This window comes from Cygnus atratus, chromosome 3 (genome assembly GCF_013377495.2).
Source record: "Cygnus atratus isolate AKBS03 ecotype Queensland, Australia chromosome 3, CAtr_DNAZoo_HiC_assembly, whole genome shotgun sequence".
NCBI classification, from domain to species: Eukaryota; Metazoa; Chordata; class Aves; order Anseriformes; family Anatidae; genus Cygnus; species Cygnus atratus.
This window is the reverse complement of record NC_066364.1, coordinates 38,985,454-39,107,349: the sequence shown is the minus strand read 5'-3', so window position 1 is coordinate 39,107,349 and position 121,896 is coordinate 38,985,454. Positions and strand designations below refer to the sequence as shown.

The 121,896-nt window shown below is 42.8% G+C and overlaps 4 protein-coding genes across 8 annotated transcripts in view; 3 read left to right on the top strand and 1 right to left on the bottom strand.

Moving 5' to 3' along the window:
• The first annotated feature begins 1,541 nt into the window (after positions 1–1,541).
• On the top strand, positions 1,542–27,556 carry UBE2J1 (ubiquitin conjugating enzyme E2 J1). 2 transcript variants are annotated; one of them, XM_050709594.1, is made up of 9 exons: positions 1,565–1,742; positions 10,733–10,806; positions 11,916–12,047; positions 12,696–12,780; positions 13,591–13,696; positions 15,995–16,124; positions 20,129–20,260; positions 22,963–23,064; positions 25,144–25,282. In XM_050709594.1, exons 1-8 carry the CDS (start codon positions 1,712–1,714, stop codon positions 23,044–23,046), a joined length of 774 nt encoding a protein of 257 aa, XP_050565551.1. In that variant the 5' UTR covers positions 1,565–1,711; the 3' UTR covers positions 23,047–23,064; positions 25,144–25,282. The 2 variants fall into 2 exon arrangements, with proteins under 2 accessions (XP_035415350.1, XP_050565551.1); XM_035559457.2 differs by lacking the exon at positions 22,963–23,064 and having other exon boundaries at positions 1,542–1,742; positions 25,144–27,556.
• Positions 27,557–28,227: 671 nt separating this feature from the next.
• GABRR2 (gamma-aminobutyric acid type A receptor subunit rho2) lies at positions 28,228–62,871 on the top strand. Its single transcript, XM_035559459.2, has 9 exons — positions 28,228–28,340; positions 34,322–34,428; positions 44,368–44,435; positions 47,700–47,923; positions 50,045–50,127; positions 51,628–51,768; positions 52,049–52,201; positions 56,969–57,165; positions 59,142–62,871. The coding sequence occupies exons 1-9, from the start codon at positions 28,228–28,230 to the stop codon at positions 59,448–59,450; spliced, it is 1,395 nt and encodes a 464-aa protein (XP_035415352.1). The 3' UTR covers positions 59,451–62,871.
• A 19,681-nt stretch (positions 62,872–82,552) lies between these two features.
• GABRR1 (gamma-aminobutyric acid type A receptor subunit rho1) lies at positions 82,553–109,262 on the top strand. 3 transcript variants are annotated; one of them, XM_035559482.1, is made up of 10 exons: positions 82,553–82,674; positions 95,399–95,452; positions 99,272–99,378; positions 100,702–100,769; positions 102,255–102,478; positions 105,063–105,145; positions 105,847–105,987; positions 106,462–106,614; positions 107,942–108,138; positions 108,975–109,262. In XM_035559482.1, exons 1-10 carry the CDS (start codon positions 82,553–82,555, stop codon positions 109,260–109,262), a joined length of 1,437 nt encoding a protein of 478 aa, XP_035415375.1. The 3 variants fall into 3 exon arrangements, with proteins under 3 accessions (XP_035415375.1, XP_050565656.1, XP_035415376.1); XM_050709699.1 differs by having other exon boundaries at positions 99,269–99,378; XM_035559483.1 differs by lacking the exon at positions 95,399–95,452.
• A 5,647-nt stretch (positions 109,263–114,909) lies between these two features.
• Positions 114,910–121,896, bottom strand: part of PM20D2 (peptidase M20 domain containing 2) — a 17,667-nt gene continuing 10,680 nt past the window's right edge. Inside the window, exons 6-8 of one of the 2 annotated variants that reach the window (XR_004780659.2) lie at positions 120,155–120,290; positions 117,617–117,724; positions 116,771–116,800 (exon numbers count right to left, since the gene is read on the bottom strand). Coding sequence is in view for 1 of the 2 variants with exons in the window: in XM_035559539.2 (XP_035415432.1) it covers positions 116,598–116,800; positions 117,617–117,724 (311 nt within the window). In the remaining variant the exon portion in view is untranslated. Of the gene's footprint in view, positions 116,801–117,616; positions 117,725–120,154; positions 120,291–121,896 lie in introns of both variants that reach the window. The other variant, XM_035559539.2, reaches the window with a different exon arrangement.

Here is a 121,896-nt window from a genome sequence, read left to right as displayed (position 1 = left end):
CTCCCACTGCACAGCAAGGTGGTTCGGACAAGTAAGGAAAGATGGGACATAACAGCTAGAAATGACCAAAATGGTTCATAAACGTGACATCCAGGGCATTCAGCTCACTGTCTCAAGCAGTTGTATCAGCCATTGTTAATGAGAAAAGCTGAGATGTCACTGTGACTTGTTGGCCATTAAATATCCCATGGGGTGCTTTTGGAGTACAAGGGAATCCCAAAGCCATTCCTTCCTTTCTGCTACATGTAATTACTCGTTATTTGTAGAGTTCTGCCCTGTAAAAAGGAAGATCACATTTCCCTTTTGAAAATGCACTTACTCAGTAAGATGGAGTCAGTTGCTTTATTTATTTGTTGCTCTTACCACAAGGCCACTACACAATAGAACAGGAAAGGGAAGTGTAACACCTTATTTTGTAATGCTGAGAACATGAGGAGGTATGCAACTGTATATTATTCTCTGCATTATCTGTATGCAACTTTTTTTGGTTTACAATTGTTTTTTGTTGGTGTTCAATCGAAAAAGGAAATGGGAAAAGAGAACTAAGACATCAAAACACACCAAAACTTAAGTTTTATGTGGATGATTAGGAAGAAAGGGATATAAAAGTAACCTAGACAAAATTAAGGAGAATTTCTGAACTAGAAACAAGGGTGTCAAACTCATGTTGTTGAAGACAAGCGCGTAAAAGCTCAGACATGTTTCTTCCAGTTTGCAGTGAATTAAAGTGAAACTGAGACTGCTGAGAACATGAACTCTTTAATTTGGTATGCATTTCCTTAGCTATAAGTTGTTACAAGTGCTATCCCAAGTGGATTGTGGCTGTTACCAGGCAGCAGAGAAACCAAAATTGTAGATGCAAACAAAAATTCCTCTGGCATTGTGACATGGAAAAGGGGATCTGCCCATCAAGCCAAGCTTTTGCTAGTAATTCTCGTCTAAACTAATTAGCGTGTGACACTATTTTAGACTTGCGTGATCCTGAAAGCAAACAAATATGGTGGTACTAAGTCTTACCGGGTCATTAAACTTTTTGGATGAGGCATTAGTGGGGCCTCTGAGGGCTGGAAGAAGTTTTCAAACCGCTCTGCTCTTGTTATGAGGTCCTTGGGCTCCTTAGAATCATAGAATGATTAGGGTTGGAAAAGACCTCCAAGATCCTCTGGTCCGACCATCCCCCTACCACCAATGTCACCCGCTGAACCATGTCCCTAAGCACCACGTCCAGCCTTTCCTTGAACACCCCCAGGGATGGTGACTCCACCACCTCCCTGGGCAACCCCTCCAAGTGCCTGACTGCTCTTTCCGAGAAGAAATGTCTCCTCATTTCCAACCTGAACCTCCCCTGGCGCAACTTGTGGCCATTACCCCCCCAGCCCTGTCACTAGCTACCTCGCCCTGTGACTTCAGCTGCTCGAAGCCATGCAACAAGATGGGCGACCCCTGTGCCACCTCAGGGATGCGCTCTCCCTTCCTTCCAGAGGAAAAAACAAAACAAAAAGCGGTATGGCCGCAGCCCGGGGGCGGGCAGCGAGGCCCCGGGGGCGGCGCCGCCGAGGCAGGTGCCTCCCTCCGCGGCCACGGCAGGGCCGCCGCCGCCGCTGCCACGTCAGGGGAGTTTCCCGGGGCGAGGCGGGCCGGGCCCGGCCTTCTTCCTCCTCCTCCTCCTCGTCGCTCGTCCCCCGCTGCCGGAGCCGCGGCGCCCGCCGCCATGGAGGGCCGCTACAACCTCAAGAACCCCGGTAAGGCCGCGGGCAGGGCCGGGGCGGCGCAGCGGGGATCGCCCGGCGGCCGAAGGGCTTGGGGGGAAGCGGGGCTCGGTGCGGGTCGCTCCCCGCCGGCAGCCGCCGCTGTTACCGGGGCCGAGCCCGGGGCCGTGCCGCTGCCGCCTCCTCGCCTCTCCCCAGCCCGGCTCGGCTCGGCCCCGCAGCCCGGTGCCTTGGGGCCGGGCTCTGCCCTTGCTCCCCCTGCCCGCTGTTGGGCAGCAGGTGCTGCCAGCCCCGGGGATGGCGGCTTTGTCCCGGAGCCCCGCCGCCGTGGTGGGAGGCGGGGAGGGACTCAGCGGCGCGATCGCTTGGGCTTGACCGATGCAAATGGCAGGCTTGTTGACACAACATTGCTCCTGGGTGATGGACCTGTTGCTAAATTGTGGCTTCTGCCCCCTCCCTCCTCCTCCTCCTCACGCCCAGGTTGCATAACTGAGCGATGGGGAGCACGGAGCGAGTGGTGCGCGCCTTGCATTTGTACAATAACACACCAGGAAGGCACAGTTTTCTCTTCCCTCCCATATGCTGGACGTGTTGGATGTGTGAACTGACAGGGCCACACAAACACGCTCACCAGTTGTGGTTTGCCACGTCACTGGGAACGGTGGCGATAACCTATGTGATGTGCCCGTGGGAGCTGGGTGAAGAGGGCAAATATTTGTGGTTTCGTTTGGAAGTGTTTTTCCCCTCTGCTGTTACGAGCTCCTCTTGTTTTCAAGCGAAAATTCCCTTTGCTGAAATCGATTTTCGCCACCTGTGCAGTTCTATTGCAAACAAACCTCACTTGGGACAGGCAAATGATTCATACAGTGGGTCGATACCGCTTCCCCAAGTCAAACGTGCTCCGTGGCATATGGACAGTGAAGGTCTATACAAAGTCTATACAAAGTTTGTTTGATAACTCACTTCAATATTCACTTAATATCTTGAAGTTTTTCATTAAAAATATAGGAAAAAGGTATTCAATACCAAAAAAAAATAAAATAAATCTTGCTTCTTCAACTGTTGTTAGCCTTTAAAATGAGTTGACTTGGTTATATATAGCCATTCCCCTTAGTCTACCACTTCTTTTTGCTAACCAGGTAGATATGCGTATGCAGTTATTTAATACTTCTGTCTGTTTTACAGATTTGTTATGGTTAAATGTGCATTTTAATATCTATTTTTACAATTGCCATTCATCCGAAGGCTGAAGATAGAAATGTAGAATGCTCTAATCTTAAGGTGGCTTTAATTAATGTAAACATAGTGAAATACTTAATAATAAATCCACCCTGTTTACCATTTCAAATAGTGGAAGAAAATAACTGCTCTGTACCTGCACGAGGGGCTTTGCCTGTTGAAATCTGCTTTTGGACTTGAGCAAACTCTGATTCCAGATGGTGACTTCTGGCTGCTCAGTAGTTTTAAAGAGAGCAAATACTACCTACAATGTTTAGTATTTAGTATGGTACTTTAACAATTATGGTAGTTTTTTAAAAAATAGAGTACAATTAGAGAAAAACATTTTAAATAGGAAAACTTTGTTAGCAGAAACCTGTCCTTTTGTTGATCTTCTTAAGTCAGATTCTGCTGTAAAGCTGTGACACGAGGTGAAGTTCTTCAGTGGTGACATGTGGCTGCGTGGGCACCACTTCTGTGAGTAGGTGTGCTAGACTGGGTTCGTGAACAAATGTGCTTCCAGATAGACTACATAAAGAGCACCATTGCTACACAGCTTTGTCCTGCTGCTGGCTGCTGCTCGCCCGTATGTTCATCTCCTTCCTTGTCAGGGTTCCTCCAGTAGATGCTAGTTCATCCCAGCGCATCTACAAGACGCTGTCTCTCCACGAGGCAAATCAAGTTGTTCCATGCCCGCTGCCTCTCTGCAGAGTGCTGCAGATGCTTTGGCACTTCTGCCTTATTCAGAGTCGTGTGGCGTGACCGCTGTGGGTCTGGGTTTGGGGTGCTGGTGTGCAAAGCCACTGTTGGCTTCTCTCGGTCACCCTGTTAGGGCAGGGCAGTATGGAGGCATTCAGCATTCACCTGAAGCTCTCTCCTCCCACCATTAATTTTTGGAAGAGTAAAAATTTCACACGCTGTACTTCAGGGGTCTTGGTATTGCTTCAGCAAGGCAAAGCTTTTTAAGGTTTTGCTTCATATTTTTATTTCTATTCTTGGCACTTCTAAAAGGGCAAGCTATTTTCTCTCTTTAGGATTCCGGAATGGATTAGTCAATGTATATCAGCCTGCTACTGTATGGCCGATAAACCTCTCCCATCAGTATTAAAGCTCTGCTGACTAAAGGACAGACTTCATCCTCTTCATGCTTCAGGAACAGCCCTGTTTCTGAAATTTGTAAGACAGCTACTTGGAATAAGCACTTTACTTTTTCCAAACACTGTGACCCTTAGGCTGCTGCAAGGCAGACACCAAATCTTGTAGTCGTGCTTTTGTAGCGACAGGATTCCTCGGCCTCCTCTTTCACGTGGGGCGTTACCAGGCGTCTTGGCAGGTATTAGCACTGATATGTATGAGGAATTAGAAACAGCTACTCACACAGAGCCTGCAAAGAACAGAGAGTTTTTTGTTTTGTTTTCAGTGCGTTTTTATTTGTTTTTAGCAGGCTTCCTTGTCTCAAAGCTGCCTGGTGGGGCTGCTGAGGGACTGGGGAGAGCAAATGGGGCGTACGTACGTCCTGCATTTGCCCAGGGACAGTGCCTGTGCATCCTGGGCGTGCAGGGAACATAGCGTGCCTAGATTGTGATCCTCTTATCCATCGTCTTTATTATGCTTGCTGCAGGGTAAATAAACGCTTTTCCTATGAACTGTACTTTTCTCTCCAGTCTATACTTTTGACAAGTAAGGAGTATTCCCCGCTGCCAAGCGTGCATCAGTTCTTTGTTCATAACAACCAGTCAATAGGAAATAGCCAGTGGGTGCTGTCCTGCTAAGTATCTTCTGTGAATGAAATAAAGATTGATTTTTAGAAAAATAGAAGGTTTAATGGACATTAAAATTTGATTAAAGCTGAAGACATTGTTTGATCTTAGCGTGTTCAACCAGCATCTTAAATTTGATAGACTTTATCCTGCTTTGTGTTACGTTGACTGAACGGTTTTGAAATGTAGCTGCAGAAAAAGTGCTGTACCAGGCAGACAAAGAATAAAGGTCCGTCCTTCCTAAGGGTGAGAGCAAGGAGAGAGTAGTTTAGTTAAAAGTACTCCTTTCTGTTTTTTCCTTCTAAATACTTTGTATAGAGTGCGGGAGCCTTGTGAAGGATGTGTCTGAGGGCCTGAAGATGTAAAGCAGCCGGCTGGCTTCTTGGCAAATGGTCTTTCTTGGCAAGTGGTGCTTCCGTTTGTTATTGTAGCAAAAGTTAAAGCAGCTGTCAAACTGGGTTTTAAAATAAAAGCGATTTTGGAACCTGTGGCTGCTCCAGACAATTGTTACAGCTCTGCAGTTGCACATTTCAGTCTTCTAATACTTTTTTCTATTATCTCAAAAGATCAGCATAAAATGGGAACTTCTCTAACAGAGAATATAGCAGAAGCAGCACCTGATGCAAGCAGACCCGATTGTCTCTGTTTGCTTTTATTTAGACAGAGGAGTGTGATTTCTGTAATACAGTATTAGAGAAATTGCTTTCTGTAGATTAAGATGTTTAGAGGAGTGTTGAAACTGTGGTAGATTTCAGTTAGAGACGACTGTAAAATGGTGATGCTGTGTGCTTGAGACCAGCTTTTTAATTCCTTCTTTGTTTTGCCCATTCCTCCATCGCTGGAGGATGAAGGTTTGATAAGGTGGTCACTGGTGCTATGGGAAGAGTTGTTAGCTTTATGGGTTGCTTCTGCTGTTGGCTTTCTTGTTCAAGAAGACTGAAAATCTGGAAGTCCTTGTATGTAAATGAGCTTTGGTCTGATGCAAGTATGTGGTTGTTTTTTTTTTTCCTCCTGTTGCTGAGTTTTCAGGCTGAAGATTTGTGGTCCACTGTCTCATGATAGACCGAGGCAGCGGGAAGTGCTTTGGAGAAGAGCATTAAAGAAACAGAACATGTAGTATATTCATTCTCCTCATCAGTGGTTTAAGGACTTGGCCACCTGTTTTCCAGGAATTTGGTTTTTGGATGATGTAAGAAAAGCTCACGTGTCCCCGTCACAAAGGAGTTCCACGTATCTTAGTGTTTAGGAAACTTTAAATGCGGTCTTGATTCAAGACTAAGTGACTATATAAACTGCTATGCAAAGTTTACGTATTAAGTGATGTTTTTGTGAAATGACATACAAAAATATTTACAGGAGCTCAAAAACCTAGTTGAAGACAGATGTGAACTCAGAAGGGATAAGAAGAATGGGGGAAAAACGAATAGGGACAAAGAACGTAGAGGTGGAGGACAAAAGCGTTAATAATGTGCAGTGCACTTTGAAGTCTGGTAACTTAGTTTTATTTCTAGAGTAGATGCTATTTGGCACTATTCTGCGAAAGGATTATGATTTTTATTTCAGGGTACTTTGTCTCCTGTACTTTTTTCCCCTTTTATTGCATTGTAATTCACTATGATCACGTATCATTCACATATTTTAAGCTGTCCAGGAAAATGACATCTGTAAGGGAGGAGGTAGCACGCAGTTATCTGGTGACACTGTGCAGGTAGCAGGTGTGAACCTGTTGCTGTCTCCTCGTGTGTAGTTGTAATAAACCAGCTTCCAGAGAGTACAAACACTAAAAGCTATGATTAAAACTGTGATTCTCCATAATAAACAGCTGTCATAGAAGTATTTCATAACTCTCCGGCCTGGAAAGCCGGATATAAGAGTCAAATATGACTCTTTGCTTTAAATGCTTTCTTGGTGCTTGTTTAGTGACCACACCACTTAGTGATCTTTTATTTTTTTAACTTAAAATGTGGAAGCTCATTGAGTGTTGTTGTCTTACAAGAAATCCTGTGTACTTAACAAACACAAATTTGGATCGTGCAATAAAAAATGAGCCAGGATTAGTGTTTGTGCAGTGGAACCGCCAACTGACCTCACTGATATTTTTCCATTTAGCTGAAATTCAACTTGCCTTTAGCAACTTGGCTACTCTTTTCCCTACAAATACAGAATGATTGAACACAGGGGCTCAAATGTGTCCTGGGGGCTATGGGAGCCCACTCAGTAGGTGGCACTGTGGGCGTTGGGCTCTGAAGTCCCTTGGTGATGGCCCTGGGACAGGGTGCTGTGGGGGGGAAAAGCAGCTGGATTTAAAAGGACTTTCCCCAAATGTCATCCATCTAAAATTCATCGAGCAGTTTTGATGAAATATGCTCTTGGATTCTGCTAATGCTATTTTCTCTTATTATTTTCTAATACTATTTTTCTCGTTGTAGGTAGTGGTGGTGTTAATAGACACAAAGGCAATGAAAATGGCCTGCGTTCTGCTAACAGGTTAAGTGGGCTCGAGGTAGTTTTAAAACCCTTCATCCTAGAGAAATTTTATAGGACTTTTACTAATAAAATTAATTGGAAAACTTGGATTTGATAAGTAAATTACACCTTACCTATGCTGTCTTAGTCAGCAGAGCCGTTGAAAACCAAAGATTGCTTTTTCTGTATTTCTCCTGCGTAGACCTCTAAATCTCTTTGAAAATGGAAAAAATATTTATAGCAGCCAAAAGACAAAAACAAAACAGAAAAAGTAGGCAGCATTTCCTGAAGCAGTAAAAGCTATTAGATTGTTTTATTTCTCCTTTTCCAGATCAGGTAAGTCAACTTGAAAGATTGAGATCCCTAGCTTTACGCCAGCTGTTTTTGGTTCCTTGCTTTATTTGTCTATGTACATTTTTTTTTTCTTCCCCAAACAGAAGAACGGAAAATGGGTAGAATTAACTGGTTGCTATCCATTTGAGGAAGATAATGTCACATGCGAGCCTGATCACAAACACAGACTTGTTTCACTGACGATCTGAATGTTAGAGGCAGTTGGAACTGAATTACTTGGATCACATTTTCTGGACTTTCAGTGAGGAAAAATGTGCTGACTTCATTATGTGAAAATAAATCTTTTTGCACTGTTATGTATTATTTGCATTAATATAACACGGTGATCTTGGTCAGCTCAGTTGATTGCCCTGCATACTCTTCATTGATAATGTAAGAATGAGGTAAAATTCCACCTTGTTAAATACAGAGCTTTGTTTTGTTAATAGTCTGCTGTAAGGCTAAATATAATTGCTTTATTTTAAGGCTATCTTTATTTTCACAATAGCAGGAAAATATTACACCTTATTTTTACAAATCTAAGATGAACACCACCGATGTTCAAATCCCATCCTTTCTTTGAGCAGTAATATTTACATTTAGGAAGGCTGATCATTTGGTTATTTTTATTTTTTTGTACAGAGTATTTTCCTGGGCTACTGGGTGCAGACTATTCTAAATGGACAAAATATCAGGAGTACATGAATGTGACTTCAAGGCAGGTCCAGGAGAAGCCACTGTGTGGGAGAGAAGTTGCGGGATGGCTTAAACATACCAGGAAGTAGAATATGACCAGGACACACGTTTTTGACAGAAATAAATCTGCAAGTCATTAAGTCATACATGTGTACATCACACAAATTTTGCTTGTTAACTGTTATCCCTCCCTCCCCCCCCCAAAAAAAAAAAAACAAACCTAGTGATGGTTTTTGACTTGATGACAGTTTGCAATTTTTATTTTGAATGGATCCAAAATGTTCTCATTTTTCAGAATTGCCACTGCCAAACTTTTACTTGGATGACTCAGTGTGATTTCATGTGGGCTGAAATACCGCGTTTTGCATCACAATTCTTTTTAACGAGGCTTGGATGAGTGTCATGTACTTGTTGCAGGCAGACTTTGGAAATGATTTTCATTTTTTCCATTGCGGTTTCCATTAGTCAAAGGAGGGGCTGTGTTCATGAATACAGCAACTTGTATTTAACAAATTTAGTGGGTTTGAAAAACATTACGTTCCATGTTTTCAGGATGAATCTTTGTTGATCAAGCCAGATCTGTGCAACTTGCGTTGACATTTCTCAACCATGTGGAAATACACGTGCTGCTTTTTCGTAAGACGCGTTAAGTTGTTTAATATTGAAAACTTCATATGAGCAAATTACCTCTATAGTATACAAAAGCTAAATGATATGTTTTGGTGTATTTCATGTTCAAAGGGTAGAGCAGTATTTCAGGTTCTTTCCTACATATTTTACGCAGGCTTGTTAAAATAGAATATCTGTAGCCTGGCTTATGTTTTCAAAACAAACAAACAAAACTATGCTTTAAACTGCTTATGGTTTTGAATTCTGCCTACCAGGAGCCCGGCTGCTTGCAGTCCACACCTGGCAGCTGTCTTGGTCTTCTCATGGTTTTCTTTTGGTCTTCTTCTTTTGGTCTTCTCATGGCTTTTCTTGACGGGATTTGCTCCCACATCAGCTCAGCTGATGTCTTCCACTTTCTTTTTTTCAGTTTGTGAAGGGAAGTATCCAGACAGACCTTCTCTGGTCTAGGCTGATTTTTTTTCTTATTCCTCACTAAAGAACTGGTAAACCTCATTACAGATGAAAGAGCCAAGTTGTTCTTGGTGGATCCCACTGTTGCCTGCGGCATGACCTCATGGGTTCTGCAGGGCTTTATCGACGCCTCCTGATGGCAGTGGCAGAAGGAGGATAGCTGGCAGCAGCAAATTCCCGCGTAGTCTGTTTGCTTTTTGGGCTGTAAGAAGTGAAATTCTCAAACTTTGTGCTGTTATTTATAGCTGTCGGGCAGTGCAAATAAATAAAAGGACTTTTCACAGTAAATTGAAATTAAAATTACTCTGGGGGAAGGTTAGAGTAGCTTCACTCATAGCATCAGGAAAGTGAGTAAATCCATGGAGTTGGCTTTTTAAATCAGAGTTATGGTTCACTTGTAGTGTTACCAAAGGCTGCTGTTAAAAGGGAATTTGGGCAGTCTTTCTCCTTTGTATTTAGGTAATTATACAAGTGAGAGGGACATCTGTGGTTTGAATTGAACATGGGCGATGGAGTAAGGGTTCCTGTTCCCATTATAGCTTCTTAATGAGTTAATAGGTATTTGGGTGTTGTTTTTTTTTCCAGTAAGTAGGGGATAGTAAGGACGTTCTACCTAACCTCATTCATGAGGTGACATATCCTTAAGTTTCTTGTCTGTGGTTGTTGTGTTTAGTCTGCTTTTCAATTTGGCTGAGTTTATTAGGAGTTAATGCATGATGCTCATGAGAGCACCTGGCTGGACAAGTGATGAGACAAAACCTTACTGAAGGGAAAGGAAAAAGGTGATGCAGAAAATACATATGACGCTGGTGGTTCCGATTTAGAAGGTCGGAGAGGGTAACTAAAGAGTATCCCTAATTTAGGATAGAAAAATACTTTTGCATCCAACTGCAGTAGTAGGTTCAAATTACAAAGACTTGGGTCAGTTTTTTCTAGCTGGGCATATGCGTTTTCAAATGCAGTATAAAACCACATCTCCTCGTGCTACTGGTCTGATGGTTTTTCTCAAATCTTACTGTCACCTTTTTTGGATTAATTAAGGGACTAGTCATGTAACAGTCATGAGAGGTGTCAGGAAAAAGCTTGTTAGGATAAAATAATAGGTTTGGTGGTCATGTACATCTTGTATTTAAATACTGAAACTCTGTCATTGACATTTGTTTTTCCTTCAGTCTTCGGTGCAATTAATAATATAATGCTGCTTTAGTCACGGTGTTAAGGGTTTCTTTTGAGAAACTTTGAGACCATGCAGCATATTTTTCATAACTGTGCTACATGACTCATTTAAAAGATTTATTCAGTGTGAGTAATCGATATTGTGTCTTGGATTATTAACTCCAGTGAAGAGCATGCGGTGAGTTGAAAAAACTTAGCTGAAAGGAGCTCTTCAGGAAATGTTTACACATTTTTGTGTGCAGTATGCATTAATTTTCTTCTGTATTTTCATGTTCTATGCTTTCTCTTTTTCAGCTGTCAAACGTTTGATGAAGGAGGCTGCAGAACTGAAGGATCCTACAGATCATTATCATGCACAGCCTTTGGAGGTTTGTTTCTTCATGTGTTTACAGGCACTTGTAATGAGGCTATGTAATGTATACTATATGTTCTCTGTATGCATATGTATTTAAAACTTGGATGTTTAGATACATGCTTGAAGCTGGTAGCATGTTTCTAGGTGCTATAAAATATATGTTGTTATTGACTAGCTTTTGTTATTATTGACTAATTTTGGTCTGTAACTTGTTTTCCGCTTTCTGAAGTGAAACTTAAGTCTAGTTCATGCTATTGTAATTTAAATTAAAGTCTTGTTTTGGGGGTTAGAACATTGACTTACTGGGAAGAGAACAGTGACAGATGATGGGAAATGCCGGAAATGTCAACGGTTCCCTTCCATCCTTGAAAAAGTTACAGCTAGATGGGCAGTCACAGCCATGTGATATCAATGTTCAGCATAAGTTATGAGATCTCACTCGCCAGCAGCAAGCTTCATTGGACTCATGTGGTAACAGTAAGAATTGTTCTGTTTGCAAATATTCAAGTTGTGAGCATCCTTTGTGCATCTGATGCACAAAACCAAACACAGAACCCCCAAGAAATAATACTTAAGGATAAGTTGTTTACGTGTCCAATGAAAGTGTTCCAAACTCTACCTGTTGCAGTAAGGTAAGGTAGCTGTTTCAGAAGTCTTTGTGGAGAAACAAACAAGGATGGAAGTTCTCTGGGACCTGAGTTGCCTTGGGCACAGGAGGGACCTTGACAGGGGAGGCTGTTAATGTTCTTACTTGGAGTAGGCTTCTTAGTTCTGTAGAAACTATTATTCAGTGGGGCAAAGACAAAGTTTTCCTTTATTTGTCTCGGAATATTCCATCTGTCAGGGAATAAAACTCTTGTCATAACTGGTGCAAGTAGTATGAAGACCTTGAATGATGAATTTGAATTTCCCAACAAAGCCCTTTTGTAAGAAAACTACCAGGAAGCTACACCATTTATCCTTGTAGGCAAAATCTTTGTATACTGTTGGTTGTCTTACCTTCCATTTGATTCTATTTTCTTAAAACTTGCTGTTTTTTGCTTCTTTAGCCTGTCCTTGTTGCAAGAAAATGCTGATTAGATGTCTACTTCTTTGACGTGTTTCTTTTTGTGGGCATTTTAGGATAATCTTTTTGAATGGCACTTTACTGTTAGAGGCCCTCCAGATTCAGATTTTGACGGAGGAATTTATCACGGGCGAATAGTATTACCACCTGAATATCCCATGAAACCACCAAGCATTATTTTGCTGACGGTAAGAACGTTTACTAGTCTTTTTTTTTAACATAATTAATTGGTTTTACCTTAGGTATCAGAGAGAGGTTCCTATACTTAAGGAAACATTATTTTTGTAAGAAAGTTACAGTTAATGCTGCCAATTTAATACCAGAAGTCTTTCAAGGTGTTCAAGAATGTAATAGCAGAAGTCTTTCAAGACTTTGGTGTTCTGTTATTACATGAAACTTGGCACCTAGTCTTCCCCAAGACTAACACTAATCGCTGATGTGGATGTTGAAACTTTCTGTTGCCTCCTTGGGCCCTCTTGGTCTCTCTTGGCATGTGTAAGGCAGACCTATGGTATGGGTAAAGGCCCGCAGTTCTGTCTAGTTTCACGGACCTATAGCTTTGCAGGCTCTCCACATGTGTGTGGATTAAAGGAGTAACAGGCAAGCCATTGCGTTGTATTGGGACGTATGAGGTATCAGTTCAGGGTCCCTTCATGCATGAATAGAGGCAAACGGCAAACTTCTTTGTTCAAAAAGCCAAATGCCGTTTTTGTGAGGTTGGCAGTGATACAATTGTCAGGTATTGTTGGTATATAGACTTACTTGATTATTATTTTTATAACTTATGCAAAAAAAAATCAAGCACATTTTATTATATCCTTATTCTTCCTTTAAAGGCCAATGGCAGGTTTGAAGTGGGGAAGAAAATTTGTTTAAGCATCTCAGGGCATCATCCTGAAACATGGCAGCCTTCATGGAGTAGTAAGTAACAAATTGCTTGGAAAATGTTACCTGCGCTGAGCAACTAGATCTTTAAACTGAAAAATAATGCTACAGTACGACTTCACCGACAGTTCATGCATCAAGCAAACTAATTCTTAGTGATGTAAAGCAGAACTCCTCTTGTGTGCTTCCCTGAATTCTAAGAAACCCTGGAATTACTGTTCTTCTGGTCTTCACTGAGGAGTGAGCAGAAATAACACCTTGTGCTTTTGCATGCGTTAATTGATTTATTTGCATTGATTTATTTGACAAAGCCCAACTGAATTAGAAGCTAATGATTCTATTGTCAGGATTTTTTTTATTATTACGGCATTAGAAGAATAAATGGAAGTTACATTGACACTGCAGATATTAAGGAGAACTGAAAGATTATCACCCTCACTTTGAGTAAGAGTATAGGATGCAAGTTCTATTGCTGGTGCTCCACCACCTGCACACTTACATTAATATCTGCCTTACCATTTTTCTTTGGAGTCCATTTTTGAAGTTTTGAACGCTAATCTTTATGCAGCATTTTTGTAACAACTTAGCTTTCCTTTTCCGTGTTGGCTGATGGGAATATAAGACCTTAATTTTCATTTATAATTTGAAGCTCAAAAAAAGGAATTCTTGTTCCGTATAAAACAAACAAAAAAGCCAACAGTGCTGCTTGTATGAAGTTCAGACAGCTCTTTTGGACAAAGTGAAGTTTTGTGGGCAGAACTGCAACTTTTTCTTAGTGAGTGTAGAGTAAGATGAAGTAACCATTGTTTCTGCAACCTTATTTGTATCTCTGTTTCCCAATTTTAGTAAGAACAGCTTTACTAGCCATTATTGGATTTATGCCAACCAAAGGTGAAGGTGCAATAGGATCTCTAGATTATACACCAGAAGAAAGAAGAGCTCTTGCGAAGAAGTAAGCACTAATTTTGTTACTGTGGGTACATACGTATGTATGTATGTATTCTCTTTTACAGTAAGGCATTGAGTAAATAGGAAAAGTCACTTCAAGACTGTTCTCTCACATTCATTTTAAATTAAAAGACAAAAAAAAAAAGCTTTGTGCCGCGAATCTGTGTTCTTTTCCTGAATATTGTGCAAGCTCAGAACTTACAGTCAGTTAAATACTTTGAGAGGGCTGTGTTCCTGCCAACATTGTGTGGTCAAATTAGAGGTTCATCTCTAATTCATTCTTTAGAGATGTAATTAATACTATGATACAATGATAATTGTGCTGCGGAAGGAAAATAAATGTGATTGAGGTGATAGTGTGAGAGATGGAGAAAACAAACATAATAATGAGGCCTTGTTTCCCTCAAGTACATAATGAAACAGCAACAACAACAAATCTGAAGTAACAGCTTCTGAATAATTTTAGGAAATTAATCACAAATCTAATTTTAAGTTACAATGAAACGATTAGCTTGGTGGACAAGGGAAGAGCAGCTGATGTTGTCTCTCTTGACTATAGCAAGGCTTTTGGTGCTATCTTCCTTAATATCCTCATAGAGGAATATCACGAAGCACAGCCTGGGTAAGTGTGCAGTGAGGTGGGTTGAGAACTGACTGATCCGCGTGGCTCAAAGGACTGTGATCAGGTGTATAAAGTCCAGCTGGAGGCCAGTCGCTGCTGGTGTACCCAGGGGTTGATACTGGGACCAGTGCTATTCAGCATCGTTAATGACCTGTATGATGGGTCAGAGTACACCCTCGGCAAGTCTGCAGACAGTACGAAACTGGGAGGAGTGTCTGATATCGCGGAGGGTTGTGCTGCCATCCAGAGGGACCTGGACAGGCTAGAGGAGTGAGCTGAGGGGAATCTCATGAAGTTCAACAAACAAATGTGAAGTCCTGCTCCTGGGGAGGAATAACCCCATGTGCTAGTATGTGCTGGGGGCCAACTGACTGGAGAGCAGCCTGGCAGGAAAAGCATTGCAGGTCACGGTGGACACCAAGTTGACCATGAGATAGCAAAGTGCCCTTGCAGCAAAGAAGGCCTAGCAGCCTTCTGGGTTGAATTAGGATGAGCATTGCCAGCAGGTTGAGGGAGGTGATCCTTTCTCTCTGCTCAGCACTGGTGAGACTCATTTAGAACACTGGGTCCAGGCTGGGGCTGTGTCCAGGTCAGGATACAAGATAGGTACGGAATTACTGGATTGGGTTCAGTGGCAGGCTGTGAAGATGACTGAGGGGCTGGAATATGTTTCGTACGAAGAGAGACTGAGGGAGCTGAGGCTGTTCAGCCTGGAGGAGAAAAGGCTCAGAGGGATGTTAGCAATGTGCACAAATATCTGAAGAGAGGGTGTAAAGAAGGCATAGCCAGGCTCTTTTCAGGGGTGCCTGGTGACAGTGTAAGAGGCAGTGGGCAGAAATGGAGAACCGTGAAATTCAATCCGAGTGCAAGAAAACACTTTTCTGTTTTAAGGGTGGTCAGACACTTGCACAGGTCGTCCAGGGAGGTTGTGGAATCCTTATCAAACTTCGAGGTATTCAAAACATGACTGGAAATGGACTTGGGCAAATGGTTTTACTTGACCTTATTTCTAGCAAGGAAGCTGAACTAAATGATCACCAGGGCTCTAGTGCCTTATTTTGCAGTCAGATGCAAGCTTATTCTGCCTGTACTCTGAGCTAATCAGAAGCTGCAGCACGGCACTGTGTCAAAGCTAATAAACCCTGCGTAGGGTTTATAAACCTGTAGGGTTTATTGGGTCGGTCCAGGTAGTATAATAACAAGTGTATTTCTGGTCAGCATGAAGAGCTGCCTTCAGTATGTCCTACAGACAAATTTGTGTGCAAGAGTAAAGGTAATGCTCTAGCAGAAGCTGAAACTCCTGGACTTGAGGTGCAAACTCCTGAGTATCATTTAATATTTGTGATAATAGTTAACTTTTTATAATATACACTTTTAATTTGCTTTATATCTAAAATAAGTTTTAACATAGTTAAAATTTACTAATATAGTACTAGGTAGTCATAATATGTAGGTAAGCTAATATTTTCCTAAATGTTGGAGGGAATATGTATTTATGATATAGACTATTCTTAATACAGTTTTTCAAGGTAATGCATTTTTTGGGGGTAAAGGTACTTTTAAGCTACTGGTCTTGAAACTACTTATCTTTCTGTGGATTGTTTTGCAAATAGTTTGCTTAAGCAAGCACACGAGAAGATTGAGAACTTCTCATTCTGAGCTATGTCATTTTGTGGCCAGGTCACAAGACTTCTGTTGTGAAATGTGTGGCACATCTATGAAGACAGCCCTCTTACCACTAACATCAGGAAGTGGGTCAAGCCAGGCGGACAAGGAGGCTAAAGAACTTGCCAGACAAATTAGCTTCAAGGTGTAGTAACTGTTTAAAATTTCTTTCTCTGCTGTACAGAATGTTTAAAAAAAAATTGTGGAGGAAAAATTTGTAAATTGAGGGAAATGCATTATTTTATAAACCTTCACAAATCACTATGTGGAAACCTGTTTTTTTTTAGGACAGACTGGAAGAGAAAAATGAGAGTAGATCTCTGTGAATGTGACAATGAATAAACTGTGCATCTCAAGCAGAGATTGACTATTTATAATTTCAGAGGTGACCACTATGATAAGAACTGCATATATTGGTTTTAGTTCCATGTTTTTAGTCACTAATAACATGATTAAATTCTCCGAACTTAGTTTTATCATAAATATGTTAGGAAAGTTTGGGCAAAGCTAACCTAAATTTTTTTTCCTTTGTGATTTTTTTTTTCTTTTGGCTTATGAAAGGAATAAAACATATTCCTACTGAAAAATGGTTGCAAATTCTTTTGAACTACTCTGCAGATGAAGATACTGAAAGTTGAACTCTGGTATGAAAGTGACTCTTACCCAAAAATGTATTCTCTAGCTTGTGTTTCAGTAAAATTAAGGTTTGTTTAGCCAAATATGTGCCTTAGAAAATTGCATGTCTTGCATGCACAGTGTTGTTTTTTCATTGGGGTTTCCACGAAAGTTGTCATTCTTCCACTAAGGAAGGGTGCTGTGCATGAAGGCAGGGATCTACAGTGAAACATAATATGACAATGGGGCATTGGTGCAGAATGCATCCTTGCTCAGGGCGGGAGTGCTAGTATGTCCCTTTTATTGCCAGTGTTTTTCTAATGCTGTTCCAAAGACTGTGTTTTTTGTGTTCCCTGAGAATGAGGATTGCCTGCTACTAAGCATCACTGCCAGTTTTGCAGGATCTGTGTGTTCCCTTGTGATCTCACATCTACACATGTTGACGTGGTTAAGTCTGTGTGTAATACTGCTTATGATAAAAACACTTCAAAATATTTTTACAAGGATGAGGAACTACAGACACAGAGTTTTCAAGCTGAGCTACCCAGAGAAACAATTGGGACTTAACTGCTCTTGGCTTCTTTACAATATATAAGGGTTAAAAAGTGTAGCATTGTTTTTTGCTTAAGCACTGCTAATCTTTATCCCAGAAATATTAGATATATCTAAGTATAATTTCTTTTTTTAAGAAAACTCATACTTCATACTTTTTTCATTTTTAAAATTAAAAACTTAAGGGCATCAGTGTCTAAAGAATATTGATGCATTCCATGTATCCACATGTTTAACTCTATTTCCTAAGAGAAAGCATTCGATGAGGGAACAATGAACAAAAATTCAGGTTTCTACAATCTTTGCAATCTTTCATTCTGTTTTGTTTTAATACAAGGCAAATTAGTCCTCTTCACTGGGTGCTCTTTCCCTCCTTTTTTCAAGTCAGTTTTTTTAAGCTTCCTACCTTCTCTGCTTTGCTTGGCTTTGTGATGTTTTGTGATGTTTAACGTTTATATGTTGTTAGACCGAGATATACAACTTATGAATTTGTAGCAAAATAATAGTATGAATAAGTAGCAAGGAATACAAAAGTTTTCAGTAATTTGGACATATTCCTTACCAATTTATGGGGTAAGATTTTCACATCAAATTGCCAATTGGATGTATAATTGGGTGAGCTTCTCTACTAGCAACATATTGGCAGTGTCTGCATTATCTTCATCCTTACAGAAGAGGTTCCCTAACTTTCTTAGATGATCCTGGGATTACAAGAAATTCTTTCATACCAGCCTTAAGCAAAATTACAACTTTTTTTAAATGCTTGTGATTGGTATTGGGAAAGAAATGTGAAATTCAGGAGGGGGGGGAAAGGCATTTCCTAATTAGTTTTTCTGCTGCTTTGAGCTTCCACATTTGTTTCTCTGTTTCAATAGAGAATTACAATTTTTACCAGAATTACGTTGCCTTGCAAAATGTTTTGTGCATGTCTTGTACATTTTAGATGTTATATAACAAACTCCAGTCCAATGAAAGAAAGAAAAAAGATATGACTAATAGCATTTATATTTCTGTAAAACATTATGGTGTATCTACATGGTGCCATCACAAGGCATACTCTGTAGTAGAATTTATTCTCCATCCACCCTAATTATGTTTAAATATGTTGATCTTTCCTTGAGGTCTGTGTTCTCTTTAGCTTTTTCAGAAGCAGAGGTAAGAGGTTCCAGCAGAGGCTGGAGAGAAGAGAGAGACTAGTTTGGAAAAAAATTTAAATTTGGGAAACTTTGGAGTACCTTTTTTTAAATTTTAGTATTATTTTTATTTATAAAAATAAAATATTTTTATTTATATTTTTGAATTTAAGTATTACATTTAGCATACTAGACTTAATCCTTTCATAAACTAATAAATCAAATGCACACTGCAGTGCACATGCTTTACAGAGATTAACAGAAAAGATTAAATGAACTTTTTATTGGAAAAAGCAGAGGTACTAAGAAGAGTGGTCACATGTTTGAGGAAAGGAAGCAGCAAATGGACATAGGAAAAGAAGATTCACCATGTGGGTTGTCAAATGCTGGAGCACACGGCCTAGAGTTGCTGTGATATCTCCAGCTTTGGAGATGCTCCAAACTTGAGTGGGCTTGACCCTACTTTGAGGAAGGAATTGGACCAGGTGATGTCCAGAGGTCCCTTCCAGCCTAAATTATTCCATGATTCTGTGTTGATTTGGTTTGGCTCACATTTGAGTCATAATTTGCACTATCCTAATATTAGCGTTTATAGTAGATCAGTGCAAAAGGAACTATTTTTAAATCTTTAAATCTTCAGATCATTTCAGTGACATAGTATTTCAGGAAAATTAGAAATTATGTATCAAGAAACAGAGAATTTAATCCCCTCCACCTCCTTCCCCCAAATAGTAAAGTGGAAGAATATTATCCTGTGATCTTACTAGCTTGTTATCTATGTAATTGGTTTGTTTCTAATATACTGTTTGTATTTCTTAGTAGCATTACTTATATCTGTATTTGAAGACAGGTACTAGTTCTTAGATCTGGAATTCTAATTTTTGCAAAAAAAAGCCATATAACAAGGTCTGGGAGGTATAACACTACTCCTGAGGGAGAGAGACTAGCTTGCTAATAAAAACTAACCTAGTCCTGTACCCCTCCTCCCCTTTTTTTAATTAAATTTGGATATGTATATGTTGTAAAGTATTTTGGTTCAGGGCTATGATGTGATGTCCTTCTTCATTCCAAAGGGATTATTGCAAGCAAGTATATTGTTTTAGCAAGAGTGTTGTTAATGATCCTCTATGTGTCACTATAGATCTATCAATGTCTCGAATTTCCAAAAGCATGAGGCCTAAACTCTGGGAACTGGTGCTTATTAGACATTTTCTAAATCATATAATACAATATTGTTAAGACTTGCATTTTTACTTTAACTTTTGTGCTGAAACTTAAATATTGAAAGCTGAGTTATGGCTGCCTGACCCAGAATCAGGCCACACACATGCACCCATTTTGGCTCTGAGGCAATTTTGGTATTACAACCACTATAGATACATTGACATAGCATGCACCTGAGGCTAATTATCCCTGCTGAGAAACAGGCTATATTTGTCCACATGTGACAGCATTAGTCAGCCCTTACTTAAGGATCATGAGAAACAGAAGTTTTAATAAGGTTGTTATTTCTGGCATAATTTTGTCCTGATCCGAATAATTTTTTAGCTCCATTCATTTGTGTTTTTTTAATGTTACACCCATTATTATGTACAAACAAATAGAACAACAAATGCAAAATAGAACTGGGATATTGTCTAAACTGCTGTTTGTTCATCCATAGTCTTTTTTCTTAAGAGTTAGATTTTCTTAAACCTGATGATGAGTTGAAATGCAGTTGACGTACTTGATCACTTCAGTAAATCTTACATTCAGCATGCCCTAGAATGGACATTCCAAGAAAAGCCAAGTCTGTTTGGAGTAATTTTGATCTCGCCTCTGAAGTGCGTTTATGTACTATTCCTTGTAGGCAGAAGTCAATTCATCAAGGAAGTCAGATGCTGAACCTTCAAACTCATCAGGATTGAGCCGCTCTGCCACTTCACCTGAGCCCCAGCAGGATGGTGCAGCTCAAGCATTCCAGGATCCAGCCAGTGCAATGGTACGGTCCGTGTTTGAGCTTTATCAATGCAAGTATGTGCATAGTCTGAACACGAAATCTGTACTATTAAGCTGATAGGAGGCTTCATCGAGAGCATGTAGTCCATACGTTTCTTGTAAAATCTCTGCATCTCTATAAAGACTTTAGCAAATAGTATGCTGCTTTTGACAATAGAGATCTTTTGTTTTCACTTTTCTTCTTTTAAAAAACAAACGTCAAATAACTTTCTTTTATCCATTCATATTCCCAGTAGATCCTTTAATGTATGGGGTAACACTTCATTAAAGTATTATGCTGTCTTAGGTACTACTTACCCTCTGCATAATAGAGCACAGATGTTTTTCAATAGAATTCTTAGCTAGAGGCAAAAACTGCTGCAGTGATAATTTGTAGCCTTTAAATATTAAGAATATCTTCCTGCTTTTATGGTCTAAGTAAATTTGACTAAAATATTCTTACTGTTTGAAGTAAATGATATGAGATTCAAGTCTTAATACCGCTAGGTGTAGGGTTTACATAATAGATTTGGAAGTGACTGAGGCCTGGTAGTGGGCCAAGGCAGCTGCTCTTACGACTGTGGCAAATGGAATCTAAATTCACTGATAAATTGCAGACAAATCCCAGCTAAGCTGTGTTTTTTAGAGAGGATGGGGCTGCAGATTGGTTAAAAAAACTAAAACACGTCAAATAACGTCAGACCATCTGTTGCATGCTTGCAACATATTCTCAAGCTATGTAGAAATATAAACATGCTAATAGCATACTTTTTTTTCCACAAGAAGGATTTTTCCAGATTGTTCAGGATTTAATAAACCATTTTGTTTCATTCTTCTCAATACAAATCCTAGCTAATATAGTAGAACGAGCCAAAATACCAAAGCATCAGTAGCATTTTCATGAGGGAGGGGAAAAAAAAAGAGAGACTTCAGAAAAGGTTGATTTTGATTACTCCCATTTCTGAGAACAGTTTCATTCAATTATGCTGGTCTAATAAGTGATGATGAACTTAATTTACAGCAGAACAGTCCTATGTGAAATGAAAGCTTTAAACATCATAGTAATGTATTTAAAATGTTTATGTCATAGACTTTAAACAATGAGGAAGTGGATTAATGTTTTAAGGGATCAGAACGTCACTGTTTCATAAGCGTTACTTGAGTTTGAAGAAATACCTGTTTTTCTGAGTTGGGTACTCTATACGCTAAAGCATATAGAAATCTTCCCATAGTACATATGGGCCAGAGGCCTTGATCTGCTTATCGGCATGAAAGTGTCCATGCAAATCTCAGGTTCTTTCTGCGCAGCTGGGCTTCTTGCATGTATAAATTTCATTTAAGTTGGTGGTTCTTCTGGAGAGGCCTAATTCTGCCTTGTTAAGTTGAAAGTCACAGATGGGGGCAACATCAAAACTGTTTTTTTTTCTCTTTTTGGATGAAATGTTTACCACTTGCTGCACAAATGCATATTTAATTAAAAGCTATTGGAGAAAAATTGCTGTTGTGAACTTGAAATCTATGCACTTAAATAATAAAAAGAGCAGAGGCAGACCCAATGCTAAATCCTTGAATTATCTTGGGTAATTCTTTTTGAAATAGTAGATGAATAATATGCGTAACTCTGAAGTCATGGGACCTTACGTCCTGTTACACACTATGAAGGGGGAAAAAAGTTGCAGTAATCAAGCAGGAAGAATGGAGTATTGCCTGTGTCGTGTTATCTTTCTTCTGCTCTTGGGACACTTACAACAGATAGATGCTAAGGAAAGGGTCTAACTGTAGGTGAAGAGGTGAAAATCAGCAGGCTAGGTTTTACACTAGGAAAACAATCTCCTACAGACTGCTTCATGGGTGAGTTTGTTCTTTTCTGCAGCAATTGTCTGTTCTGTGATTTTTACCTTTAAGCTACTTGAACGGACAGAGGGTTTTGCAATGAAGTAATAGCAAGGATTTTGTGAGCACAGTGATGCTTTTTCTGGAGTAGGTTTAGCTGAATTCTTGTGTGCAAGAGTATTCAGAAGTGGTGTGGCTCTCTGGCATGGGCACTGCTTTGCCTGCTCCCACTCTTCTGCGCAGGGCTCTTACTGCTGAAGAAAGAATTTCTCATTCCATCAGAAGAAAAGATATTTTGAATTGACTTTCCCTTCCTTCAGGAATCGCTGTCAGGAATATAGCTTACTAACGAACCACCGAGACTTAAAATATTTCACAGTTAAGCATGGGTTTTAGGTTTTGAAAATTAATTTGACGTAGTACTTTTGTTTTAGTAATGGCAATTATTTATATTAACGGCAACGCTAGCATATCTCTCCTGTGTATGTGTTATTTTGCCATACCAATAGCCAGTATTTTGATGCCACACTTAAAATTACTACCTTGTCCTCTTTGGCCTGCTCTCAAGCTGTAAATGAAGTACATTCCCAGTGTAGCGTCAAGTGTGTGTTTCTTGAGTTCCTGTCATCTAAAAAGCAGATGGAGGGATGGAGGTTGTCTCTCCAGTGCCATGTGTGGAGAGGAAGATAGCTTTTCACCTAGTACTGTGTACTTGTGAGGAGTGTGAAGCCAATACAGAATGGTCTGACAAAATGCCTCTGACTAGGCTACTCCAGAAAATGTGCGTACTTTAAAAAAAAATAAAAAAATCAGTAGTTTTTGATGTCTGCTCAGGGCAAAGTAATGGTAGATTACTCCCATTTGAGTTTTCAGACTGCAAGCAAGGTACTGCTGGAAGTTGACGTGATGAAAGTACTTGCCCTTTTCATTAAGAAAACGGGATTCTACCACATCTGACAAAAGAATGATTTTGAGGTAAGGTATAGTAGATAGTCAGCTCGGACTCAGCTACAGGTGGCCCAGTGACCACCTAAATGTCAGTGTGCATGCTCTCATTACGGTCTGTGGGACTGCTCAGTGGAGGCTGGAGAGTGGTGCAGCTCTCTGAGCGGCGGAGGCTGACACGTAACCCGAGAGAGGGATATCCCATACCCTGTGAGGTCATGCTAAGAAATAAAACCTGGGGAAGTGGATGGATGAAAAAGTTACGTCGCTATAAAAGGGTTGAGGTCCTGCTTCCCAAGATGTGGTTGAACATTGCTTGCTGATGGGAAGCAGAGAGCGACTGTCTTCTCCTTTTGCTTCTGTGTGGCCTTTGCTTTTTCTCTTTTCCTTTAATTAAACTGCTCCATATCTCAACCCACAAGCTTTTCTCCTTCTTTCTTGTGTTGTGTTGTCTCCCCCTTCTGAGGAATGAGAGGGGGAGAGCTGTGTGGTGGAGCTGAACTGCCCGTCGGTTATTAAACCACCCCAGCTGCTTGTGGTGTTCTTGGCTGTCTCTGCTGATAAAACCCCAGGTGGAAGTGAATCCATTTAAAAATATTTTTCTTTGAAGCAACCGAGGCTGCTTGTTTGCTTGGGCGGGAAACCTGTGCAAACAGGCAAGCTGTCAAATGTGGCAAGTAATTACATCAGTACTTTACTGCTGATAATAAACAGTGGGAAATACTGGTGATGAGTAGGAAGGAAAGGAAGGTCTTTTCCTTGGGCTAGTTAAATCACTCACCAGGTGACAGTTTGAAGATTTTTTTCCCCCCATGTACAGAGTATGTGGCCAAAGAGTCAGGGGACTTCATGTGGCTTACTGTCTCATGCATCACCAAATGTGATACTCAGCTGAGGACATTCCCTCTCTGGCAGGTGTGGGAAGGATATCTTTTGTGGTCATAGCAGGTCATGTGCCAAAACAGTGCTTAAGGTTATGGATACTGTGTCATTAAAAGGCTTTTGCTTGGAAGCAAACAAAATGTCCTGAATTCCCTTTTTGCCTGCTGTAATGATAACCCTTTTTTATTAGGGGGGGGAAAGCTACTTTTGCAAATAGTTACAGATTGGATTACAAGGAAGTACCTGCAATCTGCTTTGAGAAGTGAAAAGACATTATATATAATAGATATGTATTTATATATATAAAGTTATGTCAGCTGCCTTCCTGTTTCAAGAATTAAACGTTTTGACAGAGTTCAGTTTTAATTTCCAACAGCTGTGCTGTGTCACTGTTTTAATACTTTGATGTTGCAAGTTTGAGACTTTCAGCATCAGAAGGAGGATCAGACCAGTGGAATACCAGAACCCATGGCTTCAACCTTACAAACTGAAAGATGATTCTGCTTTAGGATGAGTCTCTCCTGAGCTGAGTAACAGCTGCTGTCGCTTATTTTGTCGCTGCCTGTGGTGGCAGCCCAACCTGTGACCAGTAGAGGGCAATAGGTGTGTGCATGCATAGGTACAGAGGTCTGTGACGGGTGCAGGAATCTGTTGGGCGTTTTGTGTTCAGGGGTTTTGATCTGTGTTTTGCTTTCCCAGTGGTGGTGATGGTGATGTGAGCAGAACCCAGCTGTTCACAGGAAGCAGTGCTTAATTACAGTCCTCTGGACTTATAACTCTGGACTCCTTCTTATATCGTCCTCCCCAACTTGTTTCCTCTGCAGTGTAGGTGACATTACAAATCTTCAGAGACTTTACGGTCTGGAGGATTACTAAAGATCTGTTGAACTGCAAGGAGTTAAGCAAATTTTAGACAAAGATATTTGACGTATCTTGATTTGAAACTATTCTAGAATTCAAATATTGTTTGACAGGCTTTCTTCAGACTTCTCATGTCCTTAGGACTGCTAATTAGGAGCTTGAAATAGAGTTCTTCTCAAGGTTGTTACATACTTCAATTTTGTCCTTACACTAACAGTAATAGTAGTTATCTTATAACTACTAGTGACGTTTTTTATCAGACTTTCAAGTATTAAGAATTATCTGGAGAGTATATTTTAGTTCTGATGATTTTATTCATCAGTTTATGTACTGTTTTGCCTCAACTCTTTGTGTTTCTTTTTTCAGTCTGAAACTCAGAGCAGCAGCACAGCGTCCAGTCAAGAGCGTGCTCCATCGGTGTCCACTAATACATCTCTGAGCCCTCGACAGCGCCGTGCCCAGCAGCAGAGTCAGAGACGGGCTCCGTCTTCGACCGACTTCAATCGGGTACAGCAGCCAAGAGTCAACGCCAACCATACCGGATCAACTGTTCTGATTGTCCTTCTGACTTTCGCGCTGGCAGCTCTTATATTTCGAAGAATATGTTTGGCTAATGAGTATATATTTGAGTTATAGGGTTGTTTCTCCCATAAGACCCGTGACTTGAAGGCTTCATTGAACATTCTGTATTGGGTTTGACATAAGAACTGTTTACAAAAATTACTTTTTGTATTTACGTGAAAGTCCTTATGAATGTTAATGTACCTACAGATACATTACTTGTAAGAAAAGAAAAGTCTGTTTAACTACAGCAAGTGTTAATTTAGTGCCCACTATATTCTTGGAGAAACAGTGTGGTGGAATAGTAAGGTTAAGGCATGTGTGAGGGGCGTCAGTTTCAGTAATTTATTAACTAGAAAAAGACAGTTTAAAAAAGTGGTTGATTCACTTTTTTTTAAATAGAACATAAATGCAGTTAATGACCCAATCTAAGTTAGTATAATATCTAACCTTGGAGACAGAATTAAGAAATGAAACACTACGATGTGTTTGGGCCCCAGTGAGCTCTTAATTTGGAGGGGATACAGTTTTGTAACCACGTTTGTTTACTGTGACACATTTCTAGTTGGTTGGGACACATAAATTGGTTGAGATTCTGGTTTGCGTGTGTGAAAGGGGGAAAGGAGTAGGGGAGGTAAGAAGGGGCCAGAAAACTATTTGCATTATTTTGATTTTTATTTTTTTGGAAATAAGATTGGATAATCTTATTTGCAAGATTTGAATGTCCTATTCTAATACTCTCAAATGTATATCTTGCTTTTTTTTTAAATTTGAAGATTATATAAACATGTCTATTCTTGCAATAGTTATAAATATGTAATATAATTATTTACCCAGAGCTATTGTCTTTTAATTATACCAGAAATATACATAAGGCATTAAACTGAATGTTTCATATGTGGTTTTATTTCTTAGAGAAAATTTAAACATTATTATACTTAAACTCTCATATATGTGAACTTGCTTAAGAGAAATATTTATTAAAACCTTGGTAGTAATAAACTGTTTCAAGCCAATCTTTGGTTATGTTTCAACTATCACAGGGGTTTTATTTGTTTTGTTTCAGTAGTTTGTAACCTGGAATCAGTATTGGGCCCAGAGGCTTTCTGTATTATCGGTTTATTAAAAGTAAATAACGGTTAAGATATTCATGAATGCTGTGAAATCATATATTTGGGCAGTAGACTGAAAATTGTTAAGGTTTTAAGAGGGTTTGTTTGTGGAATCTTAAGTATTGCGGTGAAGTAGAAGAACAATCAGTGGAATAATTTTCCACCTGTGTTCTGATTTTAATGCACTCTAGAATGTTTATTTAAAAGACAGTGGAATTTAGCTGATTTTTTTTTGTTGTTGTAAATAACACTGAGTTAAGCTAGATTTTCATGGTGATTCTAAGCAAGTATTTATTAAGCTACCTACAGCTGTCCTAAATTTTGTTAAATGTAGTGTGTATTAGTGTTTTGAAACATTAAAGTAGCTGTAACAACTTCTAAAATAAGTAAAGCCCATTCTGTGTTTAAGAGGGGTTATTGAAATCTAAAATTAAAAAACAACAACTTTTCTTGGCACTTGTGGATTGCTGATAGTCCTGTTTGTGGAACAAAGATTAAAAAAAAAGGTTTTATTAAACAGTTCACATTCCACTGCAGAACAGCTTGGTGTCCTATATGTAAGTGAAGTGTTTGTATATTTATTTTGTTAGAAATGTGCTTTTTTTTTTTTAAACAAAATTACAGGTCCCATAGCCTCTTAAAATAAAAGTACTGTACTTCCTAGCTGGTTTGTTGTTTGAGTACCTGCTCCATTCAAGAACGGCAAACATGGGCTCACAGGAGAGCGTTGTGAAAGAGGTCGGGCACACAAAACAGCAGTGCTGGGTTTTGGCCTTCCTGCTCCTCGGGAAGCTTTGCTCTGAATGCACATTTCTTTTCCTAGAGCCACGCTGCTGTTCCAGTCAGATTTCTGCTCTTGTACCTGTTCGTTACACATCTCTTGTGACCAGGGCAGATGAGTCCTCTGCAGAGAGGCCGTCTGTGAAGGTGCTGTTAGGAAAAAAGAAATTACAATGGTTTCTGAAAACTGCTTCTCCATTGTGGTTAATATAAGAGCTGTTTTGGAGCTTTTCAGGTTTATTCCAAATATTTATTTAAAACAAAATACCTCATTGTACCAGTATTTGTTTGAAAAAAAATAAATAGTAATGGTAGCTATGAATTTATGTGAAGAGTCCATTGCATGTATAGGTACTTGGGGGCTTCTGTTTTTTAATTTTTCCCTAAAAGTTAACAATGAATAAAATATTTTTCAGTGGAAATAGCTCATCTTTTATCTTCGACAGCATAAACAGCCAGACTGACTAAACTGGAAAATAAAATCTCCGCTGGTGTAAAACCATGACAATACGTATAGCATTGTGAAACATACTTAGCTGAAATGTGATGGCACAGTCGCTTCCCAGTTGAAAAAGTCACCATGTGAACGAACAGAAAATCTGGAAAGCCTAATGAAAAGGGACAGCATGGTTTTACACAGTCTGGCAGAAGGATAGCACTGTCCTGAGATTAGGGGATTGAGCAAAAAGCTGGCGTGCCGAATTGCAGTTTTTATGTAATGGCTTTAGCAAATATCCTCTAGGACCCAGTGGAAATGTTTGGTGAGGCAAACTTTGGGAGTGATGGCCAATCGTTAAGCAAGTGGCGAGGGGAAAGCTCCGAGGGAGAAGCCCTTGAAAGCCTGTCTGAAATATGAAATCAGGAGCGCAGCGTTACTGCTGCTGATTGCTGGCAGCCAGGCGATGCTGGAATTAGTGGCGATTCGATGTTCAGAGCCGGGGGGACTCGTGCTACGGCAGGTTACGGCGGCACGGCGTGTCTAACCGTTTCCAGCAGCATGCCTTATTTCGCAAAACTCCTTTTGTTAGTCTTTTGCTTGGTTCTGCTTGTGGAAAGCAAGAAGCACAGGAGGAGGAGGTGGACAAGCCAGCCAGAGGTGCAGAAAGCCAGGTACGGGTTATTATAATACCTACGTTTCTCTTCCTGCAGTGTAAAAGTACATTATTGAACAGTCCTAAAACCTGCTCTGTCAGCATCTGCGTACATAGTGAGAACAGCTTCACAAATAACATTTTTGAATAGTTTTTGATACCATGTTGACTTTTAACTCTGTAAGGATGCGGTTAATGAGGCGGGTTTTGCAGATGCCTTGACAACTTCTGCATGCTTTGTGGCGAAGGTGATCGTAGACGTGTGTGAATAGCCCAGCTGCAGAAAGAATTCAGGGATGTTGAACATGAACAATGAACAGAGATGTTCAAATCTACGTGTTCTTCAGTATCAGACCAATGCAAGTGTTTCTAGAGGAGGCTGTTTGCTGTCTGTTGGACTGCCTGTGCTGCTTTTGTTCACTTGTGCTGTCACCTAACAACTTGAGGTGTTGCTTAGCTTGCACGGCATTCATAACACACAGAAGATTACCCAGGAATTGTGAAATTCTAAATGTAGTTTGAAAAAATTATGTGGAAATTAAAAAATATATATATATTTTAAAGTCAAGCAAATGCACAAGAAGGAGTTAAAGGTCTTGGTAAACTTTATTAGATTTAACGTTGCTGAGATTTGACGAGAGGTTTACATTAGAAAAGATAATCTTCCAAACCTGCCAGACAGCCCAAAGGATGTTATCCTTTTTTGTGGTTATGTCATCCAGGGGCAATTATATCTTACAAGATTGTTCATTGTTCTAAGGGCTCAAAAATAAAATTGGGTTAATCCTTATTAAATGGCTTCTCTATGGCCGTAAACCTTCATCTTTTTATTTATTTCGGTGTGTTTTTTTTTTTTTCTGCATTACACTGAACTTTTTTATTTTAGAGGGAGTGTTGTTACTTGCACACGTTGCAAAGAAATGTTGTGATACAAGTGAAAGCAGAGAGTCCCTAATGTGTTCTTAGATTTATACAGCTTTTTGAAAAATACAGTAGTATATATGCTTTTAGTGACATAAATGTTATTAAGCTGAAACAACTAGGGCCTGATCCTGAAACCTGAAAGCCGTCTGAAGTTTTGCCAATGATTTTAACAGAATCTCAATTATCGGATGAAATCTTTTATTTAACTGATTTTTTTTTTCTATTTCTGTGAAATATGGGGAATTCAAGATGAGCGTTTTCTTTCAAACCATTCACATATGGTAGAGATCATCTACTTTGAAGAAACAAAATAGTGTGTATCCTTTTAAATGTGACTTTATGCAGAAGCATCAGTATTCTCTGGCATAATAATTTATTTGAGTATTTTTTACTTTATTTAAATACAGCAAAGTAATGTACAATTTCTACAGTCCCATTGTTTTTGGGAAGTTGTAGTAGAGTGAAGTTCAAAGTGCTGCTAAATTTATTTATATAGATGAATTTACTGTAAGGAATGACTGATACTATTTCGTTTCCTGTGAGATAATTTTAATGATCAGTTTTCCAGCCAGGTAAAACCTAAGGAGAACTATATGCCTGATAGATATATATTTACATTTCCTGTGCAAACAATGTACTTATTTAGAAGCATATAAAATCAAATATTTGGAAGTGGCAAATGTGAATGACATTTTAAATACAGAGAATTTTGTAATACTACCAAAACAAGTGTATGGAGCAGTGACATAGATACCTTAAATTTCCAGTTACATATAATAAATAAAGTGTCTAAGTCAGCAATGAACAGTGGCCTGTTCTAGTAAAAGCAAATAACAACCTCTTCCCATGCTGGTTTTCTAATCGTGTAAGAGAAATGAGAACAGCATCCTTATTTAATAACTGCATCACATCTTCTGCTTTGTATTTCTCTCGATGACTTACCGTAAGGAATATAGTAGATTTATTTTACAGTAGTGACTTAACCAACAAGATTTATTCCCGTGTTTGAGAGTCTGTGTTTGAGAAGTTTGATATTTTGTGCCTTTTAAGGTGATACATCAACCTGCTTTGAAGCTTTTTGTATTGTTTTGAGAATCTTGCTTGAGCTGCATGAGTGCAGGCCTACCCTTCACTGCTTGAACACTTTGTAGAGGTTCTTGCCAGGGATCTTTGAGTGCTTGGCTTTGCTGCTCCTTCAGGCTCTGGGATGGGTGTCTCTTTAGTGTGCACGGAGAAGTTGTTGAGCCTGCGCCTCCACAGGAGAGGAACACGCTGTGGCAGAGTTATGGCTGTGAAGTTTGGAACCCAAATTAAGAAATGCCAACTTAACAGTTGCCTGTGCATCTTAGTCTCTTCCTTTGCTTTATGTTAAATTTTGTGATGTGTTATTTTTTTTTCCTGTGGGAAGGGAACCTCATTCAGCGTGCTGAATAGATAATGCTTCCTCAAGGAGAAGCTGCTCTCCTTTCCCTTACTCCTGCACCCCTGCCTCACGTTTCAGCCAGCAGAAACGCTGTGTTTGAGCCAGAAGTTGCTTTCAACTTCTGTTAGCTAAAGACCTCCTACCAAGATTTTTGGAAGCAGTTAGCGATTTGGAGTATTTCATTAAATTTTCTGGGCATGCTACACCACCAGCCTTAGGCTGGGGCCCAGAAGCAGAAGACGACCACCAGGGCACGGCAGCACAAAGCTTGCTCCAAGCAGCAGCCCCCTGAGACAAGCGGTCTGCTGATCTGTGCCAAGAGGCTGCTGGTGGATCCCCGTAGCTGCATCCTTTCGCCCTGTGCAGTGCTCGCCACCCAAGCAGCCTTTCTGCACTGGAAAAATGAGCATTATTGCAGTGCTGCAGCTTTGCAATTAAACATGCTGGTTTGCTTCAGCTTCTGCTGATGCAGGGGCAACTTGCACTGATGTCACAAGGAGGAAGGCATGTGATATTTTTTTGTTTCCATGAGCCAAAGATGACACCTTAACTGGCAAGGGGCACGGGGAGAGGCAGGCAGATTGGATAGCCCTGCCCCGAAATAGCCAAAATAAAAGGCTGAGCGTTTTCAGCCTTGCAAGGGAGTAAGTCTGCGTGAAATGTCCTTGTGAATTTCACCCTCTGCTGAATGGATTTGGGCTTGGGTTTGGGCTGAATGGATTAGGAGGAGGCAAGGAGTGAAGGATTGCGGGTACACTTTTCTTTTTTTTTTAATTTCTTTTTTAAATCACAGAATTGTAAGGGTTGGAAGGGACCTCAAGAAATCATCGGGTCCAACCCCCCTGCCAAAACAGGTTCCCTAGAGCAGGCTGCCCAGGTAGGCGTCCAGACGGGCCTTGAATATCTCCAGAGAAGGAGACTCCAAAAAAACCTTGATTTATTGTTGTGGAGAACAAACAAGAATGGATAGTATTGTGTAATCACCTTTAATAAACTAAAAACATGAACAGCGATAAAACAGATTTATTATTATTATTTATTTATGGTTAAAAAACGTTCTTCCTATTGCCCAGCAAAAATGCAGAGTCCTAAGCTGCTGATGTGTTGGGCATGTGACCATGCACATCTATGTGGGGCGTGCAGCATAATGGAGCGAGTAAATGTGGGGTGCTAATCGAGGGGTGAGTCTGTTGTTATGGCAGACATAAACTTCCATTGTACTTCCCTTTCCGTCTTCCAGGAGAACTTTGCAGCAGCCGTATGCCATGTGAGTTAGAAAAACAGGAGGTATTGTGCCTCTCCTGGTGCTGGGTTGCTGCAGCTCCTACACAAAGTAAATTAACCCTTCAGCTTTACTTTTATCAAAAAAAAAAATCACTGAAACCGTAAGATAGTTTTCCAAATCCCAGTAGGAAATAGGATAAGAGGAACCAGCACGCTGTGACCACGAGCTACCATCTCGTTGTGGCGAATGTCAACATTAAATTCCACAGAGGGAGGTGCACATCCCTCCAAAGCCCTGGTGCAGGTGCTTGTGCCACACCGGCACTTAAATTTACTTCTTAACTTCACTTTCAGCCTCTCCACTTTAAGTGGTTGCCTTATGCCTTGCAACACAAAGACCGTTTCCATTTTTTTAAGCTCTTTATCTTATTCTGAAAAGTCTCGAATGTCCGCACGGGTGCCCAGCTCTTGCTTGAATCCTGCTAAGCTGTTGTGTGTGATGCATCTTGTGCCATCAAAATTTAATTTGGGTTGGTGTGTCTGGCAACATGGAGAGGATCTACGTTACACAGTTGGGAATGATTATGGGCAAAAGTGGTTAGAAAGGAAAATGTGAATAAACGTAGGGCAATAATGGAGAATCCTTCACAGAAACTTAATGAGAAGCCTGTCCCCTTTTATTTCCTATAAACAAGAACAAGAACTTGCAAAGGCAATTTTATTGAGCCCATCCCATGTGAGTGAAATGTAAACAAGCAATAAAATTATATATGAAAAGCCTGGGAAAAAAGTGCAAAGAAGGCGGGTGGCTTTAAATGAACAGTCATAGACTACAGAAAGCATATAAAGAAAGCAGAAAGAAGCCCTGGCAAACCTATAATCAGATATGTTAAAGACAGTGAGCACTGGATTTACTCTATTAAAAATCTTTGTAAAAGGTTTAAATGGATTCATAATTAAATGACAGACCTCTACATCTGTAAATTTTGAATTATCCGGGATGTACAGGGCAGGGATGGGCAGGACCTGATGATTGTGTGGTGGCTGTTAAACACAACCCCTTTCTCAAGAAGCTCCTGAATATCTCCGCGTTCTTCCTAAAACATTGCCAGTGTCCCCAGCCCCTCTGCCCACAGAATTTTCTTTGCTACTCCTGTGTGCACTTTGATGGTTTTAAATGGGTTGATGGGAGCTTGGTGCTTCCGGGAGGCTGTGCCATCAATTTACACGATGCCCTTATGATGCTGTCAGCATTTTTTGTACAGCATGTGATCCAAAGTTTTATCGGCGTGTTTATTGCTTTGTTACTGTTGTTTATTTTTCACTCTTTGGATAGAGAGGTTGCACTGAGCAGTGTCTCACCAGTATTGGGTCTTTCCACGGTGGTTAAAGTTGAGCAGACACGGTATGATCGTTCATTGATGACAACTTGCAGGAGCAGCAGGGTGGAGTGCTTTGTCAGCAGCCCTGGGTTTTCCAAAAAATGCATCATGATTTGTATTTTAATGACTCCTGAGCACATGCACAGGCTTCCCACAGCCATGTTTATAAGAGTGGAGATTGTTTTGTAAGGTCTGAATTTTTGATCAAGATTGAAATCCTAATTTACTCTCACTTTTTGTACCTATTAGAGTAGTCCCTTTATTTTTTCCTCCAAGATGTTTGTTCTTTATCAGACAGCAATATTCCTCCCACACAGGTGAATGCATCTTAACCCTTTTGTATATAGTTCTTTTTATTTATTGTTTTTAATAAATACAAGCCACTTTCAGTAAGTGGCTGACACATGGCTAATTGTGTCAATATTTACAGCTATGTCAGATCTTATGCCCCCGAGCAATGGGGTTGAGGAATTTAATGGTTCAAGCCCTCCTTCCTGCACCACTGGGGCACGGCCAGGGCTGCTGAGTGGGGTTTTCTGAAAGTGCAAGCAGCATCTGCCTGCTGCTTACTTACCCACTTCTGCCACTTCAGTGGCTTTTATCAGGGGCTTGCTTTCATCCTTATTCTATTGTCCTCATATAATCTCTGATCTTCAAATAAAAAGTTGATTATTTTACACCTCCCCCCAAATATTCAGAAAAGTGAAGTATATCTTGCTGACTTCTTTATATAAAAACTCTATTTTCCTGCTGCTGTGGAGGGAAACAGGTGATTTTGTCACTGTTTAAAGCCAAAAGAAAAAGCTCTGTGTCTGCACCAGCAGCTGATACTCATGGGGCAGATAGCCCCAGAATAACGTATGACATTGTGTGACCCCGACCAAAAAAATCAGCTTTCTCATGGTGCTGTAGCACTGGTACCTATCCAAGTCACAGTGGTGCTTCCCTCCCTGGGGCTGCTCCCATGAAACTGCACCTCCTGCTGACAGCCTTAGCAGGGACCGTGAAACCTGGCAGGGGGAAATCAGCCGCTGCTCTCTCTTGCAGCCACATCTATAAGAAGAACCACGACGTGACCAAAACTCGGAAAGGAAAGTCGGAGCAGCTTCTCAGGGTCAATGACCATGACTTCACCATGCGGCCGGCTTTTGGAGGTGAGAAAAAAAGCATTTCTGTTAATTTCATGCTCAATTATTAAAAATAATAATAATAATGCCTGTGACCAGATGGCTCTCCCTTACACCGTGTGAATGGGAGGATGTGGGTGGTTTCAGGAGATACCTCAAGGTGGTTCAGAGGGGCCTCACCCCCTCCCCATCACCTTCTGTGCTCCATGCAGCTGCACTCCTTCCTGCTGCTAATGCAAGCTCCTTTTGCTAGTGTTCCCTGGAGTCTTCCTAAAAGGTATTTCTCTCTTTTGGGAAGATAACCAAGCTGCAGGTTTTGATGTCCACTTGTAGTTGTGAAGTCACAATGAGCTTCTCAGTTGTCTTGGTTGAATTGCAGTAACGAGCTCGTTAGGTGGGTCACATTGCTAGGAAAAAATGAAGTATTTTTGTCCAGATAAAATCTTGTCTCAGACTCCACAAGAGCAGCCACAAGGTCAGTAGGGAGGCCTCCATCACCTTTGCTTCTGTCTTGTGTTGTATCCAGCTACTGGAACGTGCTCTCCTGATCTTTCTAGGGTCACTATGCAGATGTAGGAGGTCACTACTGCAGATGTAGGAGAGTGCCAGAAAATGTACTTGAATGAAAAATGTGGTAATACACCAGCAAGAAAATCCTTCTTGGCCTCCTTTTCTGATTAGACCAATAACCAAGCCCCTCCAGAACCAAAGCACAGCTTTCTAAAGCTTTTGCTAAATGGCTGATACTGCGTCCTTTGTCATCAGCCTTCTCAAAGGAAGCACAATGTTCCCCTGTCCAGCTGGTCCCACAGGAATTTGTATTATCTGCCTGGTGCTTAGAACAGAGCTTCTCTGACCTGCCTGTTTGTGCTGGAGAAGAAGAGATGCTTGCCATCCCATAGAGCTGATGTGCTGATCTGACAGCACAGCGCTGTCCCCATGCTCACAGTTTGTGTTTCTCCAAACTCCAGAGTTCAAAATCCATCATCAGCAGATTTCTCTTTTTTTTTTCTCCCCCCTGTAGTTTACTAGCAAGTGGCATTCCAGTCTGCCCATTGGAGGTGGCTCTAAATAACCAGTAGTAAACTTGATCTGCTATTTCTCAAGTAGAAGTTTGCCTTAAATTGTTCTCGGGGTATAATATAGGGAAATCTCCCCTGGGGGGTTTGGTGACAAACCCAGACATGCAAATCCACCTCCAGGCTAAGGTCTGGGAGCTGGCTCTGGAGGCACTGGGCATCCCAGCTCCTTTAGAGGTGGCTGCACGTGCTGCTTAAGGTGGGTCTCTCCACCAGCTGGTTAGGGAAAGAGAGGTCATGGCTCAGTGGTGGTATTTCCTCTCCAGCCAGGTTGTATGCAGTTGTAGGTGCTGGGTGGACAGAACCATGCACTGGTAAACAAAGGCACAAAAATATATATAGAGAAAATATTTCTAGTGGTCCAGATAGCAGAGAAAAGCTTCAAAGCACATGCCTCAAAAACGTTAGAAACCCAAATCATTAGAGACTGGGATGCTGTGAGCATCCCAATGATGAAGGGACCGGAGCACCTCCTTCAATGAGAAAATGCTGATAGCTCAGACAGTTCAGCCTGGAGAAGAGGAGGCTCAGGGGGGATCTCATCAATGTATAGAAATACCTGAAGGGGGGGTGCAAACAAGATGGGGCCAGGCTCATCTCAGTGACGCCTAGTGGCCAAACAAGAGGCAATGGGCACGAACTAGAACACAGGAGCCAGCATTTAAACACGAGGAAGCCCTTCTTTACTGTGCAGGAGTTGGAGCACTGGCACAGGTTGCCCATAGAATTGTTGGAGCTTCCTCCTTGGAGACCTTCAACAGCCACCTGGACGTGGTCCTGAGCAGCCTGCTCTGGGTGTCCCTGCTGGAGCAGGGGCATGTTCAAGATGACCCCCAGAGGTCCCTTCCAACCTCTGCCATGCTGGGACCCTAGGGGAAGATGAGGGGGTTTGTTCTGCTGTGCTGATGGTGTAGGTTTTGATGTCCAGCGTCATCACTGCACAGTATTTCTGCAAATATCACATTTTTACTGTTTTTCAGTGTCACAGAGCCCATGAGGATTATCTCTGTGCTCAGCTGACACCAAGCAGACATTAACACGGGGTGTTTTGCTAGGCACTGTGAGTTCCTTCAGTTTTTTGCTGCAGTAATGCCACTCAAACTGAAGTAGTCTGACCTGCGCTTGGTAAGAAGGCCTTTGTACTGCAGAAGTGGTGTAGAAGAGCCCGTGGGACACGTGTGACTTCAACTGGCCACTGCCCTGAGACATCTTCTGCTCTCTGAGGGCAGCTCAGGCACCATGGCCTAATGGAGAGTCCATCCCAGTGGAGCTGCACTGGGGCTGTGATGTTAAGTTCCAAGTGGGAAAAAGCAGCTCAACTGGAAAAAATAAACAAATAACATCATAAGGAAATTGTGAGTGAAGTTAGACCATTAAAAATTTCCAGTACTGTAAATGTGATGGTTCTGAAGCTTGGTGAAATAATGTACTGCTGTTAGCCTCCAAAATTTTTGGTGGATCAGCCTACAACTTCATGACTGAGCTTTAAAAAGGGGATGGAGCCTGTAGCTGCATTATCATGCCCACGGTGACTCTTGCTGGTCTGCAGAGGGCAGCCAGCGAGCAGCCAGCCCAACACAGCTGTGACCAGGCTGTGCAAGATGAAACAGAAGAAAAACATTAGAGGAAAGCGAAAGGCTTTTCAAGAACGAGTACCTTTTGTGAAGAGCAAGCGAACAGGCAAGCGTTGTGTAAGTTGTGTTGTTAACAGCCCAGTGAGCACCGCTGTCCCCCCTGCTCTCAGCCCATTAGAGGCAGGCCATTGGGTACAGTGGTAAATGACAAAGATTTTTGCTTTGCTGGTGCTCAAAGTAGTCTCCGTAGCCTAAAATAGACTGTGTTTGGTTTGACCCTTGGGGAGTTATCTCCATGTCAGTGACCTTGTACGAGCTAGCAGATGTTCAGGTATTATTTACAAATATTAATATTTAAAGATTATGTAAATGTCTGTTTTGCTGCCTTCCTTGAACATCCATTTTAAGCATTTCATCTATGACATCTCGTATTTTACAGGAAGCTTGTGAATAAGCAGCTTTAGATGATACTTAAAATAGCTGTATCTTCTTTGCCTAGGAGCAGCCCCATGCTGTACTTTTATCACATTTCTTCGTAGCCTGATAGCCTACCATCGGCCTGTCCTCCCTGCCCTCTGTGGGCAGTATTTCCATCAGGACGGATGAAGGGTGGGATGAATGAAGCACCATCCGTTCACTTGGGGTTTGTGTCACGAATACTGACACAATAGGGCTGGAAAAAAACTCACCTCTCCCTCAATGACAGGCCATCAGCGAGTCATGTGGCAGCTGCTGAGTGCATGAAGGCCCCAGACATAATACACACACACGTGTGTGTTATGTATACACAAACACGCAGGAACCCTGAAGACTTTTATAGCCTGTGGATCTCTTAGGAACGTTTACTTCAGGCATTTGCAAAATCCCTGGCAGCAGAAAAAAGTCTCAAACCCACTTGTTTCACATGTAGATATTTTTATCTCGGGGCCTAAGTCTGCCTCAGTCCTTTACAGATAGAGGAGGGGACGGAGAGACCGTCTCAGAGAAACACACCAAGCCTTTGAAAACACTGCCAAAGAGATAAATGAAAGAGATGTCACAAAGCTTTAGTCTCATAACAAGAGTGGAAAACTGTCTCCAGGCATTTTCACGGTGGTTGGCACGTTTCCCCCAATCTTCCAAAACCATTTTTTTTTAACAGCGTTAAAAAAAAATAAACATCATGTTTGTGGCCAGTGCCTGCTTCTGCTGTGTGGGGAACTGACTGGCCCTTTGCAACTTTCTTCCTGCTCCTTAGTGGGTGGTTTTAGGGGCTGAGACGCTGGGATGTGACAGGCTTTGACATTAGACACCTTCTGAAGTTGTTCCTCAACGGGACTTGTGGAAACTTTCTGTGCTCCCTCGAGAGGTTAGCCCCAGACTGGATGTTCTGTGTAACCTGGGACAGAGTTTGGCATTCAAATGGGAGTTTTTGCAAGGTGAATCAAGCCACAGAGTCATCTTGGTGTCAGAATCCATCTGTGGCTTCTTGTGTCTGAGCTTTGGGTTGGTCTGTCCTCCTCATCTGACCACTGACCCACCCAAAATGGTGGCTTGTGTCTGAGCTTTGGGTTGGCTGTTCTCCTCATCTGACCGCTGAATGCAGGTGCAAAGTGAGTCTTCTGTAAAGGTCTTCTAAATTGGATCTTTGCTACAGACAGCACCTAAGCTGAATGTTTAGTGGCTTTTGCTGAAAGTAGGTCACAAAACGCAGCACCTTTCTGCAGAGGGAAGAGAAATGAGGGAGTGCTCTCACCACTGGTCCTCAGGATATCAGGTTGTGAGCTTGGCAAAGAAATAAAGGCCTATAAAGCCACAAATGCCTTGACAGGCTGGCTCCTCAGTGTCCTTCTAATATCCAAGTTTGGTATGAGGCAAAGACACTGTCATGAGGGAATTTAGAGAAATAAGATGTTACTGGGGCTGTTTTGGAAGGTGTACATCTACAGTGATGGGGTGTAATGGTGCTCTGTCATATCACAGAATCAAAGAATGGCTTGGGTTGGAAGGGACCTCAAAGCCCATCCAGTTCCAACCCCCTGCCATGGGCAGGGACACCTCCCACCAGCCCAGGTTGCCCAAAGCCCCATCCAGCCTGGCCTTGAGCACCTCCAGGGATGGGGCATCCACAGCTTCTCTGGGCAACCTGTGCCAGGGCCTCACCACCCCCTGAGTGGAGTATTTCTTCTCAATGTCTAATCTAAACCTAACGTTTTTTAGTTAAAAGCCATTCCCCCTTGTCCTATCACTCCACTCCCTGACAGAGTCCCTCCCCGGCTTTCCTGGAGGCCCCCTTTAGGTACTGGAAGGCCACTATGAGGTCTCCCCAGAGCTTTCTCTTCTCCAGGCTGAACAACCCCAGCTCCCTCAGCCTGTCTTCGCAGGAGAAGATATATCACAAGTAAATGCTAAATGCTCTCATCAGCCTCAATTTGTGCTGCAGGTCACTTAAATCCCCTCTCAACGGGCAAAGGTAAATATCTTCTTCAAAAAGATGATGTCTAATTTTCAATTTTTGATGTTAATATTGTCAAATTTGCTAATGACTTGCATGAGTGTCTTGAGGTTGCTTAGAAGCTGCCATTGTGCTGTGTTTGAGATGCAAGGGGAATAGTTTATAGATGGATAGATGGGTTCATTTCTGTATTGTAAGAGTCTGACTTTTTTTTTTTTTTCTTCTTCTTTCTGGCTGTATCAGTCCTGCTGAATTAGGATTTGTGTTACGCAAGATATTGCTGTGGACAGCGATGGACTGAAGTTGATATGTTTGCTTTTTCTGGAAGAAATGTCAAGGTTATACAATTTATCCCTAGACCTTGATCTATAAATACTTGAGCTCATGTTTAATTTGAATAACTCCATGAATTTGGCTGACGCTTCTCAGAGACCCTTCAACATGCTCTGCAAACTTTGCTGGGCTGCAGGCTTTGAGCAAAGCAGCCTTGCTTTCTCTTTTCAGCTAAATCCACCACTTTTGCAATGGATCCATTTAGCTTCCTGCCCAGCAGCACTTGTGCTAGACAGGAACCTGAGCTTTGAGATTCCTCCAGTGTCACACTGTCCAGGTCTTTTCCTGCTTGTGATCTCCAAGCTGATCCCTTTGTATTTCCTCTCGCTGAAGAAAAAAAAAACAACAAACAAACACACAAAATATTGTGTATGACAAGTAAATGCTAGCTAATGAAGACTTTTTTCCCTTCTGGTGCTATAATCCAAGTTACTTGTCCTCTGTATACCTGCTCAGTGTGCCAGGCGCAATCTCAGCTATTCTTTTCCCTTCCCATTCACACCTTCCTCATCCTCTGCTCCCTTCCAATAAAGAGATTTTGTCAGTTTAGTCATCCTTTATGGCATCCTTTTGGTGAGGAATGTGGGGAAGAACCTGGAGCCCCAGTGGTCAAACAGTTTAGTTTGCAGACACCGTACAACCTGAGCAAGTGCAAACTTTATGAATCATCTCTGCTGTGGGCTGAACTGGGGGGAGTTGCAGGGATGCCTCCAGAGTACCAGTAAGAGAAGTGCACATCCCTTGCGTGCTTGATGTTCTGTCTCTCACTCCCCCCTCTCTGCCTACACAAGTTAGCTTGTGCTGCACGCTGCTCCTTTTGCACAGTGCATCCTCTGATGGTTTGTGCCGCCTGCTTGCTTTCGCTCCCCAAGCACCAGCATCTTCCTCCTCTCACCCTTGCAGTAACACTGACAGCAGTTAGCATCAATCATCATTTGCATTAATCATCATTATCAGTTATAGCCACCACCTGGTGAAGGGACTTGGTGAATTGTCCTTCACTCTGCCCAGCCCAGCCTCTTGTTACAGCCTCCTCCATGGGGTCTCGGTGTCTCAGCATCCCCTTCTTCCTGTTTATGTGCTTTCTCATCACTTTGGCCCCACGTGCTGAAAGAGGAGTAGGGAGAAGGGAAAACCAATGGTTTCTCCTGCTGCTTGTAGTGGGAGTGTGCTAAAGAAAGGCAGAGTAAACATTTCCACCGATCAGTAAGTTCTACAGTGTCATCTTTGTACTGAGTTAAGGATTTCATGTTTGAGCACAGAGTTCAAACAATTTTTCCATCTCTGTTCTACTCCCTGTTCTATCATCCATCAAATTCATAGTTAATTGCAGGGAAGAAAAAAGTAAAACCACTTTCACTGATGTACAACACGCCTAACCCAGCCTCAAGTCTCTTCTTTCCAAGGCTTTCCAGACTGTTCAAGTGTACACTGGCTTCACTTCATTTTAACGAACTGTAAATAATAAATTGTCATGGCAGCTTCAGGCTGAACCTTGGACTTTTCTCTTGCAATGAGGTAACTGCTGCTTATCTAGGAGCTGAGCTGAGCATTTGTTGCAGGAACATGAAAAAAGAGAATTGTCTCTTCTGAACATGGACATGGTGTTTTATCTTCAAGTGCAGAGAGGGAAGGAATAGAAGAGAGGGACAAGTAAGTACCAACGTGGCAGGGTTCTTCTGTTGTTGGTGTTCTTTCTGTTTTTAAGTCTATGATTAGTGCTCAGTCAAGCGTGGAAATTGCAGCAGTAAATAGACTTTGGATGGCTGGCAATTTCCTGAAAGAAGGCTAAATTAAGCATCCACACGCAGAAAGTGCCTCTTGCAGTCTGGAAGCTGTGGGGTGTAAGATAGGCAGGGTTTGTAGTGAGATGTAACATCACTTCTTAGGTGAACTGAAAGGACCAGAAGTAACAAACTGACTCCTTAAAAACAGCACTCAAAGAACTCATTTGCTTGTTAAGGCTTATCTTCCTCCACAACTACTCGACTGAAGAGGACAGAGCTATTGGCACAGTACTTCCACTTAACAAAGCCACTGCTATCTTCGTTCACACCAGGAGATGACAAATTTGTGGTGTGGCAGAAGGGTCAGGTGCTGGTCATTGTCTGCTGGATGGCACGTTGGGAATGACACAGCTGCAGGGGACCTAAGCTGTTTCTCCTCCCAAGGCAAGGAGCAAGTCAGGAGGACTCGTGACAGGGGTGCCAAGGAAAAGATCTCTGATTTTGCCATGGATTTGCCTCTCTCTGGTGAGTTATGACAGACTGAGAAGGAACCCAATGGCTGATGAGCCCTCATGTCCTGTGGCCAGATTGATAGGAATTGGGCACATTTCCTGGCCTAGCAGGCATGGACTGGCTCATAAGGAGCTGAGCCAGTGCCACCAGACAGAAGGCTTGTTGACCCTCGTCTTCCCCCATGCTTGTCTCCTCTGGCCCCAGTGGCCAGCTTGGGCACCTGGCAGGTCTTTCCCAGAGCTGACTCAAGTCACTGATTCAGAAGAAAATAGTCTACTTGTTGCTGATGATGTTGGTTTTGGATGGGTTAATTTTGTGTGGGCTGGTGAGCTGAGCCACACTCAGTGTGACTTCACCCTCCTCTGAAAGCTGTCCCTGGTGTAATCTGGGGGCCTGTTCCTACCTATTAAATGCGCACTCATAGACTGTGAAGCCTTGTGTACAACAGAAAAAACCTCAGCACTTCTCAGCCCTGCTGCTGGAAGCAGTTGTGACACCGTGTCTGTGTTTCAGCACCTGATGCAGGCAAGGGCTTTGTGGGTTTTCCCAGTTTCAGGGAGTATGTGGGAGAAAGAGAACTGAATACCAACAGGGAGACAATTTCCTCGGCCTCCAGTGATTCCTTGTAGTGTATAAGCAACTAACATGGAGCTGGGAAAGGGAGCAAGATGGGCTTATCGTGTTGGAGTGAAAAATCCCAGAGAAGTCTCTGGGTTCCAGAGAAACATGCCGGTGCTGATTAGCTGGAATTTATCCTCACCAGCTGCTCAGATTTGACCAGCCTGAATTGTCACTCTTGGACTGTGAAAAGTAAATGTTTCTTGCAAACCCTCTTCTGCTCGAAGAAATACCACCAAGATGTGAATAGGAGAAAACAAATGTTTGCTGGCATGTTTTTAAGCACAAAGTGCACAGCAGTGTGTCTGACTGTGACATGCAGGCATTTGTAAGCATTTAGGAGTCATCTGAAAGTGCTGGGCTGACCGTGTTTCAGCTTCACTGCCAGGGGCAGCAGTCACTTAAATTGGGATTGGTGGTGCTGAGGAGCCTGATCCTGCTCCACAGGGCTTTCTTCAGCCTGCCTGTACCCAGCCTAGTGCCAATGGACTGCGCGGATGCAACACGTGTGAGCTGTGTGTGTGGAAGGGGGATGGTGTTACCGTCGGCATGCTCTGCTGTAATTTGGTGAGGCTGGCTTATCAAAGCCCCAGCAAAGTCTGCATCAGGGACAGCAGGAGTAATCACCTTGTCTCATGGGCTTTGCTTTTTCCCTTTCCCTCCTGAATCCAGGCTGGCACTCCCTTCTGCTCCAGCAGAGGAGAACGTAAGGCTCTGCTCAAAAGCCCTGGAGATGCGCAGGCGCCTGTGTGCACTGCTGCAGATACAGGAGCAAAATGGATGGCAGCTTGCAAGAGTCCACTCTCTTCACAGCACAGCAGTTCTCCAGCTGCCTTTAGGTGTATGGTGTGTATAGAGCATGGAAATGGTCTTGAGGAAGATGCTGCTGTAGCTAAATACATGCACACAGCAGGCTCTGCTATGCCAGGCTCAGTGCAAATATTGATCTAGAACCAGAAGAGGACAGTGGTCCCTCTTACTTATCATGTAGCTTCTGACCAGGCTCAACATTTAAGTCCTAAAAATCCTTGCAAACCTTCATGAAGGCCACCATAGTTCTTAGATGCCTCGTTTCTGCTGGGCAAGCCCCACACGTCTGCAGAGCTGTAGCAGTCTACAGTGAAATTTTGATGCAAGGTTTCTAGGAGCAGAGGATTTTCCATTTATTTTGGGCTGCTTTCTGCTCATTTACTCTTTGTGAATTCTCTGGTTGCTAATTTTAGAACAGCTTCGAAAAACTCTTAACACCTTCAGTGGGTCATATGAATGAAAATGGTGATGGGCTCTTGAGAGATTAATGTGGCATGTGTTGTTAAGAAATGAGAAACCCACAGGGAAGATCTCAATGCTTGCACCTTTTCCCTCTCAGCTCCCTGTTCTTGGGGCTAGATTTGCTTGTGTACAGATGTAAAATTTATAATGATATGGCTCAGCTTTTAAAAACGAATACAGGTGTTTTATCCAAGCTGGACAGAGTGCATGCTAAGGGGAAGGGAATTGAGCATTTCACAAGGGCCTCGCACTGCTGTTATTCACTGACTTTGCTCCCTGGCCCCCTCTTCAAGAATCATGGGCAGGAAAGTATACCATAGCTCAGAAATGTTTTGCACACTACCTTGTAGTGCTAATTAAATGCAGATGATATAAAATAAAAGTTATTTACATATATAAATCTCATTCTCCTACAGGCCCTGCAATTCCTGTTGGGGTGGATGTGCAAGTTGAAAGTTTGGACAGTATTTCTGAGGTTGACATGGTACGTAATCCTCTTTTAAGGCTCGATTATTCCTAGCCACAGAAAATCCCTCCCACCTGAAATTCAATGGGTTTCAGATTATTGGTCACATGAAAGTGATGGCAGTGTTTGGCAAATACAAAGAGACTTGCTAAAACCAGATGGTGATTAAAGGCTTATCTCTGTACCTTCAGATAAAGATTAAAACTACAAAGGAAAAAGGGACCGTAAATAGGAGAATAATCAGTGTTATGAAGACTCTGTCACAACTAAAAAAATAAACAGCTTCACATGAATATTTGAAAGTATATGGTCAAGTTCATGTAAGCCATGCTATTTGCAAGAGCTTTCTTCCTTACGGAACCTTTGTGTTCATTTGCTTCAAATGCATGATTCGAGGAGGTGCATCAGAAAAATAAATTGGTATCATAGATGATAATGAGCTGCCTCTGCGTCTTCATCACTAGGAGTAACCTTGCTGGGACACATGGCTGGGAACTGTCAGTGGGGAGCTTGAACCACTTCTGCCAACTGGAATTTGGTGTGGGGGAATAACTCTTCAGTCACTCTCCCTGTTCAAGAAATTTGCACTGAGTTCAGCTGCAATTCAGTATCTTTGGTTTTTATTACTTAAAAAAAAAAAGGAAGCGATATAGGCAGTTTAGCCCTCAACAGGTTTCAAGGTGTTTTTAGTGAAAGGAGCAAGCATTTTCATTTTGTTTGGTTGGATTTGGATATAGGAAGTGGAATAAAAAGACTGAAAGAGAAGTGGGGAGGGGAACATAGAGGAGAAGAGGAAGGTTCTTGGTTCTTTCCTCCTCCTGCTGTTTCCTCCTCGTTCCTGGGCACCATATCTGGAGGTGTCCAGGCAAAATATGAAGACCTCAAGGAAGAGCTTTAGGTTGCTATTGCAATGCAATTACATCTTCATCACAAGAACGGGGCTTGCCTGCCTGGCTGTTGAAAGAGAGGGTTTGGGGGATGCACGCAATGAAGTATGTGGGAGGGAGCTGTAAGCACGGGAAAAGGCTGTTGCAAGATTTGGAGCATCAGGATAATGTCACAGCAGCACAGAGACCTATGTAGTGCAAGCAAATAGCTTTCAGTGTTCTCTTAGGAGCGTCTGATTTCAGCAGAAATCTTGCCCGTCAGGAAGTTGTGAGGTCAGCTCTCTTTCCCTTAGCTATCTACAATAACTGCATCCCATTTTCCCAGCGCCGGACAAGCACTTTCCACAGCAGTTGCTGATTTGCATTTGGGGTGGAAGGATGCCTTGCAAGGTCAGCCTGGGTTACCTTAGTTTGTTTTTTCCAGCGGTCTGTCCCAGCAGGTGAGTGGGTGTTTGTGGAGAGGACAGCAAGCTGTCCACATGGGCAGGGATTTGGGCTGGCTGTGTCTGCACCAGGCTGCTCTCCCCATCTCCACACTGTAGGCAGGGCTTGTCTGAAGCCCTCTGAAGGTTAGTGGTCCTAGGAATTGGTTGGCCTTGGTCAGGCAGCCTTTACCTACCGCAGCTTTGGTGCCAAGAAGCAACCAGACCGAAGTATCATCATCTACAACCTGCTGCACCTGCAAGACAGTGCAAGAAAGCAGCCACAGCTGGTTAAAGGATGTGGTCTTAAAAATGGTACTGGTCCATCCAGCACCGATGGGCTGCTGCTGTGGGATAGTGGGGGATGCTCTCAAGGCTGCCCAGAGCATGGCACAAACACAAAATGTGCTGCCAAATGTAAGGCTCACTGCGTGCTCACTGTACCTCCAGCAGGTATTTACTGTTCTCTTGGTTCTCTACAAAACCTGTTTCCTAAGGGACTTTCCTACTCATGAGCTGTGAAATAACCCCCTTGTTTCAGTTTGTACCTAGCATGTGTGCTGGTCAGAAGGGAACAAGCTGCCAGCGACTGCAAGCAGTTTGACTCATGCTGCAAGAAGACATCCATCAGTTGGAGGCCCCCAAGGCACTGCGTCCCTCTGTCTGTCCATATCACAGCCCGGGGCTTACCCCTTTTACCCTTCTTGTGTAAATGGCACAGACTCCTATGAAATCATCAGTCGTGCCTCTTCCTTGCTGTCCATTTTCCCAGCTCTGGCCAAGCTGATGAGCTTTCCTCCCCCAGCCCCCGAGGCTGACTCCTCCCGCCAAAGTCCTCAGTCCTAACAAAGCCCTGCTGGGAGCAGCAGTTGCTGGAGATGTTTGGAAATGTTTTTTTGGGACTGTGGTTGGAAGGGGAAGGTGGCCAGTGTCTGGTAGGGAATGGGAGCTGGCAGTATCCCTTTGGGAAGCAGAGATGGAGGATGCTATTTTCCTGAGTAGGACAATATCCCACCAAATATCCTAGTCTGCTGTGGTGGGGATGTGCATGTGGGCGAGCAGAAGTGACCCTCTGGTGGGTCTCCACTGTGGTCAGAGAGGAAGCTGGGGTGTCTGCCAGCTTTGCAAATGTGTATATATTGATATATTTGATATATTCCTGAAAAACCCATAGGCAGTGTGAGACTGTTGCCAGAGAAGCCCTCTGAAATGGAAAGTTGGGTTAAATGATGGCTTGTCGTCAGCAAAAGGAGGAGGTGGTGGTGGTTTTAAAATGCATTTGCTGAGTGGTTAGGAAGAGATCTGAGCCTGGGTTGCTGCTTGCCCAGGATTGACAGCTACAGCTCCCGTAACCACTTGCTTAATTGGGAATATAAAGAAAAAAGTGTATTTGATCTCTCGGCATAAAGGAGTAGATGCAGCTCTGAAAGCAGCAGCTGCCAGGTTGGGATCAACAAACAGATGTTTTCCTTCGTGTGGCTGCAGCTCCTGCCCCCTCAATGAGCTTAACAGAGAGCTTTATTTATACGCTTGTTTGGTAGGGAAAACAGTTCCCCCGCTCGGTTGCTGTTTGCAACAATTCAGTTCTTTTAGGGATGAGTTACATAGCATTTAGCCTGACCATTAAGCTTATTTCGAAAGGTTTTCCTCTCCAACATACTCTCAGGGCCATAGTCCTTGAAGACAATTTTGCCGGGATTGAGGAATCCTTCCAGCAGGGCAGTGCTTCTCTTGGGGCTTGTTTGTATCTCCTTTAGGACTGCTACACTGCAGTGGCTTTATGTCTTGTTTTGGCTGAAATTATTTTGTCAGGACTATCTATTCACAACGAGCATTGCCCCAGAAAATAAACAGAAGTCCAGAGGGGATGGATTTCATCTGCCTGGTGGGAGTGAGTTTCCTTTCTGGTGTGTTTTAGATGTGAAAAGCAGCACTGACAGCCCTCTTTCTGGTTCTCTCCCTCTTTCCTGAAGGACTTCACCATGACTCTGTACCTGAGGCACTACTGGAAGGATGAGCGCCTCTCATTTCCCAGCACCACCAACAAGAGCATGACCTTCGACGGCAGGCTGGTGAAGAAGATCTGGGTCCCGGATGTCTTCTTCGTGCACTCCAAAAGGTCCTTCATTCACGACACGACCACGGACAACATCATGCTGCGAGTCTTCCCCGATGGGCACGTCCTCTACAGCATGAGGTAAGGGCACGGCCCCGTGGTTCCTGGACACTCCCTGGGTCTTTGCTGTCAGCTTTGCTCCCAATGTGGCTATGGTGACCACCAAGACTGCTGCTGCTGACTCTGCTGCACCCACAGCTGATGCAGAGCCCCGTTTCCAGCATCTCCAGTACCAGATGCTTTGCAGGATGCTGCGAGAAACCACACTGTGGGCAGTAACAGGATAATCTCCCCGAGGGAAGCATTCCCCTAAGTCTGTGCAGTCAGAGGAAGGCTTAGTCAAGCAGGGATGTTCGTCCTGGGGTCAGTGTGTGATTAAACTGGAAGCTGCTGATGTACCAGATGGTGACCTCTATAATTATCCTATTGTGCTTCCTGTTTGTCTGGAAAAAGGTTTTTTTTTTTTTTTTTTTTTTTTTTTTTTTTTTTTTGGTTTTTATGTCGATATAAAGGTTTAAGTTTACTGAAGCTGAAGCAGCAGCATTGAAGACACACTGGAGTCCCCAATTTTCTAATAGATTTGTTGGCTGGAAGACTCTTGAGGCACAGCCCAGCTGATTACATTTCCTTCAGCTGAAAGGAAAAAAAAGATGCAAAGAAAAATACACTGCCAGAGGAGAAAAACTAAAAAACCCAGACAAAAGGACATTTCCCCAGGACAGGAAAATTGCCCTCAATGTACAGTGACCTTTTAATGTTTCATGGCACCAGGATTTCCTTTCTAGGACCTGTCTGGAACTCACTCACTTTATGGTAAAATATTTCTCAAAAGCTATGAAAGTGTTTTTATTTATTTATTTATTTGATTCAGGGGGCTATTTCTTTTGAAAGAATAAGCATAGTGTATGATATCTTCCTAATTAGGACAATATCCCACCAAGCCAGGGTGCTCTAAAGTTCACTGGATCCATACTCCAAATACAATTCTAATTTATTGGAAAAACCCTTGACAATTTATTAAAACCACAAAGAAACGAGTGTAAGAAAGAGAGATGCACTATAAGGACACTCCATTTTGCCCAGTCCTACTGAGCTACAAAATCCCATCTTGCCCAAACATCTAGGAACGCTTTCCCTCTTTTGAAGCCCTTTATTGCATGAAAGGTCTGACTGCTCACGACTCAACTAAGATGTTGTCCATTTTATTAGAACCAGATAAGGACAAAGGTACCACACAGAAGTTTTTAAGTTTGGCTCATATGGCAAAACTCTGCTCTAGTTCATAGTTAAAAGGAACAGCATGTGCTTTTCAGGGGCGATGAGAACATAGGGAAGATTAGGCTTTGGATCACAGACCCTCGAACAGAAGAACAATTGTTTATAGACATCTCCAATGAATCTAGAAAATGGTCACAGCCAAAATAAGCCAGCTTCTGAAACGGTGACTCACAGCTGATTTGCCCCTACTAAGCTGGGAGCTCCTCTGCAAAACTGTCCACGAGAGCAAGTTCACCGACCCACTGAAAAACTTGTTACACAATGCCATGCACAAGTGGACTCAGATTTAAAAACTGGAACTGTGATTGTTGCAGCTCTTTAACTAAGATGTGAACTTAACAGAGGCAAATCTCATGCCTTGAAATACAGCTGCACCCATCTTACACCCCCTGCCACAGAAATACACCACACAGATATAAAGAATTGGTCTGAGGACAGAAATAAACTATTTTTGCCCTAATAATATCTATACCGGATTAATTTTTTGGCTTGCAATAAGGTTGGCCATGTTCCTCAGGTTTGTGTTATTGTTGGTGTGACTATGGAGAAGAGTGATAAAAGAGAAAATGAGGAAACCCTTACGCAAACTGGACATAAGGGGATCTTAAATGTAAATGGTGAAATTATTCTTTTGTTGTTGCCTTCTAGGGAAATAGTTGGATATAAAACATGGTGGAAATATCTGTATTGACATTAGTATTACTGTAATGTCCAAGATAGTACTTTAGTTCCTTGACAGGTATTGAAATTACAGTGTCCACTGGAGTTTCTGCATATAATCTATCTCCCTTGTACTTGAAGAATTGCTAGGCATTTTCTTGTGGATTTTTGCTGGCTTTAAAGATGTAAAATTGCCCGTGTGTGTTAACGTTCTTCCTTCATTGCTCCTCAGAGAAAACAACATTTCTCATTTTTGCCTTCTAGGATCACAGTGACAGCAATGTGCAACATGGACTTCAGCCGCTTCCCCCTGGACTCTCAGACGTGTTCTCTGGAGCTGGAAAGCTGTACGTTGTACCTGTGTTTCTAGCTAGGCGTGCTCCAGAGCTGCTGCACTCACATAAACCAGACACGTTTCAGAATACAGTCTATTTTAAAACCTGAAAAAAAAGTTCACCAAAGTCACCGATAGTATTTGTATTAACTTATTGGCTTGTATTGGCTTGGGCCTTATGCTGCAGGGGGAATGACAGGGGAATTTGCAAGGAAAGCATTCTTGTATGAATTTTGGTAGAGGGCACTTTCAAAAAAAAAACACACACAAAAATGTCAATAGAAGTGTTCAACATATACTGGTTCTAAACAGCTTGCTGATGAGAAATTTGAGGGGAGAAGTTGTGTTGTGTTCATTGCCTCTGACTGGAAGCTGGTGCCTTCAAGTGTCACAGCACAAAGTAGAATATAATGATCATTGATTTTCTCTAAATTTCATCAGCAATATGGCTAATGTATGATAACTGTGATCCTGCAAACTCTGTGGCCTGGGGTCAGCTTCTTTGGGAAGGAGTTTTCTGTGGAGGAAGTGGTTTGAACAGTAAAATTTTCATGGTTGTTCTGTAAACTTTCTCCAGGGTGTGCCAAGACTAACATCTAAATGTTTTGAGGTCTTCTCAGCCATTTAACTGAATTTGTCCTTTAGCAACAACAGAATCACAGAATTATGGGGTAATTTACACTGGAGAAGAGTTTTAGGTTGACAATGAAACCAGCTAGTCCAACATGGTGGTCAAAGCAGGGAGAACTTTAGAGTGGCTTTCTGAGGGCTGTGTCTAGTTGGGTTTTAAACATCTACAAAGTAATAGGGGTTCCACAACCTCTCTGTGCTACATATTCAAATGTTTGACTGCCCTCATCATGAGAAAGTTGCCCTTTACTTGCTTGGAAAAAATCCCTTGATGCAGCTTTGGATTTTGTGGAATCCTCCTACACCTTGTGCTCCAGCACCCAGCCATCCTGACAACCCCTTCATTCTCCATTCCTGCCACCGAACGTATCAAATAACTCCTTAAGTTTTTCACTTAGGGTCTTCAAACATTTCTAGATTTTTGCTTCAAATCACACCTGTCATTTTTGCCTTTATCATTCCAAGACAGCTTGAGGTGTCTGCATTTCCCCATTCCCCTAAATTCAGCCATTTAACCCATAGCTATTTCCTGAGTTACTCTCATGAGTTAGCAATACTTTGTCTGCGATTTTTGATATGTGATGCTCAGGAAAGTACCATCTTCCCTGTAGTTTCACCAGCATGGAGTAAAAAGAGAATGTGTTTCCCTGCATCAGGATGCCCTGTTGTTTTGTTTTTGTTGTTGCCCTGGTATATCATATGGTAAGATCATTTTCACTTACTGTTGTTAGAAAACTGTTTCTTGTGGCATTGCTTCACGTTAAAGACGGCTTTCTGTTTGTTAATCTGTTGTTCTGTCATTCTCTGGATCTATTAATCTTTTTTTTTTTTTTTTTCCTCCAAGCTAAAACCATACTATATTGTGTTTTTTTCTTTCCCTAAGATGCTTACACTGATGAAGATCTGATGCTGTATTGGAAAAATGGGAATGAATCTCTGAAAACGGATGAGAAGATTTCTTTGTCTCAGTTTTTGATACAAAAATTCCACACTACATCAAGACTAGCTTTCTACAGTAGCACAGGTATTGGACTTTTCTGATTTGCTGCTATTGCTAAAGCTACTGCTAATGCCGTACTGACTGCTAGTGAGAAGGGTCTTGTCTAACTCCTCCTGCACTTGTCTCCTGTGGGATTGTGTTTCACTGAAATGCAGCCTCCACTGTCTGGACAACCCATATTTTGAAAGATCAGTATCCCTTTTTTCTGCCCTTTAGAAACAAAAGATCGAAAGGAAGATCTTGCCTTGCTGTACCTGCCATCCAGGCTGTTCTCACTGATTCTGCCTTTCCACCTTTCTCACAGGTTGGTACAATCGCCTCTACATAAACTTCACGTTACGCCGACACATCTTCTTCTTCTTGCTCCAGACCTACTTCCCCGCCACTCTGATGGTCATGTTGTCCTGGGTGTCCTTCTGGATCGACCGCAGAGCAGTACCTGCCAGAGTCTCTTTGGGTAAGAGCAATCCTGACTGTGTGAAAATCTTTGAATATGAAAGTTTTGGCAGGAAAGGGAACTGGTCATATTGATGGTTAAAGTTTTTTTGGGAAGCAACTGTCTCTTATTTGATGATTAATATCTTGCAAAACTTGCAGTTTGTCCGTCATTGCCAAGCAATCTTCCTGATCTATATTTAGTTCAGGACAGAGAGAGCTGTGGTTTAAAAAAGAAAAGTGGGCAGAGAAGAGAGGTTTCATAATTCATGAGTCAATGAGCCAAGATTTTACCCCATTGCCCAGTCCTGTAGTGCTGAGACACGTGCTACTGTCAGTGAGGGTCATGTTTTACAGTTTAAGCACCTGAACAGAGGTTAAGGCATCTGTTACAGTTTTCATCAGTGCCTAGAGCTGGATCCAGAGCAGTATCCTGCACAGGTATGTGTCTTCTCAACCAAGGGGGACTTGTGTTGAGGGGCTGAGGGTTCTGGAGTGGGGATGTCTCTCATTTGAAGGAGTGGGAAGAAGGCGGCTTGAAAATCCTGCACGCACCACTTTGCATTTTTGGACATCTGAAGACCCATCAGGAGGAGCTTTTTCTGTGCCAGAGCTGGAGAAAATGCTTTCATCTGAGAATAAAAAGAAACTGTTTGTTTACTCTGTACAAAGATTAGAGAAAGAAAAATCTCTGAATTTTAATATGTAAGGTTTCCAATACTAAAAGCATGAAACAGTAATTTAGCCCCACACCTTGTCTCAATTAGAAAGCTGTGCACTGCAGCAAGCATATGAGAAGAGGCAGCCAAGAGTCTACTCCACTGAAAGAAATCTGTTCAGTGGATATTATTGAAAAAAAAAAAAAGAGAGAGAGAAAAAAAAGGGAGAAACTGATGATAAAATGAACAACAGTAACTGTATTTGCAGAGGTCGCTACTTTGAAAAGGTTGAAGTAGCTATGAATACTTTTTGGCTACATTTGCCTACTTAAGTGGCTTTGACAACTTGCAAATATTTTTGTCTCCATGACTATCCAAACAAAGTATATACTATTTTGCACGATTTTATCTATATCTATCTAAACACATATAGACACAGACACAGACACAGATTTCTAGGTTGGAAGAGACCTCAAGATCATCGAGTCCAACCTCCGACCTAACACTAAGTACTCCACTAAACCATATCACTAAGCTCTACATCTAAACGTCTTTTAAAGACCTCCAGGGATGGTGACTCCACCACCTCCCTGGGCAGCCCGTTCCAATGCTTAATAACCCTTTCGGTAAAGAAGTACTTCCTAACATCCAACCTAAAACTCCCCTGTCGCAACTTTCGCCCATTCCCCCTCGTCCTGTCACCAGGCACGTGGGAGAACAGACCAACCCCCACCTCGCTACAGCCTCCTTTAAGGTAACTGTAGAGAGCGATAAGGTCGCCCCTGAGCCTCCTCTTCTCCAGGCTGAACAAGCCCAGCTCCCTCAGCCGCTCCTCGTAAGACTTGTTCTCCAGACCCCTCACCAGCTTGGTCGCCCTTCTCTGGACTCGCTCGAGCACGTCCATGTCCTTCCTGTAGCGAGGGGCCCAAAACTGAACACAGTACTCGAGGTGTGGCCTCACCAGAGCCGAGTACAGCGGGACAATCACCTCCCTAGACCTGCTGGCCACACTGCTTCTTATACAGGCCAGGATGCTGTTGGCCTTCTTGGCCACCTGAGCACACTGCTGGCTCATATTCAGCCGACTATCAACCAATACTCCCAGGTCCTTCTCGGCCAGGCAGCTTTCCAGCCACTCATCTCCCAGCCTGTAGCTCTGCTTGGGGTTGTTGCGCCCCAGGTGCAGGACCCGGCACTTGGCCTTGTTGAACTTCATACAGTTGACCTCAGCCCATCGCTCCAGCCTATCCAGATCCTCCTGCAGAGCCTTCCTGCCCTCGAGCAGATCGACACACGCACTTAGCTTGGTGTCATCTGCAAACTTACTGAGGGTGCACTGGACGCCCTCATCCAGATCATCGATAAAGATATTAAAGAGGACCGGCCCCAGTACCGAGCCCTGGGGGACACCACTTGTGACCAGCCTCCAACCAGATTTGACTCCATTCACCACAACTCTCTGGGCCCGGCTATCCAGCCAGTTTCTAACCCAGCGAAGCGTACGCCAGTCCAAGCCCCGAGCAGCCAGTTTCTTGAGGAGAATGTTGTGGGGAACGGTGTCAAAAGCCTTACTGAGGTCAAGGTAAACCACATCCACAGCCCTTCCCTCATCCACCAAGCGCGTCACTTTGTCATAGAAGGAGATCAGGTTCGTCAAGCAGGACCTGCCTTTCATAAACCCATGCTGACTGGGCCTGATCGCCTGCTTGCCCTGCAAGTGCCGCGTGATGACCCTCAAGATAATCTGCTCCATGAGCTTCCCTGGCACTGAGGTCAAACTGACAGGCCTATAGTTCCCCGGGTCTGCCCTCCGGCCCTTCTTATAGATGGGCGTCACATTGGCTAGCCGCCAGTCAACTGGGACCTCCCCCGATAGCCAGGACTGCCGATAAATGATGGAGAGCGGCTCGGCCAGCTCCTCCGCCAGTTCTTTCAGTACCCTCGGGTGCATCCCATCCAGCCCCATCGACTTGCGCACATCCAAGCTCCTTAGCAGGTCGCCAACCATTTCCTCATGAATAGCGAAGGCCACATCCTGCTCCCCATCCCCTTCCACCAGCTCAGGGCACTGGGTATCCAGAGAACAACCGGTATTGCCGCTAAAGACTGAGGCAAAGGCGGCATTAAGCACCTCAGCCTTTTCTTCATCCTTAGTAACTAGGTTTCCCCTCGCATCCAGTAAAGGATGGAGATTCTCCTTAGTCCTCCGTTTCGCGTTGATATATTTGTAAAAGGATTTTTTGTTGTCTTTAACGGCAGTAGCCAGGTTGAGCTCCAGATGAGCTTTGGCCTTTCTAATTTTCTCCCTGCACAGCCTCGCTACATCCTTGTAGTCCTCCTCAGTGGCCCGCCCTTTTTTCCAAAGATTATAAACCCTCTTTTTTCTGCTAAGCACAAGCCGCAACTCTCTGTTGAGCCAGGCCGGTCTTCTTCCACGCCGGCTCGTCTTTGGGCACGTGGGGACGGACCGCTCCTGTGCCGTTAAGATTTCCTTCTTGAGGAGCGCCCAGCCTTCCTGGACTCCTCTGCCCTTCAGAACCGCCTCCCAAGGGACTCGGCCAACCAGTGTCCTGAGCAGCTCAAAGTCAGCCCTCCGGAAGTCCAAGACAGCAGTTTTACTGGTCCCCTTCCTGGCCTCGCCAAGAATAGAGAACTTTACCATTTCGTGGTCACTCTGTCCAAGACAGTTTCCGACCACCACATCTCCCACCAGTCCTTCTCTGTTTGTGAAGAGAAGGTCTAGCGGGGCACCACCCCTGGTGGGTTCACTGACCAGCTGCGTCAGGAAGCTATCTCCCACGCTCTCCAGAAACCTCCTAGACTGCTTTCTCCGTGCCGTGTTGTGTTTCCAGGATATATCCGGGAAGTTGAAGTCCCCCACGAGGACAAGCGCCGACGATTTTGCAACTTCTGTCAGTTGCCTATAAAACTCCTCATCCGTCTCCTCATCCTGGTTCGGCGGTCTATAACAGACCCCGACCAGGACGCTAGCCTTGCCGGCCTTCCCGCAGATCCTAACCCACAGGGATTCAACCTTATCATTCCCAGCCTGGAGTTCCACAACATCAAAAGATTCTCTAATGTAGAGAGCCACGCCACCACCCCCTCTGTGCTGCCTGTCCCTCCTGAAGAGCCGATAGCCAGGCATTGCAGCACTCCAGTCGTGGGAGCGGTCCCACCACGTCTCCGTGATGGCAACCAAGTCGTAGCCTTCCTGCTGCACAATGGCTTCCAGCTCCTCCTGTTTGTTACCCATGCTGCGTGCATTAGTGTAGATGCACTTCAGCTGGGCCATCGCCTTCTTCCCCAGCCTAGCCATTGTTTCCCCCGGCACGGCTCCAACAAGCCTTGTTTGAGCCCCGTCCCCCTTCTCACCTAGTTTAAAGCTCTCTCTATGAGCCCCGCCAGCTCCTGTATGCTCCCGCCATGTCCTATATACATATACACACACACATATGTATATTTACATACAAATAGCTACACATACACACAACTATATAGGTTGTATGAGAGTGGTTTTAAAAACTTTTTAATTCCCACAGTTCAAACTGCAGACAAGTATTAGAGGTAAAAACATAATGCCATTCTTTTGCACTGTTTAATATAAAACTTTCCTACCACACAATTAAAAGTATTAATTTTATCTTCATTGCACATCTGTTATAGTGCCTGTGATTTAGATCAAATCCTCTTTTGCTGTGACCAGAAGTCAGGTTGCTTTCTGGCGGTCCCTGGGGCACAAACTGGTACAGTTAGGAAACAGGAGTCCTTGTCTTAGCAGACTCGACTCTAGGCACTGTGTTAAAATAGAAGTAGTTTTGGCTAAAGGAAAGCTGAACAACTGTCTCAGTGCAGAGAGGAATCCTGACTCTGGGGGTTAAGAAAGGAGGTAAATGCAGTTCCAAGCAAAATGATGTGGCTGCCCTGTTGTTCCTTGACACTCAGCCCTTCACGTGCACAAAGTGCAGGCAGTAAGGGCAGTTTTGCATCAGCAAGAGAGATACTTATCACCAAATAATTCACATCAAACATCTGCCAGAACATTATATAGAGCATAGTTCTATTTTTCTTGAGAGTAGCCTTATGGACTGGATCAACCAGTATCATTTATTTCTCTTGGTTCTTTCCAGGGATCACCACCGTGCTGACCATGTCCACGATCATCACGGGGGTGAACGCCTCCATGCCGCGTGTTTCCTACATCAAAGCAGTGGACATTTACCTGTGGGTCAGTTTTGTGTTTGTCTTCCTCTCGGTGCTGGAATACGCAGCAGTGAATTACCTGACCACTGTGCAAGAGCGGAAGGAGAGGAAACTCCGGGAAAAAGTGAGGAAAACTTTGATCTTGTTTAGCCATTCATTCATATTTTTTTTTAAAGCTGATCTCGTCTTTCTATTGCATTCAGTAGGTGTATTAGCAGAGTTGTTCTGTGAGACCAAGCATACTCTAACAGTTAGCCAAGTTTATGCTCACAATTTTTAATGTGCCTGTGCTAATTCCCAAACCATACACAGGAGTGTTTTGGTGCTAGTTGGCCTGGACAAAATTGAGGCCAGAGATCTTTCTGACACTTCAGTAGTGTTGTCAGTTAAGCTCCCATACCCTGGGACACTCTTTGCCAATATTTAATTTATTAACGTAGACAGAGACTAAAATTGCTGCAGGGTGAACTTATGCAGTGTCCTTCTGTGTGTATGTGTTTGTGGAGACAGGTATGATTTAAGACTGTGTGGAGGTGGCCTTCTAGTACATTAGGCTCCCTTGTCCACATGGGTGACTGTCAGCGCACAGCACATTAAACCAAAGGAACTGCAACAAGGGAACTTGGGGCTAAAAGTACATCCGCAGAATGTACTTCTTTCTCTGTTGGGTCCTGCAACGATTAACTTGCTGCCTTTAACTGCATTCCCTTCCACCCACCATCTCCCAGGCCTGTCATCAGTTGATGATAAAGAGCCTAACATAATTCTTTCCTGGTTTTTTGTTTCTTTTTTTTTTTTTTTTGGTTTGGTTTGGTTGGTTGTTTTTTTTTGTTTGTTTGTTTGTTTGAGAGAGGAGGATATAAGGGATATGATTTATCTTTGAAGAGAGATAAAACTAAGTTTATCTCTTTGTGCAACAAAAAAAACCCTCAAGTTGCATGTACACCTGCTTTGCATAAAGTATGTCTTAAAACACAGTTGTTCAACTGTACACATGGAGTGCTCCAAAAAGTTCCCGGAGTGACAGGACTAATGTGTTAGCAAATGGGCTACAAACTTGTCATGTTTTTTTCTTAACACCATCTGCTGCTATCAAAGCATTTGGTCATGACTATAACACAGAACACAGTTCATAAATCATTTTCCAGGCTTTCAGTAAGCAACATGAGCTGTTGGTTAAATTGAGGAGCAAGTCTTCAGTGTGGAGTTTTCCAATAGCGTCCTGAGTATACTCTATTTTTGTGTGTATATCCTTTACTATATTAGTTGAACTTATATAAACAATTCCTTGGATAGCCCAACCATCAAAGTTGGCAGAAGAGGGAACTGGGGGCAAAGTGTTACTGGGTGAGGAAAGCAGACAGAGCGATTTGTGGGGAATCAGAAGCAGCAACTCCTCACAGAAAGGAGGTTTTGGAATCCATTTTTATTTCATATAAATATATAATCCATGTTGCTGAGAAAGAAAACATACAGATTTTAACTGTGAGAATATAGTATTTGCTATTCAAAATTCTACCTGTATTCACTGTGGAATGCACTTTGGCGCTGCTGAAATCAATGTGAGTTTTGACATAGATTTAAACAGTGTTGGGGTTTTACACTGGACTTCTAACTAAATCTTGCCTTCATTTAAAACCAGTTTTACACAGGAAATACATTTATCTGTGAAACCAGAACTTGGCTCTTTTTCCATAGCATGTACTGGATAACCCATTGACACAGATAAAACTGTATCTTGCCTTTGAATATTTGTAAGCACAAAGAATGCATAACAAGGAATCTCAAGATAGAAAGGCTGAACAGAGCTAGCTAAAAAAACCCTTTTGGTTAATTTTTATATCTGCAAAAGCACTTTGTCTATTTTTTTTCTGAACCTGCTTGTCAAAGCACTGTATCTAAACCACACCTTTTTCTTTTGGAACACAAGGAAAAAACATGATTTTTTTTGTTTAAAAAAGTGATTTTTTTTTGGTTACAGTATCTCAACTAAAATTTCAAGCTCCACTGTTTACAAACTGTCTGTTAAAAGAAAGGCACCATTTCTATTGCCATTGTGTTCTTCCAGTGTTCAGCTGTGTTTCTTGTTTGTGTTCCTAGTTTCCATGTACATGTGGAATACCTCATTCAAAAACTATGATGCTGGATGGAAACTACAGTGAATCTGATGCCAACAGCCTGGCAGGGTATACAAGAAGCCAGATGGTCCCAGAGGAAGAAAAACAAGAAAAGATGGTTGTGCACTTAGCCATGAGCAACGCATCTAATTCATCAAGGAAGAGAGGCCTGAAGGGCCATGTGGGCTTGCTCATCATCCAGAACACTCATGCAATTGATAAATACTCCAGATTAATATTTCCAGGCACCTATATATTTTTTAATTTGATATATTGGTCCGTCTTTAGCTAGGCATGCCTGCACGGCAATGACTGAAGCAAAAGACACTTACAAAACTCTCTTTTGTTGGTTCTTTTTTAAGTTCAATTTGGATGCAAAGCCAGAAATCTGATCATTTTACAGCTGCTTTGGTGGGTAAAGTGGAGGACACATCCTCCAGTGGGCAAATCCATGCACATCATGGAGAAGCCTGCTGTGCCAGTTGCTTTCCAACCCACACCCCAGCTCCCGTTTGCTTTGTGATACATGCTGTTTCTCATACTTGAAAATATGTGCCCGTTGTTTGCTCAAAAGGTGCTGTATGTACGTTTGGGGCCGGCAACACTGGAGCTGCCTGCTATGCAATGGACAACCAGAGAGTGCGTTGACACAGGCTGTCCTGGGGGAGTTGACGTATGCGACTTGCAAGGAGTGGCCTGGGAACTGCATCTCCTGAAAGGGGTCTGAATGAGGCCTCTCCTTTCAAAAATCTCTGTCTTTGACCAACGACTTTTCTTTGGCTTACGAATGCAATGTTTCTTTCCATTGGCTTATGAACGAGACATCCTTTTAGGGTCCGAATTGTGTTCTCTCTGGACAGGACCTACATCGACACCAGCGAGACTGTTGGCTGTCCAGGATCCACAGGGCTGGTTACAGAGTGCAGGTGGTATGTTTGAGTGAGTGGATAAAACAGAACAATGAATTCACAGCCCATGAATTCACAGCAGATGGCTCCCAGGGTATGCGCGTAATGGAAACAGGGAGGTTTAGGCATGTGTTTCCATATAACCTGAGTGCAGCACGTGATATGTAGCACCTGACCTCTAAAATGAGAAGGAAAGCTTGTGAGTAGCATGCACAGTCACTGTATGGGAATGGGTATCATCTCTGGGACCATCATTTTCTTCAGAAGTAGAAAACATTGTTGAGGGCAGCACTGGTAGCTTTCAAAGATTTTCCTCACCCCTGTGAGGAAAGTGCAGACCATGGAGAAACAGGGTATCCCAACATGCCTCTCCAAATCAACACACTGCCCTTCTGATTAGGGGTTTTGGATCAAGAGGGAGAGATGCCTGTCAGAACTTCTTTCTACAAAAATATAGACATGTCAGAGATTGAAGTGGCAAGAATAATACTGTGGGATTCAGTGAAACCCTGTCTGACCTCTGGCTACAAGGTCGATGTAAGTCATTTGAAGCTGCTGGAAAGCATTGTAACCAACTACAGAGCTTGGCATTTCATTTTCCATCCAGTGATATCTTCCCGTCCTTTGCTAACAGCACTGACAACAAAACCCAAATATTTCTACACAATAGCAGCAAGACAATGATGGCCAAATTTGCATGCCTTTTATTTTTAAAAAGCATCGTGGCTTTTTGGCTGTGGAGATTATATTCATCAAAGCATTTGGTTGCCAAGCTGAAATTCAGCAGGATGGGCAGAGCCTGAAGTATGAAGATCTGGGACTGAGTGTAGAAAGCAATTCAATAATAAGATTCAATTACACATCTGACTAGGGTTGGGCCAGGAAGATTCATCTAAATCATATTAATACGGGAGAAACAAACAAACAAAAATAATAAAACTGTAACTGTTGGTGTGTGAATTTTCCTACTTACTGTAGCAGTAAATCTTACATCTTAAATCTCAAGGGATGTAGAAGTGGGCTGGGAATTGTCAACTCCAGGCTGTCAACAACACCCAGAATTTTCCTTGTGCCTCAGATATTGCTGCCTAAGTCACACCGATGGTCACACTGATTTACTGGAAACAAAACTGATCAGAGAAATTAAATTAAGAACGGTGTACCCCTTTCATCAGCCATGTTAATAACTGTCATTTATGGAGTTCTGTGTGGTCATGAAAGTAAGAAAACACAGCCCTGAAATCACTGCAGAGAAGGGAAGTGATGGGAGGACAGTGTCTGAGAGGAAGGCTTGTCCTCTCTCCCACCCTGACATTTCTCTCCTGGAGCCATTAGATCCGTGAATTTACCACACCCCACTCTTCTCGGAGCTGAAACCTGGACAGTTCTGTCATCAACAAGTGGGAATAACCACATTAAAGAGGCAAAAACTATTAAAAAGAAGAGAGCCCAGACAACTTTTGAGAGGTTAAAGCCCGGACATAGCAGGATGGGTCTCAGCGCTGTGATGAGGCAACAGAGCGGGGCAGGCAGGGGCCTTTGCTGGGGCCATGCACTGCCGGAGGCCGGCAGGCCTGCACCGCCAGGCCCAGTGCTGCCATTCAACCTCCCGGTGCCTCGGCTTCTCCATCTGGAAGATGGGGAGCAATGACATTTACCTACCTCAGGAGGGGCTGAGGAGCTTAACTAGCATGTGTGTGGAGCACAGTAATGGTTTCTGAACCTTACGATTATTGTACGCGCCTGTGTACGTGACTGATAGATTGGTGCATGGTGAAACATCCACATCTGTTTCTACCAGACACAATTACACAGCCTGCAACATCATCAAGAAGGGTATTTTTCCATTAAAGGAAAAAAAAATTCTATCGTGGGCACCGCTTATAATTATTACTCATTAAAACAACAGATGAAAAATATAGATGAGAATAAAACCAAGACATTTGCTTCAGGCAGCTTATGAATTGTGTTTTTCTGCTTATTAGGAGGAATATGGCTAGGCATGAAGCTAGAGCAAATATTAAAGTATGATATTGAGAATGTATTTTACTTTTCATCTCTCCTGGGTTACAAGAGACTTCATGAGCACTGTCTAATTTACAATCCCAAGATCCAACCAATGTTTTGAAAAATAGTGCCTGAAGCCAGGCTCTGACAACTGTTGGATGGATGCAACCCAATTCTGTGATGCACTGAGCATCTGGACAATTAACCTACTGAAGGACAGGATTTCCAGAAGTGCATAAGGGATTTGGGCAAATAAAGCCCATGAGTACACCATCTCTGAGTAACCTGGTCCAACCATGAAGAGACAAAATGTCGGCTCCGCTCATGCTGCATCTGCCTGCATTATATTCTTACTTCTGTCTAATCAAATCATGTCTTTGAAAAAAAAATACATATATACACATATACATGTACACATATGTATAATGTATATATGGGTAGCATATAACAAAGGAAGACACTGGGGTGTGTACCTCTGTGAAATAGTGTACATATGTGAAATTGTAACATATAGTATGTAAATTAACATTTATTATGCCCAAGAAAACTTACAGATTATGCTGATTTGAAGAAAGTCTTTTATTGACAGCCAAGGGCCATGAAATGAGGCATTTGCAAGTTATTCCATAAATAAAAATTATGGGTTCTCTCACATTTTCCTTCTGAAAAAAGGACATGTTGAGAAGTTTGTGAGGAATGCTGGTGCTAAACTTGTTGTACAATGGGTACAAACCACTGTGCTGATCACTGTAATCAAACCTGTTAATAAAACAGAAAATGGAAAGGGTGGAAATGACTCCATTTCATGGTGTGAACTTTAAAGTGTGATTTAAATTCTGTTTGGAGAGCTGCTAGCTACAAGTTAATGCCCAGTGGTAGAGGATTTGAATAAACACCTCATTTGTAATTGATTTTAAATAAAAAGCATTTCAAAAGGTGGAAGAAATTCAGTGGAAGCATTCAAGTACTTTGAAATACGCAAAGCTCCTTGGAAAAACTGAGCCATTAATTACAGCTATAAGCTACAGAGACCTTTTGTGAAACCTGCAGCCCACGGCTGAAGAAATGTTAATAATTACTTTAAATTTCAGGGCATGTGTTTCAGGGCAGGTAGATTTCTCAATCTCCATTTGACTATAAATGAAAGCTTTACATATAATTCATCCTTTGTGCTTTGAAAAGATTCTCTCCACACTTACTAATGGAAGATAAAACTGCCTGTAGTTCCCAGCTGTCCAATCTTTGCTATTATCCCTAACGCAGACAATATGGCTGAAAAGAAATGTGCACGGGCTAAACTGATACCAGGACTACTGAATAATGGCTATTGTCTGTCAAATTTCCACACTGAAAAGATTAGAGTAAGGCATGGTCTAACCAACTGAGATGCTGCCCTCCTGAAAATTAAAGAACTAAAAAATGCATTTAAAAACAGAAAGACTTTAGCACTATAAAAATTAAAATGTAACCCAGTCTCGCAGTAAGCTGATTAATTCCTTTACAAAAAATGACATTTGAAATAACGCATTGGGGTCATTATTCTCCTGGTTAGAGGAATTATCATTTCAGACGAAGTGAGAACAGTAGGGAGAGACACCAGACATGAGCAGGATGAGGTGCTGCTCATTGTGTCCAGCTCTTGTGGCCATATGGGGTGACCACAGGCGAGGAGGGGGAGGACCCAGCTTTCCCAAGGCAGATGGTGCCTGGATATCACACATCACATGTGGCATGCTTTGATTTGGGCAAGAAGAAGCCATCCCCTGCTGTCTGGGACAAGTCTTTCAGCTGGCTCCCTTTGCTCAGGCTCTACTCCACAAGCCAACCAACGCCCTAGACAGTAAATGCCCTCAATAAATTCCCAAGGCCCTTGGCAGAAAAGCTCCAGGCTCTTGGTTCCCAGGAGATGCTCAGGGTCAGCCACAGCTGTCCACAAAATGTTCTCCAAATGAACGATGCCTTATACCACCAGCTTTTGATGCTAACCTGCATTGCCTCCAGAAGAAGACTTGACCTGCCCATGTATATCAGCTGTGGGGTCACAGCAGCAGGCTAGGGCTGGAAGCCAGCCGTGCTGTGCTATGCTGGCATAGCTGCTGTGAGCACGATGTGGTGGGGCCCAGCCAGTGACTGATTTCCAAGCAGATTTGATGGCCTACGATTGCCATACACCCTATGTACAGCTGGCAGCAGCAGGACACAGCCCTGAAGTGGTGGGATCCCCACAAGCCATGGGGCAGTGGAGTGGGGTGGAGGCGTGTGGTGATGTAGCTGTTTTGGCAAAAGGTTTGGACTCAGTTCCAGCCACATGTGTCATTAGCTGGTCCTTAGCCAGCCTTTCACGGGACACTCACAAGACATTGACAGGCCATGAAGGGTATTCCCCATGCCTGCCTTTGGGGACCCCCTAACCAGGACAGCCACATGTTGCCTGTTCCTCAGAACAAATAGAAAGCCCTTAGAAGATGACTGGAAGACTGATTTTTGCCTTTGAGAAAACAACCACGACTCATCTTAGCCAGTTGTCCAAATGGGATTGCTCCCACAAGACTTTCGGGGTGCTCTGAATGTTGATGTTCGCCCTTGCAACCAAAGAAATTAGCTTAGGAAATGTGCCTGGGAACCCAATCCGTGGAAAATGCATATAAATGATGTGGAAAAAAAATAAAGATTTTACTGCTCTACTTGTCACACAGATTTATAGAAGAAAATTGTGTGTTTAGCTTAGAGGGAATTCAGAGAGGGAAATGAAAGAACAAGTTAATTGTAACGACAGTTTGAATTACTTGAACAAATATATTTTGGGAAATGGGACAGAACTCTACCCTCCCGGCTCTTTCCATTTTATCTGGATTTTTATTACGGTCCAAATTCATTTCAACCATAAAATTTTAAACCTTTCTTATATAGGTGCATAATAAACACATACTAAAGGTATGGCTGGGAGGAGACCTTCAGTGCCTCAAGCTGACTGTAATCGCAATGGCCTCCAAGTAAATATGTGCATTTTTGTCATCTACAGTTTCAGTTTTGTTGTTCCACAAAATAGGAAAGGCAGCATTAATCAGCCCAGAGGTGGGGAGACAAGACACTTTCCAAGGAGCTGGACAAGAGAAAGACCACATCATTGCAGCAAGAAGCAGTGTTGGCATCTCACACGTTTCTGGGTGTTTGGTGTGGTGCTGAGGAAGACTTTGTAGGACTATATGGGGAGGGAAGGTCTGCTCAAGCCGGGTCTGGAGACTGTAAGCAGCTCAGACGGTCACCCCCAGCTGTGAGCATGAAATGGCTGCAAACTGCCACCCCGGGGACAGTAACAAAGAACATTTCCTCAACCCATGGTCCCACACGGTATGCCCCTGTGGGCCCTCTTTCTTTGTGGGGTTGGTGTTGCCAGATGGCTCCAATCTGCCCCAAGGATGGTGGGTGGAAAGAAAGGTTTCTCTTCCTCACAGGGCAGGGTGGGGAGCTCCCCCTTTGTGTTTTGTCCATGAAGGAGATCAGCGCAGGTCTGCAGATGTGATGGGTGTTTGCAGGATTTTGCTGCCAGATTCCTGGCACATCAGACCTTCCTTTCCTCCCGGTGATGGCCCTGGGAGGAGGAGCAGGAGCCCTTGCTTCATAAGGCTTACTGGTTTGGAGAGGGGCAGGTGTATGGCACAGAAAGGGAGGACAGGATCGAAATGGGAGGCCCTGCTGGTTACGTGGGGCCCAATGGTCTGCCCCAGGCTCTCAGGCACTGTGTGCCCTAAATGACCATGGAAGTGAAAACTGTAACTCAATTAGGAACCGAGCTGTTAGTGGCAAATGGTGCTTGCCAAGCTGCCTAGAGCCCACCCTGGCATTCATACAGCATAAGGCTGGGGCACGAGCTTGGTGTGTGTCGTTCAGACGCGCCTGGTGCCTGGCATGATGCCGCCCAGGGGTGATGCTGCCCCTGGCTTGCCCTTCCCCAAGCTCAGCCTCCCACAGAAGGGCTCTCCCACCTCCTGCCCACCCTCGTGCAGGCACAGCCTTGCAGGGCTTAGCAGAATGTGGCTTCCTTAAAAAAATAAAAAATAAAGAAAAATCATGGCTGTAATGTTTGTGCTTTCTCTCCTTTAGTCCTCTGCGAGCTGACATAAACACTACAGCATGTCAATATTCTTCCCATGTCACAGCTGGTGACGAAAGTCATCCATCAAAATGTGTGACTAACAGCTCCAGTGCTCTGCCAGAGGAAGACATCACCAAGGCTGCTTTTCAAGCACAACCCACACCCGCAAGGCTGCTTCCTTACCACATCAATCTAATCAACCAGTTGGTTTAACCAGGCTAATTGGTGGGAGATAAAATGACTTTGTACAAACAAACAAAAATATTCTGTCTGAGGCACTTTAAGTCCAGAATTTCATGCCTGAGTTTCTCAAGTGTGTGGATGCTGCAGTACAGCCTGGTGTTGACACAGCTTTATGTGCCACCCTCTCTCCACATGTTTCAGAGGGCCATTTCAGGCTTGTAGATCCTGGTTGTCTAGTTATGCTCGGCACTGTGGTGTCTGAACTGTCTTTTGTGCCAGCTCCTATCTCTCTCCCTGAACCTGGACGTGCCTGAACACCGTGAGCACTTTGCCCATGCCCCAGGCCAGCCTCCCCTCTTCCTGCTTTCAGGTAACCAGCTCAGCGGGGAGGACTTCACACTTTGCTGCCAAGCAGCCACCCCTCCAGCCATCTTCTGCTGTCTGCCATGACCCTTGTTTCTGCCTCACATGAATTTGATATATATATTTTTTTTTTCGGTATATGGGTTTTTAAACTATTTCATTAAACGCTTCGTTACGCTGCATGGAGGAGATCACTCATCCATGAACAGCATCCCCCATCTCTCCCATAACACCTGCTAACATCTCCTGGCAGCCCAGAAGTGACGAGTTGCTGAACATTTACAGAAACACTGCAGGGCAGAACAACCCCCTCTCCTGACTTGAATATACTCTCACACAGATGTGCCTCATCCCGCAGTCACGCAGCACAGCGGAGGGCAGAGGGCCGTGCCCTGCCCTCACCCCCTGCAGCACTGCTTGCGTGGGCAGGCTGAGAGCAGGGCCTCTGAACGCCTGGGATATGTATACGTGCATTTTCATATTACATCTAACGTAATAAGTCGGCTCAATGCCCCTAGTCCGGGTAGGGCGGCATGTTAATAAACCCTCGTTACCAACAGTTGACAGTTGGTTAGCACAGATTAATCCTTAATGAAGAAAAAAACCTCTTTATGTAATGTAACGCTTCTGGCCGCGGATCAGGGGTTGCAATCATCCACCCACACCTGACCTCTAAATACAGCTTTGTTCCACCACAGGAAAAATAGACCCCAAAAATACGTACTTAGAGCTCAAGCAGCATCGCTTGGACCCAAACTCCACAATATGCTACAGAACAGCGCAGGGAGGCAGGAGGGGACCTGGACACACCAGGGTGACACCAGCTCCCTGACCATGGCCACACACATGTGAAACAGCCTGTGGAAAGCAGGAGGCCACAGCCCGTGGGGTTTGGCAGGGGACCATGCGGCCACCCTGCAGGGTGAGGGTCTGAGGCATTCTCCTGCAGCTGTGGGATGAAAAGCAAAACCAATCGGAGAGCCAAACCCGCTGAAACGTCATTAAATAATGCCAATAATAACTTTAGTCGTGAAGAAGAAAAGTCGCTATGGTTATCCCGTGACCCAAGGGCACTGATACAATAAAAGTGATTCACACACAAGAAAGGGAAAGAGAGTTACGCCTGTGAGTGCTGGCTTTTACTGCTATTGCATCTTACTCATCACCTGATAGGAGCCAGCCTACAGGTTTACTGATGGTCTCACAGAAAATAACTAGAAGGAAGGTTACAATTGTAGTATAAAGCAAGAATTACTCCATTTTACTTCACCATTTTGTATTTTGCAATACTTTGACTTACACAAAATGAATGCTCCTAAGGTGGGAACCCCCCCAAGGCGTGCCAGGTAAATAGACGAGGACAGACGAGACTCGTCTCTCCTGAGCAGGTAAAATGGGAAGAGACAGGGACGGCCGGTGTGTCTCAGATGTTGGGGTGTTTTTTCTTCTTTACCTTTCTCCTCGCATTCCTGCAGTGACGCCAGGCTGTAGAGAACAGACTAACCCCGGAGGAAGTGTGAGAACAAAGCCAGCCCTGCGCAGGCGAGGACTTCAAACAGCCAGAAGGGCTGGTGCGGGGATGCTGTCATGGCACAGACTTCCAAGGAGGCGCAGCAGGTGATTAACGCTGCCGCTAATTGCTGCTGCCACAGAGAGGCCGAGTGCTGCACGTCTCTGAGACATTGAGACGAGCTCTTGCCGTTTGTGTACATTTGTGGGAAGGGGCCCTGAATGATGGCAGCACCCCGTGAGCAGCTCCGTGACTCTCAGCACAAAGCACAATGCAGCTCCTTTTTGTCTGCACATGATGTAATGGAGATTGCAGGCCTCGTTCAGGACCATCAGAAAATGTTGTGACACTGACTCAAGGTGAGCAGTGAGACGGAAAACGTTGGGTTATTGACGTCAGGGATGGAGCAGCCCCACCAGATCATCTTAATCATCTCTCAGAAATGCTGGATTTCTTCTAATTTGGGACCTATGAAAGATGTTGCTGTTACCGGGCTGCCAGCTTGGGGACTGTGAAAGGCTTTTGTGGGCCTAGCACACTGGCCAGTGTCTTTAATACTGCATGGAGTGAGGAGATCTTCTAAGGAGCTGCAGAAGCCATATGCAAAAGGCATGCACAAATTAATAAAAGACATTTTAAAAATTTTCTCTGACACTAGAGGAAGACAAAAAAAAGTACAGACAACATTTGGCAGAAATGCCAATGTCTTCTTGGGCTCTGGGGTTTTATAAGAATCAGGTTAGTGGGAGCACATACCAAGCCTCTTGGTAACACTTGGAAATTGTACTATTGGAAAAAATGCACAGTTCCATTTTCTACAGTGATTGCAGGCGTGTAAGACAGGAAAAAGAGTGATCATATTTCCATTTTTGATAAAGGAAAATCAACTTTTTTTTTTTCTCTCAGAGAAAAAAAACCTCTCTCAGAGTTTTCCCACACTGCCCCCAGTTTTATGGGCCTTGAGAATGTTTCCTCTCCCTTCCCCAGAGGGCACCAGGAAGGTGTTGTTTCCTTCCAGACAAAAATACACATCTAGCTGTGGTCTCTTTTTCATGCTGGGGTGCACTCCCCTGACACACCAAAGCACCCGTCACCTCCAGGGCAGGAGGCTGGGGGTCTGGAGATGCCCACCAGCTCTCTGCCTGCTGGTTACCCTCCTGCTGGGCAGCCAGGGAGCATGGTTGCAGAGCTGCCTGTCTCCAGCAGGTGGGAGCCTGCCTGCACCGCTGCCTGCCTGCACAGCTGCCTGCTCACCCCAAAACCACTTGCCTGCACCACTTGAAACTAGTGCTGCCCTGGCTGCAGGAAGCTGGCAACACTGGCAGGGAAAAATATACCAAGCTGGTGTTCCAGATGGAAAAGCACAAGAAAAATAGAGTGAACAATAATACAAATTCCCTCTTTTTTTTTTTTTCCCTTCTCCTTTATGCCCTTGTACCCCAATGGAAATGAAAATTGCAGACAATCTCAACTGCAATTACAGGAACAGCCAAAAGGTTTGATGCTGGGTGTAAGAACCATCTCCTGTCCCCAGGACCAGTGCCATAGGGAGCAAGCAGCCAGCACTTGCGGCAGGAGTGGGATGGCCTCTATGTGGATACATGTCCTGAGGGCCAGGCGGTGACTCAGGGCTGCGTTGTCCTACCACTGCTGCTGCTTGTCCCTCTTGCGTGCATGGGCACCAAGGTGCAATGAAATGAGAGCAGGAGGTTGAATTGGAAAGGTAAAATGCTAGCACTGGGATGGTAAAGAGAGGACAGACGCAGGAAGAGGATAAATGAGCAGAAAGCAACAATGTGAGACCCCACAAAACCCATATTCTTTATGTTAGGGCATTAGTTGAGGTTCTCCTCTTTTATGGGTGTGCCTAATATGTCTTAACTCCACCACTCTGCTAGTGTGCTTGAGAGGAAGTGAATGTCCAGTTCTCTCCATTTTATGTGGCAATTGAGCAGTGCGAGATAAACACTGCCTGACAGACCTTTTGTGCCCCTGTTCCCCCAGCACTGCTCTCTCATACACTCCAGTGGCTCTTTGCAGTGGCTTCAGCATGTGACCGCTTTAGTCAGATGCGTATAGATTTGTGTAACTGGCATTGACCTGGTTTGGAAGGGAAAATAAGAAACAATGGTGAAAACATGTGGGTAAGTAGAAAAAAAAAATTTTTTTTTCTTTTTTTTTTTTTTTCTTTTCTGAAACACAGCTCATCTACCACATTACAATCCCAACACCGCGGCTCCTTCCTTTTCAACATCTGGCACTCTATTTTCCTGTGCAGCTTTTGCTCATGGCAGGTCAAGGCCTCTCTGCCCTTGCTGAGCTGGCTGTCCCCTGCTGAACCACTGCTCCCCTGTCAGCGTGGGAAGTGCTGCTCCGCCCAGTAACGGTGATAGAACGTGGAGAAGGCTTTTATGCTTTGCACAAGGGACAGACCCACTCTCAGTGATGCTCAGCAAGAGGCAACAGTCATAAGATGCAGCAAGGGAAATTCCAGCAAAATACAAGGAAAAAGCTGCTCACAGAGGCTGTGAAATTCAGCTGTGCAGGGCCCTGAGAAACCTGATGTAAGTTGAAACTCTCAGGTGTAGGAGCAGAAAGTACCCTCAAGATATTTTTTTAGTAGATCATACAGGAAAACAATCCTGTTGCTTGTATACTGATCAGAGAAGAAATGCGAACATTAATACTTCACCTTAAGACTCAGTTCATACTTGTATAAGGGCTCAAATATTCTTGCAGACCAAATGGAGAAATTAAAAACACAGCATGGGATAAATGCATCAGCTCTAGACTGTGGTTACATCAATAAATTGTCTGGCTCCCAAACAGTTTCTTGGAATAGCAAGAAACCAGGTTCCAAGGCTGATGGTCTCACATCAAAGCCCCATTGCTTTATGACTTTGATGTCATATCAAAAAAAATCTCAATAAATCCACGATAATTTGTGCTGCAAAGCGAATGTCAAAATTCCACTAATAAAAAAAGTGTTAATGATATGAAGACCAAAATTAATAAAAGTTCTGTGCCAAGCACAACTCTGTGACACCACTAAGGCTTGAAGTTAATAGCTGCTTCTGGTCATGCAGAAATGACAGGATTAAAAATCTTGACTTGTGAGGTCAGCTGAATCCCTGAAAATCCCTGAGTTTTTCCTGAGAAAACTCAACAGCCTCCATGGAAGCCCTGGGTGAGGAGGAGGCTGAGCCAGGCAAAGGATCCTTACATTTAATAGGGTTGTGTGCTGCTCTCCCTTACTAAAAGGACATTGAAAAATGAAAAAAAAAGAGATTCTGAAGAGAGTGCTAATGACATTCCAGCAGGTACCAAGTGTCTGCCTTGGTAAAAGTAGGAAATATTATCACCAGGTCTAGAGCATTTGGTAAGACCTCATTTCCAACATTTTGTACAATTCTGGTTAGTTATGTTGAAGAAATATGTACGTGAACAGGTACATGTGTAGAGAAGGACTCCTAGGATGGTTAGGGAAATGGAAAGGCTGTCTAACAAGGACAGAATTAAAGAGCTTTTCTTGTTGAGCCTTGCAAAATCACAGCTGTGAAGGCAAATGATTTCTGTCTGTGAACACTTCAGGAAGGATAATTGCCAGACGAGGAGAATTATTGGTGTCAAAGGGTAAACTGGTACAGGTTTATATGAATAGAGCTCATCATGAATAATGCAAAACTGGAAACTAGAAAGCTTCTAACTATCAGTAATGTTGAAGACCTGCATTACCCACCAAGGCGTGAGGTCAGAGAGAAGTGTTCCAAGATGGGGCTTGATGAGTTTATGGAGAAGAGCTTGCAGGCTTTGGGCATGCATTTTCTTGGTTTCTGTACAAGGATGCTGCAAGGAGGGTGGGTGCAAGGGAAGCTGATGGGTGTAAATTGTTTGGATCACATGGATTTAAGACACACACTTCAGTATTGAGCTTGTTACCTTCAAAGTCTGGGACACTGCCACACTTGCTCTTCTTCATAGGTGTCACTTGGATGACAGAAAGGGCAGAGGGTCTTTGTCTTCTGATAGTGCTGACCCCTGAGGAACCCCCTCATTCTGCAGAGGGACAAGCAGGATGCTCTAGTACTCTAGAAGCTCTACAAATATACTAAGCTTGCTCATTTGCCAATGGCAGTGATTTCTGTGCTACATAATTGTCTGCTGATTCCGGCACACTTGCAGTCTCTTGCTGCAAAAGAAGACCTCTTATTAATATTTTATTTCAGTTAATTATTATGATCAGACTGATGTTTTGCTAATTACAGTCTTCTGTCTTCCCATATTACACCATATGCTATATGCAGACAAGGAGACATAGGAGCAGAAGCTAAGCTGGTGGAAATACACAGTGCGTTTCAATGAAGATCCAGCCCACCAGTCATATAAAGACATTAACAAGAGCAGGAAGCCAAACTGGGCAAACGAATGCTTCACTAAATTGAGGTTGTGGGAGACAACAAAGCAGGCAATTGCTTCAGTTAAAATAAATAAAAGTAATAATAAATCTAAGTTGAAAATAAAAGCTCTATCTGGCATAAGCATTCTTGAGAGGAAATATATTGGTTGAGAAAATGGTCTAAAGTAACTCCAGTTTGCCTGTGTAAATCTGGAGGACAGAGCTGTGGCACTGCAGTGGGGTTACGCTTCTTGGCAGCAGGCTAAATGGAGGCACAGCTGGGAATGTCTGCTGTGGCATTTCTGTTTTGTTACCCATCTGAAGACCAAGAAGGACTGTTGGTAGCTTGAGTGCCAGAGGCAGGAACCAGCTGTGGTGGTGAAACTGTGTCAGACAACTTTATCTGTGCAATTTGGTAGAGTCTTTTCAATTGCAATAACACATCCAGAAGCTTTTAGAAGGTAGCCATAGAAATCAGAATGGCATGAGATAGATTTGTGGTTCCTATTTGCTGTTCTCCTCCTATTTATGCCATGCTGGTGTGTTTCTGTGCAGTTTATAATACACTTCATTTCTTTATTTTTTTTAATTGCTGCTTTGGGACCTCAGTGTTATGGTAATGAAGATCAGTAGCAGAGGAGAAGGAGCCAACTGGTGATTTTCCAAATGACTGTGTATAATTCACAGAGCTTCAGTACATCCAAGTGTCAGACTAAAGCCATTTCAGCACAGAAATTCAAGGAATATTGCTGTTAGAGCTGCCCAGATCTGCAGTCATACTCCAATGTTAGTCCAAAACCATGAAATATCTCAGAATTGACAGAGCTGGAAATGTTGCAGCACATTCACAGTGGAGAACAAAAGCTGCTGGATTTCTTTGTGCCAAAAGCAAAAGGCTGCAGTCACTCCAGTAAGGGAAAACATGCAGAAAGCCACTGGGACATGTTATCCATGGACATTCAACATCTGAGACTCCATCAGAACAAACAAATAGAAGGATGGGACTTGCTAATATTAACCACACACATCATAGACTCTGCCCATTCAGAAAAAAAAGAGTAAATAAAATCTTTGCCTAGCTGAATATCCAAGTCTGTCTTAGGCTTGCAGGTTTTTGAGTTCACCCTGGCTCTCACAAGTCCCCAAGGAGGAACCCACGGTGTGAATGTTTGTGTGCCAGCCAGCTGCACCTGGCTGATGTCAGACAGCCACCTCCTGATAAAATGTGCCATTTCCTGGAAACTCTTCCCCCTCAGCCCTTGATAGTTGGCTTGGATGTAGCTATCAGTGCTGCAGATATGTAATTTGGACGGATGAGCCCCTCCATGTTACATGCTGGGAGGTGCAGAGTGCTTTGGATGCAGTCCAGAGGCTGCCAGTAGACTATGTAGCTCAGAAGTGTCTCTCTCAGTTGTCCCATTCGTGTGTCCATTGCAGATGTTATGCAAATGGCTAGTGTTTGACTGAAAAAGTTAAAACTGATGCTAAAGCTGCAAGTGAAATGAGTGAATCCTAAGAGTGATGGCCAGACAGATTTGTGGCTAGTTGGTGGGTCTGTCAGGTGGACATCCATGGAAGTGGGTGATTCCAGGATGTTGGTGACCTCAAGGGAAGTCCTCTTGAGACCAGATGTTTAGACAGAAACTTTACATTGACTAAGGAAAATGCCTGCAAAGATCTTAGGAAAAGAAACCATACTGAAGCAGACAGAAATGTACGTGAAAAGCTGGTGGATTTTGGCAAAAACAGAGAGCTGACAGTTAGCTAATGAAGTCCAGGTTCCTGTGCACAGGCAGCACTGAATGAATTACCTCAAAACCAAACAAGTTTGCTGTAAGCACATAGACTGCAGAGAGCGTGTCCTGCTAAGGCCATCTTCAGGTCATATGAGAGTATTCTTGACGGAGCTATTGCAGAGACTTTGCCTAGTTATGTTCTGCATAAAGCAACAGAAAGCCATGGAACTGGCAAGGTGCTCAAAGTTTACTGGGGATCTCAGTAACGACGCTGTATTATCCAAGAGGTTCAACACCAGACAAGTTTCAGGATGCCAGCTCTAGCTCACGAGATCCAATAATGGAGAGAATTTCTGTGCAGGCTTTCAACAATTATCACTACCAAATTCAGCAAAGGTTGTCAGATCCAAACACATTTGTCTTCGAAAAGCATTGCTAGGATTTGCCACGTTAGGTGGTGCCAGTAATGGATTGTTCTGAGCCTGGCTTGTTGACTGCTTGAGCATCCAACCTGCTCTTTGCGGTATTGGTTTTTGGACTTCCACAGATTTATCCCTGCCTGAGAAGTAGCCCATGTCCTTCAGAAAAGTATACCATCTTCAGTTAAAATACAAACTGGAAAAAGTGGGGACTTTTTTTTTTTTTTTTTTTTTTTTGTATGGGAAGCTATTGTTCAGCTAGTTTTCCAACAAATTCTCCAGTGATTTTCAGATTTCTCCTCCCTGTGCTACCCATGTTCTTGGCTTTTAGATGCATAGATCTGCAGTAGGCTGTAGCCAATGACACCACTATTTTCTGGACTTTTCCCTTACTCCTTGTCAGTGATCCTTCAGTTTTTCTGGTCTGCTTTCTGGTACTGTAGGCTTAGTCAGGAAGCAGTCCACATTTTATTCTTGCTCATTGACAAGAACAGAACAGGACAAAGAGCCAAATATGAAGATATTTACTTTGCCTGATGAAGATTTTCCATTTACAATCACATTCAATATGTATTTTTATCCAGTTCTAAAATATTTTCATTATTTTATGAATAACGTAATATTGATACTGTATTATTGTTGTTCTTTAATCAAAATGCCATATGGTGCAACATCAAATGCCTTACAGAAGCACATTGCATAGATTCATTTCCTCCAGCAAATACGTTTTAAATTAATTGAAAAAGAACTAGCTTGGAAAGATCTATTTTCTTTAAAGCCATGCTAATTGACATTAATTAAATTGCCCTCTAACTCTTTATTTATTGAGTGTCATATCAGCCATTCCAATATTTTGGGATCAGTGTCAGGCTGAGAGCTGTAATTACTCTGGTTGTTCATTTAATCCCCTCTGAATATTGGCAGAACAACTCTTATTAAGCACTTCTGCCTTCTCTGAACTTCTGTCGATGGTTCTGTTGCTGTTATTTACACCTGCATTAGCTTCTGCCTTGAGATGGCCCTGTCAGTGTCTGTGTTTGTGGTATAAGGATTTCTGATTCCCCACCTTCTTTTTTCTTTCATTTCATTGCTGTCTCTTTAAAGCACTTTGATTTTTTTTCTTGATAGAAAGGCAGGGCAGGGGCACTGAGCATAATACTGATGAAATTCCAGATGCGGGTGATGCAGATGGGCTGCGAGTTGAGTAGAGGAAACTGAGAAACCCTTTTAGCTAGAAATGTACCTATTGAAAAAAAAAAAAGGGGGGGGTAGAATAATGTGGACTGTGTAGGAGGGCTGAAGACCAGAATCTAGTAATCAGAGCAAAATTAGTCCCTATCCAGGTTGTGCAGAGCATAGGTTCAGTCCAGTCTGAACACTTTCATCCTTTTTAGTTCTGGATCTTCCAACGGCGCAAGTCTCGCACCCTTTAAGGGTACTGTCCCTCCTGGTAAATGAGTGTGTTGTACACTCTGGGGATGAAGGTGTAGGGGAAGTGTCGGGGAAATCCTTAACACTCATAGCATCTCACCTCTGCCTCCTCCTAGTATATCAGAAGAAAGTACTTCCCAATGGGCTCTGGTAGGCAACAAAGTGCCTATTTCAATATTTTAATTCAGCCCCTTAAAACTGCTAAAGGCAAAATATCTTTTTAAAGTATCTTTTATCTATCTTTTACCTTTTAAAGTATCTTTTCCCCAGTTTCGGTGGTAGAACCTCCATGCAAAAGGCCTGGTGCCCACTGCCGAGCGCTCACAAAGCCGCCTAATCCAGCTAACGCAGCTCCGGGAAATCGCAGGACAGGCTGAAACAAAAGGGCACGGCTTGGCACACAATGCACATAATCTCTCCAACAGAGTCAGGACCGCGGAAAGACACTTGTGAACTCCAGTGGGTCTCCCTGAGCACAAAACCACACCGTGAGGGGAGAAAAGAAAAGCATTGGGTGGACAAAGACCTCCCCGAGCAAGGAGCTGTAGTGAAGCTGGAGCGATATTAAAGGTTTGCCTCATTGTGGTGCTGTAGCATCGTTATTTGTTGCAGCAGTGAGGAACAGCAGCCAAAGGCATTAGTCCCAAAGCACCACAATTCACTCAAGCACGTTGTTTGCTGTAGCCTTTCAGGTTTCTGCCCAGTGCAGGCTTGGCCTATTTCCCTTTCCTTTTATACAGTGCACAATCCATTTAGGGATTTATAGCGGCTTAGAGGCACATGTACAGTGCCTTGCCTCTATCTGATTTTTATTCTGTGATAAGAAGGCCTTGGGGTCATGGGTTCATTGGCACTTCTCCCTGCCATTCATGTTGTGTTGAAATCTAATTATTCATTAGTGTTATGGTTTCTTGAGGTCCACCAATATCCTCACCACTACCTGCAGAAGTCCCAGTGTTGGCTATGAGGAGCATGTGAACCTCTTCTGATGTGTTATAAGCAAGGTGCAAGAGAGACAGGAATATAAAGACAAATACGATAATAAAGTGCAAAAGCTATTCATGGTGAAATCCTTGGCATCTATACAAAGTGGCACGATCCCAATCCTGGTGAACTCCTATGCTATCTCATTTACTGATCTTTAACACTGAAAAGTAAAATCTTCCTCTTTGGACATTCCCAATGCTCCACTCTTCCCAGCAGCTCCTGGTCTCTGCTCCCCACAAACACAGCCTATAAAGTTATGGATTAGGAAAGAGTGTATTTGCCTCCTGTACCTGCAAAGGAAATACTATACTCTTTCCCTTTCTGCGTAGGCTCCTTTAGTTTTAGTCACTGTCACCTCAGTGTACATACGCGTATTCATACTCCTCTCATCCTCTCAGCTTTCTGGAGAGTTTGATTTCAAGTCGTGCAAAGAGGACACTAATGCTAGGAGCACTATGAATAACCACCACCTCTGCTGACACCACCATAGTGAAATGCAGTGGCTACGCCACTGCATCCCTGAGTTGTCCAAATTTTGTTTGGTGTCTGTGCTAATATCCTCCTTGGGGATAGTCCTATATCCAACACGTATGAAGTATCCAGCTGATGTATTTCAGCTTAGGCAGAGAGAGCACGTATCTCATGTGAGCGACCCAAAGGATGGAAGTACACTTGTTAAGAAGGGGCAAGGGTAATGGCTGCAGAAACCCCACTAACTTTATATTAAGCCTGATTTTTAGAGTCTCTGACAACATCCATGACTGAATCTGCTGAAGAAGTAACAAACAGTACTCTGGCAACGTGCCCTGGAGACACAGAGTGCTGTCTCTGAAAGAAACAGAGCTGCACAGGGTAAATAGCTTTCCAGAAGTCAAACAACATTGTATCAATCACGCTGGTACCCTTGTGCTCCTCTGGCTATTGCAAAAGTGAATCACAATGGAGATACCATGACACATCCACCCATGTTTGCATTAAAAGCTCTTCGATAAAGGCAAGTGCCCATTAGGAAGAGGTTAGAAAACGTAAATGTGACGGGGTCTTTTATGTGTGGCTGTTGCAGTCTGATTATAGCTCCAGGGATGTTTTACACTGTGTATACTGTGCATTACCGTGCAATTTGAAGCTTTGTGTAATTAAAGACGAGAAGGTCGGGTTCGTGATTTGGGTAGAGCTGTCATTGTGTCAGACACTTACACTGCATAGTTCCTTGACCTCTTGGGCACTGAAAGCATTTCTGGTTTCCAGTGGTGGCTGGTGGCTCACATGACTGCTCTTCAGACTGGATTCCTACTCCTGGCAAGGTCAGGATCTCAGTATGCAGCTGAGTCAAAGGAAAAAGAAAAGAAAAAAAAAGAAAAAAAAAAAACAGGCTCATTTTTTTGGTCTGACTATGCTCTCGTTTTGAAGATAGACTGGTTATAAACAGAATCAGGCAAAGAGTTGGCTTTTCTCTGACCAAATGGAAAAAGTGGGTAGTGCTAACTATCTTTAGTTGGCCCAAAACTTGTTGATTTAACAAACTGGAACAATGTAGTTGGGTCAAACAGAATGAAATATTTACTTTTCTGACACTTCTTATCATCTGTTTGTGAAAACCCAGGATTAGAGTCCCAAACAGCCTGGGAAGCCTGCATTTAGAGACCTCAATAACTAAGTAAAAGCCCAAGGTCCCACTGAACCCCTTTCAGGATCAAAGTTACTGAAGTGATAAAGCCCCCGAGCAGGGGCAGCGGGTGTCGAGCAGGTCCCTGAGCTCCACAGGAGCTGGAGGCTGCATCCCCATGGAGGCCAAGCCTCCATACAGGGGGTGGCTGCTGGGATCTGCTCTTCCCTTGGGTCGGGGATGGGCTTGCAGGGCTGCATGCTCTGGAGGCAGCACAAAGAATAAGAGAGATGCATTTTCTGCTGCTTCATCCCTCTGGCCTGACTCAACGCTCAGCCCCATGGGGAAAGGGAGGCAAAGCACAGCCATGTGAGGACATCAGCACCCATCAGTGCCCACTGATGTGGAGCTGGGCCTTGGGACAACCCAGGGCTAGGGTAGGAGCCAACACCGAGTATTCAAACTATATTCATTTCTACTTGAGCAAGAACTCTACATTTTTTTTAACCTTTCCTGTTCAGTTTCATCTTTTTCAGCTGCCTGAGATTTTTTTTCTAGTAGATCAGCATTTGCATTCAGCTCCTACTCTAACCCAGATAAAGTACTGAAGTATCCAACTTCAAGCACAAAAGTATTCCAGGAAAGATGCCTTCAGCCATAAAAAGGAAATAAATGGCCTTTCCTATAGTGAAGCTCAACATTGCTCACTTGTCTTCATCTCTATAGTCTGTTCTCATTTCTTCATTTGCTCCTGGATCAGCTACTGACTGTCTGCAAGGGATTTGGTGCAAACTTCTCACATTCTCCCCTATTTAAGGAACTGGTATTGTAGTAATCAAAGTCAAGGGCATTGCAGCTTGCAACTGACATTTTAAAATTTGCTCTGAGATTTTCCAGTGAATGTTGTCAGACGTGGGTAGAAGTTTAGTTCTTGTACTTATGCTATTACTAACTGGGAATCTGGAATGCAGAGGATGTGTTTAATTTTATATTTCTGAACAGTCAGTCGGTGGGTGAACTGGAAAAAATGCATGGCATTATCAAACCAAGTAAAACTAAACAGTGGTTCACATTTACAAGGTTTTGTTATGAATCCCTAGGAACCACTCCCCTCCCCAAACATCAGTTGATAAACTGAAATAATAAAGTCATTTGAGGAAACTGCAGTCAGATCACAGATAATCTACAAGCTGTAAAGACAGATTAATTTGCTGAAAATACTGTTCATTGCAAATTATTCACAGAATCACAGAATCACAGAATTGAAGGGGTTGGAAGGGACCTCAAGAGATCATTGGGTCCAACCCCCCTGCCAAAGCAGGTTCCCTAGAGCAGGCTGCCCAGGTAGGTGTCCAGACGGGCCTTGAATATCTCCAGAGAAGGAGACTCCACAACCTCCCTGGGCAGCCTGTCCCAGTGCTCCGTCACCCTCACCATGAAGAAGTTCTTTCACATGTTGGTGCAGAACTTCCTGTGCTCCATCTTGTGGCCATTACCCCTTGTCCTGTCCTCACAAACCACTGAAAAGAGGTTGGCCAAATCCCTCTGTCTCCCACACTTAAGATATTTGTGAACATTGATAAGATCCCCTCTCCGTCTTCTCTTCTCCAGGCTGAACAGACCCAGGTCTCTCAGCCTTTTCTCACAGGGGAGATGCTCCAGGCCCCGTATCATCTTTGTTGCCCTCCTTTGGACTCTTTCCAGAAGATCCCTGTCTTTTTCGTACCGAGAAATTCATTCTTTTCTTGTTCAGTATTCACGGCATTTCTAACTACTGAATGAAAATAGTACTGTATCTTTTTTGTTAGTCTCACAGAGAAAGCAGGCAAAATTAACTTTCCATCTACTCAAGCTCAAGGCTGAGCTAAATTTAAGGGTAATATTTAAAAACATATTTCATTTGAATGCATTTTTTTGGCTTTCTGAATATCTTTTCTTAGTAAATTCCCCCTGTTAATCAGAGGATGAAGGTTTCCCTTCTCTTGCGTGTAGTACCAAGTGACCTCAGCTTTTCCTGGGAAGCTAAGTGGATTCCTGGCTGTCCAATGCTTGTGAATCCCCATTGCTCCCTGGAAGCAACCTGGTGCATTAGCAAGACTATCACTTTAACAAAATGCATAAGTCACAAAAAAATATTCCAAAGAGACAAAAAAGTTCCCTGTGATGAAAGACTTTGTAAAACTTTATACAGATCATTGCGAAGACTGAGAAGAGATTTGATTAGAGTATACCTAATATAATCACAGGTGAAAGGAACAATTATTAAGGTAGGTACCTTTTATCTTCATTGAGAAGGATATGTGAATTGGTGGAACCTGAGAAAACATCGTTTTCAAGGATAAGATGGGTACAACTTGTTTGAACAGCACCAGCGATTAACCTTTGCAACAAACTGCTGGTAACTGATTCCTGTCTCTTGAAGCCGGGGTGACTTTGTGTAGGGACAGTTTCAGCCAAGCAAATCTTCAGGTTGAATCTTGGTTGATGGAAAGAAATTTTAGTGGCTTTCGATGCGTTGTTTCTGTGGATCCCATGGGAGTGTAAATGCTCGCTGAAGTCAATAAAACCACAGTGGCTTAGACCAGGTAGAGATCTCCGGAGGGTTTTTGGAGAAGGACTTTCATGAAAAGAGATGGGTGACTTGACAAGCTGCTCTAAAATAGAAATCCTTGGTTAACAAGCAGAGGAAGAAGTGCCTTGTCAGCAAAGGGCTGGATGGGACAAAGCTGGTGGTGTTTGCAGAACCCAGAGCAAGGTATGTTAAGAGCAACCAACATGAACATTGTGACAAGGCGCAAGTGGGACTAGAGTTGTAAAGCCTTGCAGGGAGACACACAGGAGGAGGAGAGAAATCATGAAGCTGTGTGCTATACAGGAAGGGGTGTGAGCTCCAAAGAAACGGACAATGTGGCTGACTCAACCACGTGTTCCTGCCCATGCTATTTTATTTTCAGTAGCAAGAATGAGAATTTTGTTAGCCACATGAGACCCAGCACATTGGCCCCCTGAGCTCTCCTGTGGTCTGGCGTAAAGCAGCTCTGCTTTGACAGGATCCTTCCAAACAGCCCTGTGCTCAGGCTGTCCTTCTGTCCTTCTGTGTCCCCACCGGGACGCTCTCCAGAGACCCTGCTCAGCAGTGAGATATCTGGCACAAGCCTTGAAGGCACTGACCACTCCAGCCACGGTACCGCTGTAAATTAAAGTGATCAGAAAAACACAGAGGATCAAAACTCGCTCTTGCAGAGCTAAATGGAAATGAAGACTTTTAGCTGCAAACCAGTATGTCTATTAACGCTTTTTAATCTACTGGAACGCCTGTAACAAATGTCACCGCAATTCAGATAAGTTCAGTGATTACATAATGACTTATGACACCTGTCTGATCAGCTGTACCACTCTGGTTAACCAGACAGAAATATATATATGCCACTTCTGATAGGCACTAGAAGAGGGTTCAGTTTAAACCAATTAATAAAATAGCCTGTTTGGACAAAAAATAATTGTTCTCTGAGAATACATGCATTCAACACTGCTAGAAAATCCCTGCCATCTGACGTAGAGGGATTTATAGGTTTAGTGGAAATTGCTTTCCCCACTGTCCAGATTAAATACTGCAGGATGATTTTTTGTATGAGTAAACATCCTTCCAATAACGATCAGACCGATAATGTCTTAAAAAGAGAAACAGGATCTACGTTTTGCTTTTCTTCTTCTTGTATGGACTATTTCTGGATACAGAACATTCAGGTAACATGTTGACTGTCCATAAAATGCATTTTAGCATCTTCCTGCTGTTGTGGGGATGGGTTTTATCCACTGAATGCAGAGTCCACCGACAAGGAAAAGAAATACATGAGGCGTACAAAAAAGGCAGGTGAGTTTCATTTTTTGTACATTCAAATAGCTACAATCTGGACAAATGTAATGCTTCAGATCAAGATATAATATCTATCAGACAATTAGTTTGCATTTGCAGATTGTGATCTATCAGTCAAAAATATTTTCTTTTGCTGTTTTTGCCAATGAATAATTCTTAATGCATTTTCTATAGTGAAAACCATTTTTCCCTCCCCCTCCAAAAAAAGAAAGGAAAAAAAAAAGTGCATCTGTGAGTTATCTCAAGTTTGGAATGGTGCAAAAAAGGAGCTTTTTATTATATTTATTGTGGTTGAAATATGCTGGAGTATTTACGTGAGAATGGAGAGGAAACTGAGGTCCTTGAGGATTGTTGTATGCTATGAGGATTAGATTGACTGGAGATGTGATTTGAAAATATTCAGAATTTTTCTTATTCCCTTGCTGGTTGTTTATAGAGCTTCTGAGAGTGAAAAATGAGTCTCTGCAAGCCTCAAGGCTATGGTCAGTTAACAGAGGAAACAGAGAGAGCATGCAGGATGTTGAATGGAGTTATTCAAAGTGAATGAAAATATTCAGTCTATTCTTCCCTTCCCTCTCTCCCTCTCTCAAGAAGGATACATGATGTTTTTCTCCTACTGTCTTGTAGACAGCCATTTTAGGAGGTTTTGAGTTGAGGAAGATTTTTTGCTACAATTGAGTAATTGAGTTCTTATTACTTGTATTCTATTTGGAGAATATTTGGAATTTTGTACGAGGATTTTTATACTCGGGCACATCACAAGGTATACCTGGAGGAAAAACCCTTTGTTTGTGTCTGTCTGTTTTTGTTTTGTTTTGAGGATATAGCTGACACAGATCGCTGTTCAAATGTTGTGTACCTCTGCTTGTGACAGATTGAACCTGTGCAATTTCTGCTTTGCTATAGTCACTGTTTCTGTTCTTTAATGACTCCAAATGGTCATTAATAGTGTGCAGTGTATGGGGATGGAAACTCAGGAGTGTCACAGTCCTGAGGAATTCAAGCTATTCCTGCTAGGTTTGGGGAAAAATTATTGAAAGGTGGAAGTGAGGAAAGCGTGGTCCTTTTTTATTTTCCAGTGTTCCCTTCTGCCTTTTGCTGAGGAAAGCAAGGTAGGGATACAATACAGAGCGATAGCAATGTCATGGTGGCACCTGGGGGTCCCCGAGCCATCTAAAACATAGGAATTGGCTTTAGCAGTGACACCACCTTCCTGGAGGTACAACTGGCAAAATGGATGCAGCCACTCTGCCCATGGTCAGCCCCAGGGGGTGCTCTGCCAGAGCCAGTACATACATGGGACAAGACACAAAACCCCTATTTTCACTGAGGACTCATGGCAGTGGCAGCGGAGGTGACATGCTGACTGTGGCAAAAGAAAGGGGTGAGATGCAAGGTACCACAGCTTGAAATGAAAATCATCCAGCAGAGAGGAGCGTGCGCATACAGCCATATCTTCTCCAGCATCTTCAACGTCGACTTCCCCTGCACCAAACACTTAACAGTGGTGCAATTAAGTGGCAATGTAACAAATTACAGCAGAAGTGCTAAAATTATGTGAAAATGAGAATAGAAATACCTGTTCAGTTCACACAAGAACTGCCTCTTTATCTGCTTTTTGTACATACGGTGTCACTGTGCCAGGACAAGCCCCTCGGGCAGCCCTCTGACAGCCTGGGAGGTCCTTTCTGGCCTATTTCTGCCTCAGTAGCACGGTGCTGATGCTGAAGAGGGCTGATGGGGAGAGCGGAGCAGCACTGGTGCATGGCCAGAGGTTGTCTATCAGCAGCATGGCCCCCAGTACAGTGCTCGCTTTCCCTGTGATGGGACAAGCCACATGAGACCTACGGTTTAACAGCCTTAGCATCTGTCAGATTAAAAAGCGTGATTCTGGCCATCCCTCTGATTTCCTTCTCAGCTCAAGCAAAAGCTTTCTGTATGTACTGTACTCTGTGAATCCCTAATTTCTGATAACTACCTTCAATCTCATGTACACATAAAACAATTATAATAGCATTGCAAGTATTTTTTACTTCAGCTTTCATCTGTTTGCTCCTGTTCTATGCCACCTTGTCTCTTCTCCATCCAGGTATTTGCAGATGGATCAAGCTCCCTCCTCATCTCCTCTTAGATATATTCAGACCAAGCTTCTTAAATTTCTCAGTGTAGGATGTTTCCCACACCTTGACTCTGCCCCTTCACTGCTTTTGCAGGGTTGACAGCAGGACTGGGTGCAGTATACATTAAAATGCTGATCAAATGAGAGAGCTTTGAAGAAGGCATGGTTCCTTTGCATTTCAAAGTCAATGCCTTTTCCCATTGCAGAATTAAAGCCTGGGAGAAAAACAGAGTAAGTGGAGATCCTATATAACATCAGAAGAAAATTGTAGTGAAGATTGCTCCTGAAGAGCCCTGCTTCCCTTCCTTTCAAGACTCAGCCCTGAATATCCATTATGCAGAAGAAGTTACAGCAATGTATTTCATTACTCCTCTTCAGGCACTGCTGTCTCTTGCTCATAAGGCTTGAGGCAAGCACCAGGATGGAAATCCATCCCTTCACTGCAGCCTTTGTCTTCTGAAGAGGCTCACTGGAGGTTGATGGAGAAAATCTGTCTAAAGGCAGGCTCCACACGACCCCAGATGGCTCAGGCTGTCTTGGTTTGCACCCATGGCCTTTCAAGCCTCCAGAAGCCCTCTGGGGCCGTGAGACCATCCACTTGCCCTCCTGTCAGAGCTCAGCGCCAGCCACTGGCGCTGGCAGGCAGAGCGGGCACCTGCAGTAGAGACCTGTCACCTTGGGTGTGCTGCCAGCTTCCTGCCGTCCTTGAGGGAAGCGTCCAGCTTTGCTCCTGATTCTCGTGGTGCAGCTGATGGAGGAGATGCACTCTTTTGGCTTGTCTATTTGGATGGAAGTGTTAGGTTCTTCCAACGAGACTCTCTTGCTCTGAACTCTGATTTCAAATAAAAACTCACCATTTTCTCAGCAGCTGTAAGCTCCAGGGCTTGTCCTTTCATCTGCTCAAATCCAGTTGATCCCCCAACCTTTGCGCTCCTGCTGCTAGGGTGAATGGGGTGGATGGAAGGCACAGTGTCAGACGCTGCCTCTGTCACAATTTTTGGTGCTGCAGGTACCCCAAAGCAGCCATTCTAGCACGAGACAGGACAGCCTTGATGAAGGGTCGGGAGAGAGGCCTGGTTTTCCCCATGAGAGTTCACACATGCAGCATGGTCCTTTGGGGACTGGGTTTGCATGACAGGAATTCTGCAAAAGGTCCAAAATAATTCCTTAAATATAGCTGATGAGGCTTTGGGATTCAATGTGGAATGTGACAAGAATATGGCAAATAAGAACAGGTTAAAGTATGCATACACAGTGCAAGCAGCAATGTAGAGAACTTTATTGCGTGGGACTTACGCAAGAGCTTTCCGACACTGTAATTCATTGTAAAAATGTCTGTGTGCCAGTCAAAGACTCAGCTACTGATTTTTGCTTATGTCTAGGACAAATCACCTCAAAGGAATTCCACTTTAAAGAGCAGCAATACAAAAACAAAACCTTTTGCACCTTGCAGACCTGCTCACAGTTTGCAGTCAGCCATGTGCAAATCCTGTAGAGTTCGCAAAGCCAAATTCAGTCCTGCACGATTCACAGTGCCAAAACTCCTACAGGCCCAAGCTGCAACCCTGAGAGCCAGCACGAGGGCTGTCTGCTGCTTTCCCAACTGCTCTTGGAGAGCCACCGGGATCACTGCAAGGACAGTATAAAGGCCACAAAATCATTATGTCAACAAAATGGCCAAAGCCTGCATTGCTAATTAGACTTGCAGAATCTGCTAGAGAGGATGAGCAAAAGGAAAAGAACTGGCCTGGAGCAGAGCCCAGGTTGCTTTGACAGAGCTAACTGCTGGGAAAAAAAATCTCCTTTAACACTAAAATCTCCCTGGACAGCTTTACAACCACCTTTCATACAAGTAACTCTCAGCAGAAGAGATTTCACTGTAAAAGATTTACGGCTTGTGTTTGTTTAATCTTAGCTGAGAGACTTGCTTCATGTTTTTAGTCATGTCCCTGCCATTCCCTGGCTGCATTATAATCATTTTGCCTCACTCTGGTCTCCAAATAGCAACTCATTTTCCACTCTTCCAGATCTCCCTGTTTACATTTCTGCCAGTGAGAACTATCTTTTACAGCAGTTGGTTGACATCCTCTACAATAAGCCCTCTGCTTGTTGTCACAGGGTCCCTCTCACGGCCAAGGATCTTTATGACATTTTCAGATGTTATTACCATTAGTGGCACTCTTCCTGAATGAGGGGAGCCACTCTGCATCATTATGGCCATGGTTCCTTCCCAGTCCTTTCTCAACGGCTCAGCATCCTGCCAAACATTAGCAACATGACATTGCCTTGATTTTGTTAAACTTGGATAGGATTTCTGTGCTACCAGCTCCTCTGTACCCTGATCACGCTGTGTACGAGCTGCCTGTGTGCTGTAAATCACACGTAGCTCTCCTGGCACCCTCCCTGAGGCTGCCTTCTACACCTAGGGCAGCTCCTACCTTCACGGCTTTCTCTGGCCTCATAAATTCATCCATGAGCCCTAACAGGATTTCTTTTCCTTAAGCTGTTCTCTTGTCCTAGAGTTTTGCCTTTGTATCTTATCTTCACAATTGATCCCGAAAGCATTTATTTGCATAAACAAAGCTTACTAATGCAAGCTGTCTTTAGATCAGATCTTGAGTGCATGATAAGCCTGTGAAATGCCCCATGAAAGCATTGACTATGTGAGCACTTTATCAGCAGCGAGCCAGGCCCCGCGGAACTCCTGCAGCTCCCAAGGCACTGTGCTTTGAGGTCAGCAGTTTGTGCTGTGCCCTGACACCACAGGCACTGGCAGTGCCTTCGGAGCAAGAGGCCTGGTGTGGGCTTCAGGCCAGCATGACGGGAGTCTCTCTATCTCTGTTGGTACCTTGCCTTTCCCTTTCCTCCTTTCACCTCCATCTCCTTTACTCCTTTTCCTTCCCCCATGCAAGCTGCTTCCTCTTCTCCAACTTCTCTTTTTTGTCCCTGACTTCCTCTGCCCTCCTCTTCACCTGCCTCCACTATTTGCCCCAAGGCACATCCGATTCCCCTGTCGCACAGCTCTGCCAGGTTTTCTCCTGCTGCTTTGATCCAGCATTATTCTGTAGCTTCCTCCTCTCCTTCAGCAGCAGCTGCTGCTGCCTGTCTTTCCTCTTCTTCCACTTGCCAGAAATCTTTTTTCTTCTGTCCAACAGCACTCCTTTTCTTTATTTTAGTATACATTATCTTTTTCTTTATTATTTCTTTGCTATTTCTCTCATTGTCCCTTTCCACCCATTTCTATTTCAAGTAACTGCAATCCTGCACGACAATTTTCTTGGAAGTCTTGTGTATTTTTCTCAAAACCCAGCTGAAAGTGTCTTCTCTGCTTATCATTGCAAATGATGCTTCTATGAAAATGGTATTTTCTTCTTTCATCATTATCACCAGCTTCCTTTCATCCTTCCTGGTACTTATTTTGGGTCTGCACTTCACATAGCTTTCTATCTCTATTCAGGTGATTTGTGTCAGAAAACTGTCTTTACCAGTATTTCTGTAGCTACATTCATATACCCAGGTACCGTGTCTCTTTACTGACTGACTGATGATAACATCTCCAGTCAATGTTGCCACCATGCGACTTGCTCAGGATCGGCAGGTTCATATTGACTTTTGGCCTACCATTACTCCAATGTGTTTTATGAGCTGGTGTGAGGAGACATAAGAGGCTCTAAAAGCATATCTGCAACTCAGAATTACAATGAAAACAAAACCAAAACAAACAAACAAAATATAACAAGCCAACCAAGAGATACTGCAAGGCAGTTTTCTCTCTCCTGACTACATATAAATTGTTTGATTTTCTGATTCAGGGGTTGGATTCACATTAGAAATGATCCTTCTGGTCTTTCTTCTGTGAACTGCCCAGACACCTTTCAAACTCACTTCCATTTTTAGCATTCTCAGCCTTTGGTGAGAGTGACAGTGACATGCTGTGTTTGTGTACTTCCTTTCAATTTTCTTCTTAGTATGTGTTGTGAAAAGCTGTCAGCAACAAATTCCTGTTCACCCTCACCGTTCCACTCCTGATTTTATATAATTACACCCTATTGCTTGTCCGTTGTCTCCCTTCTGATCTGGAGAGCCCTGTCCAGGCTGTCTGGAAGCCCTCCCCACCTCCAAGTTGTCTGGTCTCTCTCCTCTTCCTCTGTCTCTTTTTTTTTCCTGCTATGGGCATTGAGTACGTGAGATGTGGGTGTGCTTAGTGTTACTAATAGCACTGAAATGCTCAGATCATTTACAAATTTATTGAATGACACAGATCCTATAACAGATTCTCAGGAGACTATAATGACAACCTTTCTTCTTAGTGAAAGCTCTCTATTATTCCTCTGGTTTCTTACTTTGTAGTCATTCACGTCAGTCATTCCCTCTTCCTGACTGGCCAGTGTCTTTACCAGCCTCTGGGATGGTTCTGTCAACAGCTTTTTGCAAACTCAGGTGTACTGTGTCATCTTGATTGCAAGTTCATTAACCTTTTAGAGAACTCTCTAAAAATGACATAACATCCCTCAAGAAAAGTCAAACTGTCCCTAGCTCTTTTTCAATATATATTGTATTTATCTGGTGTCTACTATTGGTGTTTTTTACTATAATTGTAGGTAATCTGTCCAGTGGAGGAGTCTGTAGCTTCTCAGATTCTACTTGGAGCTCTTTTCCAAAATGTAAAGCTGTCACTTTTCCCTCCTGTGACACCAGGGTCAATTTAAATGCTAATTCAGCACTTTCTTACTTGGCTTTCTTCTGGGTGAAAGCCTGGTGCCCTCTTACTCTTCAGTCCATTTATTTTAAATCCTTCTCTGGTCCTGTGCCTGTATGAATATTTCTTAACACTGTCCCAACAATGGAATCATTACGATCCTGTATTTTTTGTAGTGCAAACAAATTCCTTAACCGTTGATGGTTTTGATTGCCCTTATGAAGACAGAGTGATTTCCCTGTATGGAATTAAGACAAGTGTAGTACTGCTAATTAGCTACTTACTCCACAGTCTGCATTTGAACAATTAGCTTTCTGTATTCCACAGTTCTTTATATATATATATATATTTTTTTTTTTTTTTTTACTGAAATTCATCTTACTGATAATGGATTATTCCTCCAGTGTGTTGGGGCTGCTTTGAATTGCATTCATAGACCCCAAAGTGTCTGTATCCCTTTCAAGCATGATGTCGTGCACAAGTTTTATAGTTCTGTCATCTGCATTATGATTGCAGATGTTGACTAGTAGTTCCCAGGATGAAATCTGTGAGATGTCATTTCATACGTCTCCCCAGCCTGACAGCAAAGTAATGTCAGTTGCTCTGACCGTGGTCGTTCAACCACATTCAAAGTCACTGTTTCATCTACACCATACTTCTCAGGTTTAGTAATGCAAATTTAAAAACCTCCCTCAAATCGACTTTTCTTCTTACTTACACTAAGGCGGCCAGTTACATTGTCAGAAGGACATTAGACTGCTTTGACGTCAATTATTGTAAAGATTCGCATTGAGTGATCTTGATAATCTCATTATCCCTGGGGGGGGGGCATACAAACGGATCATGAATTTGTCCCAGTTTCTTTCCAAACATCAGAACTCCAGCATCCTTATTTTCATCCCTGCTCCTGCTTAAAGCTAGGTTTTGTGTTTGTATGCACCCTCCCTCAGGGATATCTCCTGTCTGTGAGGAGTCCTCAGAGGTACCTGCTAATGGCTTGGAGAATCTTTCAGCTGGTACTCCTGGTGCTCCGGGGGAAGTGCCATTGGCATGAGTTGATTTAAATACCCACAGCTTATCTACTCTTCCCCAGTCTGTACTGTGCTCACAAGTCAAAAGAAGTCTTTTCTTCAAAGACTGGGGCAGACGCTGAACCTTTCGGCATTGCTCCCCTTCCCTTCATCCGTTCCTCCTTTTCACTGAGCTGAGCCCTGGCACTGCACCTGCCATGAAACCCAACAAATGGACACCCACTGGATGCCATTTCTGCTGCATGAGGGGAATTTCATTTCTGCAACCTCAGGCACAGTGCCAGGATCTCAGGTGACATGACTTTGCTGTGAATAATCAATAGGTATAGGTTTCTTTATTTTTATTTCGTTTGCCAATGTTCATGACCAGGGAAAGAGCAAAGGAAGCACAAAATGTGAAGGGTGCCTGTGTGTCTTCTGCCTCAGGATATTTTGAATTCTACAGCTGATCTATATTCAAGTGATAATGCATTAAAATGGCATTCTCATTGAATTTTCTGTCATTCAAAAATAAGATGATAGAACAGCTCTGAATCGCACTATTTCTTGGACTTTGTAATGTGAATACAGAAAATAGCTCTCTCCCCATTTCTTTTCAAAGATTTAACCGCCTGCAATAGCAAGAGGTGACCTTTCCACTCCATCTTTAAACCTACTAATCAGAAGGACAAATGGCCCAACATAATAATTACAGGCAAACAAGAGCTTGCCAAATGCCAAGATAAAATATTTTTTGTGATTAATTTTCCTCAGTTTTAGTGGCTTGTCTACAGCTCACTACTTTGTAACAGTTTAAGTAAAAATTAGTGTGCTTTCATGAACATTTTATACATTAGTCCACATCTCCATGAGCCCCTCCTGCCTCTCCACCATGTCCTTGTGCTCAGCACCCCTCACCTGGTTTCTGCCTTTAACATGATGTGGAGATGATGATATGGATGAACCCTGGACACCTCTTTCCCAGCCACCAGCTGCCAGGCTTCCTAGGGCAGTGGGCACCTCTGTTCAGGGTAAGAGGTTCAGGGCCAGCCAAAATGTTGCTGATGATGCAAGTAACCGAAGGGGCAGAGATTATGTCACAACTACATCTCAACAAAATTTCCTGAGATGGGATCTGATTTCACATCTTGTCTCTGATCTGCCATCCTCTTTGCAGACCTGATGCCATAAGGGATGGAGAAAACTGTTAGTGAAAAAAGTTAGTGTTAGGCCAGTCTGCCAAACCCACCAGCACCATTACCCAAGGACATTGCCTCTTGGAACAAGGAAAAACCATCTGGATCTGGCTCCATTACTTCCAAATTCAAGGTATTTCTTCAGACATCTTCACTGACTGTGGACGTGCTTTCTGTAGGACACCAAGATGTCCATCACCTGGACATCCAAGTGCCACATCCACTTGACAGTTCCCATGATTATCCAAGGCACAAGGAGATTTCCAGGCTTGCTCCTGATCCCATGATAGAAGTGGAAATTGCTCCCACATCCTGGGCTAGTGGCCAAGTCACAGAGTCACTGGCAGTCTTTTCTCTCTGCATCTTTATAATACATTTCAGCAACTTACCTTCACATTTTTCTTGGGGATAATACTCCAAATTTGCTTTTTCCTGAAGAATCTGAACTGTATTTTGGATTTAATTCCTCAAGGAAGAAATGTTCTCAGATCCTAATAAGATTATCATAATAAGAGTGTAAAATAGGTCACTGTGTATACTAGACGTACAATATACTAGAGGTATATTGCCTCCCCTGGAGAAAATAGAGTATGATTTATAGGTGGGAAATATGTCCTGCGTAAGTAATTACAGACCAAAATGCTAAGATGTGTAGTGGCTTCTATCACTTGTTGTGTTTGCTTTCAGAAGCTCTTATTTCAAAGGTGAAGAATATTGTAGGTAGTCTGGTGCACAGTGTGAAACTGACACTCCTCTGGCACTTGTCCTGTGAAGCCAGGCATTTGGAAATGCTTGCTGTGTCCTTCATATGTTATGTTTGGACGTCTCTTCTGAAAATCAGACATGGTTATCCCTAAATCTGCAACTCTCTTGGCTGAGTTGTAGGGACTATAAGTGCCATAGTAAATCTCAGGCTTCTTTTAAAAAGAAGTAACTGCCTTTTGCCTTGTGTGTATAGCTCTTTTGCAGAATGTTTTTTTTTTTCCTTGGAAGTCCTAAGGTTTAGTCACCTAGTGGGGGCAGCTGGTGGGACTTTGGAAAGGCTGCATCACCCAGGTGCCATCAGAGGCCTGAGAGCTGCTCTAGCAATGCACAGGGAGAACAGAATAAATGCCAGTCTGCTCCAGTGGTGTTTTCTGCTTTTTCATAAAGCATCTCAGTGAGCTTCATGAGCCATGAAATGCCTCTTGGCACTGTAACTGTTAGGAGTTAAATATTGACATTGGGAAAAAAAAATAAAAAGTTCATTATTCTGTATATTTTACCTCCTGAGTGACTGATTAGTTTTGAAGACTGCCTGTCATCCAGACGGAGGCAGGAGCATTGCCATAATACTATGTGGCCACGTTGGCAGACAGCTGGGCTGAGCAATTTGTGAGCAATGTCTGGACTGAAACTCCTGAGTACAGTTATCTGCCACAAACGCTCAGGGACAGCAGATGTGCTAGGGGAAGGCACAGCACCTTTCAACTGACTCACAGCCCGAGCAGGCAGGCTAATTGGGAGCTGCTAATTAGGCGGCTCATAATGTAGCTGCCACTGATCACTAAACCAGCAGAGCATTCCCCAGAAACCAGAGCAGAAGATCTATGCATTGAGTAGAAAGAGATGGGGCTTTAAATCACAGTAACTGGGGAATGGCTGGCAACAGGTAAGGATGTTTTGCTGCTACAGGAGGGGGCAGAAAAGCTGGGGAAGCTTGGTAACCTCAGAGCTATGGATAAGGGGAATGAGATCAGTGTTAAGAAGTGAAGGAGATGAACCAAAACACAAGTGACCCTGACGTCCTGCAGTAACTGGAGCATGGGGGACATTTCATGCTGGTTTGTGATACAGAAATAAAGCTTAGTTTAGGGACTGTGGAGAATCACCTGGAAGGGAAAAGAGGAACCACATGGGTTTGCCAGTTGCAGAGGATGGGGAGGATTCGGCCACAAATCTTTGGTGGCCATGCCTTGAAGGCTCCCTTGGCAACCGGGATAGGGTCAGGGCCAACGTGAAGCATCAGATAAAGCCTACAGTGAGGAATGGAAATTAGAAATAGCAGAAATATGGCTTGCTTCATCCCTGTTTGAATACCTACATTATTCCTAACCAGCCAGGAGTTTACTAGGGCACTTTAAAGTCATTTTAGTAGGTCAGCTCATCACCAGAATCTGCTTATGCCCAAAACATGTGAAATTACTTCCTGACAGCCAGCAAACAAGAAGCAGACAGCAGCAAGACACGTCAGCAGCAGCATAAGGGCACATCAACAAGGCAGAAGACTCCATAAAGTGCATTTTGCATTTGCAAGTGCATTTTGCTGCACTTCGTCTGGGTCCAAGCACCAAAGAAGCTGCTCCTTGCAATAGCAATGGAGCTGCATGGCCCAAAGCTTCCCAAAAGAGTGGTCTGCATGAGGATTTATTTCCAGTCCTCTTCTACTAAACACAACAGATTCTGGCAAGATACCAATCTCACTTGGCAAATGTTTCGCTTCAGGGTGAGTCAGTGGTACAGCCCAGTGCCCACTGCTAGCCAGGGCAATATGGAGATTGTTTAATTCTCTGTAACACCAACAAGAAGAATTTCCCTACAACACCATCACTTTTTAGAGAGTTCCCAGCCCAGGAAAACAAAAAACAAACAAACCAACAAAAAACAGCCCACAAAACTTGGGGTTTGGCCACCTCTCACTCAAGGGGCAATGGCACCCGGGTGGTGACAGTCATTGCAAAATAAGCTTTTCCTCTGTCAGTCTCAAGATCAGGACTTTAAATGTATGTTAATGGGTGAAAAGTCTCATTAGTAGAGTGTTTATTTCAGAGATAAGCTCATTAAAAAATAAAATAATTTAAGATGAGTTGCAAGTGCTAAGTGTTTAAAATGTTATTTTTTTTTTACTCTTGCTAGCGTGCTGCTAAAAGTACTGTGTTCCTTTAATGATAAAATAAAACATTGCCCAAACACCTGAGAGGAGCAGACAGTCTCTTGACAGACAGCTGAGAGACAATACAAAACAGGAACAAATATTTATTATAAATATTTACCCCCCCCCAGTAACACTTTTCAAAGGTTTTCTTCTCATGAAACTATTCTATGCAACTACCTCGGTTCAGTAGATGTAATGCGTTAAAAGAGCTGCTTACACACACTTTCTTGTATTCTTTTGTGGCTTTTTTTTTTTTCATGCTTGTGTATAAAAGTCTTTTCCTACCTAAGCAAAAAAAAAAAACTACCAAGCAAAGCTGTTAATGCGTTGCACTGTTTCGTTAGTTGTCAAGCCAGGATTTATGTGTTTAATGGGCTCGTTGCTTGTTTTGTCCCACCAAGACCGCTAAGGCAGCAGGTCCCCTTGCAGGGGACAATACTGGGTAACCTGCACAGGGTGTGACATGGTGGGGTGGGACTTGGCCATCCAGAGCTCTCTGGATGGGGCAAAGCCCCTTCTGCTGGTAGAAATGCCTTGAAATGTTTTCTCTCAAAACCCACCCCCGGCTCTGCTCTCCTCTCCCAGCAAAATGGCAGCATGCAGAGCAGCCATTTCGTCCAGCCTTTGGTGACAAGGCACAACCAGGTAAGAGCCATTTACCTGTGCTACAACAGACAACACCACAGACCCAACCATGTTTTCCTCCCGATGTTGTTAAACCGTGTGGTGGGATCCCCACAACAGGCTGTTTCATCTCACCCTTTTCTTGTTGTTTCCCTGCAGCCGGCCCCAGCGGCAGAGACGGGAAGCCCATGGCGAGGCGCACAAGCAGGGCAGGTAGGCGAAGGCAGAGGGAAGCAAAATCGTCCGAGGCTGTAAAGAGTCTAGCACACAGGCCATAAATAGGATTCATGCTGTTAACGGGGTCGAGCAAGAGCTGGGGGGACGCCAAGCTCCCCTCGTGGAGCCAGAGCTGGATACCACAGCCATTTTGTGCGGCCCTTTGGCTCCACACCACAGTGCTGCGTGATTTGTGTCGGGCACGGGGCAGTATTTAGGTCATGTATAATCCCCTCTGCCCCGGGTCACTACTGCGGCCACCGGTGCCCGCCTGGCACAGTCAGACATCCGACAATTTGGGGCTGTCCGGCGAGGGCCAGACAGTGCAAGGAAGCAGCACAACCCAAAACCCCGTCCTCCTCCAGAGCTGCAGAGCCCAGAACCTCCAGTACAACCAGCCTGACTTCCACTGTCATCTCTCAGGCATATTTCCCTTTTCAGAAGTGAAAAAACTGTAAATTACACCACTTTGGGGAACACTCCCCCCCCCACACCCCAATTTATTTTTAAACTGACCTACCAGACTCATGACAAATCCAGTTGTTTTACTTGAAAGACATTTTGACTTTTTCTCTACTCTCTACTTCAGTACAGAAGCAAAATTAAAAAAAAAAAAGTGAGGTGGAAAAAAACCACATAGCTTTAATCTTCAGAAAGGAAAATACTTCAAATTTAAACATGGTTTCTGGCAGGACAGAGCATTTTCATTTTTCTATTCTGATTGCATTTCTGGCTTCTTCACCAAGTTGTAAATGTGAAAGTTTCAAAGGGAGGAAAAAAACAAACAAACAGAGATCCTCATTCTTTTTCATAAAACAAAATAAAAACTATTGGTTTAACAGCTTTATTTAAAATAGACATCACCATTATTTTTTCCTCACATTTTTACCAGAAAATAGAAAATAGAATCACTGCTCAAGATTAAAATATTTTCTCTTATCAGCTTTTTACAGATTTTGGAGTTTACAAGTTTTCAGAATGAGCCACTGTAATAAAGATGTGGCCAAAAAATTAAGATGAACAAAAATGATTTCCATTATCACAGCCATAGAATCATAGAATCATTAGGGTTGGAAGAGACCTCCAAGATCAGCTGGTCCAACCATCACCCTACCACCAATGTCACCCACTGAACCATGTCTGTAAGCACCACGTCCAATCTTTCCTTAAACACCCCCAGGGATGGTGACGCCACCACCTCCCTGGGCACCACGTTCATAGTTCAAAACTGAACAGCAGGGTTCAGTGACAGGAAAATATAAATAAATAAAACCACCCTAGCCATTAAATACAGGAATAAGGACTGGGAAAAAGCCCTCATATGTTCCCAGTAATGCCATTCCTGCTCATATAAAAGGACACATAAAAAGTTAAGTGAAATGTAGTCCTAAAAAATATTCCCCTTATATTTCCAATTAAACTATTTTTAGGAAGATTACAAATGTGACAGACAAAGGCCAGAGTGCTGATATAGTAGAGTTAGGTGCCCGTGAAGTATTTGATGAAGACTCAGGAGATATGGCTAAAACATATCACTAGACAGTATCATGCAAATGAATAACATCCACTGTAAACAGATTAAAAACAGGGGAGTTGGTGTCTCAGAATCTCATTGCAGATTTAAGACTATTTCTGAGCAAGCAGTTTAAAATAGAATTGTGAAGAAATGTATTATCATCTGCTGTTATTCAGTATCTTTAGTAGCAGGCTGATAAGACCCATGAAACAATTACTAGTTAAGCTTACAAAGAACACAAAACTTAGTGGAGAAGCAAATAATTGTGGGATTGGTCAGTCATCCCAAAAAAAAACTAAGCCATAGACTATTTGGGCAACATGCTGAATGCATGAGGTCGTTAGGCATGAAGCGTGTAGGTCCCCAAGGATGAGGAGGTATGCACTATGGAAGGAAGTAGCCCATGAAATGCATCATTTATGAGCACAAGTGAAAGTGGGGAGCAAGGCAGTGTGCGTATCACTTTGTGTGAAACAGGAGGAGTAATGTTCAGTCCCTAAAAGCCAGTGCCGTGCTCCTTCCCTCTGTGTGGAGCCGCTCTGCATGGCTCCCCACCCCACTGCTCGCCCTTCCCTCTGCCCGTGTCAGGGAGAAAAGTGCCTTTCTGAGCACTGATGATCCTCTTGAATGTCTGAGGTTTTGCCAGTGACCTGGTAATAACACTCCTCTGTCTTGACTGGGTATAAACGTTCCCTAATGCATACCTAAAATCCCATGGCTCTTTCCACAGCTTAGAGTTATGGCCTCTGTCTGATATGCCGCTAACTCCCTTTCTGCTGTCATCACCTGACCATTGAGGTTCCTAGGTGAACCTTTTGGTATTAAACACTTCTGTGGTACTTAATTACACCCTGTACCTGCTACTTTTTCCAGTTCCCCTGTTTCTTTCTGGATTTTAACAAATAGAAAGAATCTGATAAGAGCTATGAAAATAATTCAATATCAGGAAAATTAACTTTTCATCAAGACAGGAAAAATGCAGCATATTCATTGTTAACAGAAAGTTTAGAAATTCTTTTATTTTGGCTTGCAGGCTTCAAATTTGTGAAGTCGCTTTTATTTAACAAAACAAGGGCAAAATAGGGGCAAAATGCCATGGGAAGAGGCTGAATTAAACAAATTTAGTGTAGAAGCAGCACCTTTTAAAATGCCTTAGGGATAAGTAACGACTTGAAGAACTCATCAGTGGATGTAGATGAATCATAACTCCTAGAAATTACTAAACTGAGACTGACCAGGTCTCAAAGAAGCTCAGGGCTTCAGGGAGGAGTCACTGGTAACACTTCTGGTCCCTGTTAGGAGATTGTTGTACTGGTTTCTTGGGGTACAGCTGCCTATGAGAAGTACAGCATGGTTAAGCAATCTTATTTAGAATGAGTTTTATCACAGGAAAATATTCCCTGTCAACTTTCTTTGTTTTTCTGGGTTTGTTTAATCTATTGCTGACGTGTCTTCTGCGTAGTCAGACAAGTGCCTCTTGGAACATTTCATCTTTTTTCAAACTAAGAAACAGCAAAGCCTTCCCTCTGGAGCTCTCCTGCTGCCCTAGCAGCTGCTGTGTGGCTGCAGGGAGTGCAGGAAGGCTCCGCTTACAGGGCTGGGCAGCAGAAGAGGTGCTGCAGCTTCTGTCCCACCCAAAGGTCTGGGGAGCCAAATAGAGCTTTTCAACCCCAGAAGTGGATTTGGTAGAGGAGCAAAGCATCCTCTGCCCAGCGTTCAGTGCAGCCCTAGCAGTTTCTGCAAGGACCATCCCAGACTCTAGTCTTTAATGCTCCTTTTTATCTTCGTTAGAAATCTGGAGCAGGAGCTAATCATTTTATCCCCAGTTAGGGGATGGCCTGCCTCCTGGCCTGGTTCCCAGCCTATCTCCATTTTGTTCCTGGGCAACAGCCAGTAGCTTATTTTATGTATTGTTTCCCTAATTCCTGGCCTGTCAGAAATCAATGTCAGAAAACTTCTCCTTATTTTTCATTTCCCCGCTTAACCACACGCACACTACTTCTCCAGCCCATACATGTGAATGATTGTATCCAAACTGTGTGATAAGCCCAGACGATTTTATAGACACAAACCAAATGTTCTCGCAGAGTGCCAGAGTTATCACAGGTGCCTAAGCATTCTGTGTTGGATGTGGGAGACATTTTGTAATCACATGCTGCCAACTACTGCAAGCACTCGCGTGGCTGTAGCTTAAGAGGTAAACGAACCCAGGCAGGTTCTGGTTTTAGGACTGAAGTGGGTGTGTGCTTCTCACAGGCGCCATGCAGGACTTACTAGCTGTGTTTCTCTCTTCCCAGTAGCCCAATCCTGAAACGAAGCCCTGACATCACCAAATCTCCACTGACGAAGTCAGAACAGCTGCTGCGAATAGATGACCATGACTTCAGCATGAGACCAGGTTTTGGAGGTATGACAAGTGCACATTTGTTATTGTTCCTATTTTACACCATCACTTCTTTTTTAGCATGTAGTCAGGCCAACGAGCAAATTGACAAGCAGAGCCTTTTCTAACTTTTATTTTTATTATGAATTCATGACACGCTTGGGGGGATAGAGGTAAAGGAAAGTAGCTTCTTCCTTGGATGAACAAATGGCTTAGTCGAACTCATGGAAATGTAGTTAGAGGCAATTTAATATTCCTGGTATTCAGTGGCACTTTCTTCTGACAAAATCTACAAATACACCTTACATGTATTCCTGGATGATGGGGAAATTCTACAAACCTGGCTTCCTCAGGCAATTCATATGCATAATCAAATCAGGTGCCATGCTTGCTGACCTGGCTATGTCATTTATAACACAAAAGAAAATATTTTGACTGCTGTGTGTTAGTGCTTGCTCACAGTTTTGTGGCTGTGCTGTACAGAAAGCTAAGCTTTCAGGGAAAAAGGATGAAGGGGAACACGCTTTCTTTCAGCCTGTGGATTAGAAAATGTCGTAATTTATCTACCCTTTCTGGATGACAGATGGTCATTCAAATCCAGGATACCATTATATACTCTGATGGAAGAAGGTTTTATTGCTAAATGCTCAATATACCAAACACTAACACGTTCAATTAATTTAAAAAGGTTTCAGTTTCATAGCAGTCCACTAATGTGAGTATTATTTATCTTGACAGATCTCCTGTACTGTAATTGCCAGAGGTATGCAAGGGGCTAGCCAAAGTCTGGAGGAGAGAAACACAAGGTCACAGCCAAACCTTTCCCCCTGGGAGCCCCAGGTTCAGTGGCGCATACCTGTGTGCTGTAACACAGCCCTGTCCATCACCCTGTCTTTTCCACAGCCAAGCACTGAGTGGTGTGAAAGCCAAATACATGGAGCAGTTCTCAGGGGTGGTATTAGCCTGAGAGGGGAGCAGAGGACGTGAGGGAAAAAAATTGGAGTAACTCTCCCACATCCCCTTAGCTGTGCCATCGCTGCTCTCTTTGTGAATGGGAGCTCTGCAGGGCATCCATCTGGTGAGCTTTAGCCTTGAGCACTACAGACATTACTCTTAAATTTTGAAGGAATGTAGGATGTAACAATAAAAGGAGTAGGTCAGTCTCATTGCTGATTTTGATTGTTATTAGCAGGCTTTTGTTATGAATGCCAATCATTTCTACTTGTAATTAGTTTTCTGTTATTTCTATATCAGACTGGACATCTGATTTAATTACTAAGATGTGGGAGGCTGAGGATTACTTTTCTCACCAGGTTTATACTTTCTCAATTCTTGTTTTCTTTCCAGGCCCTGCAATTCCTGTTGGGGTGGATGTCCAAGTTGAAAGTCTGGACAGCATTTCTGAGGTGGATATGGTAAGTGTCATAGAAGGGCTGAGGCCGTGTGGGACGGCCATTGAACATTTAGCCCAAAGTTCTGCTGAGAGCAGGTTCAGATAGAGCGGGCTTCTTGAGGCTCTGTCTGTTGGGCTTGTATACCTCCAAGGATGGAGACTCCGCAGCCTCCTGGGCACATTATTTGACTTGAATGTGCAAGCAGTTATTTCCACTGACTCAAGCTATCATTTCATCCCTCTAAATGTCTTGAAGCAGAAGGAGTAAAAGCTAATCTGACATTTTCTTTTCTCCAAGACAAAATGATACAACACTTCCAGAATTGCCCCAAAGGATTTGGATTTTTACATTTTCTTATGAAGTGAAAGCATATAAAAGCTCTGAGGAGACAAATTAATGTGTTAAGTTTAGGGCACTTTGATACACTGCAGATGAGGTTTCACATTGACCATGCTCTGAAGCGGTTAGGGCCCAGCTCGCTCCCAGCCGGAAGCCACGTAGCCATCCTAAAATCTGCACTGGGTCAGACTGGTAAGTTCTGCTTTCAGCAGAATGAGCAACAGCATAGAAAAATTCATGAGAGTGTATCTGTCATGTGGCAGCCCCACCATGGGAACAGAAATACCGGCCGTTTCACAGAACCACGGAATCACAGAATCGAAGGGGTTGGAAGGGACCTCGAAAGATCATTGGGTCCAACCCCCCTGCCAAAGCAGGGTCCCTAGAGCAGGAGTTTCAATATCCCCTCACATCAAAGGAAAGGTTACCCCTTTCAACGAGTTACCCACCTCACTGGGAAGTGTGTGGTCATAAGAGGGCAGGAGTTTTCAGGGGGCAGAAGTTTCTCCAGAATCTGCCTTTGGCTCATTAGCAGTTGTGTCACCCCTGCTGTGTGCTGGGGACCAGTATAAGGCTTTGTCAGCCTGTCCTGAATCTTCATGCTGATGCTAAAGTAGTATTTCAGGGGCATGGAGGACTGATGCTGGCACTCTGCACAGGCTAAATCCATAACAACAACAACAACAACAACAATCACTTTCTTTTTTAAGAAAGCGTTATGATTTTGAGGGACTTCCTCCGGTTTTTGAATACTGTTCCTGCTCCTCATGTACCATCAGGCTGCAACACACAGCAACATGGGAGAAGTGCTGTGTATCACTTTAGGTTTAAAAAAATCGTTCAGGGTCAATTTTGGCTATTGACAAAATAATGACAGAAAATACGTTTTATTGCCAGAATCGATTATTTTTAATTCGTGCAGCCTTATATAAGAGACTTATATAAGAGACTATGGTAATATATTACATTACACTCTAAGATAGCATGCTTATAAACACTTGTGCATGACTTTATCATCAGATAGACGAGGGATTCCCTTGAAATAAGTAAAAAGGCAAGCCAAAACCCTCAGGAACAGTACTTTGTACTGTGCAGTTTGTACCAGAGAAGAGAAATCATTGCTATGCTGACAAGGCATGAGCTGTGACACAAACCTGTTTGTTGCAGGACTTCACCATGACACTTTACCTGAGACACTACTGGAAAGACGAGAGGCTGTCCTTCCCCAGCACCAACAACCAAAGCATGACGTTTGACGGCCGGCTGGTGAAGAAGATCTGGGTCCCTGACATGTTCTTTGTGCACTCCAAGCGCTCCTTCATCCACGACACCACCACGGACAACGTCATGCTGCGGGTCCAGCCAGATGGGAAGGTACTTTATAGCCTCAGGTAAAACTGCATTTGGTCAGTGTGAGCTATTAGTGGTATGGAACAGAAAGTGCTTTAATTGATTCCCGTATTTCATTTTTGCATGTCTTCACACTAAAAAAAATTACAAGTGTGAATGCATTGGCTAGCCACCAACATCAGGAAGAATAGGCCCCTTCCTTCAACATAAGAAAAAATGCTCATGTGTACCAAAGGGAGGACAACTGGACGTGGCAAGAAGCCAATTTCTGTGCCAACGTTGCTGGTTCCTGCCACCAGCATCCCTTCACCTTCACTGTACAACAAAGTCCCTGGGCCTAGCAAAATGTGTAATTACTATTCTTACAGGTAATTATGAAGAAGTATAAATCATACTGAATACAGGTTCAGCTTTAAGATAAGCAGCAAAACACAGCATCCTTCAGCACATGAAGTAACAAGTTCCCTTCCCTTCCCTTCCCTTCCCTTCCCTTTTTTCCACAGCACTGATCTCAAGTTTCAAACACAAAACAGATTTCTCAGTAAAGAGTTGAACATTACTGACCATAAGTCTGAAGATTATTAAAACAGGATTTTTTTCTTTCTGTTACTTTCACACTTGGAGGCGCTAAGTGAGGAGCATCTGTCCATCTCCAGAAGAAACTAAAATCAGTGCTGCAGCTTTTCCTGTCTGCAGCTCCATTCAGTTAGAAAACAAGTACTGCCAAATGACCCATAAAAACCTACGAGAGAGGAAATTGCTGTACAATAGTCTGATGCAAGAATGTCAACATCAGCTCCATAGCAAAGAAATAGCAAAACGTGATAAATAAACCAAAGAGCAGCTAGATAGCACATTCTGAAGGACAAAAAAGGAAGGAAAATCTGCCTGAGAGGGGGGTTAACAGCACCAAGATGCATGGAGTTAACTTCAACTAATGATAAGGCTGCAGAACATGCTGCTTGGGATGGTTGTGGAGGCTCTTAAGGGCACGTTAGACAACATCCTTCATGACTGGCAGAGCTGAGCCTGCCATGAGGCGAGGAGCTCAGCTCCTCAGCCTGCCAAGGCATCTTTCCTTTTATGAAAGGAAACAGTACAAGAAATTGCCAGGCCTGGGAGTTTGGTGTGACAGGAATTTTCTTGTTCTATGATATTTTTTGTCGTACTGTTCATTGGGAGTCACAGCCTGGGCAGTGTCAGCCTTCTCATTATTAAAGCTTTTTTCTTCACCCAGCATGTTTGACTATGTTCAGGTGCTCCTTAGACCTTTGGAAAGTTTGCTCAGGTCCTTGGTACAGTAACAAAATGATGCAATAAAGTGATGTAACATTCAGCTATACCACACATGCCTATATACTCTCTCATTTAGCTGCATGATACAAGTCATTGGCACTGAAAGCATTTTATCTGTCTAACAAAGATGGGAAAAGAAGAATATCAAACTACTCAGACGCTGCCACACACAGACTTGTGCTTAAACAGATCACTTATAACCGCCCTGCACGAAACAATAGTGAACATCCTGAATAGCAAAGCAACAGCACTTTTATTTATTCAATTGTGACTGCACGTTGGAGTACTTTATGGATGCTGGGGAAGTACGAATACTTAACAGCAAACAGGTCATTGCTAACTGACTGTATATTTTGTTTTATTCCCTTGGTGTCTGCCTTTTTAAGGTTCTTGCCAGAGGTTGTCTTCTGTTTTCTTGGAAAATGCAGTAGACCTCGCTGGCACCTAAACAACAAATCTGTGCCAAGCAGTTTGACTCAGAGACAAAATACAGATAGGAAAGCAACATCACTGTGAATCCACACACGCATACACACTGCTAACATAAGGGCTGCATCTTGTTTTTTCATTATGTGACAGATGTCTGTCTGTCTTTAACCCTGCTAATCATTCAATTTAAATATTTAAGTCTTTCCCCATTACAATTTATGTTTTTCTTTTCGTTTGCTTCCCCGGAGTTCAAGCCAGTTGAGTCAAGATTTATGGTTGCTTCCAGTGCAAACACAAAATAATGCCGTTAAAAACGACATAATCAGACTATGGCAAGAGCAGAGCTTTTGATGTATGGAGCAGAGTATGTCAGCAGTCTCGGTTGCATGCCAGCCCCAGCCCTAAGTCGAGGCACTGCCTGTGCCCTCTGGTGGCTGGCACCCATGGGTGACCACCGAGCTTTCACTGAGCTGCTGGAAATCGTGGGGCATGGAGAAACCAACCTGCATCCTTCACACCACTAGGATGGCTTTGATAAACCTAAATTACTTTAAAATATAAAGCATCTGTTGAAAGTACAGATCTCTGCGGAGAGGTATTTGCTGACAGACAAAAGGGGAAAATTGCCCTCTCTGTCCTTTCCTATTCTCCAATAACTGTGTCCCCTAGTAGCAGTTTATTGTGGCTTAACTCTCCAACCACCTTTGCTAACACTGGTTTACTGAGAAGAAAAAAAAAAATGGCTTTAACTTCAGTGGTACGGTTTTAGCTGAATGGAAGGTATTCATTTTCAGTGGACTGTTACTGGCCAGGTGCTTAAAAAACAAACCTGCAGCTTTACTCCTTTTCAGTCACATAAGAAGTCAAGTTTTTAATGATTTTTTTTTATATTATTCCTAGAGTTACAGTAACAGCAATGTGCAACATGGATTTTAGTCGCTTTCCCCTGGACACACAGACGTGTTCCCTGGAGATTGAAAGCTGTAAGTAAAGTGGAGGCACAGGGGAGTAAAGTGCTGCACCCCATGGGCACCCAAACTGCGTTTAATTGCATCAACAAGCAGCTGCCACATTCGTGAGAGCTCTAACCAAAGTCAGTGGGCTCCAACACTGAGAAAAACTCCCTACCCGATTTTTTTCACTAGAATTAGACAGTTTTTGCAACAAAGTAGTGTTCACAAATGCTAGCTGTGAGTACCATTTTGCCAGTGCCCCTAAAAGCCAGCCAGGCTGCCCTGCTGCCAACCCATCCCCAGAGGGCCTTGGGACACTCGCCTGTAGGTTGGTGGTGTCCAGCAGCACCCGCTTGCCCCGGTACCTTCCTGCACCACAGATCTTAAACACATAAATATAAGGCCTTGCGCCCTCCCTGTGCACCATCTGTTCATCTGTGGTGTAGAAACCATGACGGGGCAGTGGTATTAATCACCTTCTCCATACGTTTCTTATGTCTATGTGATATAAACCCGATTTTTACCCACAGGTGGCTCCTTTGTCCTCTGTATTTCATACAGAGACATTATAAACTTCCAGCTTTTCAGGAGGTTTTTCTTCTCCTTCTTAAGCTTCCAATATGGAATTATAATCTTAATTCTGTTTTAAAACAGTTTTTATTACACCTGGGCTGTAGGTGCAATAGTGGCTGGTTCAGTGCACTGTGCTGAGGTTTGCTCTGCTCCCTCAGATGCCTACACCGAAGACGACCTCATGCTCTACTGGAAGAATGGGAATGATTCCCTAAAAACAGATGAGAGGATATCTCTGTCCCAGTTCCTGATCCAGGAGTTTCACACCACCACAAAGCTCGCCTTTTACAGCAGCACAGGTGGGTACCAGAGTGCTTGGCAGAGAGCAGGCCACGGGGAAGGGGTGAAGACTCTTGGCCTTGGCTGTGGAGAATTGTCCATCGGGAGGTCCCCCTGGGTCCCACCAGACCCACCTCTCTTCCATGCCAACGTGTCTCCTACAAGATGCCAGGTATCCCTGACACAGACATACATCTTTATGGTGAGGTAGTCTAGAAAGGCAATACCTCTCCAAGATCGTACCAGGCCTTAATGTGAATTCAAGTCCCAGAGTGTACAGGTTATATAATATTCTCTGAAGTTATGATCCTGTTGAGATACTTTGACTATGATAGTTGGTTCACTGAGGAGTCTGTTCTGTAAACTGCAACGATCTGTGGTTATTAATTGTTTTCCTAAAAGCAAACGTGGCACTGTTCCCCTGATACATCACGTTATCTGAAAGTAGTTTGATGTCGGTGCGACTTCTGTGTTTCCTTCTCCCTGTCCTACAGGATGGTACAATCGCCTCTACATCAATTTCACCTTGCGCCGGCACATCTTCTTCTTCTTGCTCCAGACCTACTTCCCTGCCACTCTCATGGTTATGCTGTCCTGGGTGTCCTTCTGGATTGATCGCCGAGCGGTTCCTGCCAGAGTCCCTTTAGGTAAAAACAATCTTGGACTCAGCACACCTAAGAGGCAGTTACATGCAGTTGTGGCCTTGGCCATCAAGACAAAATCACCTGTGCTATGCATGCCCCTGCATTGCCTAGTGGCACAGACATCTTCTATGTCACACATTCCCCCCTGGCCTGGGTACCTCTCTCTGTTTGCCCTGCAGTGCCAAGAGAATTGCTTTCCCTGCTCTCACAAGCGTCAGCTGCACCTGGTGCAAATCAGGGAGCAAACGTCATGCTCTGCTTTTATTGCTGTTAGCAGATACGTGGGACAGAGAGAGCCAAAGTGCCAGTATCCTTCAGAGACTTCAGTGAGCGAGGAGGTGAAAATTGCTATTAGCAGCCCTGAAAAAATTCAGTTTATTGAGTAACATTAGACAACCAAGCTGCATTCTTCTTGTTAAATAAGATTGCAGTGCAGTGTGAGGGGTACAGCATTCCCTTCTGAAGCATCCTTCAGACAGATGAAGCCATATGCCAGAAGAGTCGCCATGGGAGCAGAACTATGTTATGGACATAACTCTTCTAAAGAGGATGCTTTGCCTTTAGCAAAGTGCAGTTAGTATATCTGCAGACTTGGAATCAAAGCTGGCTTCCATTTGTTCCAGGCAACACCTCTCAGGGCTTTATTTATTGTTAAAATTATGTTTCTCAGTGGAAAGGAAACTGACATGACAGAGACAGCAATGGGCCACAAGAAACAGCATCCATTGCCTTGAGACATCATTGAAAAGGAAGTTAAAGGTTTGGGCTGTGGCTTTTTGAGATGTGGGCACTGCCTTTAGCAGAACTTCTGAGCACCTGGGTACTCCTGTGAATTCAGTCCTTTATACTCATATATATTCAGTCCCTGCTTTTGCTCCAGGAAAGGCGCACACCAGGAGGTGGCTGGTGACTTCCTGTGAGCAGATGGAAAACCCAGGCCTGGCGAACCTGTTGAAAATAGCAGCAGCTTGTGGAGGGGCTGTGGAGGGGCTGAATAGATGCTGTAATACTTGTACTCCCCCAGGGACTGCACATGATGACGGGGTGCAGCCACTGCAGGCTCAAAGCACTGCTGCCTGGCCATGGGAAGGGAGGCTGGTGGTGTGGAGGGAAACCAGAATTAGAGCTGTTCTTACAGAAAATAAAAGAAAACCCCAGTAAAAATGGGCCTTCTGGACCCTCCTCAGGCAGGGAAACTCATCACACAAATGTGACAAAAAATACTGCGAGGTCAATTAAGATGTCAGGAAATTGTAATGGCAGCTGTATTTGTGATGAAAACTCGAGTTTGATCGTGCCTTAAGGGCTCTCTCTGCTGCTGTGTTCCCAGGGATCACCACCGTGCTGACCATGTCCACGATCATCACGGGGGTGAACGCCTCCATGCCGCGTGTTTCCTACATCAAAGCAGTGGACATTTACCTGTGGGTCAGTTTTGTGTTCGTCTTCCTCTCGGTGCTGGAATACGCAGCAGTGAATTACCTGACCACTGTGCAAGAGCGGAAGGAGAGGAAACTCCGGGACAAGGTGAGTTTTTCTATTTCTGATGCAGCATTATGCCACTGAGAAAAAGTGTCGCAAATGTTTGGAAATGTAAAAAAATGGCAACTACAGTGCGTTGCTCTCAGCTGCCTTGGGAGAATGCAGTGCATGCAAGGAGACAGCAGCAGTGAAGCATTCCTGGTTATAGAGATTTGCTACAGACACCTGACATCCAGGTTCAGTGCTCCTTCTTCAGGACCTGAGGGCATTATGTGCCTCAACATGTAGCCCTCTCCCCTGGCTGTATGAATGGGAGAGGTTTTAGGTTTGTCCCTTTACATATTTTTTGTGTGTTGAGGATCCAAACTTGTGAATAGCATCAGACACATACTGTGTTTTGGGTTTCAGATAACACTGCAGATTTCCCACATCTATCTCCAAGCAGAGTCTAGACTTACACACAGTGGTCCAAATTTCCTCCTTCTGCCTTAAATTACAACCACCCAAAATTCAGTCTAAGCTCCTCTCTTCAAATGGGCGAAGCCTGATAAGTTCCTCGTTGAAAGTTCCCTCCACCCTCTTCTCTGCTTCAAAATACAGATCCAACCTTTATTTACACCCTGATACATGTGCTTAGGACAAAGGAACATTTTCATGGACAGCCCTGCTCTCTCTGTGACTGCGTTGTGTCTGGCAGGCACGACATTACAAAAATAAAAATAAAAAAAAGGAAAAAGCTGCTGCCCAGCTCCACTGTCTCATTCTCCTTTTTGTGTCCCAGCAGCCTCAATTCCCCAGGCATGTCTCGCTTTGTAAGGAGAAATGGGATGTGAATATTGGGACATAACTCAGAAACATTCTGCTCTTACCTGTGTCCGCAGCTTCCCTGTACGTGCAGCCTACCTCAGCCCCGGCCCATGATGATGGACGGCAGCTACAACGACGGCGACGTGAGCGAGCTGGGGCACTACGTGTCCGAGAACGGCGACAAGCAAGACAGGATGATGGTGCAGCTGGCGCTGGGGTCCGAGAGGGGCTCGGGCAGGAGGAAAAACCAGAGATACGTCAGCATGCGGATTGACACTCATGCCATTGACAAGTACTCCAGGATAATATTCCCTGGTGCATACATTCTATTTAATTTGATATACTGGTCGATTTTTTCATAAACATCTGTAACTTCCACAGTCACGGTGTATTGCGACGGTATATGAGGGTACTGTCTCATAGGCTAACAGAAGGAAAATAGAGATTGTTTTAATTTGAAGGAAGATTGATTTTTTCAGGATTTCATTTTTTTATTAGATGCAACTCATCTGTGGCATAAATAACTGTGCAAGTTTCACATTTCAAATAAATATAGGAGATACAATCTAAAACTTTATACTTATTTGAAGCTGTGCTATGTTCCTTCTTGTGCCTCACAGGCCACTGTAAACTATTTTAAGAAGTGACAGTAATTGCCAGCTGCTTATATATGGTGCAACTTCCATTGTGTGCCCCTGAAATCCCAATTCTTTTAGTACTTGAGCACATGCACACATCTCTGAACTCAGCAGACTTACAACATTCAATGCCGATGAATACAAAGAATATGCAAATGGTTGCGTGTTTGCAGGATGAGGTCAGAAACAGCTATTGCAAACACGAAATGTCCAGTACTGGGAAACACTTTGGCAAGGTTATTAATGGCCAAAGCTTGCTTTCACTGCTTAGTGCGTGTCGTGCTAGCAGTACTGCGCTGACGGAGCCAAGCAGTAGACTCGTGCTGTCTTGATTGTATTTAAAACAAAGAACCATTTTCAAGCGGTTTTGATTAACCTTTTAAGACATAACTTGCAATGTACATTTCCTAAGGAATCTCTCAATCTGAACAAAAGTTGGACTTTCTGTGATGCCAACCAAATCCTCCACAGGACCTCTCCATGGATCTGCTTATTCAGGTCAGTGGGAGTTTTGCTCTTGAGTTTCCTGGGAGAGGAAAAAGATTTCTCTACAAAGTGATCCAGCGAAGACAACTGGGTGTCTACAAAAAGAATGAAACTACTGTAGGAGAAGCCACTTCTCTCTGAGATAGTCCAGGTGCTACAGGTTGGTACAGGAGAGCTCTGTACAGCCCGAGTGCTGAGACAGCGCTGAAGCCTGTGAAGTCTCGTCCCTGCTAAAGATGTCGGCGAGTGCACTCACTTCCAGGAAAAGCCTAGTCTGTTCGTTTTCAGTAAAAGCACAATAGAAAGGTGCTCAGCCAGTCACAAAAGCCGGTGTAAGGACTTTATGTCTGAGTTACTAACATAGCCATGTTGTTAGTAGTAAAGTTACCATGCTGAAAGCTTTGGAACGAAGTGAAAAGGAGCCTCCACCATGAGACGCCTGACCCAAGTCCATCTACCCGACTCTGCTTTCATGCTGGATCCTTCTCCCTGCACCTCCCAGCCCACCATGCCCTTGGAGGAGGCTCAGTACCTTCCAGGGCAGGAGCAAGAAGACAAGGCTGGAGCTGGGGGCACTCAGCACTGACTTAAGTCCCTGCTTGACATGACAGTTCCTGCAGAGCAGCCAGCCAGCATAAATACTCTGGGTGGAAAAGGCAAAATCTGTAATGCAGAAGCAGTAAAATATTTCAAGAAATTACTTAAGAAAAAACAAGAATTGGTTGAGTATAATCAGGGGCCTTTAAAATAGTAGGAGTTTTGAAGGTATCTCACAGAAAAATTGGTCTTTCTGTTGGTCTGCTGCTATGTGTTATCCACCTACATCTGCACAGCTAACTGCAGCTGTAGGGGTAACAGGACTTCAAACACATGCATGCTTTGCACAAAGGTTACAAAATTCTGCAGGAACGTGTTCTACAGCAACAACGTTATCCCTTACACAGCAGATGCTGTTGTCTCTCATGGGTGTAGCTGCTCTGAGAATAAAACGAAAGCAGTAGTGTCTCCAAAAGGAAAGTAAATCTTCTTACACAAAATCTGCCCTGGACTAACCGATCTGCTACTATAGGCATTATACTTGTGACACTGACATTGCAGCTGGTTGAACGCTGCTGATTATTGCTTTAATTTCATATTTAAATATTTTTTTTTTTGTAAAAAAAATACAGCATTTCTTACAACAGCTAAAAATCAAGAAATGCAAAAAGTACCTATGGTATACTTACAGCCTACGCTCCAGTGAAATCATAAAAATTACAATAATTAAAAGACAAAACCAACCACAAGATAGCTTTACTACTGATTCCTACACAGCTTTTTCTTCACATATAGATACCATCTTAGCTTCTTTTTGCCAAGTTTCCTTCTTATTCTCCAGTGAGATTTTTCGAGAGATAATTAAAAATACTTTTTTTATATATATATATATATATTTAAAACCATAAACAATTTAATCAGATGAAAGTAGAAAGATCACCACGGCAAAAGCATCAGCAGTGGCCACCCTCCTTTATTCTGATGGCAACTTAGCCCACAAATAGCTCCAAGATTTCTTGGGGACTGCTTGCACAGGAATGTATTTAGATCCTCAGTGTTGTAAGAACCCATTTGTCTCCACAGTTCTAAGAACAGCATGAACAGGAGTGCCAGATTTTATAGTAAGCTGTCTAGCTTCACAAGGAACATAATGCTGTGTAGTTTGCTGCAGTACTTTACGTTTCTTTATAGGATCATTAACCAACATCTGACTGGTATATTAATGAAGGTTTTGGACATACACGTGGGAGCTGGGATTTCAAATTCCCTGGCTTTCAGGGGGAGACTGGTTTCTAACTTCCCATGGGATTTTGAAGGTTTCCCTCCTGACGTGTCTTCCTGAACAGATTCCCCAACCTCCATGTCTGGATTTACACTGTTAATTTACTCGTGTGTTATTTTGGAAACTCTAGTGCCTTTTCAGTCTTATATAAATGTGTATATAGATGTATTCTATAAGAACAGGATATGCCATATACAGCCAGTGTTTGCTATTAATGACTGTAATCATTAAACATAACCACATATACAGTTTTTGGACTTTTAACCTTCCAGTGCGTGTGGGTTTGTATCCGATCATAAACACTCTGCTCCTTTTCATTTCTGCAATAAATCAGAGTGGTTTGGTTTTCGGTTTATTTCTAGAACTGCTCAAAATCACAATAAAACTTCACATTTGTACAGCATTGTGTGGTTTTTCCCTTCAAAAGAATGATCTCCGGGAGTTTATACACGCATGTAAGACCTGTTTGCTCAGGATCTGATGCAGTCAAATACCAAATGTCCTTAAATCCCAAGACACTGGGATTTCACAGTAAAACCTGCATGCAAACTCAAAATCACAGAGCAGATGACATAAAGCTTTCCTCCACAAGACTTTTTGGACATTACAGTCCTCTCTCTTCTTGCTTAGGGTGATACTCTGCGATATAATTAAGACCGATTTCTCAGAGGTTAACCCAACGCCCACTCTGGGCTGCTGCTGCCTCTAGAAGTTGAAGCGTATTGGTTGGGCTGTGTGAATCCTGCTTAGACACCAATTCTGCTTGGGAGCATGTCCAGATTAAAAGCTTTGGAGATAGAAGCCTTTAATAGTCTTTAAAGATGTTGATAAGTGCTGAGAGGGTGAAGCAACAAGAAGGAAACTTCAGTCAGAAACAGGTAGTAGAATGAGGAGGCATGAAGAAAATTCAATTTTTTCTTTTCTTTCCCAGTAACAGGATATTCTCATAATAGTCAGATACATTTTGGTTTTCTACATTCCATGCCTGAGTGATTCTCCCAGTACAAACCAGAACCAAGCTCCCCGCAAGCCCCAAGGGTCAAGTAGAATCCCCTGGGACTCCCCTCTCCTGTGCTTGCTCATATGGCAACATGGGATTTGATGGAGCACTGGAGGAGCAGCAATGAGAAAGGAAAAGCACCGCTGTGCCCACCCGCACGGCTTGTTCCACAGTGGGACATCACATGCTCAAGGGATGAGGGCTGTTCAGAGGCTGAAACGAATCCGTGAAAGCCGACAAATTGCAGGTAGTGAAGCATATTTCATTCTCCAAGAACTGAAAGTATATATAAACCATATATACTAGCACAGAGTTTGGGTAAGAAGAGGGAAGCGTGTTTTGCTCCTTTCATAAAAGCACTGATACCTTGCACAGCAGTTATGCCACAGTGGCACACTGCAATCTTGCCAGGCTGGCAAACGGAGGTGAGGAAACCCCACTAATAAAAGCAACGAAAAAGTGGGTGCTGGCAGCAAAGAACCAGACAGGCTGGCAGACAAAGGCTTTGTGGAAGGCTGCTGCTTTCAGGACCAGGAAATATTAACCATTACGGAAAGACAGGATATCATATAAATTTACTTCTTTTTAAAGATTATTTAATCCTAAATTTGGTTTGAAGGATGTCTGGATGTCACAAATCCAGCGTTCCAAGTTTTATGAATTCTTCTGGATAACAAGCAACTCACAAAAACCCTTTCATTGTTTTTCTTTTTGAAGCCATAATGATTACAAAGCTAATAATATCATCCACTGTGAACATTTCCTCAGCAAGCATTTGTTTATTATGTTTTACAGAAGCTATTTTGTTTATATACACTATCACACGTCTACAGAAAATGAGTTTTTGATATTAAAAGCCAGCTTAAGGAAATCTTTGCAAATACTTCGGAATCCGAGGTATGCATACAAACCTCAGGATTAGTGTATATATAACATTTCTAAGCAAATTAAGCAAATGCGGTCAACATTTCAGTGTAGAGAAAGAACTGGTGGGTTGCAAAAATATTTCCACAAAAAAAAAAAACCAAAACCTTAAAGTCTACAGCTGTCTCTACAGCTGCTGCTTTAATTTTGTTATGAGTAAAAGAAAGGTGAAGGTGCCTTCATGGGCTTCAGAAGTTGCTTGGGGTACTTCACCTGTACCGACCTGTTATTTCTGAGCCATATATTCCTCAGCAAAAGTAATTTTGAAGGGAACTTTGCCTCCCACCACCTTCTCTCTTAAACCTAAAGCCTTGGTTTACATGAGCACTGCTTGCTGCTGAGGCATGTGTAATAGCACACTTGTATTCAGAAAATAACACATCCAAATGGGTCTGTCATTATTTATGGCACCCGTATAAAAAAGTAACTTACAGAACTACTTGTTAGTAAAAATTTAGAATAAAATCTAGACAGCCACACAGGTACATGCCTTCGATTTGAAGGATTTACTATATCTGATTCTTGAAAGAACACTGCCTCCTCTGAACCTGTTTTATCGGATTTGCAATACTTCTGCTGCACCAACCGCTAAATGCCGAACAGTACAAACCTATAGCAGAAATGCTTTTCTTGCCTGTGTGCAAAAGTACAGTATTCTACAGTTCCCAACCTTTCCTACAACCTTTCCCTTTTCTACCCAGTGCTGCGAACCCTCCTGAGGCATGAGCAAGGCCAACAGTGCACTGCAGAGGCCCACAGGCCTCAGGATTCAGCAGATGAAGCCAAGCTAACCTGATCTAGCACCGAGTATCACCTCCCACTTCAACCTGGAGGCTGGACCAGGTACAGCCTGGGATCATCTGGAGAGCCATCCCAAACAAGTTTCATATGAATCTAGGAATTTCATTAAGTTTAAAAAGTGGAAACAGCCCAAAGATTATAAAGACTATCATCATATTTGAAGAGCAGCATTATAACCCCTCCAAAAAAAAAAGCCATTTACTGACTGACCAAAATGGAAATGGAAAGCTGAAAAAAATGTCTTGCTCTTACAAAATTATACCAAACTAGAAAAAATTAAACATGGTATTCAAATGAACTAATGCAGTACCCCAGTATTAATCACAGGACAAGACAAATAGTCACAACTGCATTGTTTTATTGGTATAAATTCATTTTAATCAGTACATCAAACTGTTGCAATTGTTGATGAAATTAAAACTAAGTTAGGATGTGCTTTTATTACAGAGATGTTTAATGATCTTGGACATGATGCAACCAACAGCTGTCTGGACAGAGAAGTGAGCAGGCAGTACTGCACATCAGCTTGCACAACAGTGCCGCACATATTCCTGTCACTGGGATCCCAACCATTCCAACTCAAAAATAGAAAAGTAACAAAAACAGAAATGCAGAGGGAATGAACAGTTTAACTAAAGGATCTGTCTCTTTTGACATTAGAAACAGTTTAGTAATTAATAAAGTATAAATTCTGATTAGACTTCTAAAGTTTACCATTTAGAGGATCTGTGCTGTTACAAACGTTTCTGAAATTATTTTGGGTATGTTGACTTCTTGGGGTATAGTTTGCCCTTTTTTTCAGAAGCTTACTATAACACCTATGTTTAGGAAAATGTTAGCCAGTAAGCTGCTTTTCATTCAGCCTGCCCATTATTCCCAGTAGTTTGTATCAGATCAAAAATCAGTTTCTCTATTTATTCATATGATCCTTTAATGAGCCAACTAAAAAAATTCCTAACCTGTCTTCATACAGGGACCACCACCTATCTAAGACTTGCTGTTTTAATTTCTCTGGGAAGTAAAAGGATTAAACAAGCTAACCACACACCACACAGAAAGGACAACTGGAAAGACTGAACAGATCTGATACTTAGGATACAGGAACAAACAGTTTTGAGAAACCAGTTACTGCTCAAGCAATCCTCAGTGCAAGCTCCTCAGAGCTTGCACACAGCAAGCTAAGGTTACCTTAATTAGTACCATGGTACCACACTTGCATCTTTTTAAGAAAAGCACTTCCAGTGGTTTAGCTACATTTATACACTTTCTTTAGATCAGTTAAGCTAGTGCAACACCTTACGCCCTAGACTAGAACTTCAACACATGTAAGCTAGTGTTAAACAAGCATATTTAGTTGCTTACTGTTTTTTTTTTTTTTGGATGACCCCTCCACAATACCTCCCGAAATTTACCAGGAAGGTGGTCAATGCTCTTCAGGACAGTCAATCTTTACAGATCCTGTTTCTATACAAACAGTTCTCTTCCATCAGTAGAAGCCACTATCATCAAAAACAGGCATGCTTCCAAACATATACCCTTCTCTCCACTGAAACCAGCTCAGGCTTTAAAAGTCTGTCTTGCCCCAAGAAAAGGCCAGACAGAAATGCTTCACAGGTCAGAATCAGCCTGTGATCAGATTGAATAATACTTATTTTAGAAGCTTCCAAGTAAATGCCAGATTTATGTATAAGGAATATTACTATTGCAGAGAAAATCACTTGTAGGGATCTAAAAACCATTCAGGGATCCCAAAGAGGGATCTAAAATCACTTACAGGGACCCATCATTTATTCAACACTGCAACTGAAAGACAATGTATTTGAGATCTCTCTGAAATTTATCACAATACTGAGTACAGCAAACATTACAGCTACACAGAAGTGCACGTTTTTGAAAGCAGTGATACTATTTGATTCTCCTAAAGTCCCTAAAGCACAGGAGAAAATCAACATTGCTTCCCTACCCAACCCCTCCTGGGATTCAAATAGCATCTCCATTAAGTCACCCTTCTTGAGATGTTTAATGAAGCTTAGCGTGATGCACATGCTCCTGTGTCAATACCAGATTCTTTGCCAGGTTCTGCTGGATTTAGTTGCCCCTCTTCTTTTAGCTTCACTTGTCTAAAGTCTTCCCTGACTTGTTCTAAAAGATCTGGCTTGAAAATGACATCGAGTGCTGTCATTGCCAAAGCTTTTGCTGTGCGCAAAGCATAGAACTGAGCATTCTGTGACCCTATGGAAAAAAAACAAGAGAAATTTCAGGCCACATTACTAATATTAGATGCAAACTACTAGAGCACCACGTAAAGCGTATTTTATAAAATAAGATCCTGGAGTTTCAATTACAAGAACAGATTCTCAAAAATCTAGCTGCACTAAGTGTGACTATCTTCTGATGCCTCAAAACAATTTTTCACATGCAGGTGCTTAACTTTCTATTACTGAGGTAAACAAAATGGAAAACAGGAAAGCAAATGTTCACACTTCTCTTTTTAGAAAACAGTTTTAAAATGCTATCTTCATTTGCAGAGCACTGTGCTTTAGGAGTAAAAATTGCTGCTATCTTTTGACTCATGTTTTGAGACTCTTCAAAAATATGCTGCCAGGGCTAACACTTCTAATTTCTTTAGAGTTGACAGTATACTGAAGAGAAGTCTGACTTTTAGTATAAGGAGTGGATCATCTTTCCCATATACATTTAATCTTAAATACAACAATAGAAGTTACAGAAATTGTCAGTTGCAAAGCTGCAGAGAAAAGCTAAGTCAATTATTTCAGGGTCCACATTCAGCTCAGATCTCGCAATGCTCAAGGAAATCTACTGCACTTCTAGATAGCTGTTTATATGCAGCCACTTTTTTATCTACTACTTACACTTTTACACATTTACTGTACAGTAGCTCTGAACACCACAATAGCATGGAAAAGCTTTAATCTTGGGCAATTCAAAATATCTAGTTTCTAAATACACCACAGTGAAGAGTCAGCAGCGAGACCCCACAACACCTACGGTCCTAAATGTGAACCTCTATTTCCCACTTCTACTTACCTGCAGCTTCTGTGTACTGCTCAGTGTGATTCAATGCATCAGAGCCAATATAAAAATAAGGATGAAGCCCAGGAACTACAAAGGTAACATTTCCAAAGTCCGTGGAACCTAAAAGCAGCATGAAAATTCTCAGTGAATATGTGCTGAAGAGTTTTAAATGCTGTAGGAAAATGTATCACTGACATAATTTCCATCCCATAATTTTAACAAAATATCCTTTGTCCCAAATACTAAAATGTAAGCATTTCTAATTTTTCATTATCCATACAAAAATTCCCCATCACAGAGCCAAGTTTTTCCTAACTAGCCATCTTCAGATGCTGCTCTCCAGCGTGCTTCTGAACAATAATCTGTCACTGGACTGCAAGGAAATGGTATCGACATGTTCCTGTTCCATTTACTGTTAAATTTTCATCAAGCACCTCCTGATAGTAAGGTGTAATTCAGAAAAGATGAAAGCTCCAAGCCTTGGAGTTTGGCGCAGTCCAGCTATTTCACACCTTGGTACAGCCCCTAGAACCAGGCCCAACAGCTACCGCTTTCACCAGTATGCAAATGTTCCACATGAGATAGGGACTCTGAAGAACAAACAATCTTTAAACAAAAGCAGACTGAGGACAACTGTTTTCTGGTGTTTTTTTGATTGTTCTCAGTTATGGAAACATCGACAGCACAAGCACTCTTGAAAAAACAATATCAGATCTAAACTCCAAACAAGACACGAGTGTTTTGTAGATGTAGAGAAATCTTGACAACAACACTGCAGATTTTAATTATTCTTTCATACCTGACAAGCACTCTCAGTAAGACAGTAACTATCCAAAAGTACTGCACTTAAAGATGCCATCCAGAAGCGATAGATCCCTTATAGTTAGTCACCCAAGAGTCCACAACGATGTCCTGAGTGTTTTTGTGTTACTTTAAAGCCAAACAGGTAATCCACTCAGTATTTAAAGTCAAGTTCTCCCCTACTGTTAAGAAGATGTTTAGAAGCTGGAGAAATCGACACACCAGTTACTGTGAAATTCAGGTACCACAGAAGGCACAACACGACCTTGTTTCATATGGGGGTAAAAAGGGATGACCAACTAACAGATCACAATTAACTTTTTTCAGGTCAATCAGAATGTTTTTTTCTTTAGAGATAGCATATGAAAGGACTCTTCCAAAGATTTAAAATTATTTACAACATATCAGGTAGTATCCACACCATGACATCCTTGTAAAACGATAGAAAAAATATCACTTATGCTTTAAGACTTAGCAATTAATTGGTTGCAGAGTACAGACTTTACATGGAAACATATGGTTATTCAAAGTGAGTCCACAGAGACTACATTCTGTGATCAAAAAGGATAATACTAGCTTACTATTTTCTGCCTGTGCACAAATGGAAGCAGAAATGCTTTTCCAAAATACATTTTCCCGTAAATTCAGTATGGATTTGAAGAGAATTCAACTCCTGGAACAGCAAGAAGTAAATTTTCAGGAGTCTGTACTATTCATACACTCTTTGGTCAATCTGGTAAGACGAACCAGAAGTCTACGAGTTCTGCCTACTCCAGACTAAACCAAGAGTTGCTGACTTGCCCTAATACACACAGTGCTGGAAAAACTAAGCTGGCTTTTTTTCCTGCTCTCACCCAGCAAATGAAGCATTGTAAGTTTCCAGTGCATCCCAGTTCTTGATCATCTAATTCACCTGCAACTGTGTCCATCTCCAACCTTTTACCGGTTCTAAATTATTTTTGCTGAATGTAAGTTATTTAAACCAGGCATTGATGGTTTAAAAGATGAGAGTTTGCCAAGTCAAAATTCAGACTGTTTTTAACAAAATTGTGACAGTCAATTCTTCCTGTCAGAAAAACGTTAATCCCTTAGTAACAACCTATCAGCATGTCCCAATAGTTTCCATACAAACATCCAGAACTGTATACTTGCTAGAGATCTACAGATCAGATTTCCATCTGGAAGCATGAATAATAGCGCAGGTATCAATACGATATATAGACTCACGCACTATCTTGAACAGAAAGGTATTGGGGACTCCAGCCTCTCAAAAAATATCCTGAAGCAGATGCTGAAGCCTATTCAGGTCACTGAGCATGTAATGGAAGCCAGTTATTACCACAACCATGAGAGGAGGTGAAAATGCATCTGATTCCACGAAGCCTTTATATTCAGCCCCAGACTTCAAAAGTATATTTTCAAAACATACTGGCTCCTTATCAACTATGTCAAACCTGTCCACAGGACACCAGCAAAACCTCTGAACACTAAAAATATCAAAGTTATCGTAAGTGTGGGTGCCTCAACTAAGGCTAGGCCATCTGCTTTGGGAGGTCATCAATACCCTGAAGCAGAGCTATCTACCAGCAAGAGGAACAGCTCGTGGCACCTTCTCAAAGCTACCTCATTCTGTCACATCATTCTGGTTGCGTGCAAAACGAGCGGAGCGTGCCACAAGGCACACACGAGGCAGTGTGATTTGATAGACTAAAGGAATTCTTCACAATGCTTAGCTGCCTAGAGCGATACCTGTAAGCAGACCGATACTAATACCCATGTAGAGGTGGCAGCGAGTATGCTCATCTGTTAACGACTTTTCTGCTGTACAGACATGGAGAAGCAACTGAGCTATCTTCCTTCCCTTTCAACAGAAGAAACTGATATCCTAAAAGAAAACATTGAAAACCATATGAAAACTAAACAGAAATAGAGGTCTTGAAAAATACGAGACAAAACACTCAACCCTCCCCCAAACAGGGTTGCAGCATGTGAAATTCCACTTCTGTCTCTGGAGACTGCACTTTATTACTCCTGACCCCCCCACCACAAGAATTCACAGGAGAAGCTGTGGAAAAAAAGTCAGTAAAGGCCCACAGCAGCATGCAATAAAAATTTAATTTCTCAAGCATATTTTGACATTTGACAGGCAATTTAAGGACAGGACAGACATACAAGGAGTTTCAGTTTAAGCAAGTTAATGTTTAATATTTAATCTATCATGTAACTTACCTAGGAAAGCACTATTAAAAGTAGGTGTTTATGCCAAGTTCACTGAAAGGATCCCCAGTATTCATATTCAGGATCTCCTGAACCCTTAGTACAATGCTTTGAGGGAAGCAACCGAAAGAGCTCCAGAAAATTTCACTAGATGTTCTAAGTAAGGTCCCTCACATTAGCCCCGTTCTTAGGTTAAATGAGCAAAGTAGTAAAGCTTAATTGTACCACACTGAAGGAAGAAAAAACTGCTTTTAATTATAATCTGATTTTAAACACACAAAAATAATTGGAGAAAATATTATCCTAATTTGGAAGGGAAGTAGCAAATACAGGAAAAACAACCAAAATAACACTAGATATGTTGTGGCCCCCCTCCAAAAACTTTGGGGAACTGTCTCCAAACACCAAGATTTCAACTGCCCAAAGATGATGTGCATTTAATATAGAAGATATTAATAACACAATCAAACTAATAAGAACAACTATTTTTACTGAGCATCACTGTTTCCTTCCAACCAACGAGAAAGACATTTAACATGAGTAGCCTATAAATGTTTATATATACAGTTATGAACAGTAGTAAAAGCTATAAAAGTCTTACAAATGCTGCTGATACTTAAAAGAGCTCCTGTAAGAAGATTCAAGGAAGGAAAAAACAACTGTAAAGGGTAATGAGAAACCCACCTAGGCATTCAAGAACTCACCCTCCTATTACTATAGGTCTGAGAAACCAAGAAAATGAAATAGTTTGAAGCATGGTCAAGACCCAGAAGTGAGCACCTACTTGAATCACAACCTTTTGAAAACCAATGTGCTCAATTTGTGAGCTAAAATTAGAAGCATAGAATTATCTGTTAATGGAAAGAGGTTTTGATTAGTTACTGATATACTTACACTTCCACTTAATCTCTTCAAAAAATCAAAAATTTTAGGTAGATTGAGTAAATTTGTTTATATGTAAGCTTGGACAATATTATTAAACAAGGTTTCTAAAAACTCAATCTTACCTGCACTCATAACATAAAGCAGGATTCTGTATGACAAGCCTCAATTCATTCCAAGTCTTAGTGTTTCTCATTTCAAACATTTTCAAAACATTATCAGAACATGATTACTGCTTCTCATGTGCTGGGGCTACTTCTGAGCTTCTAGAGCACACAAACACAGGCCAGAGGTATGATCCTCTTACACTGCTTTAGTTTTTTTAATTTGTCCTTTTCTTCTGACCTGTTTTGTTTAACCTAATTCTAACCCATCATTTCATACACTTGGAA

Excerpts from the sequence above, each read along its gene's own strand:
- UBE2J1 (XM_035559457.2), top strand. The coding sequence starts at position 1,712 with ATGGAGGGCCGCTACAACCTCAAGAACCCCG. Across the intron at positions 12,048-12,695 it reads CAAGCATTATTTTGCTGACG|GCCAATGGCAGGTTTGAAGT; the intron begins GTAAGAACGTTT and ends CTTCCTTTAAAG. Across the intron at positions 12,781-13,590 it reads ATGGCAGCCTTCATGGAGTA|TAAGAACAGCTTTACTAGCC; the intron begins GTAAGTAACAAA and ends TCCCAATTTTAG.
- GABRR2 (XM_035559459.2), top strand. The coding sequence starts at position 28,228 with ATGCCTTATTTCGCAAAACTCCTTTTGTTAGTCTTTTGCTTGGTTCTG. Across the intron at positions 34,429-44,367 it reads CATGCGGCCGGCTTTTGGAG|GCCCTGCAATTCCTGTTGGG; the intron begins GTGAGAAAAAAA and ends ATTCTCCTACAG. Across the intron at positions 50,128-51,627 it reads TTCTCTGGAGCTGGAAAGCT|ATGCTTACACTGATGAAGAT; the intron begins GTACGTTGTACC and ends TCTTTCCCTAAG.
- GABRR1 (XM_050709699.1), top strand. The coding sequence starts at position 82,553 with ATGTTGACTGTCCATAAAATGCATTTTAGCATCTTCCTGCTGTTGTGG. Across the intron at positions 95,453-99,268 it reads GAGGCGCACAAGCAGGGCAG|TAGCCCAATCCTGAAACGAA; the intron begins GTAGGCGAAGGC and ends CTCTCTTCCCAG. Across the intron at positions 105,146-105,846 it reads TTCCCTGGAGATTGAAAGCT|ATGCCTACACCGAAGACGAC; the intron begins GTAAGTAAAGTG and ends CTGCTCCCTCAG.